The sequence below is a fragment of the Amborella trichopoda genome, chromosome 13 (genome assembly GCF_054954075.1).
Source record: "Amborella trichopoda isolate Santa Cruz 75 chromosome 13, AtrichopodaSantaCruz75HAP2 v2.0, whole genome shotgun sequence".
NCBI classification, from domain to species: Eukaryota; Viridiplantae; Streptophyta; class Magnoliopsida; order Amborellales; family Amborellaceae; genus Amborella; species Amborella trichopoda.
The window spans coordinates 27,498,676-27,642,854 of NC_142348.1; the positions used below are offsets into that span (position 1 = coordinate 27,498,676).

General features: G+C 39.1%; 2 protein-coding genes and 1 non-coding gene across 22 annotated transcripts; all 3 read left to right on the forward strand.

Moving 5' to 3' along the window:
• Positions 1-32,474: 32,474 nt before the first annotated feature.
• LOC18444985 (Nucleic acid-binding, OB-fold-like protein) lies at positions 32,475-69,492 on the forward strand. Of its 8 annotated transcripts, XR_016047622.1 has the most exons (9): positions 32,475-32,691; positions 32,873-32,947; positions 46,158-46,246; positions 47,495-47,633; positions 58,133-58,217; positions 58,805-59,805; positions 64,322-64,406; positions 66,186-66,267; positions 69,176-69,492. XR_016047622.1 is itself a non-coding variant. In XM_088855972.1 (7 exons), exons 4-7 carry the CDS (start codon positions 47,539-47,541, stop codon positions 69,262-69,264), a joined length of 351 nt encoding a protein of 116 aa, XP_088712098.1. In that variant the 5' UTR covers positions 32,475-32,691; positions 32,873-32,947; positions 46,158-46,246; positions 47,495-47,538; the 3' UTR covers positions 69,265-69,492. The 8 variants fall into 8 exon arrangements, 7 of the variants coding, with proteins under 7 accessions (XP_088712098.1, XP_088712094.1, XP_088712095.1 ...); XM_088855972.1 differs by lacking the exons at positions 58,133-58,217; positions 58,805-59,805; XM_088855968.1 differs by lacking the exons at positions 47,495-47,633; positions 58,133-58,217; positions 58,805-59,805 and adding an exon at positions 65,821-65,875 and having other exon boundaries at positions 64,322-64,403.
• An 18,900-nt stretch (positions 69,493-88,392) lies between these two features.
• On the forward strand, positions 88,393-100,214 carry LOC18444984 (protein ELC-like). Of its 13 annotated transcripts, XR_016047635.1 has the most exons (5): positions 88,399-90,680; positions 94,031-94,119; positions 94,933-95,071; positions 99,217-99,302; positions 99,809-100,214. It is a non-coding gene; the product is annotated as a protein ELC-like (transcript). The 13 variants fall into 13 exon arrangements; XR_016047631.1 differs by having other exon boundaries at positions 88,393-90,680; positions 94,031-95,071; XR_016047632.1 differs by having other exon boundaries at positions 99,217-100,214.
• Positions 100,215-112,053: 11,839 nt separating this feature from the next.
• Positions 112,054-115,206, forward strand: LOC18444983 (protein ELC-like). The gene has a single exon (XM_006855133.4). It carries the CDS (start codon positions 113,378-113,380, stop codon positions 114,611-114,613), a length of 1,236 nt encoding a protein of 411 aa, XP_006855195.1. The 5' UTR covers positions 112,054-113,377; the 3' UTR covers positions 114,614-115,206.
• Positions 115,207-144,179: the final 28,973 nt, after the last annotated feature.

Consider the following 144,179-nt stretch of genomic DNA (forward strand, 5'->3'; position numbering starts at 1 on the left):
CTTGAAGAGATAAACATAGGGTATGAGGCTGACCTAAGGCCAACGTTCATCTTAGTAAAGATGTCCCCAGAGGAGAAAGAAAGTTATAGTTCCCTCCTCCAAGCAAATCGGGACGTCTTTACCTGGCATCATCATGAGATGCCCAGTCTAGACCCTCAAATCGTTGTCCACCGTCTCGGCATTGATCCATCCATTAAAACCATAAAGCAGAAATCAAGAAGGTTTGATCGAACCTCCAAATGCAGATCGATGTTGAGGTGAACAAGCTCAAGCAAGTTGGATTCATACGTGAAGTCAAATACCCAAGATGGCAAAAAATGTTGTCTCAGTCAAGAAGAAAAATGGTCAAATCAGGGTCTGTATTGACTTTCACAACTTGAACACTATCTGCCCCAAGGATGACTTCCCCCTACCGTTCACCAAGATGCTTGTCTATTCCACGGCACATTGCCAAATCTTCTCCTTCATGGATGGGTATTCTAGTTATAATCAGATCAGTATGGCACCAGAGGATGAAGAGGCCACTGCATTCTTGACCCCAAAAGATGTCTTATGCTAGACTGTGATGCCTTTCGCGTTAAAGAATATCGGTGCCATGTACTAGCAAGTCATGACGACCATCTTCAAGGACATGATGCACAAGGAGGTTGAGTGCTATATGGATGTATTGGTGGTGAAGTCTGAAACAAAGGACACTCACATGAAGGACCTTAAAAAGGTGCTCGACTGGTTGCGGCATCACTAACTCAAGATGAACCCCTTGAAATGGGCCTTTGGCATACGCTCAAGAAAGTTCATAGGGTTCATCGTGAGGTATCATGGGCTAGAGATTGAGCAGGTCAAAATCAAGGCGATCCAAGATATGCCACCGCCTATAACCCCGCGTGAGCTTTATTCACTCCAAGGGAAGCTAACCTACATTCGAAGGTTCATCTCGAACCTCTCAGGATGATGCAGGCCCTTTTCACACCTGTTAAGAAACACACTCCCTTCATATGGGATGAGGCATGCCATGCTGCACTCAATGATATCAAGCAGTACTTGTTGAATCCTCTGGTACTCTCCATGTCGGTGTTAGGAAAACCTCCCATCCTATACATGACCGCCCTTGATGAGTAAGTTGGGGAACTCCTAGCACATGACAATGATGGGGGTAAAGAGAAAGCACTCTATTATCTCAGCCGCAGGATATAAGGGGGCAAGAAGAAGTACCCTCCCATCGAGAAGATGTGCCTAGCCTTAATCTTCACGGTAAAGAAGCTCCGCCATTACTTGCTTGGTCATGAGGTCACGCGAATCTCAAAGGCAGACCCAGTTAAGTTCCTTATGACCCAGCCATGCCTGTCAAGTCGCTTGGCCAAGTGGGCCGTTATTACTGATGGACTTCGACATCACGTATGTACCATAGAAGGTCATCAAATGTCAAGCCTTAGCGGACTTTCTCGCGGCTCACCCAGTGCCTTCATAATCTCCCTAGTCAAGTGATCTCCCGGATGAAGAAATTTTCTGTACGGTACTAGCTCGGCCGTGAGAGATGTATTTCAACGGAGCATTCCAGTCTGATAGAGGGGGTGCTTGGGTCGTGTTCCTGACTCCTGATGGTTGAATGATTTCTCTATCCTTCTCACTCGCAGAGGCATTTTCTCATAATGAAGTTGAATATCATGCCCTCATAATCAGATTGGAGATCACCTAAGAGCTAGACCTAGAGTAGATAAACATCTTTGGCAACTCTAAGCTCGTCATCCAACAGCTTAAGGGAATTTATGACATAAGGAAGGATACTCTCAAGCCTTATCATGAAACGGCAAAATCTTATATGGCCCAGTTCGATGATTTCTCCTTAAGCCATGTCTCTAGAATGTTAAACTCGCAAGCCAATGCACTCGCAATGTTTAGGACCACCATTCAACTGTCTTCATCAGAGCCCATGCCTGTTTGGGTGACAGAATGAAGACATGTTGACTTGAGAGCCAAAGTTGATACAAATGATGAGAGAGATGTCTTCCCTGAATGCCTGCCTTATCCATTCGGAGCACTCCTTGCAGCCAAGGATGTTATTAAGGCAGAGCAGGAAATGTCCTGAGGTAAAGAATCCAAGGCTAAGAAGCAAGAGCCTTCTTTGACCCAATATGTGCAAAGGTTGAACAAGTGGAAGACTAGAGGGAGCCTATCATGAGCTTCGTAAAGCATGGAAGGCTGCCTAAGGATCGGGCGGAACGCAATGGTATATGAAGGAAGTCTACCAAGTACACCCTTCTTGATGGGGATGTTCTCTTTCACCGATCATTTGATGGAATTCTCCTCAGATGCGTCGATACACAAGAAGCAAATAAAGTACTGGAAGAAGTGCATTCGAGTATCTGCGGGCTGCACCAACCTAGCCCTGAGCTTTATGACATGTGCAGACTCGAATATTATTAGCCTTCAATGGTGGCAGAAGCCCAAAACTATGTTAAAAGATACCAGGTGTACCAAATGTGCTCAAGCCTCATTCATCAGACCCCAAAGTCTCTCCATCCTACAGTGACATCATGGCTCTTTTCCTAGTGGGGTATAGACATTGTAGGACCCATCGATCCTCCTTCTGCCTCGGGTCATGCCTTCATCCTAGTGATGACAGATTACTTCTCCAAGTGAGCTGAAGCGGTCCCTCTCAAGCAGGTTCTAAGGGCCACTATGGTCAACTTCGTGTGTCACCACATCATATACCGGTTCACGGTTCTAGAATGAATAATCTCTGACAATGGCCCTCAGTTTAAAAGCCATCACGTTGATCGCCTAGTTAACCAATTCAGTTTTGAGTGGAGGTACTCGACCATGTACCACCCTCGAGCCAATGGTTTAGCTGAGGCATTCAATAAAACCTTATGCGGGGTGCTCCGGAAGTCAATTTCAAAGTCAACGAAGAATTGGAATGAGAGGCTGCCCAAAGCTCTGTGGGCCTATCTCACCACCACTCAAAATGCTGCAAACTCTACTCCCTATCCCCTGGTTTATGGAGGTGAGGTAGTTTTTCCCTCAAGGTTCAAACACCCTCAATCAGGGACTGACTGAAGATGAAAGGGTCAAGCTCGTTATCAGAAGTTATATGCCCTTGATGAAAAGAGACTAGAGGCCTAGCAGAACCTTGAGCTCAATCAGGGAAGAATGAAGAGAGCCTTTGACAAGTCTGTCAAGGTTCGCTCATGGAGATCTAGTCATAGCAGTCAAGAGACCGATTGTCATGCATGGGCGTCGTAAAGGACAGTTTGAACCCAAGTGGGAAGGTCCCTTCATAGTCAAAAAGGTCACACCAAACAGGGCCTATATACTGGCAATCTCTGATGGAGAAGAGGCAATGCCCCCTATCAATGGGCGATACTAAAAGAAGTATTATCCTTGATGTGCTCTTAAAATGTAGTGCATGTAGTAAAGAGAGAGAAATAGAAAAGAAAAATAGCAACTAAACTCAAAAGAAATTCCTTTCTTTTACTACAAAAACCCATTATCAGGAAGGTTACAGATATAGTATCAATTGTTGCTCTTGCTTCAAAGAAAAAAAGGATGTCCATGCTGAAGTGTTCCTCTCGCTTCTAAGGAAGACCAACCATTTTCGAGTCAGCTTCAATTCATCTGACAAAGTACGGCTGGCTTCTAGGAGAGGGAAGAAGTACTCTGATAGAGTCTATTAGACATACAAAGCGGATTTCCCTGGCAAGGAACTGACCTAAGATGGATGCCCTTCCTCAGAACAACATGGACTTCACTGTTGTGCTGGAGGACTTGGCTTCCAACAGACCATAGTGGCTGGGCCTTCTCATTTGCCATCACTCTTGACCCCCACAAGGTGTTGTCGTCCATGGTCATCGACGTACAAAAGTCAATACCACGCATGATCATCTCCTCGCAAGGCTTAACGCCACGGGTGATCACTGCGCAAGCAGCTCAATGTCGTTTTCAACCATCACCGTAGGTAGGCCAACACCACGCGCGACCATTACTGCGACAGGCATGCTACCAAGCATGGCTGTCGCCACGTGAAGCTTAGCGTCGTGTGAAGGCAGCGTTACATGTGACTTAATGTCGCACATTCCCTTATTGTGTCGCGGTTCCCACCGTTCCAATTCCCAGGGGGAATTAACCCTCGTGCCTCTTCAATTTCCACAACTACTGCTCTTCGGTGATGGTCAACCTTCTCACGACCTTTCGCTTCCCTAGCAACCCTTTGGGTTTCTTCGAAAATTTGCCTCCGTCCACTAGGAACCCCCGCCAGACCCTATTCTTTCCCTTACCGACGTTTCCTCCCCTTGCTGGAAACACTTCTCTGTCCACAGAGAACCTACTTTTGACCCTGTTATTTCCCCTTACCGGTGGCTGGGAATATTGGAAAACCACCGGAATTCTTGAAAAAGCTTCCCTGTGAACCTGCGGGTTTCCCCTCCCTTCTTCTCACTCCTCAACTTGTCAAAATTTCACTGTGTTTTCGGTCACCTCATTGTTGCTCCTCCTTCTTCTCTTCTGATAACCAGAAGACCAACAGAGTCCCCTGACTTCTCTGCAACCTCCCAGCAACCACAGAATGATTAGAAGATCACTGGAACTCTGGCAAAGTACCCCCTCGCAATTTCATCAAAAGTCCCTGTGCACACCAGAAATGGTGTCGAAACCTGATGCCACCACTGTTTCTCTCATGATAGTTTCAATGGCCATCGTTCTTCACCAGAAAAGCCTCAGAGAAGCCTTTGAAGCTCCTTGTTTCTTGCTTGAGAGGCCATGACACTCTTTAAAAATGTTCATAAAATACTCCATAAGGCTCAAGACTTGCTCACGTTCGCTGAAGAGCTCCTGAATGCCTACACGCTGCAAGTTTTGACCGGAAGCTCTTGCCATAAGTCTCTTGACGGAAGCTCCGGCTCTGTCTGAAACTCACTTCACTATTTTACCTCTCGGTAAAACAATAAAATGGGGTTTTACCCCCTTTTATAGTTTGCAGTGCTGCAAAGTGCCCCTCAAAAATTCGAAATGATGCTCCAAGTCCTTCTTTTCTGACAACGATAAGTCCAAGCTGGGGTGAGTCAAGCCCGAGGCCCGAATAAAAATTGTTGTCGCCTGTGCCTTATGAACCTGCTACCATTTGTTGCTATCGCTATGCCTTATCAACACGCGTCCTTCGGATGCTATCATCGTGCGCTTCACCAGAGGCTATCGTCACGCGCTTCACAAGAAGTTATCACCGCGCACTTCACAAGAAGCTATCGTCGAGCGTTTCACAAGAAGCTATCGTCGCGCGCTTCACAAAGAGCTAGCGTTGTGCGCTTCGCAAAATATTATTGTTGTACACCTCACCAAAGGCTTAATAGTCGTTCGCCACACCATTTAAATTTCCTATGCTAGCGCCATGCGCATACTATAGCACTGCCGACTATGGATTTTTCCCACTTTCCCCATATCGTGACCTGCCACCACTTTGCATCCCCAGGGAGTCAAGTCTCAAGTTACGGCTATGTTCCCCATGGAGTCACATTCCCTCCCCACCTAAATGACCTAGGTGCACGACCCTAAACTGCATGGTCCAAACTATATGACCTTAAACTGTAGTGGAGGTCTAGTTGCACAACATTCAACTGCATAGTCCTCGTTGCATAACTCTAAACTGCATAACCATGGTCCAACTGTATGACCTTAAACTGTGGTGCATGTCCTGGCCGCACGACGTTAAAGGGCTTAGCACAATGGTCCAAACTATATGACCTTAAATTGTAGCGGAGGTCTAGTTGTATGATCTTAAACTGCATGGTCCTAGCTACAAGACTTTAAACTGCATAGCCATGGTCCAAGCGAGAAGACCTTAAACTATAGCACATGTCCCTGTAGCAAGAAGTTAAAATGGCGCGACAAATAGTCTATGCTCATGACTTTAATCGATGAAATGGACGCACCTCCCTCATCCCCAGTAGGAGTCACATCTGTATAATGGCCCATTATCCTCAATGGAGTTAGGGTCATTCTTATCTCTTCAATCGTCAGTGGGGTTACACCTGTGCTCCAATCTGTCATTCTCGGCAGTGTTACATGCATAAAATTGTTCATTATCCCCATGGAATCATTCTTACCCCTTCAATCCCCTTGGGTCAGTCGCGCACCAATCTATCTTATCCCCAGGAGTTGAGTTACTTTCCCATGAGCCATGGAGTTCCATCTTTCACCTTATGAAGTCATACTTGTCCCCTAATCCCTAGTGAAGTCTGCTTCTTCATCTAAACTTCGTGCTAGTTTTAACTATTTTATCCCCAGGGAGTCGAAATGCCACTCACAAACTTATTTCTCATGGAGCTTTACTTACACGGCAACCCACCTAAATGGTTTAGGTGCACGACCCTAAACTGCATGATCCAAACTATATAACCTTAAACTGTAGTAGAGGTCTAGTTGCACGACCTTAAACTGAATGGTCCTAGTTGCATGACGTTAAACTACATAACCACGGTCCAAGCTATATGACCTTAAACCATAGTGCGTGTCTTGGCCGCATGGCATTAAACAGCTTTGCCCAGTTCCAGGAGGCATGACCTTAAAGATGCCTCCACGCATGCGCACATGCCCTTTACATGTATCTTCATGGGCACCTTCCTTAACCGACTCGTTCGTGTGCACGCACCACCTTCATCATTTCCCTAGTGAATCCATTAACTTCATCATTCCCTAGTGAGTCTCACCCATGCTCCAAAAAATGGCGAACCATCTTGCCATCCATACTCATCATAAGCTAGTGGGTCACCACTTTTCATCTTCCGTTCATACATTTTCCACTTTTCATAGGTAGCCTCATGTCATCTCCCCAAAGTGAGTCAAAACCATCACCACACTCACTCCATGGCCTCTACAAACTGCCATCCATCTTCACTCTGGTCCAGCTATATGACCCTAAACTGTAGTGCACGTCAATGCAGCATGACATTAAACTGCTTCGCACAGGTCCCGAAGGCATGACCTTAAACAGGCCTTCACAAAAAAAAAGAAGAAGAAAAAATAACGGGTATAGTGTATACCTAGACAAGGGAGCGCCATGAGTAAAAATGACATACAGGCATGGTCATGAAACCATGAGTAAAAGAGTTCCATGAAAACAAAAACCTAGGCACGGTGAAAACCCCAAAAGGGCACCATGAGCAAAAACGGATGAAAAAGGTGGACAGGACATGGCCGCAAGGTCATGAGTAAAAGAGACAAAAAATAAAGGAGGATGGTGAAAACAGTCTTTACGATGCACTTCCCCAGTCCAGGTGAAAATCTGTAAAGGGCGCTTCGACCAATAAAGCAGGTTAACGCAGCATCACAGCCTCAGCCAGCACCCAATTGCCAAACAGACACAATTCTGGCTAACGAGGTCCACACAAAATCCTCAACTGCCAGGATCCAATCAAAACAAAAGATGGCTCACCCGGGACTGAGAGCCTCACAACATCTCCCAAACACCAAAATAAAAAAGAGTCCCTGAGGGTAGGGGAGATGAACAATAGATCCCTCAAAATAAAAAAGAGTCCATGAGGGTATGGGCGATGAACAATAGATCCCTCAAAATAAAAAAGAGTCCTTAAGCGTGAGGACGATGGCCGAAAGATCCTTTCAAAATGCTAAAGACGCTTAAGAAGGCAAGAAACTGATAAAGCCAGGGCCAAACCTTCCAGAGACTTCAGGGTGATGCCTCGCCATGAGGCCGCCTCGTCAAAATCCCTCCCTAGCCGATAAGCCTAGACTTTTGGGACAGGCTAACAAAAATCCCCCGACTGGACCCAACAGGATGAGGGCCTACAGAGGCACCTTGAATGTCAAAAGCAAATCTAGAGTAGCAGCAAACAACGTCGACCAAAGGCTCATAGCACTTGGCCGTCCGAGGTCTACAAAATCCTCAACTGTCAAAATTACAAATAGTCCCTTGAGGGTGAGGAGTTCTACAAGATCCCTCAAAGTCTCTACTCCCCCTAAAGTCTCCACGAATGGACCAGTACAATGCATCCAAACATTTGAGCATCCTAGTTATAGCATTGCATGGATCTCCTCAGCGTTCACATGGTCCTGTGGCTAGGAAGAAAAAGAAATAAAGCCACAGGAAATTTTCCTAATGTTTTCCTTCTCAATTCTCTTGAAGCACAACATTCGGTGGGGCATGCTGTTTGAAGACATTTTTCAGCACCATGGATCCCCAATGCGGAATAAAAAGGAGAAGTCCGTCAATAAAGCCTGACAAACAATAGAAATTTTGATAGTCACAAAATGGCCCAAGAATTGGTCAAATTATTCACCAGGACTCTTAAAATTTTCTTGCCAAGTTTCGTCACAATCAAACATATCTAAGGCAGTGCAGGCTGAGAAATAGTTCCGACATAATCAACCTCTAACACCCTGAAACATACCCCTATAACTAGAGCCCTACTTTCGGAGTATCAAATGGCCATGAAACGACTACTTATAGAAGTTATGGGTAAAAGATCAAAACAGGAGGACCCACACACTAGTCCCGTGCGGCCACCTTGCAACAAAACTCCATTAAAGGGGCATCACAAACAGTGACTTACAATTCTCATATCTCACTCTTCCAAGATCGGATCGCGCTCAAACTTATTGGAGCGTCTTCGTCTCCTCGAGACGAGCGTTTCGATATGTGGCACACCCCGTTATGACTCTTGAGCAAGGAAAAAAGCTAGAGAGAAGTTGCTGATCCGTGAAGAAAGTTGCACGAAAATCAGTAGCAACATGCCTTGCTCGAGCGGCCAAATCATGGCGCTCGCTAACCCGATCGATGTGAAACCATCTGCATCACGTGCATAAGGTCTATGACGATGACTGTCTGAACCCCGCGCATGATGAACGATTGGAATCCGTACACGAAGCAGATAGAGTGACTACAAATTTCGGAGCCAAAATTCTAGATTTCGACCAAAACTCCAAAGTTGTGAAATCTTCGTTCGGCACGAAATCGAGGTGCGTTTGTTGCCACGTGATCGTGGTGGCATGCTCAGCGCAATACAACAAAGAAATCATGAAGAAACATTAAGTAACAAGCACACTATCGACCCAAAGTTTGCAAGATTCATCCAAATTTCAAGTCGCATGATCATGACTTAAAAACATGATCCATAGCTCGAAGTTGGTATCAAATCGATCGTCATACCGAGCCCTACAAGAAAGCAATCATCTTTTGGACAAATAAGCACCAGAGCAACCCCGGATAATCCACGAAAGATGATGCACTTTCTAGGACAGCAGCAGGGACTGATCTGGAATTTTCCAAATTGTTAATAAGGGGCAAATCAGTCATTTTGCACCCTATTTTCTTATTTTATTTAATTAAATTAAATTTTAATTTTCAGAAATTAGGTTTAATTTTGATCAATCCACCCATGTTTGGACAAAACTCTATATATATCACGTACTATCATTGTACATGGACCAAACTTTGCTTAATAAAATTTCCATCTCTTCTTATCGTTGGGTTAAGTTTCGAGAGATACAGGAAAGAGAGTGAAACTTTTAGGTGAGTACCCCTAGGCTTAAGGTAAATCTCTTTCTCTCTCTTTTCTTATTTCCTCTCTTCTTCTCTTTCTTCTTCTCTTTCTTTTCCTTTGTCTAAGTTTTTCTCAAAGGCCACGCACGGCAGTGGCAGTGTTGTGCTTGCCTCTTCCTTTCTTTCCTTTCATGTGGTTTCACAGGTCGTGCATGGCGATGGCAGTGCCATGCGCGATTTTCTTTCCCCCTCTCTTCATTCGTCTCTATCTTTCAACGAAGTTTGCAGACGGCGCTGATCGTCCACAGACGTATCCTTGGCGTCCCACACAAGTGCAGACAGTGATGCCTATTGCCGCCCACAAGGGTCTCATCATGTTGCACGCCTATCGCAAACGGCGATGCCTATCACCGCCCACGAAGGGTTGCGACAATACCTATCACTGTCTACAGGCTTCTTTTGCGTCCCGTGCCTATCGCAGATGGTGATGCCTATCACCGCCCGCGAAGGGTCACAGCGATGCCTATAGCCGTCCACGAGCTTCTGTCTTACGCCTTATGCCTATCACAGACAGTGATGCCTATCACTACCCGTGAAGGGTTGCGGCGATGCCTATCGTTATCCACAAGCTTCTTTTATGTGCTCAGTGCCTATCGCCATTCCCGAGCTTCTTTCTTTCGTTCGGTGCCTATCGCCATCTGCAGGCTTCTCTTGTCTCCCACGCTTATTGCACATCGTGATGCCTATAGTCGCCCGCGACAGGTCGCAGCGATGCCTATCGCCTCCCGCGAAGGGTCGCGGTGATGCCTATCACCGTCTGCGAGCTTCTCTCTTATGCCCAGTGCCTATCACAGATGACGTTGCCTATCACCGTCAGCGAAGTGTTGCGGTGATGTCTATCGTTATCCACAGGCTTCTTTGTGCACTTGGTGCCTATCATCATCCACAGGCTTCTTTCGTGCGTTCGGTGTCTATCGTCGTCCACAGGCTTCTCTCGTGTCCCACGCCTATCGCCATGTGCTTCATAAGAAGCTATTGTCGCCTGCGGTGGGATGTGTTGTCTTCTCATGTTGCCAACGGCGATGCTTAGCACCATCTGAAGTTCGCTACCTGCCCCTTTTACCGTGAGCAGTAGTGTCTAGGGCCCGCAACATTGTTACTCCACGGCCATGGGTAGCGATCTTAATGCCATCAAGACCCTCCCTCTTTGTTGTCTCGCGCCTTCTCTTCATTCTCTTTTCTTCTCTTTTCTCCTCATTCTTTCTTAACTAAAGGACAGACACAGTCTAGCACTGTCATAGTGGTCTGACTGTCGAGCAGTATTGCTGTCGTGCTGGTCTGAGTGCCATGCCCGTCTTGTTGCTACACTAAATTACGACAGTCATATCGAACTTGGTTTCAAGTAGTATTGTCGTCGCGTCGTTCTGAGTTACTGTGTCCGCCTTGCTAGCACTCCGAGTCGGTCACTGTACTGGTCCAGATATCATACTAGTCTCGTCCCCTTATCAATTCCTCTTCTCTTTTTCTTTCTTTATTCAAACCTTCTTCTTCATCACCATAAGTTCTCTTCTTCTCTGCCATATGAATGTGCATTGCTCTAAGACAAGGACGGGTCCTTCTGCCAACTTGTTTTGCAAGTTAACCATGATAGTGTTGTACAAAAAAGAAGGAGATTGCAGGTCAAGGGAGGCGACTCCGAACCAGCTGAAGCAGTAGGAGGGCTTTCCGTCATGATCTAAGAGGCCGCCCGCTCGAGTCAGCCTGAGTAAGTCACTGACCTAGGTGACGTTGGTCCCCACCTCACGAATAAAATTCCTCTCACTAATTGGGCACTTGCCCTTGTTTTGTGAACAAGGTTCACGAGAGAGAGATCTCAGGTCCCGGGTCTTCTGAACTTGAGACCCATGTCACCCGATCACCTAGATCCGAGGAGGCGAGATCGAGGCATCCGATCAGAGTTGCTTGGTATGCTATTAGCACAAAACAACGATGAAGGACAAGAGATCGCCTTGTATTATCTCAACCGCAAGAATTATCCCCATATAGAAAAGATGTGTCTGGCACTAATCTTCGCAGTGCAGAAGCTCCGTCATTACTTTCTCGAGCGTGAGGCACAACTTATCTCAAGAGCAGACCCTGTAAAATTTCTCATGACACGGTCATGCCTATCAAGACGCCTTGCTAAGAGGGCATTATTGCTGATGGAATTTAACATCACATATGTACCACACAAAGTTGTCAAAGGTCAAGCCTTGGCTAATTTTCTAGCAGCACATTCGGTACAGGTGGAATCTCCTTTATCAAGTTATCTCCCTGATGAAGAAGTATTTTGTGTAGAACTTGTTCATCCATGGAAAATGTATTTCGATGGAGCCTTCCAATCTGAGCGGGGGGGCACTGAAGTGGTATTCTTGATTCGACTAGGGGGGTAATTCCTCTATCCTTCTCTCGTGCCAAAGCTGATTAGCATAATGAAGCTGAATATCAGGCCCTCATAATAGGATTGGAGATTGCCTTAGATCTAAACCTGGAGCGGCTCGCTATCCTGGGCAACTCCGAGTTGGTGATACGGCAACTCAAGTGGATCTATGACATGAGAAAAGACACCCTTAAGCCTTATCACGACACCGTAAAATCCTATATGGTGCAATTTGATGATGTCTCCTTATGCCACATCCCTAAAAGATTGAATTCGTAGGCTGATGCACTCGCGAAGCTCGGGGCTACAATTCAATTGTCATCAACAGGACCCACACTCATCTAGGTAGCAGAATGGAGACATATTGAACTAAGAAGCGAAGTTGATGCGGATGATGAGGGAGTCCTCTTTCCATAATGCCCGCCTTACCCATTCGGGGCACTCTTGGCCGCCAAAGATGCTATCAACACAGAAAGAGAGGTGGCGCAGGGTCAAGGAGTCAACTCTGAAAAGCAGGAGCCAGAGTTCTTCGACTCAACTTGTGTGGAAATTGAGCAAGTGGACGATTGGAGAGAGCCCATAATCAACTTTATAAAGCATGGTAAACTGCCTGAAGATCGCGTCGACCATAACAACATACGACAAATGTCTACCAAGTACACTCTCCTTGAGCAAGATGCTCTTTTTTTACGGTCCTTTGACGGCATTCTCCTCAGATGTGTAGACACAAAAGAGGCAAATCAGGTATTGGAAGTACATACAGGGATCTGCGGACTCCATCAATCTGGACCTAAGCTTTATGAACGGATACGCAGGTTAGGGTATTATTGGCCCTCAATAGTTGCTGATTCAATAAATTATGCCAAGAGGTGCGAGGTGTGTCAGATACATTCTAACGTCATTCATCAACCTCCGGAGCCTCTGCATCCCACGGTGATGTCATGGCCTTTCTCATAATGGGCCATGGACATCGTGGGACCTATCGATTCACCCTCAGCATTGGGGCATATGTTCATCTTAGCTATCACAAATTATTTCTCCAAGTGTGATGAAGAAATCCCCCTTAAACAGGTCCTCGGGATATCGGTGGCCAACTTTGTGTGACATCATATCATATACTGATTTGGGGTTCCTGACTGGATTATATCAGACAACGGCCCTCAGTTTAAGAGTCATCATATTGATCGCATAGTTAACATATTTGGCTTCGAATGGAAGTACTCCACTATGTACTACCCTCAAGCAAATGGTATGGCTGAGGCATTTAACAAGACCCTTTGCAGTATCTTGAGAAAGTCAATGTCAAAGACCAAGAAGAATTGGCATGAGAAACTCCCTAAAGCCTTGTGGGCTTAATGCACCACAACACGAAGTGCTACTGATTCTACTCCTTATTCCCTAGTATGGGAGTGAAGCAGTATTACCTCTTGAAATCCAACTCCCTTTGCTCTGCATCGCCATACGTCAAGAACTGACTGAAGATAAAAGAGTCAAGCTTTGCTACCAAGAACTAGATGCGCTTGATGAAAGGAGGTTAGAAGCCTAGCAGAGTCTTGAACTCCACCAGGGAAGGATGAAGACGGCTTTTGATAAGTCAGTCAAAGTTCGCTCGTTCACACATGGTGATTTGGTCCTCATAGTAAAAAGGCTAATTATCGTGCATGGGCGACACAAAGGAAAGTTTGAGCCAAAATGGGAGGCCCCTTTCATAATCAAGAAAGTCACCCCAAATGGAGCTTATATATTGGCATATCTCGATGGAGAAGATGCAATGCCTCCCATCAATGGGCGATACTTGAAGAAGTATTACCTGTGATACGCTCTCAAATCATGATGCACTACAAAAGCCCTTTACCTGGAGAGGGTCCTCAAGAAGCCCCACTTCAACTGTTGTGAGAGTCTTGACTGTCGCGAGTGTCCTCTCTACACCACCACGGGTAGCCACTGAAAGTGCCTTCTCATTCGGTTAACCGCAGCGCGTGTTTTGTCAACCGCCGTGATTGTCAACCGTGGCGGGTGTCCCCATCGCAATTGTCAACCCCCGCGAGTGTCTTCAGCACCGCTTGTGTTTTCTCTCAACTACCGCGAGTGTCAACTGCCGTGGATGTCTTCACCATCGCAAGCGTCTTCAGCCGCCGAAGGTGTCTTCACCGTCGCATGTGTTCTCTCTCCCCCGACCGCCGCCTATGTCAAATCGCCGCAAGTGTCTTCAGCCGTCGTGAGTGTCTTCATTGCCGCGCGACCACGTGTGTTCTCTCATTCAACCACCGCGAGTATCCTCCCTTCACCGCCGCGAGGGTCCTCCCTTCACTGCCACGAGTGTCTCCCTTCACCACCGCGCATGCACCCTCTTCACTGTCGTGCATGCTCTCGCATGAGCTTTCTATGTTTCTCCACTTTGGCTACAGTGAGTGAATCAATAAAGCCGCATCCTTCATCCTCAGGGAGTCACACTCACCCCCTAATCCCCAATGAGTCCGCTTCCGCTTGCCATTGTTCACCAGGCCACCATCTCCACCTGAACCTGCTGCTTGTAAATGGTCTTAACCATTACATCCCCAGTGAGTCAGACCACCATCCACAAACTTATTCCCCATGAAGTCTCAGCCACCTTACATTCCCCATGAGTCCCCCTTTCGTTATAATGCCCACTTACATGACGCCTCACATCATGGTCTAATTGTATGACCGTAAACTATAGCAATGCTCCAGTTGCACGACCTTAAACTGTAGCAATGGTCCAGTTGCATGACTGTAAACTATAGCATTGATCTAGTTGCATGGCCTTAAACTGTTGCACAATGGTCCAGCTATATGACCTAAAACTATAGTGCACATTCTGACGGCATGACGTTAAAAGGCATAGCCATGGTCCAGCTACATGACCCTAAATTGTAGTGCACATCCTAACTGCATGACATTAAAAGGCTTAGCACTATGGTCCATGCTGCATGACCCTAAATTGCATAGCCATGATCCAGCTGCATGACCCTAAATTGTAGTGCACATCCTGATCGCATGACATTAAAAGGCTTAGCACTACAATTCAGTTGTATGACCTTAAACTATAGTACACATTCTGACCACATGAAATTAAAAGGCTTAGCACAATAGTCCAATTGTATGACCCTAAACTATAGTACACGGTCTGGCCGCATGACGTTAAACTGCCCAGGTCCCCGATGGCATGACCTTAAACACACCTCCACACACACGCACACACCTTTTGCATGTGTCTACATGCATGCCTTCCCTAACCAGCCCGTCCATGTGTGCGCACCACTTTCACTGCCTTCCCCAGAGAGTCCATTTCCATCATCACCATTCACAATTCCCCAGTGAGTCCTACCCATGCTCACGAAACAACAGTGAGCCATTCCACCCTCCATACTCACCGTCAGTTAGTGGGTCACCACCATTCCACCCTCCATACTCACCGTCAGCTAGTGGGTCACCATCATCTACCTTCCTTGCAAACACCATCCGTCATTCATAGACGGTCTCATGTCATCTCCCCAAAAGTGAGTCAAACCACCACCATACTCGCTCCATGGCCTCCACAGACCGTTATCCATTGCCATCACGATCCATGCTGCATGACCCTAAACTATAGTGCACGTCCTGACCGCATGATGTTAAAAGCCTTCGCACAAGTCTCGGAGGCATGACCATAAACACGCCCCCACACACAAAGAAAAAAAAAAACAACGGGCATGGTGTAAACCCAAAAAGGGGAACGTTATGAGTAAAAATGATGGAAGGGCATAGTCACGAAACCATGAGTAAGAGTGTTCCGTAAATAAAAACTGAGCATGGTGAAAACCCAAAAGGGCACCGTGAGCAAAAATGGAAAAGAAAAGGGTGGACATGGTCATGAGGTCATGGGTAAAAGAGCCTAAATAAAAAAGAGGTTGGTGAAAACCGTCTTTACAGCACCGCTTCCCCAGTCCAAGTGAAAACCCGCAAAGGGCACTTGGACCAATAAAGTAGGTTGTTGCAACGCTCGCCCCAATTGGCGGCTTCAGCCGGCATTTCAAAAAGAAAATCTTCGTTATCAGAATGCCCTGATATCGGGACCCAAAAAGAAGAGCTTCAAGGAAGAGTTCAACAGTCTGAGTCCGTTCACAAAAGGACCCAGGAGTCAAGAGAATCACCAAGAAGGCAAGTCAGGCTCCATGCAAAAGAGCCCCATTCCCAAGAGGTCACTATGGAGAGCTAAGAGAGCTAAATGAAAAAAAAACTAACCTTCGTCCATTTTTTCAAAATAGATAGGTGAAAAGCAAACTAGCCTTCACCCCCTTTTCAGAAGAGCTAGGTAAAAACCAAACTAGCCTTCGTCCCCTTTTTCGAAAAAGCTAGGTGAAAAACAAACTAGCTTTTGTCCCTTTTGAGGTGCTAGGTGAAAAGCGAACTAGCCTTCATCTCATCAAGTACTCCTCAAAGTACGTCCAAACAGGGTGAAACTTTAAAATCATACTTCGTCAAGTACGTTCAACAGAGTGAAGACTTTAAAATCATCCCTCTTCAAGCACGTCCAACAGGGTGAAAACTTTAAAATCATCCCTCTTCAGTATATCCCTCAAATGTCCCTTCTCCCCCAAAGTCTCCACGAATGGATCTGCGACAAATGCATCCAGACATCTGAGCATCTTAGTTACCGCGTTGGCGAATATTCCTTCGGCGTTCGTGTGATTCTATGGCCAAGAAGAAAACAATAATAAAGCCGAAGGGTCGTTTTTCGAATGTTGTCCTTCTCGCTTCTCTTGATGCACAACATTCGGCGGGGCAAGCCATTTGAAGGCATTTTCAGCACCTTGTGTCCCCGATACGAATAAAGAGAAGTCAGGTCAATGAAACTACGATTCACAAGTGGAATTTTGTACAGTCTCCGAATAGCCTAAGAATGAGAAAAAATATTCCAAAGGACCTCATAAGGGCACCTGCCAAGTTTCATCACAATCCGACATGTCTTGGGTAGTGTAGAGGAAGAAACAGTTCTAGAAAAATCAGCTTCTCACACCCTGAAACGGACCTTATAACTATAACCCTATTATCAGAGCGTTAAATGAATGTGGGGACCACCTCCATTGTATTTGGAACATTTTAAAACCCCTATGGGTCAAGTTTCGGCTCGATCGGACGTTTCAAGACAACTTTAAGGCTAAATTACCCAAAATGGCTAGGTCTCACACTATTTATGTGCACCCTCGATGAACCAGTTCTTATTAATGAAAACTAAGTTTCATAGCTTCGGGCTGAATTTTGGAAGGTTGTATCTCTCTCATCTTGAGTCAGAACGAGCCCAAATTTTGGAAGCATGTCTGTCTCATCATTCTGAGTGTTTTGATAAGTGGCATGACTCGTGTCATCGTCCGAGTAGGGAGAAAAGCTAGACATAAGTTTCCAATTCGTGGTGAAGTTGCAGAAAATTAAGATGGAACATGCCTCGATCGAGCAGTCATATCATGGTACCGTGCATAGGATCGACCCGAAACCAATCCCATTACATGCTCGAGGCCCGAGGCTTCATTTGAGCCAAACCTCGCACGTGATGAATGGTTGAATTTGACACACGGGGATGACGAAGTTGTTGTACATTCCAGTGACCAGAATTCAGACCAAAAGTGCAAAATTGGAAAATGGTCGTTTGGACATGAAATCGAGCTACGTTTGTTGCCAAACATTCATGATAGTGTGCTTGTCACAATTCAATGAAGGAATCTGGAAACATGCAAAGAGACGGGTATAATCTCAATCCAAAGATCGCAAGTTTCTCATAAATTTTGCATCGCATAATCGTGGCCCAAAAACCTGATCCGTGGCTTGAAATGTGTATCAAAACGATGATCATTTCGAGCCGAGCAAGAAAGTAATCATCTTTTGGCCGAACAAGCGCCGGAAAAACCCCAAATTAGCCTTGGAAGATCGTCATTTTGCCCCATTGGCAAAAACAGAGACTGAAATGGAATTTCATGAATTGAAAGGTGAGGGACAAAATCGTCATTTTGCCCCATTTTCTTAGATTTTCTTTAATTATTTTAATGCCTAATTTTTTACAATTAAGTTAACTTTTGAGTGTACAGCCATGTTTAGGCCCCACCCCTATATATACACGTACCATTCTCATTGTAAAGGACCCTTGGCAAATCAATAAAAAAGTCCCTTTTCTTTGAAAAAGCTTGGGTCACGTCATGGAGAGAGAGAGGAGAGAGAAGAATAGTTTAGTACCCTTGAGCCTCAAGGTAACTCTCTCTCCTCTCCTTTCTCTCTCTTATTTCTCTCTCTTCTTTCCCTCTTCTTTCTTTCTCTTCTTTCTCTCTCTTCTTTCTCTCTTCCTTCTCTCTTCCTTCTCTCTTCCTTCTCTCTTTTCTTTCTCTCTATCCTCTTCTTTCTCTTCCTTCCTCTTCTCTTCCCTTTCTTTCTTTCTTCTTTCTGTCTTCTCTCTCTTCTTTTTCCCTTCTCTCTCTTCTTCCTCGTTTCCTTATCTCTCTCTCTGCTTTCTTCCTCTCCCTTCTTTTTTTTCACTCCTCATAGGGGTGCACTGTGGACTTGCTCGTACTTGCAGGTCTCAATGCATCCCCTGTGACTTCTCTCCCCACAAAGGCAGTGACATGGGCCTACTTGTACCTGCAGGTCTCGGTGTTCCCATGTGGTTTTCTTCTCATTTCTCTCTCATGCTTCTTCTTCTCTTCTCTCTCTTCCATCTTCTCTAGTGAGTTACATAGACGGCAGCCTTTGCCATCGCCTGTGTAAACTCTTCTCTTTTTCTACTATTTCTTTTTCTCTTCTTTCTCTCTTGTCTCCTATCTCTTTTCTCTTCTTTCTCTCTTGTTTCTCTCTTCTCTTTCTTCTTCTCTCCTCTCTTCTCTCTTCTCTTGTGTGTTACATAGATAATAACCTTAGCCGCCGCCAGTGTAAACACTTCTCCCTCCTCTTCTTCTTTTATTCTCTCTCTTCTCTCTTCTCTATTCAGTTTCACAGACAGCAACCCTAACCACTGCTTGTGAAAGACTCCTCCTCTCTCCTCTTTCCTCTCTCCACTCTTTCTTCTCTCTTCTCTTATGTGTTACACAAACAGCAGCCTTAGCCGCCGTTTGTGTAAACCTTTCTCTCTCTCTTACCTTTCTTCTTCTCTTTTCTTTCTTTTCTCTCTTCTTTGGTTGATTACATAGACAGAAGCCTTAGCTGCCGCCTGTGTAAACTCTTTCTTCTCTCTTTTGTATCTTCCTTTCTTCCCTCTCTCTTCTCTCTTCTCTAGCATATTACACAGACAGCAGCCTTAGCCATTGCCTATGTAATCTCTTTTCTCTCTTCTCTTTCTTCTTCCCTCCTCTCTTCTCTCTTCTCTCTTCTCTTGTGTGTTACACAGACGGCAGCCTTAGCCGCCACCTGTGTAAACTCTTCTCCCTCCTCTTCTTCTTCTTCTTCTCTTCTCTCTCTTCTATCCAGTTTCACAAACGGTAGCCCTAACAGCCTCCTGTGAAAAACTCTTCTTTCTCTTCTCTTTCTTTCTCTCTCCTTTCTCCTCTTACACAGATGGCAGCCTTAGCAGCCGCCTGTGTATGACACAGATGGCAGCTCTAGTCGCCGCTTGTGTCAACTCTCTTTCCTTTCCCCTGACACACACGACAGCTCTAGCCGCCGCTTGTGTCACTTCTCTTCCCTTTTCTTCTAACACACACGGTAGCCTTAGCCATTGTCTGTGTCACTTCCCTCAGCTCTCTCCTTTAACACAGACAGCAGCTCTAGCCACCTGTGTCATGTTCCCCTCTTCTTTTCTACCTTCCATCAAAACTTCTTTGCAATATGCATAAGAAGAATTTGGGTGAAAACCAAACCAAGTTCTCTGCTTTTTATTTGCATTATGAGGAATCAGACGAAAAGCAAACTAGTTCTCAGTTCTATTTGAAAATATATTTCATCTTTGAAGCACTAGATGAAAATCAAACCAGTCTTTAACATCCTTCTTTCTTTATTTCCTTGGAGTACTAGGTGAAAAGCAAATCAGCCTCCAATTGTTAATTTTTCTTGTCTTTGAAAGATTGTTGAAAATCATACTAATCTCTCATTTTCTGACATCCCCCTTTTTACTTTACTTTCATTCTATTCTTTTCTTCATCTGGCAGACCAGGTGAAAATCAAATTGGTCTCTGTCTCTTTATTCAACCCTCGGATGTGCACGCTCGTGTGCATTCGTCTAAAGACAAAGTGAGGTCTTCTGACCCACTTGTATTGTCCGTCTAAAGACAAAGTGAGGTCTTCTGACCCACTTGTATTGTCCATTAACGTGTATATGTGTGAGCGCAGGAATAAGAGAAAACATGTCAAGAGAGGAGCTTGCGAACCATCCATAAGCTTAGGGGACATTCCAGAGTGATCTAAGAGGGCGCCCATGCGAGCTAACCCGAGTGCGTCATGAACCCATGCGAGCTAACCCCAGTGCGTCACGAACCCATGCAAAGTAAGTCCCACCTCGTGACCCTAATTCCTCTCTCATCGGTTGGTGTTCCTACCCATGTTTTATTCACAAGGTTCCGGAGAGAGCGGTCTCAGGTCCCGGGTCCTCTATGAAACTCGAGACTCGTGCCACCAAGTCAACTCGATCCGAGGGCGAGATCGAGGCATCTAACCAATGATATCAAATGGTCTTCTCTTATAACACATTATTCTGCTCTAACCCTGACCATTGTCTTAACAATGTCGCACACGAGTCTCATACTTGATCCTAAGGAGTACATGCCAAAGTGAATGATCGAAGTAAAGTTTTCTAATGCAGTATAAGGTCTATGAGGGCATCATGGGTCACCTAATTATTAGCCTCGCACAGTAGCAAAAAGGAACATGATCATCTTTTTCCACACAAGTAGGTGTTTTGGTCACTAATATAACACATGTGGTATGAATCACACTTCATGGTGGATCACATCAAATATGTGTCGGAATCACATCAAATATGTGTCGGAATCACATCAAATATGTGTTGGAATCCACACCTTGCAGGTTATAGTCTTTTCACAGCCATGCAACCGGTCACCACCTAGCGCCCCACAGTCACATCCATGCGTCAACTTAAACAACCCTGATGTTCATCCCTGGCTACTTACAGGCTACATAATCTTCGGGATGTCAATTTGAATTGATCATGTTAATTCCCTTATGGAATCTCATCTCAAACCTTGGGTTGAGGCGATAAATACATCATGTATATATCTCATCCTCCAATATCCCAGATATTGAGGGTAGCTCGTGCGAGTAGTGAGCTTTGGTCTGCCGACGAATTAAATGATAATCTCACACTTTTGTATGCCCATGCTTATTAAAGTACACAAACCATCCATTATAACATAAAATAACATCCATATTCAATTATAATAGGATACCGAGATTCTATAGTGTAACATAAACTCATAGGGTCTTGAGGCCCATAGTTCTTATATGAGTCTGATGTGTGGCTGTGACAATTGCCTTAGTCAAGGGATCCACCACCATTTTTGTTGTAGGAATATGAATTAACACCACCTGTCCATGTGCAACAATGTCTCAAATATGGTGATATCTAACATCAATATGTTTTGACTTTCCATGATACTTTGGGTCTTTTGCAAAAGCAAGTGTCATTGTATTCTCACAAAATACAGTGATAGGCTCATTACCAGTCATGACAACACCCAAGTTCCAACCATAAGGCTTCTTGTACTGCTCCACTACAAGCAATGCATTTGACTCCATAGTGGAGAGAGTGACACACGAATGCTTCTTATTACACCATGAGACTGCATCGCCTCCTAGCAAAAAGAGATAACCTGAAGTCAATTTACACTCATCTAGGTCTATTGCCCAATCAGCATCACTATATCCTTGTAACCACAAATCGGTTCCTTGGTAATATAGCATCTAACTCGAGGTTCCCCAAAGGTATTGAAAAATCCTCTTCACTACTTGTTAATGACCTTGTCCTGGATTACTCCGGTATCGGCTAACGAGACCCACTACATAGGTAATATCTTGACACGTGTAGAGCAACATGTACATCAAACTATCAATTGCACTTGCATATGGAACACGAGACATTTTGTTCCTCTTAGCTTTTGTCTGTGGACACATGTCAAGACCTATAATATGCCCTTTCTCAACTGGAGTATTTATAGGTTTCGAGGCTTGCATACGAAATCGCTCAAGAATCCTTTGGATATATGTTTCTTGTGACATAGTAAGAAATCTTTGAGAGCGATTCCGATGTATCTTAGCACCGAGTATGTAACTCGCCTCACCCATGTCCTTCATCTCAAATTTGGAGGACAATCACTCCTTCGTGGCAACAAGTTGTTCCAGATCATTCCAAGCTAATAAAATATCGTCAACATATAAAAACAGCATGTGGATGTTTTTTTTATACTTCTTAATGTATACACAATGGTCTTCTTGAAGCATTTCAAAACTATAAGTCATTATAGCCCTATGGAATTTGATATACCACTGTCTTGATGATTGTTTGAGACCATATGGACTTGAGCTTGCACGCTTTGAGCTCAATGCTAGAGGCTACAAAACCTTTAGGTTGCCCCCATGTAGATTTCTTCTATCAAGTCACCATTCAGAAAAGCAGTATTCACATCTATTTGGAAGAGTTTCAGATCCATATGTGTGACGATTGCTAGGATTAGACAAATCAAGGTCATTCTTACCACCAGGGAGAATATCTCATCGTAGTCCACTCCCTCAATTTGGGTGAACCTTTTTGCCACTAAGTAGGCTTTATACTTATCTATAATTTTTATTTGCCTTCATCTTGATTTTCAAGACCTACTTGTTTCCAATTGATCTTTTATTAGGTGGAAGATTCACAAGTTCCCATACTTGATTCTACTCCATAGAACTAAGCTCGTCTTTCATAGCAGACATCCACTAGTCTATAGTAGGAGAATTCAATACCTCTTGGAATGAGCTAGGCTCACCAGCATCAAGCGAAATGCCTGTGAGACCCTCTACTTCGAAGTGTCTATGATGAATTTTTCTATGTTGACTCTTTCGAAGTTCGACATGCGATTCACTCTTAATAGGTGTCTCTAGCATGGTCGGTGACTCAATATGGGTCATATGCTCATTCTCAACCAGTAGCTCACTCCCACTATCATTGAAAATCATGAAAAAAATCCCATTATTACCCTTAAATGAAGGAACTATCACAATGTTTGTATGAGATTCAGGCTCTTTATAGAGCTCTCTAAACATACGAGACCGCTTCCTGCTAGAGAATTTTGTCTCTATAAAATCTAAATCGCGAGATTCCATTTCCTTTATTTTGTTACCATTATATTCTTGACATAGCACATATCCCTTTGAGTGTTCAGAATATCTGATAAAAATGCACTCGAGAGACAGCCTGTCTAGTTTCCCTATCAATTGAGAAAGGATGTAAACATGTGCAGCTGACCCCAAAGGATGTAAATAAGAAAGATCTGGCTTTCTACCTATCAATAACTCATAAGGGGTCTTGGGAAAGGATTTTGGTAGCACTATGTTTAGGACATACATCGCAGTAAGGAGTGCATCTCCCAAAATAATATTGGGAGCTTGGTGTGAGCCAGCATTGAACTCACCCTGTTTAACAGAGTATGATTCCTTCTTTCTGCAACACCATTTTATTACGGAGTGTAAGACATCGTCTCTTGTCTTCGGATTCCCTTATTCTCACAAAGCTTCTTAAATTAATCAGATAGGTATTCTCACCTTCGATTAGTGTAAATAACCTTAATTCTTTTGTCCAACTGATTTTCAACCTCTAGCATAATATGGCGAAAGTAATATATTGCTTGCAATTTATGCGAGATTAGGTATACATATATGTAGTGAGAATAATCATCAATAAATGTGATAAAATAACGAGAATCGTTATGGGCAATCTCATTAAATGGACCACAAATATCCGAATGTATTATATCTAGAAGACTAGTTGCTCTCTTTGCTTTAGGAAATGGCTTTCTAGTTGATTTTCCAACTATACATGGTTCACATATAGGCATGTCTATTTTGGATAAAGGCAACAATCCTTCTTTGGCTAATCCAATCATCCTATATTGTTATATATGACCTAACATGCCACAATATGGAGTTGCCTATAGAAGAGGTGGAAAAGGATGACGATATCATACATGTAAAAGGAAGGGAAAAATTAACATCATCATTATCCAAAATATATAAGTCATTAAAAATTTGACCATAATAGTGAAAGCCATCTGAAAATATAAAGGTAGCATAATTAAGCATGAAACTGATAAAGCAACCATCTCTATCTAGACATAGAATTGAAAGCAAATTTTTTCTCATTCTAAGAGCATAGAGGACGTCATGGAGAAGAAGGGTTCGTCCACTTTGTAATCGGAGTTGGTAAGTTCCAACCCCTAACACATTCTCTTATGCGTAATTCCCTATGAAGATCTTCTGACTTTCAACCAGCAAAGTTTGGAGCTCAACGATCCCTTCTTAATCCCTTGATATATGCCTTATCGCTCTTGAGTCCACTATCCACGCAGTAAATTGTGAATGAGCAACAAGCACCTGAGTGCAAACATTTGCATAGGAAATCAGTTCATGCCTTTCTAGGTTGAGGACATTCACATGCATAATAGCCCTTCTTCTTGCAATTTTAGTAAGTTATTTCAGATTTGTCCCTTGTGCATCTCCCGCGTCTATACCTGGCCTTTTTCTTTTCCGCAGCCTCTTGCTTAGATTGTTCATTCCTTTAAGGTGCTCAATTCCTAAAGTTACCTCGAGGTCTGCTTAATTGGGCAGCTAAAGCGGTTCTAGCTGCAGAAGATGACCGGAACTCACCTCCATCTCAAGCTGATGAGAAAATTGGGAAAAAGTTGTTATAGCTTCATTATGCAATGTCAATGACTTTGTGTTTTCCAAAGATTTTAGAAGAGACCTAAGCAATCCGAGCATTTGTTGCTCGTGACTGAGTTTGTTTCTATCTTCCTCTAGGTCACGTATCATTTGAGATATTTTTCAGACATGGTTTGCCGTCAACACATTTGGAGGCATTTTGTATGTCTCAAAAGCCATAAATAAGGCTCGTAATCGAGCAGCGAAAGTGCCAGCATACTTCTTTTGAAGCACATCCCACATGGCCTTTGTCGTGGTGAATCCCTCGAATTCACGAATGAGGTCATCAACCATAGCACTTAGCAAAGTAAAATGAGTGCTACGGTCAGCATTCTCCCATGCCTCATACTCACGGATAAGTTCTTCAGCGACACCTTGTTTAGGTTTTTGCTTAATGGTAGTTAGGTGTTCAAGTGTACCTTACTCATTTAGAAGGTATTACATTTTCCTATGCCTTATAAAAAAATTGCCCCCACTCAACTTTTCACCTTTAGTGAGATTTGCGATCACATTTTTAAAAGCCATTTTAAGTCAAAACAACAATATTGCACCAATTAATATGGATGTCTCATGATTTGTTTGATCCATGATTGCACTTAAATTATCATGTTTATGCTTGTTAATTGTCTAGCTACTTCAAAAAAAAAAATGACCATTAAAAGTCTTGATATAAAAATTTCGCATGGCCACACTGAACTCTTGCTTGTAATCAATACCAAGTTTCTTTCTTGGATCTAGCATCTCAAATACCTCAGAATTTGCAAGCAGTGCACCTTCCTAGATGCACTCCTACAAAAAAAATTCCCTTTTACGTGGATTGAAAATGCCTAAAAAAATTAGTAGGGCCCACCATGCACAACTTAGCATCTGAGGCCTATCAAGATTAGTTAGTCATGATGCTCATGGTCTAGGATGCCTCAACTTTCATAGCCCATGCATAAGGCAACACAACTATGTGGTCGGTACATAAGGTTATATAGTGCACATTCATGTGGTCAATATAACCATCATGACTTTGCAACATCATTGGCCAACCATTGCCAAGCCTTCACATGTAAGGTGGGAACAATAATGTGGGCACAATCGAGAATCCGACTTCATGATGGCTCTGATTCCAATGTTGAGAAGATACAGTCCAACGGCAGAAGCAGAAGCAAAATAATACAACCGAAAGCCGGGTATCATACATAAATGCTCGCACAACAATTTTGATGAACGAATGTGGAGATAAACGATTAATTCACATAGGCACGTTCGACAACTATTAGAGCTGCCAAAATCTATTCCACACCGTAAATCCCGAGCGAGGTGGAAGCTCATGAACACTCTTACAAAATGCGATAGGAGCAGTACAAGCTCGACTTTTTTTACAACTCTATCTCTTAGGGCCGGATCTCTCCTTAGATCTCAAATGGGAAAGGATTGTACTCTCTGTCGCTCTTTCTCTCTTTCTCTCAAGAGTTCAGCTCTCACACTTTCTCGTGTGTGTTGTAATGTGTAGAAACCTCCACTCCTCTCCCTTTTATAATGAGAGAAAGGGTCATCTCATTCATGTGGGAGTAACCTCCTCATGAATGGGCACCCTTATGATGCATGAGGGTAACCCCCTCATGAAGAGATGCAACCTCTTCTCACCTCCCTTCATGTAGTAACATAAGTCAAACATAAAGAGGTGTGGTCCACTTAGGTATACCCTCACACTACGGATACACCCTTATGTGTAAAAAACCACAACCATTGAGGATCATCAAGCCACAGCTCAACACACTAAGCAGGAGGTTCTCAACTACATAGTTGATGATCAGATTAGTGTGTGATTGATATGTATGAAATCGGGGGAATAGGTAAGACAATTCTCATGGAGAATGTAAATAACCATTTAATGAAAAGAGAGAATGTCAATAATCATCTGATCCAGATTGCCCCTTGCAATCATCACTCTTGCTTGGGCTATGGCATGCAAGGAGAGTTGGGAGGCATGGGAAGACTCCCTACGAATATTGAACATGTCAGCTACCAGTCTCCCAGGTATGGATGATGCATTATATGTCTTAAAATTCAACTATGATTGCTTAGATACAGAACTTAGGTCTTCTTTTATTATGCCTTGTTCCCTGAAGACATCTCGATAGAAGAATTGAGCACGATAATCTACTGTATAGGAGAAGGGGTATTAGATGATACAGAAAGTATGAAAGTGTTAAAAAACAGAGGGCATGGAATAATAGAAACGCTCAAAGTATCATGCTTGGTTCAAGATTGCAATGTCGAAAAATCAATAATGATGCATGATATGTTGCGTGATTTTCCTATTTGGATCACTTCTTCTAGCTCAGGGGAATATCTGAGTTTTTAGTGCGATCTGGTGTTGGATTAAAGCAAGCACCAAAGGCTTCCAAATGGAAAGATTCAAAGAGAGTTTCATTGATGAACAACAATCTAAGTAGCCTGCCAGAATTGCTAGTATGCCAAAAACTTGTTACATTGCTTCTTGAAAGGAATGAAGATCTAGTGGCCATCCCCACAAATCATTTTTTTGAATGCATGCCCAACCTTCGTGTATTCGGTCTAACCAACACAAATATTGAATCTCTCCCATATTCAATACCAAAACAAAAAGTTAAGGAGCTGGATTCTGGGCTAGCTGAACTCACTAATCTAAGATTTCTCGAACTTTCTGGGATGTTTAGACTTAAAGGACTCCCAACTGATTTACTATGTAGTTTGTTTAATTTGGAGTACTTGAGTGTTTTTGGTTATGAAGGTTTAAAATGGAGTATTGTCGTAGCATATGAGAGGAGAGTTGGATAAGTGCATGGGAGTTAACTCAATTGGAACCAATGTTCGCAAAATCGAACCAGATCAGTTAACTGGACATGGGACTGGAAGCGGCTTAACCGGTGTATCCGATAAACCAGCCGATTCAACCACTCCAATCGGGCAAATTTCAGGCGGTAAAAAAAATGTTAAGAAAAATAAAAAAATGCAAAAAAAAACAACTAAAATATGCAAAGCATATAAAGAATGATTAAAACAAAACACATTCAAATGAAGTTGAAAATTAATGAAAAAAATGGATTTTAAACCATTTTATATTTTCCAAGGGCTATTTTTTAAATTTTCTAGAAAGATGGGAAAATATAAAAGTGAGTATTAATAACCATAAAAGTTTTTAATCTTTACCATAATGTAAAGAATATTTAAAAATACATTACAAATCAAATGCATTATTTTTTAGAATTTATATACTTTTTTTTTTTTAAAAATACCAGTTGATCATCCTAACTGCCCAAAATCGGAACCAGCCACTAGTCGGTTCCGATCTAACCGGGTGGTTAGTGTTTAGATCGGACGATTTTGCGAACATTGGTTGGAACGTTTATCTTTTCTAGACATTTGTATAAAAGGTGTTTGATTGGGATTGGGTTAAGTTGTTTGCAAAGAGATTGAGATGGTTTGGATTAATGGATTGTATGTTTGATTGGGATTGGGTTAAGTTGTTTGCAAAGAGATTGAGATGATTTGGGTTAAGGGATTGTACTTTCACAAACGATGGATTTGTTGCTTTCGAAGAATCACAAAGCATTGAAATTTGTCTTTAGTAGGTTGCAGGGGTATGACACGAGCCCCTATTCCTTGCTTAATGGAACATCTTTTAATAATTGGTTGTGAGGATATGGAATGTGTGATGATCGGAAAGGAGGCCAAAGAACGTACCTTCCAAAGCTTAGAGAAGTTGTACCTTTGAAATTTTTAGATCATCTTTTAGATCATCTTATTTTTAGAGCATAACGAAAGGAATAAAATAAAGCAAGTAATCTTAGGCATTGGAAAAGCGGGAATTTTAGGTAGGGTATACCTAGTTTTTTTTGGATTGGAAAGAATTTCCTTAGTTTTCTAAGGGTTTTGGGAGCTCCTGTAGTTGAATATGAATTATGAGATTTTCTGTAATTTTGGAGATTTTTCCTAATTTTTTTAGAAATTTTCTAAGTGTTTTTTTTATTTTATAGTATTGTTTAGCTATTTTTTAAATTTTGGGAATTTCTAAAAGATTTTTCTTCTTTTTTTTTTTGCCTCCTTTTGAGTTTTGAAGGGAGTATTTATAGGATTCAATTGATTATTTTTCTTAATTTTTTTTGAAAGTTTATTTATTTACCTTGAAGTTTTGGCCTTATCTAAAAAACAAGTTTACTGCGTTATCAAGACGCGTTACAGCCCGGCCTACGGCCTGACACTTGGGTCTTATAGGGAGTAAATTGTCATTTATTATATCTTTTTATCCGTAGTTCCGACCCATGTGATTCTTAGACCATTAGAAAGCTCTCAGGGTCTACTTCAATTTGGGATATGTTTTGCGCAATTTTTGAACAATATTATTGGGTATAAGTTGCCTATTGTGCACTAGGGTTTTTGTGGTCCTTCAGGCTCAAAATTGAGGTTTTTAGGAGTTCCCTTAGCTAGAATTTCTATTGGGTGTCTACACAGAGAAGCCACCACACTGAAAGAAGCTTGGGGCATGTTGGAAACACTATTTTTCAAGATGAATGATGCTCGATTGCCGTTCTTGGAAAACGAGCTTGGATCGGTGTCTCAAGGGACTATGACGACCATTCAGTACTTCATGACGGTAAAATCTCTTTGCCATGAAATTTCAAAACATGATCCAGAATCTTGGATTAGAGAGACCAAAATGAGATGTATCATCATTAGAAGCTTGAGACCCACATACAATGGGTTCATGACAAACCATCAGAGGATGGTTGACACAACTGACTCTCCAAGAATTAGAAAGTCTGCTAGTGAACTAAGAGACGTTGGCCAATTAGATGGCCGATATATTTGTAAAGGATGAAGAGGAGGTGCTCTTTGCACGAAAGAAGGCAGGAAAGACTGTCGAGACCAATTGAAGGAGAGAGGGCTTCCAACCAGGGGGAGCTAGACAAGGCAGTACCGACACAAACCGTCAACCATGGAGATTCTTACGAGACATCGAGTGCAACAACTGTAGCTAAAAAGGCCACATTGCTCGTGACTGTTGGTCAAAGAAAAGGAGGCCAGCTAAAGGAAATGTGGTGGCTACGATAAGTCAACAGTTCGAGATCGAGGAAGAATGGGATGTTGAGGCATCTTTTGCAGTAGCTAAAGGGATTGAATTGATGAGTTCGGAGTTGGCTGATTACTGATTGGATGATGCAAGAAGCCTTACAAGAGAGCAGTTATTAGTTGATCAATCAGTCAAACTAAGATTATTAGATGAATCTGAGAAACTTGTAGATAACGATGCACAACTAAAGTTGCAAGGCGATGACAGTTACTAGGTTGCGCACGATAGGTTTGCACAGGTCGTGAATACAACCTCAATCAAAATTCGCCATAAGGGAGATAAATCCTTTGCTCTTACCACGTTTGAGGTAGATGAAGTCAAGCCTCAGACAGGAGAGGATGCATGTTTCAAATGATGTCAAAATGTTCGAGAAGGTGAAGATTGAAGGTGGCCCAGTCATGCATGGACAACAAATGAACAAGAATTTGTTTGCAGTGTCAACATGTGACGTCCGAAATAACGTTACTGATCAAGTAATCGATGAAGTCACAAGAAACAGTGTTCGTGATGGCTCTGTGAGTGATGTTGAGCAGCAGCAGTTGTTACCCATGACGTTGGGTGATGCTACGAAAAGTGAGTCGCATGTGACTCATACTGGAGGAGTTGCAACCATTACAACCAGAATATATTAAAAAAGGCGAGGACAACAAGTGCGACTGCAAAGGTTTTCACAGACTCAAAAACTATATCCAGAGTATGTAGAAGCAACCTATGAACAAGTAGTGTCACATGTGCAGTGTGATATGTCCAGCATATTTAAAGTAAAAGAATCAAACTCATTTGATGAGACAAAAGGGAGTGGTTGAATTGTAGGCTGCAATGCGAGACGAGATTGATGCTCACGGTAAAAGACGAGAGAAAAAAAAAGAGAGGCTAAAATGAAGATTGGAACAACTCAATTTTGAGGGGGAAAATTGTGGAGAGCAATACGTGGTTGCTCTTCCAAGACTGCCAACGCATCTCACCCTCTCTCGTTCTTTCTTTCTTCTCTCTCTATATGGCTCTCTTCTCTCTCTCTAGATAATTCTCAAGAGGGCGGTTTATCTAAACTGACTTAGGGCTTGGTGAAAAGAAGTTTACAATGTGATGGGTCACGTGGCCCATCGTAGACTATATGTGTGCGCCGTTGGTTGGGTCTATAAATAGTAGACATTATTGTGATGTTAAAAACAAAAAAAGAAAAAGGATGGGTGAGTTGGGCGTAAGTGAAAAGAGAGTGGTTGATATGTTAGATAAGTTTGCTGTTAAGAGAGTGTATGAGTGAAAGTGTGAGCATGTATTGAGATAGAGTGACACGTAAGTACGGGTATAATGAAAACATGAGTGTTTCTCGCTCTAAGTCCCATTTATTGTGTGCATCTTTTCTACCATTAGTATTAAAGCTTCCGCAAAACTCTACACCTAAAGTAAATGAAAATGCTTATATAAAGATGCAAACCTTATTTGTAAACAGAAAAATATTCAATCCACATTAGGTGGACGGGTGCACAAATGCTTATATCCAACGACCAAAAATAAGTCTTGTATTTTATTTTGATTTTGATTTTTTTAATACAATAGCTATTTGAATTTTAAAGTGTAGGTGTATTTTTATAAATATAACAAAATAAAATGAATAAAAAGTATTTAAAGTAAAAAATGACAAAAATATCTCTAAATTTATTTTGGTCAATATTCTTTATTCAAAATATTTTTTATTAATTATGTTCAATTTTACTTATAAAAATGAACATAAAACCAAAATTTCCAAACAATATCATTTTAAATGAAAAATTTAAAATAAAATTGAGATTCATTATTGGCCATTATTGGATGAAGATTGTTCAATCTGGACCATATGCACCTTTTAAGCGTCTGCTAATGCGGATATAATACCAACATTTTGTAGAAATAATGTTATATTAATTTATATTTTCTATTTTATTTGGATAGTCTAAATTAAATACTTTTTAAAAGATGCCAACAATGCCTTAACAGATCAGTTAAATCTACACTATCCAAATAAAATATATAACCTTATTTATACAAGGTTTACAAACCACACCCTTAAATAAATGATCTTTACATGTACAATCACTCATTTCTATTTTTCACTCATTTGACTTTTTTTATCAAAAGATTTAGCATTACTATCCATTACCCCTCCGATAAAACCCAATCTAAGAGAACTTTTAGGATCTTGAATTTTGGGGATGTAATCTCCGCATAACCTCAACAAAAGAATTTCAAATTATACCTTCTATATGAAAAAACCATGTCTCAAAAAGATTGAATAGAGACTGCCTAAATTTAAAAGGTAAGATACAAGTGAGAGAACTCAAAATTGAATTTTTTTAAAATTTTAAAATAATCATCTAGCATTTCTTCAAATGACTCACAAAATTTCAAATTTAAAAAACAAAAAACTTCTAATAGATCAATGAGCCCTTTCGAGCAACTACCAAAGCCCGAGCGCGTGACCTGCCTAGGCCCGAGACTGGCCGGACCGGGCCGTAGGGCTGCCCCAATTAGGTCTGAGAAAATCTGCCCCACGGCATTTTGGCGGTAACGCCTCCATGTATGAACCCTATTCAATATTAGCAGGGTTGCACTTGTGCGCTTAGAGAGAGAGAGAGAGAGAGAGAGAGAGGGATGAAGGAAGAAGAGGAATTCGCCTGTCCGGGCGAGATGTTGGGCAAAACTACGGAGTTGATTGCAGGAAGCGGCACTTACGTCTCCCCTCTTTCTAACACCATTCGCTCTTCTCTCTTCGGACGCCACCACATTCTTCTGCCCCCTCCCAACGCCGATCATCAGGTCCCTCTCTCTCTCTCTCTCTCTCTCTCTCTCTCTCTCTCTAGACCTGCTTCCCTGCTTCTTCACAACCCCCCTCTCTCTCTCTCTAAAGTCTCTAAAGCGTGCACTCGGAAGCTTGCGTCCCTGCTCTCGATAGGTCCTTTCTCTCTTTCTCTCACTGAGCGTGTTTGGTGCTTTTCAGAAACCCACCATCGAAGTTGTGCGTCACAAGGCCCATGGATCGGTTCCTCAACCTGGTTCCATTGTCATTGCCTGGGTACGCTTCCCCTATTCCTTTCCCCTCTCTCCCACTACTATCTTTCAATATGATGATGCTTCTTACATTCGAACGCTTTAACAATTTCAGAGTAGAGTCTGGTATTCTATGTGCTTGATTCACTTAAAGTAGAGTTATATGTCATATGAGGATTAATTATTTTATGTTCGTTCACCTTGAGGGTCCCCAAATGTGATTAATCTTTAGCTTAATAAGCTAATTTCTAATACAAATACGAAACACCATTTTCAATTTCTTTTCCTACTACGAGAAAGCAAATGGAAGCCTTCCAGAGGAACATGTGTTAGGGTCCGTGACTTGATGGCTTATAGTCTTTTTTAAGTCTATGGTGGATTGCATTTTTACTGCTTGAACTAATGGCACAATGACTGAATATCAGTAATACGACAAAGGATGTAGGGATTATATTATCTTTTGGACTTTTTATATTCTGGGAGACCTTCCCTTAAATATCCGCTCCAACAAGGGCAGTTTTCATTTGAAAAGAGTAGGATAACTTATTGGGGTTTGCATTTATGCATCCCAATGGCTATGCACCTAGTCTTTATTTGAATCTTTAAGTTTGGAATGAGTATGGTCTAAGAAGGGGGATGACCTTAAACTTTTCATTTGTGCTGTCCCAAGCTTGGGTACAAAGTGTGGGTTATGTTAGGTAGGTAGCCAACGTAAAATTTTGACAAAACTTCTCATGAATCTGGGATATATGATATCTGTTTCAAGTGGAAGGCTTAAAAAGGGCCAGGGGTAGGTCCAAAAAGACATGTTTAAAAGTAGTGATAAAGATATGGGGACTTATGGCCTCACTGAGGGTATGATCTTTAATAGAGTAGAATGGTGGACCAAGTAATGACTTTAGCCTGTGGATTATGGTCGAAATTTTCAACTCCAAATTGAATATATTCTTTAAAACTTTTTATGACAAATTGGAAAGTTTATAAGCAGTGGTTCAAAAAGTGGACAGCCTAGCACCTAGGCGGGTCACCTAGGCGGTCCAGAAGGCTTGGGCGCATAGCCCATGCCTAGGCAGCAAAACTAGGTGGTGGTCCCTGGGCGGTATGGCACCCGCTTAGGAGGGCGCCCAACACCTAGCTCGGGACGGCCGCCCAAGGGCAGAAATAACCCCTTTTTTTTTATTCTATTGAGTATTTTTGAAAAATAAATGCTTTTACGGGTGGGTTTTAGGTTCATTTGAAACCTAAACCCACAAGAACCCATTTGAGAGAGAGAGAAACATAAATAAAAGCTAGATTTTGTGATTTTCATTAGATCGAAGTGCTTCTCAAAGTTACAAAAAATTGATTTAAACATCACCCAGGTAGATTAGATTTAGTTTTGGAGTTTTTTAATCCTATTAGAGGGTGTTTTTGAATATTTTAACACCAGAAAACATCTTAGAGGTGGAAGTTTGGAGTTCGAGCAATTAAAGTAAGTGCAAAACTTTATTTTTTAGTTTCCTTGTTTTGTTTTGAGATGTCTTTTTCAGTATCTAGTTGAAATGGAGATCTGGGTTGGAAATATGGATATAACCCGAATCCAAATGAAAAAATTTGCATTAGATGCAATTATTATGAAAAATATACAAAATGGGGCATAAACCGGTTTAAGAAACATCTTGCCCATATTAAGGGGATGTTGCCCCTTGTAAAATTGTTTCTGAAGCTATTAGAGAGGAGATTAAGCAATCTATGAGTTTTGTAAAACAAAAAGGGGAACAAAATCCTTGTCATTTGAATAGATCTATTTCTGGTTCTGTCAGAAGAAGTGATCTGGGTTGGATGTATGGTCATAACTCGAAACCAAACGATAAAAATTGTATACGGTGTAAGTTTTTTGAAAAATATACCAATGGGAGTATTAACCGATTCAAGAAGCACCTTGCTGGTATTAAAGAGAATATTGCTTCTTGTAAAACAGTTTTTGAAGCTATTCGGGATGAGATTAGACAATTTCTGAATTTAGAAGAACCAGAAAGGAATGAAAAATGAGCCTTGTTCTATGGAAATGTCTTCTCTAGGTTCTTCTAAAAGTGGTGATCCGGGTTGGAAGTATGGTTATAACCCGAATCCGAATGAAAAAAATCATATTAAATGTAATTACTGTTTGAAAGATACTAATGGGGGTATTTATCGATTCAAAAACACCTTACCGGTATTAAGAGAGATGTTGCTCCATGTAAAAATGTTTTGAGGCTACTAGGGAGGAGATTATACAATATTTGAGTTTAGGGAAGCACAAAAAGATAGAAAGGGGTAGAGCAGCCAAGACTCTTACGGCCTCATTTGCACATAGTAAGAAGGAGGTAGAAGAAGAGGAGGAGGAAGATGCAGATTCAGAAGAAATAGAGGAGGAAGAGTGTTATATTGAAGAGGGAGATGACTTTGATGATGATGGCCTCGAATCTGATGCATATGATGAGGCTTATTGTCACGACCCTGCCCCCGACCATCGTACCTTACGCGGCGACGAGCGATTCGTGATCTAATATAACGTTTGTCACTCAAGAAGGAGCGGACTCAACGCTTTTATTTTTGGTAATCGAGCAAATCATGGAAAAAGAACTACAACAAATACTCAACTAGCAGGTGAACATAGACAATCCCAAACACCAAAAATCCATTATATATATATATATATATATATATATATATATATATATATATATATATATATATATATATATATATATATATATATATATATATATATATATATATATATATATCCCAAAATGTTACACTCAGTTCAGGGCGTCTAGGCCCAATATTACATATATCAACAAGAACAAAAACCTAGCGTCAAACAACCCAGATATAAACAAGATCTAAGCACCTTCTTCGTGAAATCTAACTTCAACTTCTCGCCGCAAAACACGAGCTCCAAGCCCTGAACCTGTCGCTATTAATCTACAAGGAGAGGAGAAATAATGGAATGAGCTATACAACCCAGTAAGTAGATCTAGTGTTATGCATCTGTAGTGATTCTATCCGTGTGTAATAACAGTTCAGTTTATCAATATAAAATCATAGTTTAGCACATATGAGTATTAGATCAAGACAGCGAGTATGAACATTTCATTTACACAGCAGTTATCACTAAATTTGTGCGATCATGAGCATTCAATTAGTGAAATCATTAACATTCAATCAGTGCAATCCTAAACGTTCCTTATTCAGAATTCCTATCATTACCCACTCACTCCCTAAGTCACCTACTCCCGCAGTAGAAGTCCTATCCATCTAGCTAATCCAATCCCATTGCTTAAGACTTCTACCATCATACAGCAGGGAGGGGTGACAATTGGGGTAACCCACTTCGTAATACCCTCAACATACTCACACAGTCCCCAACGCGCATTGGGGGTTCGATAGGCCCTTACCTTGCAAGGCATCAATCATTTTATTTCATTTCATGAATCTAGGGTGCGCCCTCTATCCTTTCCCTTAACCCGTTCCTATCATTATGCAGGTTAGGGGATATGCCGACATCACTTCCCTTACTACCGATGAGTGTCCCATCGCGTATCTGGCAATATTATAATAGTATCCACTACCGGTGAGTGTCCCAATATGTAATGGTCAATATCAATTTAAGCAATGACCATCCATCACAATGTCATAACAGTACGCACTACTGGTGAGTGTCCCACCGCGTAATAGTCAATATCAATATAAGCAATGGTTATCCATCACAATGTCATAACAATATCCACTACCGGTGAGTGTCCCACCGCGTAATGGTCAATATCAATATAAGCAATGGCCATCCATCAAAATGTCAAAATAGTATCCACTACCGGTGAGTGTCCCACCGCGTAATGTTCAATATCAATATAAGCAATGGCCATCCATCACAATGTCATAACAGTATCCACTACCTGTGAGTGTCCCACCTCGTAATGGTCAATATCAATATAAGCAATGGCCATCCATCATGTTCAAGCATTCAATTCATTCACATCAGTCGATGTCTCATACAGATGAATCATATTTCATCATATTATTTAGCAAAAGTCATTTATTTCATGAGCTTTCACAGGGCATTTGCACATAAGTCTTCTCAGTAGTAATTAGCATTCATTTATGAATTCATTTCATCACTATTGTGCTTGTGGCCCCTGTTTCTCACATAGCGCAGTCACAAGACATTATCCACATATCGTTATGGCATTCACATGACATTCATCATATGGTATTCACATTTATCACATGTCAAGAAAGCTTAAGATTGCATGGATATAAAACTGGTAAAGTGACATGTAACAGTGACATGCCACTCTTGCAAGGGTGTAGCTCCCAATCTTGGGGGAGTTTCAGAATGCCTCAAACATGAAGCTTTAAGCTTACCCGCAGAGCATTACAAAGACGGTAATTTGAAAGAATTTGGGTGTCATTTGATGGGTCAATAGCTCAGCACGAAGTGAGCATTAGTTGCTGAAAATCTTCCCTACAACAGTGCGTAATGACATGATCGCGCATTTCGGGGCATAATTAAAAAACCTCAAAAACATGCAACTTTGAGTACATTCATAGACCTTTCCGATGGTGGCAATTTAAAGGTTTTGTGGGTACCATTTGCTGGGTCAAAAGCACAGCCCAAAGACGGCCACAGTTGCTGAAATCAGCAGCGACTGTGAGCGGTGCCGTGTCTCGACATCTTGGGCCGTATCTTTTAATCCATGCACAATTTTATCATGCATAAAAAGTAAACTTGGAGTAGACATATATGTGTTTGAATTGGAACCGATTTGGTCCCATTTGGCCATCGAACATTTTGATACAAGAACAATCACAATTCTGGAAATTCTTATTCTCAAGTTAACATGCTTTCAAAGAACGCTTAATATTTCCTAGCCAAGCTATACTTTGGGCTTGGAACCTTGTTCATGATAAGGAATCTCACATTGAGTAATTTCATGAGTTTCCATAAATAAAAAGGATCAGATATGTGGTAAAAACAGTCATGGCGTTTAGAAACATCAATTTGAAATTTCAACCTTTAACCCATTCATGCTTCACATTTTTCATTCTATCATCTTACCCATTCTAAATATTTGTTCTTTACATAAACTATGGATGCATAAAAACTAAACCCACTTACCTTAAACTCCCACGGTATCTTAAGTCCCCATTCACTGCCTTCACGGGCTTTCCCCTAGCTCCACCAGTGGGCTGTCTTCAAGGGTAGCAGTGAACTTCAAGAGAGAGAGAAAAAGTTAAGAAAATGGGAGAGACGGTGCTGCCCAAGGGAGGAAAAGGCTTAAAAAGAAGAGGATGGTTGGCAAACATTGTGGCTGACGCAATCGCACGCGGCTCTGACATGTACGGAGCGGCGTTGATAGGTGACGGCTGTACAATTTGACCAAACGCACACGACGATGCTCCCATACACAGCCGGCGATGCTCACTTACACAGCCGGCGTTGGGTTTCCTTTACACAATCGGTGCTACCTCTTTTCTTACACAGCCGATGCTGGGTTTCCTTTACTCAGTCAGTGCTACTCCAAACAGTGCTAGGCCTCTATCTCACTCTCCCTAGTCGTGCGCGTCACTGGACTGGAAAGATTGTGGTCATTACACCGACCCTACTCCTTCTGATGATGATGATGAGGACTAAAGAATGAAGAGTTGAAGACGCTTGAGTGCTTGACTCTTGGTGTTGACTGTTGGGTGTTGACTATTGTGTCCTAGACTATATATTTTATGAATTTCTATATATTTTCTTTTTCTTATTTTTAGTTTCTACTTTCTACTATCTAACTTTTGTGTTTATCAGACTATCAGTGTATACTTGTATGGTTTTATTGTTTTAGCATTGTATAAAAATATGGATTATGGTCTTATAGATTATCAAAATTCTCTTCTCGACTTCTCCTCAATTCCTCATTCATGGAAATATTAAATATGAATTATAGATAGAATATCAAAATTCTAATATTTGTGGTTAGAATATCAATATTCTCCACATTTGTATCAAAATTCTATCGTTTGTTTTCAACTGGGCCGCCCAGGTTTTGGGCCCCTGTCTAGGCGCTGGGCGGCTTGGACCCCCACGGCCACCTAGGTGCGGCCTAGCGCTTCTTGAAATACTGTTTCTAAGTGATTGTTTTAGACTTCTTTCACCATTCCTCAGGGAGCTTGAATTGCTGAGGGCAATGGTTCTATTTTGTTTGACTTCTTTAGATTTAGATTTAGATTAACCATAAAAAATATAGCCAATTTATTGAATATTTATTAAGGGCAAGCAATCAATTTGTGCTTGAGTCAAGCCTTTTTTGTCATCACTTATTTTGGAAAAATATCTTTTACTTGATCATATCCATTGAATGCTTAGCAAAGTTTTGTTTTGGTCTGTTCTTAGCAAATATTGTGGATTAACCTCAAATACAATGAAGAAATTGTTTTCGAAATGCTCAATATCCTCATATCAGGGAGGTGTTTTTCCATTGTCATGCGCCTAATGTTAGAGCCATTGACTTTAGAATAACTAAATCCAAAGGAATCTAGGCATATAACTCTGGCTGCCCCAAAGGAACGTGAGGGTGACGTCTAATGTCCCATTCAATTTGTTTGACTTTTTTTTTTCTTATGCATGGATTTCATTTCAGTTGAATAATCTGATCTCTTTAAGTAGTCATTAATGAAAATTTTATGGTGGTTTTATATGATTTAAGTACAACACAATGGGAAATAGTTATTTTCTATGAAGATGGAAGTCGGTTGGGACGTGGTTGCACAATGTAAAGGAGAAACCTGATGGACGTCTCATTTGTAAACTTTATAGTTTGGAATGCATCATTGTTTCAAAAAGCGGACCGCCCAGTGCTTGGGCGGCCGCCTAGGCAGATTTTCCTGGGCGCTCGCCTGAACCCACCTAGGCAGCTGCCCAAGGCCTACGCCCCACCCAAGGGTGGAACTGGGACTCCTTGTGGGTTTTTTTGAGTCATTATTTTAATACTAAAGAGGTAAAATTGTGGGTTTTAGGTTCATTTGAAACCTAAAACCCATTAGAGGTTGTTTTAGAGAGAGAAAACCCAAAAAAAAATATATATTTCTATTTGGCCTAAGCTCTGAGCGCTCGCCTAGGCGCTTGGCGGCCTTGACCCCGCCCAGTGCTTATCGAAACACTGGAATGCAAGCAAAGGAAAGAATGGGTTTGGCATAAGAGGTGATCTTTGTTCTTTGGTGAGCATGGTTATTATGGTAATAAATATTCTTGTTTCTTGTGGACATTTGTTAATCAGCTAGACATGTTTGATACTATTGTCATTGGGATTGTGGGAAATATTGTAAGATGCTTATTAATTTCATCTTGTCAATGAATACCTAAGGAAAATTCTAGTCATACTTCTATATTAAAACTATTTCAGCAATTGTAGGGGTGTTCCTTAACATGTATTTGCAACATGGCACTTTGTCAGAATTAGGATAACTAGGGAAATGCCTACATGTGATACTCCACTTTATGATTGTTCTACAAACTAAGTTAAAAAAAAAATGGTTGCTTCTTTGTTTAATAAATAAATAATGATTTATTCTTTCATCTGCTTGATTGGTTTTCTTCAACTTAATAAGTATTATCAGACTCGATATTCCTTAGTATTATTAGACTCGATATTCCTTCATGATTATTCTTGAGAGTATGTTATTAATTCCTGTTTGTTTTGTTTGGTTAGATTTTGAGAAGTCACTATATACTCTTGTTAGTGATCATTTTCTCAGTCACTATATACTGATCATTTTCTAAGTCACTATATACTCTTGCTAATGATTATTTTCTTGAGCTGTTCTTCTTTGTAACTGATACTGGTTGTTGGCAATGCATTGCATGGCATTGGAACCATGTCAAACCCATAGAATGGGAATGGTTGGTAATTTAGTTCTGCACTTTAAGTAAATCTTATTTGGCGTGGACTTGTCTCAAAATTTTTATTAGTGTGGAGCTATGATATTGTTTGGTCGGTCTTTTTTCTAATTTTCTTAGAAACTTAAAATTTCAAACTTAAAATTTCATTGCATTGAATTGAGAACTACGTCAAAAACAATTAAGACTGAAGCTCTTCACTCCCTGCAAAGTTTGTTTGCGCTAATCCCAGTTTGGTTATTAATACGTATTTTCATCAAGAAGTGGTTAAAGCACCCACAAAACACATTGTTTTACAATTTTGGTTGAGCCTGGTATTTTCAATTTCATCTCGCTTACAGACCACTGGCATTTTGTTGGTGCGGTAACTACAAATTGGGATTCTAAAGCAGCACCCAAAGTGACCACCTAAACCACAAGTGGTCCCTCACCTGAAAGGCTACCCTTAAAGTTCCAAGTTTGGGGCGACACGCAAATGACGCTGAAGTTTTGAAAGCTGATTATTAGTTAGATGTCCTTTGCAAGCTAATAAAATGTTGCAAGGTTGTGTTTATGATTTTTCTTAACTCTCTCCTTAGGAAAGTTTTCACCCTCTCTTTTATACAAAGTTAAGTCTTATATGTGGAATGACTGGTGGTCTTTTAAATGGCCATCGCTCCGAGATCCCCATATCCTTCATGTTATCTCTCTACAAATTGGGATTCTAAAGCAGCACCCAAAGCGACCACCAAAACCACAAGTGGTTCCTCACCTGAAATGCCACCCACAAAGTTCCAAGTTTGGGGCGACATGCAAATAAGGCCGAAGTTTTGAAGGCTGATTATTAGTTAGATGTCCTTTGCCAGCCAATAAAATGTTGCAAGGTTGTGTTTATGATTTTTCTTAACTCTCTCCTTAGGAAAGTTTTCACCCTCTCTTTTATACAAAGTTAAGTCTTATATGTGGAATGACTGGTGGTCTTTTAAATGGCCATCGCTTCGAGATCCCCATATCCTTCGTGTTATCTCTCTTCACATAGATGTTCTCAGAAAAGTTCATTAGCTCTAATAATATGACTGTTTCTTTCTTACCTAGGTTTCTTCACATTATGGATGATGTAGGACCAAGGGCCGTTGGCTCCTACATGAGTGGGACATGCGAAGTGGGCTTAGGAAGTAAGGTTAAAGGGTTGGATTAGGAGTTCTCATTATGTTGGGATTTAGGAGCTCTAAAAGGTGTAGGTTTCCTAAAAAGCTTAGGACAGCAGGGTGTTGAGGTATTGAGGTCTCCTAGATTGAACATGACTGGGGGTTTCAATGTCTAATTAGGTAGGGTTAAAGGTAAGGTGATAGGGAAGGATTAGGTGCAATCATCGCAGCAACTAATGTTAGGTTAGAAGGTGTTAAGGGGGTTGAAAAGTTGCTAGAAAATTGCAGGTCCGGCAACTGTGATTGAAAAATTTGAAGGGAATTGGGCGAGATTAGAGCCAATTTGGGGTGGGAAGCTTATGGTAGGTGATGAGTTTTTGAATTAAAACTTACAAAGAGGTGATTTGATGAGGGATGAATAGGGTAAGGAATTTGGTTATGGGGAATTTTGGATGGGGATGTGCTACACAAGAAGGAAAGAAGAAAGCTCTAACTTGCTGTGGAGATTCTCCCAATCTTATGCTAGAGTTGTAGAATAAATTTCTCGCGAAAAGAGCTAAGGTGCCTCTCCTTGACGTGAATGAACCATTCCCCCTAAGATGGTCTCGTGCCACCAAAAGAACGAACTCAAATTTTTGTTCATAACTTCTACTGAATGGCCTATGGCTTGGTACATCCATAGTTTCAAAAAGCGCTAGGCGGGCGCCCAGCACCTGGGCGGCCCAGTCGAATCCAAAAAGGATGTCTAGTCAAAGATCCTTCTAAGTACTCAAAATGTTCTAAAAAACCCTCCAATAGATTTATAAAATGTCAAAAATTAAATGTAATATCAATGGGTGATGTTTTGATCAATTTTTATCAACTTTGAAAAAAACAATTTCCGCCAATGGGTGGGGCGGCTGCCTAGGCGGGGCTTGGGCTTGGGCTGGGTGCTGCCTAGGCGGGGCGCAGGCCTTGGGCTTGGTGCTGCCTAGGAGGGGCGCAGGCCTTGGGCTGGGTGCTGGGCGCCCGCCTAGGCAGTTTCCGTACCGCCCAAGGATTGCTGCCCAGATTGGCCGCTTAGGCCTGAGTGATACGCTCAGGCCTTCTGGACCGCCTAGGCGCTAGGCGGTCCGCTTTTTCAATCACTGGTACACCTATTTCTAGGATTGTAGCCCCTGCAATCTTACTTGGGGTAGATTCCAAGTAATCTTTAGACTTCCTAAACATTCAAAATTTTCTAAATTAGGAAAGGCGATCCTTCATAAATTAGGGAACTATTCCCTTTACAAATTATGGAAGGTACCATCTTTTAGAACTCTTCTAACGAAAGAGGAAACTACGGATCTTTGAGAACTTTTCCGAAAAATAGGAAACTTCTTGAAATCCTAAATTGGAAAGAAGAAACTTACCACAAAAATCAGAAGGACTTATACATTCCTATCTAAATTAAGCCTTAACCTAAATAGCTAATCAACTTCGTTCTGTAATTAAATATTTCACGTTACTTCAGACCACAGTTTGGGGCTCAAGATGTCTGAATTAGGAAAACTGCATAGAGTTAAGGGTGGCAGATCTCAAAGAAATCATTCATTCTTGCTTTGTACCACTGCAAATGGAGACTCAGGGGAAAGTTTATACCCTATTGAAGTGGTCGCATCAACTGATATAGCAAATACCATCCTTCTGAAAATAGCCTGCCTCCCTTTGATTACATTCCTTGGCACCAATGCCTATCTATGAAAGTGTCTAATTGAACATTGCCAGACCATTTGTCAATCTCAACCTGGCATATCTCACTATCTCTGATTCTCATGTGCATCCCTTTTTGAAAGGACTCATTGGTGTGTATAAAAGCTTTCTAGGCATTTGCATTTATCCTTGTTGAACCACGCTGCATACCTTTCCTGAAAATATTTTAGCCATTTATTTATATAATTTGGTCATGATTTCAGCAAAATTTTGTGTGGTACTAATGTTAGGAGACAGAGGCTTTCAAAATTTTAAAGATTTTAAAATTAGTAGGACTAAGACGTAATATATGAAATGCAAATTTAGTAATAATTAGGAGTAGAAATGAGGACGTAATTAAGATTGATGGCCTATAAATAACTAACACAGATTATTTTCGATTTCTTGGGTCAATAATCCATGAGAATGGAGAGATTGATGAAGATGCTGCGCATAGAATTAGAATTGGGTGGGTGAAGTGGAGGTGTGCATCCAGAGATTCATGTGATCGCCGCATATACCAATGAAACTGAAGGGGAAGTTCTATAGGACAGCTGTCAGACTAGCCATGTTTTATGGGACAGGATTTTAGGTATGCAAGAAACAACATACCCATAAGATGAGTGTAGTTGAGATGAGGATGTTGAGATAAATGAGTGACTAGACAAGAAAGGATAGAATTTGGAATGAATACATTCAGGGGAGTGTAGGTGTGGCTTCAATAGGCTATAAGAAGGGCAAAAGGAAGACCCAAAAGGACATAGATGGAAGTACCGAAGTAATGAGAAAAGAAATGATAACTTATGGCCTTATTGAGGGTATGGCCCCTTGATAGAGCAGAATAACAGAACATGAGCTGACTCCAAAGACTTGGGATAAGGCTCGGATGACGATGATGATGAAGTTTTTTCAAATGTTTGCTTCTTCTCTCTCATGCATTCTTTGAGGCTCAAGTTTTCTTTCTATTACGAAGCCTTCCATGTCTAATCACTTCAGTTCAGGCTTATTGGATTTTCTTGTACCTTGACATTAGAGCTTCTTATAATGAACTGTCTTTAGATAGTTGAAACAATAAATTGTAAACATGGAAATTTCTTGTCTCGGTCCTTTTAATCCTGCTTAAGTTAATTATTAGCTTGAAGTTTATGATTTATCCTCGGGAAGGTAGCATAGTGATCTCCCATGCATGCTATGGACTGAAATTTGGAGAATTAGGTTAACCTATCTGTGCAATCCTCTGCAAAGGAATTTCATTTTCAAAGATTTTCCAGTCAAAATTGAGGGTTTATTTACAATTCCAACTTAGGTAAAATGGTACTATAATGAAAAATTAAAATGGGAATTAAGAATACATTTATTTTTTATCTGTGTAAGATCATTTCTAATTCAAGGTTCTACTTTTTGGACTGAAGTCATGATTGTGGATCAATTCTGCTGTGATATCTATAATCGTAGGCTTAATAAAATGCCAGAAGAGTGGATTTGGATTTGTTTGTGGTCTTTTCGTAGGTATATCTCATGCAAAGATCCATACTAGGTTCTTTACAATGTATTCAGGTTTTAAAATAAGGTCATTTCTAGATATGATCTCTTTATGCATCTTAAGAAGCATCTGGTAGAGTTGGCAAGCTCTAGTTTAAGTCCTAATCATTTCATGATAAAAGAAATAGCTATGTGGAATTCCCGAGAGTAAACTCAAGTTTTTTCCTTTTTTCGTTTATTAATTATCCGAATTCCACTTACAAGTGCCATAAAACAATCTTGTAAACCCACTGCCCAATTACCTATGATGCATTCTAATCCTAGTGGTTCTGCTGAATTCTCTGATAAGGAAGCTTTTTCAGCACTAGGTTTGATAGCATAAAACAAATTAGGTTTTCTTAGACCCATTTTGGACATTTTTAGAGCACGTACAAGTGGCACCTCCCTTGGGCCCCCACGCATACAGGCCCACATCCCCATACAGGAGACCACGAGGTTCTCTCGGCCTACAAACATTCATGGGTATCTCTTCTACCTCAACAAGGGATAACTCTCTAAAAATCCGCTAAAACCCTCTATGGTAGTGTCATATGTCTAGGGGAAAAGGTTTTAGACATGACCAGGCCATAGACTGCCTAATCCTATACCAATTAACCAACACGTCCTCCCACTGAAGTGTATAATCCACTATATTCTATTATTTACATGCTCCCATAAGCTTTAAAGGCCACAAAACCCCAACACATAATAGCTGGAAAGTGGATCAAAATGATTAAGATATCTTTCTATCTTTTGTTACATTTGATGCTTCCCTGCATGATGGAATTTGTTAGGTATTAATAACCATAAGCATTATGTTCTAATTTATATTTGTTATCTTTGTAAAAATGTATTCAGGAATTAAATTTCTTGCACTTGCTATTTCTTTTCTTCTTATGATTTGCATCACACCTAAATTTTTCTTCTTAAAAATAAATAACTGTGTCATACACTTTGGCTCACTTTGGCAGGTAACGAAGGTGATGGCTAGAATGGCTTCAGCTGATATCATGTGTGTTGGATCAAAGTCTGTTAGAGAAAAATTTACCGGAATGATCAGGTAAGTTATGGTGTAGTATGGCAACATTTGTTTCATGCATACCCACTATTTCATGTGTTAAGTCCTATTCTATGGCGTGCTTAGTGAAACTCCAACCTTATCTCAGTATTATTTGCATCTTCGTTGTTTAATGATCGTTGAGTATGCCTTCATAGCTTGCTAAAGAAGTTTAGTATTTTATTTATGATTGCAGTTCTGGCTGGATAGGGTTTATCATTAGTTTGTTGTCATCTTGGAAAATCTGAACTTTGAAGAATGTTAGGATATTTAGGATACCAAGTAAGAAATTATTTTGGGGAAATAAGCATCCTTTTGGGGTTTGCCATTTATATTTTTTATTTGATTGATGGTTTGGTGTTCATTACTTCATTGGATACACATGTAAGCATGTTAAATTCAATCGATGTTATCCACTCGGACTCAGATGAGCAACTCGGTCTATGGGCGAGGCCAAGTTACCCCAAGTTGTGTACACACCTTAGGGTATATGAAAAAATTCCAAAGTAAAAAATATGGGATTGTTCTGTAATTTTATTTTTTATTTTTATGAAAAATATGATTTGGATGTTTTTGTTAGAGATTGGTGAGTGTTTTTGCCACAATCCCTATTTTTATATTTTGAATTTTTCAAATTTTTCTGTACTTTTTAAAGCTTATTTGGACGCTTTTGGTTTTATTTTACCTTTATCACCTTTATTTTATTTTATTTTTATATTTATCTAGGGTTTTTTGGCCCTTTGCAAGACTCGACCAACTCCACTCGGAGCATTTATATGCGAAGTTACAGACTCAATACATTTAGATGTATATATCTTTCTGACGCAAAATTCCTGCTTCCCAAAAAACTAGGGCATCATTTGAGGCTAGCTATATTTCTCAAATACTTTTGTCTACAAATATGTGTCCTTACCTTGAGAACTTGATCTTGATTAGCCTCCTTTGGCGCTTGCATGGGGTGATCATAGCCATAGACCAGAACTCACCTGGTTTTCGCTTCCAATTTAGATCACTTTTACAATCTAGATCACCGGCTTCTTATATATTGTGTCAGTTCTAGGTGGTTTCAAGTCCAAAGCCATGATATTATTATTCCTTTGTGTAACCCTAATTACTTCTTCCGACTTCTCAGCTGGCCTCCAATCATGTTGGGTTGTCTACCCATGATGGGAGAGGATTGTGATGATGATTACGGCTTCATATGCCTAGTCGACATAGCTTTGTATTCTTTTGATGGCTCATTTGTTTCAGGGACCTTTGTGACAAACTGTGCATAGTTAGTTACAGAATTCGATATGAAGTGTGGGTGTGAAAGGGAAGAGCACAGTCAAAGAGGAGCAGGTGGGTTTTGTGGAGAAGACAACTCAAGTCATTCTCATTCCCAAGAAAGGTATTTATATAGTTCGCATTTGGAAGGCTGAATGTTTTCAATAAGCATGGGAGTAATTTATGAATGGGGAAAAACAATTTTTTTTTTCCTTTTATTTTTGTACTAGGTTAGGGGCATTTTGATGGTGTTTTGTTGATAAGCAGGTTACAAAATTCTGTATCCCTAGAATAGTGGAGTGGACCACGCTGAGCCATTTTTCACTCCTAAATTGGAGGGAAAAATAATGTTTCCCAAAATTTGATTAGTCCAAATGGGCCATAGCCCATAGGGTACAATTGGGCATGTTATTGGCCAGTTATGAGCCCCCCTTATCAATAGAAAATAGTAGTTCTAGCCCAAACTAGGTACCAGGAACCTAGGCATGTTCGTAATTGCCCTCACAAATGCAAAAAGCTAATGTGTCTTTAATCAATAATTAAATTCCTGATTCACCCTGTTTTACAACAATAGAAATATTGCAACACTCCCATCCTCTCCCCCCCCATATCTGATGTGGGCATGTGCAGAGCATCAGTTAATCCACCAGTTAGGCACAACATTGGTGGGTCATGGTCTTTGTGAAGAAGTATTTTGTTAGACTCTCAATTCCCCTTGATCATACTCTGTTGTTAGGTTACTTCGTCACACATCTGTTTTATAGCCCTCCATGCTGATCCTTCTTGGTCCTTTACCCAGGCCGTTTAACTTTCATGGTGGCATCGAGCTATGCAACAGGACCTTGCAAGTCTGATTCTAATAACACTTGTAGTTCAGTTTCTTTGCTTATTGGGAAGCAATCCATTGGCTGCAAATGAACTTATAGGGTCAAGCAAATTTTGCTGGTACACTTGAATGAAACAGGCCCATCTATTGCCTCAGTGTGCATGGGGTTGACTATGACAAAACAATTGCCCCTGTGGCAAAGTTGTTTATGGTTCGTACCTTGCTGGCTCTCATTACTGCACAAGAGTGGACAATGAGGCAGATTTTGTTAAAGAGTGCTTTTCGGAATGCTGATTTATTGAAAGCTGTATGCAGGAGGCTATCACAGGGCTACTCTTCTCGTGTTTTCAACTTTGGCATGAAAACTTTGTGAGGTACTTTATGGTCTTCGGCAGGCACCTTGGGCATGGTTCGATATGCTTTGCTTCATGGTGGTAGTGACACATGGTGGTTTGCATCATGGTTATTCATATGAAACTCTAAGCATGATATTTGCATGCTTCTTGTGTAGTGATGGTATCTTAGTTTCAGGCATCGATATCCATGGAACTAACACAGCGCAACTTTAGGGCTAATTTAAATGGAGGATGGTAGTTTTCTACTTTCTTTGTCTTGAGATCTTTGGGAGCGCTCAGGTTCTAGACTCACAACTCACCTGCTTTACCTGCCTTCTTGAACAGAAGAGCATAGATACCATGGAGTTGATTTATGAAACAATTTTGCCACAATGATGACCCTATTCCTGATGCTACCACCTATCATCAACTTGTGGGCTCCCTTGTGTACCTTACCACAAATGACCTGACATTGCACATTTCTACACATTGCCAGTCAGTTCATGTCTATTCCGCGCCATCCACATATTGCTGTCCTTCAGTGGGTTGTCTCTTGCATTTCTGAGGCAATTTGTCAGGGATGATCATAAATTTATGACTTGCTGCTACATATTTCTCGGCTTGTCTCTCATCTCCAAGAAAGCAAGAAACATGTTGGTGGCTTCTAGCAAAAAATTTTCTCACCTTTTCTAGTACTTTACTTTGTAGATAAACACACGTGTTCCTGAGTGGGTGTTTTTGTTTCTTTCTTTGTTGATAAGCATTGATAGATATACATGTATGCTCCTTCCTTTCATTTGTTGCTTATGGTTATGCTTGGGTTTTGTTCATGAGATGACTTTTATTGAACTTGGGGATTATTTTGTTAGAGGTACTTGAGAAGGCTAAAGCCCAAATTAGTACTTTTACGGATCTTTATCAAAGACTTGCGGAGATTCTACGTAAATGCACTGGCCAATATTATAGGTAATTGTTGATATTGGTTTCCATTGCTCTTATCTTTCTCTGTGTAGTTCTTAGGTTATCTTTTGGTTCTTTTGTTGGGCAGAAGATATGTAATGCAAAAAAAGCTCAGGGTTCCATGTTCAGTCATGGTTAAAAAAGGTGGCTTTGAATGACTTCTTATTTGAAACAATCGACGTAGAGAACTATGATACCGTCAAGCATTCAAGATACCATACACCATCAGGCATTCAAGACCCACCCACCAGAGCATTCAAGGCCCACCCACCATCACCAGTCACCACCTTACTACACGTGTAGGGAGATGAATACAATACTACTCCCATTGACCTTCACATAGATACAGTAGTCCTCTCGGTTAAGTACAAAATGACCTTTTGACAATGTCTCTTGAAACTTGTGCACCACCACCTTGAGGCTTTCTTAAAGCCATAAAGGGATTTCGAAAATTTATACACTAGGTTTTGCTTTCCCTTCTCTTTGAAGCCTTCTGGCTTTTAAATGTAAATTTCTTCTTCTTACTCCTTATTTAGAAATGCATTCTTAACATCAAGTTGGTGGAGTTCAAAGTCGAAATGGTCTGGAGAGAAGGTTTCATCATAATCTATTTATTCTTTCTGACCAAACCACTTGGCTAGTAATCTAGCTTTATAATTCTCTAATTTCCCTTCCAAGTTCAGTTGCGTTTTAAAGATCCATTCGCAACCTATGGGTTTTCTATCAGGAGGTAGGTTCATTGAGTCCCAACTTGGTTATGTTTGAATGAGTTAATTCATCAATCATGGCTTCTCCCCATTGTGTGTTCTTTTGGACAGGTAATAGCCTCTTGGTAGGAACAAGGTTCATGTAAGGATTCTTCTTCAGCTCTCTCATAATATTCTCTTTCAGAAGGTGAAGAATTCATGTCTTCACCAAATTCTGTTACTTCTCCTAGGATGAGGTGGTTTGGGATCCTGGGCTTGTGTCGCGTCACTCATTATCTCATAGAAATCAGCTTGTTTGTCAGTGGCTCATCCTTCAAGGAACTCATCCTCAAGGAAATGGGTATCCTTACTTTCTAAGACAACACGTGTCAGGATTGTAAAACTGGTATCCCTTACCATGTGGTGGGTATCTTATGAAGATGCACTTAATGGTCTGGTGTTCTGATTTTGTCCTATTCTTATGGGTTATTAGGACTTGAGCAGAGCATCCTCATTTTTTTAGGTGGTCAAGGGACAGAGCACGACTTGTGAAAGTCTCATGAGGAGTTGGTAAGACAACCTTTATGGGAGTCTAATGAAGAATGTAAGCAGCTGTCGAAACTGCCTCAGTTTAGAAATCTAGGAATAGAATAGCAATACCATCATGCTTCTCACCATTTCTACCAAGGTCTTATTGCGTCTCTCGTGTACCCCATTTTGTTAGGGAGTGTAGTGTATAATATATTGGTGTATGATACCATGCTAGGTAGAGAATTCTTTAAATAGCAATAATGAATATTCTTCACCTCTATTCTACAGACAAAAATCCAACTGCTCAAAGTCTCGCTTAAGTCCTGGAGTAGGTCTATACCTAGTAATTTCCCTCATATTAAAACCTCTTAGCTCAACACCATTCAATCTCTTGACCGCCTTGAAGAGGATAGACCACTAATCAATTCAGAACTTGATCTCAAAAATAAGACAAAGATGGAATCTCTCTCTACTCTCAAGAAAGAAGAGATTTATTGGTATCAGAGATCAAATATCAAGTAGCTAAAAGCAGGGGATCTAAACACAACTTTCTTTCATCGGATAGCCAATTGTCGTAGGAGAGAACTTTATCTCGATGATCAGATATAACAACTGCCTTTTTACCCCACCTGATGAAATAAAACTCGCCATAGTAGATTTCTTTAAATCTCTATACTCTGCTCCCCTTGGCCCTAGACCCAGGATGTCTTCCCTAGATTTTTTGAGCCTCTCGGCTGAAAGGGCTTTGTGGCTTGAAAGACCTTTTATTGAGGAAGAGATTTTGGTCGCCATTGATGCACTACCCAAAGATAAAGCCCCTGACCCCGACGGTTTCCCAATTGCACCCTTTAAGGCCTTCTGGGACATTTTTGCTCTTGACTTTAAACTCTTCTTCGATGAATTATTTCTCCGGGGAACCCTGCATAAAGCCATTAACGCGACCTTCCTTGCTCTAGTTCCCAAAGAAGCTACAGTGGCTGAGGAATTGATTCTTACAAGAGAACGTAGAGTATGGAATCCTTATTTTCGAAGAAACCTAACCGATAAGGAGTTTAACAATTTTCAAGTTCTCTTAATAGGCCTTCTTTCCCATTTCATTCCTAACCAAGGGAAAGATGTTTTGGTTTGGACACCCACTCCCTCGAGAGATTTCTCGGTGGCCTCTTTTTACAAAACCCTCTTGCAGCCCCACACCTCTCTAGCCAACCCCATTTAGGCAGTCTCGAAAGTGTGGTCCACTATTGCTCCACACAAGGTCCAAATCTTCAACTGGCTTGCCTACTCTCACAAAGCCCCCACTGTTGATCACCTCCAAAAGAAAGGGATTCCTATACCTAACAGGTGTGCTTTATGCCTAAAAGATGAGGAATCAAATCCTCACCTTTTCCTACACTGTGACTTCTCCTTTGAATTTTGGGAGAACATATTGCTACTGTTTGGTATCGAATGGGTCACTCCACCCGCGGTAAAAGTGCTCATCTCCTATGACCTCCACACCCCTTGGCCAAAGGCTGGCATAGCCCTTTGGAAGGCAACAGTTGCGGCAACCCTGTGGACCATTTGGGTGGAAAGAAGCAACCGTGTTTTCCGAGGTGCTAAACTACAGGCTTCAGCTCTCCTGTACAAGGTAATATCCATGGTTACCTTTTGGGCCTCAAAGCACAAGACCTTCTCGGGGTTACTAAGGACCCAGTTCCTCCCCCAATGGAAGAATATTCTCCTCCACTGTCCGCGACGGCCACAAAGATCCAATTTTTGACAACCACCCTCAGTGGGAACATCAAACTTAATTTTGATGGTTGCTCCTTAGGGAATCCCGGGCCGGTGGGAGCTGGGGGGGACCTTCAGAGACCACCTAGGCAATGTACTTCTTTCTTACTCAGAGCACCTTGGCATCATGGAATCACACATTCCTGAAGCCTTGACCCTCCTTCAAGGCTTGAAAAAGTTTAATCACTCTTGGGGATTTCACCTCATCATTGAAGGAGACTCTAAGAATGTTCTCTCTTGGGCTAGTAGGGCTTCCACTCGGCCATGATACCTAACCATTACATTCGATGAAATTGATCATCTTTGCAAGGATATGGATGTCTTATGGTGGCATACGTGGAGGATGTCCAACGACTTTGCGGATCGCTTGGCAAAAGAAGGAGCTAATAGGCAATCACAAGATCAAGTAGTGGTCGTCGCCTTTTTTGCACAAGATCTCTGGTGCAGCTCGCTTCTATAGAACCTCACCTGGCTTCTCTAGGCCTCCCCATGTTTTGTATTTTTTGAGAGCTTCGTGTAAAAGTTTTACTTTGGGCGGTCTTATAAGCCCTTCTTGTATATGATACATTGACTGTATTTTCCCAGTCCACCCCTTAGGGGGTGAACTTGGCCTCCTCTCTCTTGTACACTCCTTACCCATAAATACAATGTTAACCTTTATAAAAAAAAAAACGGTTCTAAGCACTTTTATTTTTTGGTTTGTTTGCGTTTCTACCTCATCTTTGTATTCTTTGAAATGGTCTAAGGCTTCCGACTTTGCCCATAGTAAATATACATGGCACGAAAGGGGAGTTTTCATCATTGAAGGTGATAAAATACGTCTTCTAACCCTAGTGACCTCAATAACCCTTAGTGACCTCATTTATAGGTCCACAGCTATCACGGTGGACTTCTTCTAAAAAGCTAAGCTTTTGTATAGGATTTCTTAACCAACTTTCCTTCAACATATGATTCACAAACTTTGGTTAAGTCTCCGTTCAAGTTATTCAATAGTCCTCTCTTTAATCTCTCCATTTTCTTATGATTTATGTTCTCCAATCTCATATGCCATATGAATGCATCATCATCATTATAACACGAGGTATTAGATATAGAGTCCTTTATTGCAACTGAAAAGGATCTGTCTATCTTCTAGACCATTCATGACTAATTCTTTCACCAATTTGACTTCCACCTTGTTGCCAGTAAAAATGGTGGGGTATCTTGCCTTAGCTAACCTAGAGATTGAAACCAAACTCCATCGTTGGAGCATAACAAGTTTGCCTTAGAACTGTGCTCTTTCCATTTTCTAGCTTAAGAATATAATCTCCAATATCCAAAATCTCAGTCTTCTGATTGAAGGTATGCTGGTACCCCTAGGCAATAGGCTTGAAGTTTCTAAAGCCATCCTTGGTATTAGATACATCATACATGGGAAGTGGACTAAAAAATGCCACGACCCTTCCTTAGGGTCAGCTAGTATGGTCTCAACGACCACATAAGCCTATCTTCCTTGGAATTCACATTCTTGGGTACTTTGAAAAACTTCACTACATGCCCAAACTTCTTGCAATTATAATAATGGGTATTTTTAAAATCCCTCTTTTTCTTAGGCATTATTCCCCATTTGATTATCATCATTCTTATTCTTGTTCTTTCCCTGGCCCTTCTTTTTCTTGAATGTACTAGGGCTGGGTTTTAGATTTACCAGGTTCAAAGAGTCATTTGGCGGGTTTTAGATTTACTAGGTACACAGAGTCATTTGTAGTTGGGGTATCGCAAGTCATCCTTCTATCTTCTTCAGCCTTGAGTTTGGTGATGATCATGTCCAGCTTTGGGTGCTCTCTTGTGTAGTGATGGCTGGAATGAAAGCTTCTTAAGAGCTACATAGTGTTCAGCATGTGGCATACTTGTATCTTTTCGCTTGATTTTATATCGGCAGGCTTAAGTTTCAGATCAGTGCTCTAAAAGTTTGACTGTTGTTTCATCTTTAGGTTTGAGTACTGTTCCACTGCCATGGTTCTTCTAGGGAGGGAAGGAGTGGCATAATCTTCCTCGCGCCTAATGGATTTCTTTTGCATTCTTTAGTGGCTCATAGTCGAGGGCGTGTGTGTCATCATGGCCATGAGGAGATGCGTAGCCATGGCATTTTTGCGCTTCCACCAAGCATAAGCATCCCTTACAGATTGCCTTACATGAGCATTCCCTCATGGCAGGTTGGGGGATCTCTGCAAGCATCTTGTTGTGTCCTTCATCAAAGAGGACATAGCTAATTTTCCTCTTTCAGCTTCCACAATTCTTCCTCTGTTTTTTAGATTTAATAAGTACAACCTTAAAACTTTTAGCTGCCATCTTTCTTGACTCAAGAATAAAAGAAAATTCCTAGACAAAGGCATTACAATATGTTTGCTCTGATACCACTTAAAGAAGTGGCTATATGGAATTCCAGAGTAAATAAAAGAAAATCTATTTTTTTAGTAATATAACTGAATTCCATTCACAAGTGCCAGAAAACAACATTGTAGACTATAAATAAGACCCTAAATACATCTTACGATCTTCTCTTTTTATTGTCAAATAGATAGAACTCAATCTAGGGCTGAGTACAAGCTTTAACTATAAATTCCAATATAAATAATGTTAATGGAAATTGCAACAAATTGAGTAATAATGACTGAAGAAACTCAAAACAACCAAGAAGACTTGTGTGATTTTCCCTAGGGTCACCCCTTTAGGGCTTGATACACCCTATAACCGATTACCTAGCCGATGGCACACTCTGATCTTATTGCTCCTGCGGATTCTTTAAGTTAGGATGCTCCTATAGGCAATACCTTTTTCAGATATAGGGTTTTTGGGAGCACGAAACAAAATTGGAGTTTTTCTAGACCCCTTTTTTAAACTCTTAGGGCATGTTATCTTATTGGCACCTCCCTTTTTTTAGAATGGGCTGGGCATGCCCTCTATGATATCTGTGCTTGGCGTGCCACCCCAACGTCCCTAGGGTGATGCATGCCACCCCCTTGGAACTAGAGAGGAGAGAGAGGGACAGAGAGGGGCCTGTGGAGGAGATAAAGGCTAGGAAATTTCAGATGAATGAGAATGAGGGGGGTCTGCCCTCTATTTATAGCCTTAAAAAGGGCCTAGGTATGCCTATCGGATTTAGAAATAATCTTAGCCGTGGGACTTCTGGCTAATATGAGAGGTGAGAGAGAAATAAATCTGAGCCATCCATCCATTAATCAGCCATCTTGATTTAGAGAGGAATGTAGAAACCTTATCCTCTGAATCCCCATCCACTTCTAGTCAACCTATAATAAGACCAATAAACCACACACCTTCTATTTTGGCTAGAAAGCCTTTTTCTCTCACAAAAGATTGTAGGAACTCAAAGCCAAAAAGATTCGGTTAAAATATTCTCTATTACCACAAAATATGGACACAATCTTTGTCAAAGATTGCATAAGGTTTCCTTCTTTAATAAAACATTTTTATTAAAAGACAGCTTAATCCTTTAAAAAAATGAAAAAAACATACATTCTCACTAGGCTAGACGTGTGGGCCATGCGAGCCCGCCCCACATCCCACATCCCACAACCATGTGGAGTTGCCACCATGTGGTGTTGGGGCCTTGGCCCCCCACTGGGTCCCTTAATGCCACAGAGATATTTGGAAATTACGAAAGCACCCTTGTAGGGTTTTTAATTGCTGAAAATGGCTTTAAAATTCTTAAAAATATCTAAAAATCATAAAATCATTTCTTAAGCAGAAACAAATTTGCAAGAAGTGGATTTGTACCAATGGGTCAAGAAAAGTGATTGTCAGGGCATTCCACCTAACCCTGTAACTGTGATCCTCGACTATCTTCTTAAACCAATCCAATGAGACCCATGACCCACAATCTCATACAAGGACTCGTGATTGGCTCTTCAAAGCTGGTTGATAAATATTGGAATTGTGGTCCCAGAATGTGGATTACGAGTTCTCCCCTTTAAGAGGATCGCACGCACATATCACTATAGTACAAGGGAGACTCTCTCTATGCACATGTACACGTATCCCTTTGAAGGATTGCTTTCCACTATATATCTATCTTGTGTACATGTTGTGCAGAAGTTTGTTGAGGATTCATCTCTCACTCTCACATGCCTACATCCGCACACAAGAGATCATGGAGCTCTCCTAGCTTACAAACCATCCCTAGGCTCTCTCCAATCTCAACAAGGGATGACCCTCCTGAGATCGTTTTGGTAGTGCCATTTGCCCAGAGTTAAAGGGTTCATTTCTCACTCTCACATGCCTACATCTGCACACAAGTTATCACGGAGCTCTCTTAGCCTACAAACCATCATTGGGCTCTCAACAAGGGATGACGCTCCTGAGATCGTTTTTGTAGTGCCATTTACCCAGAGGTAAAGGGTTTTGGCCATGACCAGGGCCATAGACCGCCTAGCCCTAGGTCAGTCAACCAACACACACACTCCCATTGAAGTGTGCAGTACATTATAATTTTTATTTACATACTCTTACAGGCTCTAAAGGCGACAAACGCCAACATCTCCCATTTGGATCTAGGTTAGGGCCCCTCATCCCAACTTGTTGGTTGGGTGCAAGTCCAGGTCTAGGTCTAGTGGACCTGCACTTGACCATGTCCAAGTCCTAATATGGTGGAGTCTAGGTTAGGATCAATGTGACTCATGCCATACTTGTTGACATGCTGAAATATTTGAGATATTAGTGGACGAGAGATTGAAAATAGTATTATGACATATTAAAAAAGGCAAAATTCAAATAAAAAAATATGGCACAAAATCATATGGTGTCTACTTAGGAATATTCGTCTTTTATGAGGATATATGGCACAAGTTATTATGAAGTTTTAGGAAATCTCATTATATGTTCATTGGATCTGAGCATAGAAAGACAGTTGATATTCCATCCTCGAGGCCGGAAGTCATTAGCAACCTCTAGATGATTATTATTTGGGAAAAGTATGATTAATTGAAGGGTCAAAATGTAATTTTCCACATGGATTTGTGTGGCCAAATGTTTACTAATCTTTGGAAATCGAAAAAAAGTAAAACCCCTCCACATTGAAACAACTAATATAGTGTATACCATGGCAATTTAGGGACAATCATTGTTAATTAAGGAGCAATTTGCAATCATGCAAAAATAGGGTTGCTATATTAACGGTTGTTGAATGTAAGTGACATTACGAGGTAAAAAAATGTAGATGACATTATGAAGTAAAAAACGAGCGCTTTCTTGTGTTCACAATCAATGTTTTTGAAAGTGCGAGACTGCAGCTAGGCAGGTGTAAGAAGACTTGTTTTATGTCTTTCTTTGAATTTGCTTGTATTTGGAAATATGTACGTGTACAAGGAATTTTTGTAAAGTTGTTGCCTTAATGTAAAACCATTCATTTAATATAAAGATTCATTATCCTGGGCATGGTACTATAGTCCAATACTGTTTAGGGCTAAAGCGCAGCATGCCACGTTGTCTTCTCTTTCTTGCCGTCTTTGTGTTCCAGGTGCAAGATCATGTCAACATAGATAAGTTCACATGGTATCAGAGCAGGTGTGAATATGCTTTCAGTGTGATCAGCTCTAATCAAGGTAACCTATATTTCTTTCTTGAAGATTCATAATCTCGTCCTCCTCTAAACCATAATCTTTCTTTACCCTCTTTCATCATATTCTCATCCTTCCTTCCTAAACCCTAATATTTATATCTCATATTTCCTCCATAGTGTTCACACTATTGTTCACATTACCATCCACATTACTGCTCATGTTACTGTTCACGTCACAGTTAACATGCTGTTCTTTCCTTCAAAGCCTCATATTTCAGCCACAAAACTCTTTACTCTCTTTTCATTCAATAGAAAACCCTAGATCTTGATTGGAATATATAATACTGCTCTTGTTATTCTTCTTTTCGGTTCTTGAAATCTAGTCCAAAACCCTAACTACTTTTCTCTCTCCAACTGTATTTCTTGCTCTCCACATCAACCCCCTTCTATAATCTCTTATAGTCTATCTCTAGATTCTCTTATTCTCTATAGACCTCCTATTCTCCTTTTTCCATATCTGGTGCATTTATAATCCGAGTCCATTTTTCTCACCATGGGATAATTCCTTTTCATTCCCAAATCCTTAATATGTCTGAGTTAAACATACTGATAATTTTATTTTCTGGAAAGGAACTATTTTACGCTTCATCAAAGGTCAACGCCTGTATGGCCATTTGGATGGATCCACAAGGCCACCACCAGAATACATTCTTGGAGAAAGCACAAATTCAGATGAAATGATAGGGACGACTGCAATACTCAATCCAGCCTCTAAAGAATGACTCGCTAAAGATCAAAATCTTTTTAGATGGATTAATTCAACCTTTTCTGAAGAAATTTTGGCTCAAGAGGTGAATCTACCTACAACATATGATTTTTGGATAACCCTAAATGAGTTCGAGTCTCAAGAATCAAAGGCTCTTGTCATGCAATTCAAGTCTGAACTTCAAGATTTTAGGAAGGGGAAGATGTCAGTATCTGAATTTAAAAGATGATAAAGGGAATATGCAACCAACTCGCAAATATTTAGCAACTTGTTTGAAGATAAGTTCCAATAGCACTATGAGGGTTGGGTGAAAGACCATAGAACGTTTTGGATAGCCCTAAATGAGTTCGACTTCCTTGATGACAAGGGATTATCTCCCTTTGGTTGCCAACCTTCGGCCAATGTTGCTACAACATGAGGCATTGTTCTTTCGAAAAGAGGCTCAAAACTTGTCTCCCAGAAATGAGACCACGATATCCTTGTTACTCACAAGAGCAATGCTGCTCAAAATTTCAATAGCTTTCGGTGAAAAAACATAGGTCGTGGGGGTCGAGGTGGCAGAGTTGGGCATGGTGGCAGAAACTTCTATGATGTTGGTCAAAGTCTCTTGCCTACTCCTAATGGGAATGGAAAGAGAGTCATCTGTCAAATATGCGGAAGAGGGCATTTAGCTAGCAATTGTTTTGACGGATACAAGGATGACAGTGAAATTAATCAAGTAGGAAATCAAATTACTGTCTTGGCCAACACTGAGAGTACGGCTGCAACATTAAATAATGCAATGGAATCTCTTGCCATTACTTCTACTAATGGAGCATGGATTGTGGATGGTGGGGCTGCCAACCATGTGTATATAGAAATCCTGGTATGGTTTCTCCCCTTGATAGTCTTACTATTACAACAGATGATGGGTCCTCAACGTTAAACATGTAGGTAATGTCACAGTTGAGTCTTCTTTTGGTCTTGTTCACTGATATAGTAGTATGATTTATGTTTCCCAACTAGAGCGTGATAATGGAATTTACTATCTATTTACTCCAGATTTTACTTTCTTGAATGAACAACAATCGGGAATCATGTAAGCTAAGAGAACTTATTGTGGACAATTATATTTGATAAATTGCCTTGCAAAGAGGCATCCGATGTTGGTCTCGAGTCTAAATAAAGATGTCAATTATAGCATCATCATTTGGTTCATTATAATTAAGGAATCATTCATTAAACTTTATAATGAGGGTGTTGTACCCTCAAATGTCTTAGTCAATTTATTTGTTAGGGATGTCAGTTGGGCAAAAGTTCAGAACTTCCCTTTTCTTTAAGTAATAAAAGAGCTTCTTCACTGTTTGAGTTAATTCTGTCTTATGTGTGAGGTCCTGCACTTGTTTTTTCTTCTCCTCGTTCTTATTATTATGTTAAGTTCATTGATGATTACTTGCATTATACATGGGTGTTTTTTCTTAAAAACAAATCTGATGTATTCTGGGTGTTCATGAAGTTCAGGTCATTTGTTGAAAACATTAGCAAAAACCAATTTTATTTTTTCGTAGTGATGGAGGGGGAGATTAGTCGTCCCATGCTTTCAAAAACAACTTAAAGGATCATGGGATAGAGCAATAGATCTTGTCCACACACTACCCAAAATGGAGTTGCTGAGAGAAAGAATTGGCATATTAATGAGCTAGCATTGTCTCATGCTTTCTAGTGGTGTTCCCAAGTACTTATGGAACGAGGCATTTCACACAATTGTATACCTCATTAATGGACTTCCATCAAGTGCTCTTAATGGGATCAACCCCTATAGAGTACTTTTTTGGTAAAAACATCCAGATTATTCTATGTTGAAGCTCCTTGGATGCTATCCATATATACTAGTGACCAAAGAAGTAAGCCCTCCACGTATTTGTTGGCTATGTTGTTGAATATAAAAGATTTATAGATTGAAATGAATATTAATTTGCAGGCATTTCGTTTTGGATGAAAGGCACTTATGGAATCCTCCAAAGGAAATGTTTACAAGTGATGCCGGTTTTAAAGGAAATAAAATTCAAGATGACACAGCTAATCACTAGCTTGTCATAGTTGGAAAATTCCAGAGCTATGTATAAAAACACCAAAATAAGAAGATAAATGATGCAGAACATATAGGAGATGATGCTGAAACTACAAGGGCAGATGGAGACATGACTAAACTAGGAGTGAAAGGTGGACTATGTGACCGGGCAAGTCAATAGCAATTAAAATTTTTCCACTCTTTTATACATATTGCCACCCGAAGCACTTACAAGTGTCCAAAATACAATTTTGGCTTAATGAAATGGCCAAGACCTCTCACTTGCATGCCATACATTCATCATGTAGAACTGAAAATTACATAAGAAAGCAAAAGAAACAACAAAAGCACGAAATCATGAAACAACTGGTACCTTACCTCAGGTTACCTCCAAGGACTTCGTACACCCCAAACCGGGTCTCCTCCACCTATGGTGCACAGGATCTTAGTTCAAGAACACACTTCACAGTTAAGGAAAGTTTAGGCAACACCCTTAGAGAGCTTCATATGGGATTTCCTTGACCAAGGCTCAACACATTAGCATGAGGCAAGAACCTAGGGCCAGGGCTTGTGTGGCTTGGGCGTGTCACCCCTTAGGGTTAACCTTCCTAAACCCTAATTTTTTATGAGAGAAAGAAGAGAGAGAAGCCTAGAGTGGGGTGTGCCCCCTTTCGTTGTGTGGAGAGAGATAGATAGATTTAAAATAGAACCCCCATAGCTAATATTATTTAAAAAGAGACCAGGGTTTCTATGGTTAGGGTTTTGCCATCATTATGAGGTTTAATCTTAACTTTTGATCTTGGAGACCTATGGGGTGAAAAGAGCTCAACCATCATGATTAAAGGAATGATGTGGAACCTTATCTCTCAGTTTCCATAACTCCATTCTCATCAAATATTTTGTGTAGAGACAGTATTTAACATATACTATTTGATATCTTACACTTTCCTATCTAGTTTCAATTCAAATCTCTATAACTTAGCTTTCCAATACTTTAAAATAACACATGCCTTAGAAGGCACATGAAACAATAAGGAAAGCTTGCATGGGGTGGGGCGCACCACCCATATGGTGTCCATGTGGGCCCCAAGCCCCACACATTGGTGGACCCATTGGGCCCTAAATACCTTAATATTAATTTTTAAATATTAAAACAAATTTTATAAAACCTCCAAATATTTTATTTTTCTCTCTGATTAAAATAAATCTAGAAAATTAATTTCTCCTCAAGTAAAAATCATTTTTCAATAAAATAAAATACCCAAAGAGGTCTAAAACTCCATTTTAATCATATATAAAATAATTAAGACTTATTTAAACATATTAAAGAAGATTTGATGGGAATTGGATGCATAGAGTTAGGATTACGTCAAAAATACTGAGGACTCCATCCTCTCTAGAGACCGCATCTCATTGCACCTTCTCAAATTGATCCAATCGATCTCATGAACCCACGACCCATCATAAGGATTCATGATTGGACCATCAAAGTCAGCCAATAAGTGGAGAAGATACGATCCTTGACCATGGATTACAGGTCCCTCCCTGAGGATCAGTCCATGGCCCATTTCAACAGTATGCTCCATGGGTCCTTCCAACACAGTTCAATATTGCATGGAGTCATCTCTTCTGCACGTTTCTCAGACAGCTATCTAGTGTACATGTCGTGTGATGGTAATGATATGGATTTAGGCCCTTGTCCTTTCAGGCTGGCTATTACACACATGGGTCAAATCCATGTCCCCTGGCCAACTGTCCTGGGCACATCTTATGACCTCATCTAGGGATAACCTCACATCGAAACTCTTATCGGTTGTGCTAACATGATACCCAGAACTACATATTTTGGACTACACATTGAGTCATAGCCAACCAAAACTTATGTGAGTCTAAGGCATTGTTAATGCCCTACAGTCCAAGCTGGACCATACTCCTACTAGAGTCAATAATTCATTATATATTTTCAGTACATGCTCTCATAAGGCCTTTAAATGCCCACAAAAACCCAACAAGGAGAAGATGCACCATATGACCCCAAGAAGATATCTGACACTTCTATAATGCCAATGAAGAAGTACAAAACTAATCAGCGAATATGTAAATTGTATATGAAAGAAGATCAATAATTGGACAACAACCTCATAATTTACAAGCACTTTTACAAGATTTCCAACACCCTAAAGATAGCATGAGAATGTGCAGCAAGAGTGAAACATCCTATTGATAGATGGCTCAGCTGTGGAAGTTTCACTCATGTTTCTAGGTTTTTATGGGTGAAATGGCGAAGATAAAAGAACACAATTTTTGTTTTTTTGGACGTTAACTGTTAGTATTGGGTTAGCAATTTTTTGAAACCAGTAGTAGTTTTTAAAAGGAGTTAGCATTGGTAGGAATGTAATCTAAGTCCGGTAGCTAAGTCATAGGTGGTGCTACCGCCTTGACCTCTTTGAAACTAGAAGAGATGAGAGGTGAGTTAGAACCATGGTTGAAGAGATACAAGCCATGCATGTTAACTGTACCTGGTGCATTGTACGCAGGCCGAGAGGCAAGAAAGTGACGAAATGTAAGAAAGTGACGAAATGTAATTGGGTATACAAAGTGAAATATAAAACTAACGCGAGCATTGAAAGGTTTAAGGAAAAACTTGTGGCAAGAGGATTTAACCAACAACATGGCTTGGATTACAAGGAAACCTTTAGTCCAGTTGTTAAAATTGTACAGTAAAGGGTTGTTATATCCCTTGCTCTCATGCATGATTGGACACTTTATCAATCGGATGTTAAAAATGCTTTCTTGCATGGAGAATTAAATAAGTATAAATGGAACAACCACCTGGGTTCAATGCAGCAAACCCAGTTGGATATGTTTTTAAGTTAAAGAGATCTATATGGGCTGAAGCAGGCATCTAGAACCTGGTTCTCTAGTTTTTATGATACATAGAGATCTTTGTTGTGAATTTCGGTCTTCACTGTCCTTTTGGCTTGGCTATTTGTTGGCATTTTTCTTATTATATTTCTTAGTATAATTTTGGACGTGAGTTTTTGAAATTTTCTGCATTCTTCTCTTCCTATTTGATCTGATCAGAATGTTCAGCAGTTTTCCTTCTATTGATAAAAAATCTTTTATGAGTTTGAGTATTATAGTCTAATGTATGGAGCTCTTTGCCTCATCCATTAGGATTTAGAACGTCATGTGAAATTCCCTTGTGTGGCATCTTGATTGGCACAAAAATGATTGAAGACTTTTTAGTACTTTAATGCTTTATTATTTGTGACTCCACCTAGTAATATTTGAGAATGGATCCGTTTAACTCTAATTTTCCTTTTGGCAGGCAGCAAGATGTCCGAGCAACAGAGATAGATAAAGTTGACATGCACTTGTCTTTTCGTCCTGGGGACATCGTTAGAGCAATGGTTGTATCCTTTGTTATGCATGAGATATACCTTTTCAATGCTTTTTGCCCTGTATTTAGACGTATATGACTGATGGAATTTTCATTATTACTATTGATTTTATGTTCTGCATATTTGATCCTAGGAGACACTAGTTCCACTTCATTTGACACTGAGTTCATATTGGTGATTTAAACCCTTGTTAATGAGTTATCGGGGAGGGGGCCGCACCAAAATCTCAAGTAACATCTAAATTAAAAATCTCTATGAAATCAATTGGGATGAATACTTCTTTTCCCTTCATTCTTGAAAGGATATAGTACCTTCGTCTACAGATCAAGTTGTTATGCCTTGCATAACTTATGTTGGTTTCATATAATCTGTCTTCATCATGACATATTATGGTGTTTATTCTATAAATGTTAGTAGATTACTACATTGCTACTTTAAAGTTCTCAAGCTTGTAAGTGTCAAATATATTTCTATCCCAGTATTGTGCCAGGAGAACATTCACAAGGGACAAGGCACCTTATCATTGGTTACAGTATTTGAATGTTTGTGTGTGCTGGTGCTTGCCTAACAATTTATTTATCGTCTGAATCAATTGATCATTCTTGTCTACTGTAAAGTAGCAACCCTAGGGTCCACCACACCATTATCCTTTTTCACATTGGAGCTAAGCTATTTCTTTTGTCGTTATTGCTGGACCAATTTTTAGGTATTCCATCTAATAGTTTTTTAAATAATGGATGGGCATAGTTAGGGCCACATTAATTCCCGTCAAGGCGTTTTTACTGCTAAGGGAGATCTGCAAATTTTGTAAATATACCATGCTGCTTGATCTTAGGGTTTTCTGATGTACTAATTATTCAAGGCCTGCCTACCTTTTTTATATGATTTAACTTGGCATTGGTCTGAATATAAATTTAGCTTGGCAATATATTGACTTTGCAATGGCAGATACTGTGAGAAATCCAAAATCTTACAGCCAAATCTTTTCCATTTAAGTCTAAATATTACATGAGAATTTGCTGATTACTATTCAAGTCACAGTGCGTCTTAATTACAAGAACTGTGACTTATGATAGTGGTTCTGGAAACTAATTGCTGTGACATCTTAAACCATGCCTTACTATTCTTTAGTTCATTGATATGGTTCTTTACCAGATGGACTGTTTATTTTTGGGAAATCTATCATGCCAAACCTAAAATATCAAGTGTTCTGACCCATGATTATGTGTCATTTGATGAGTTTCTTGAAATTAAGTCAAAAGAAACTGATGATATAAATAGCTCATCTCTTTGGCTGCATTTTGGTTTATTTTCATTTATTTTTTATGTTTGTATTGTCAAGTGGTAATTTATGAATATCTCCTTCTTTAGTTCATTTTAAGAGTTACAGTGGTCTCTTGAATACTGTAATTGAACTTTTTCTTAGCAGTTTCAGGTTTTACCTTCTTTCATCATCATTCAAGCCTCAACAATTATTTGGGGTCGGCACCTTTCATTTTCCTTAATTTTTTTTTATATTTGTTTTAGAAAACACAAGAGCTGTTTCACTTGGATTGCACACAGATTATTTGAACTTGCTTGACCTGCAACTCAATAATTTTTACTCGTTTAAAATTGACATCATTTATTCTACCAAGGAAACATGAGTATGAGAAGCTTTCAAATTTCATCTATATCTGTACTATGTATGTTTAATGTCCATGTGACCATATCTTCTGCTGATTATTTTAGCTGGGTACTGTATATTCTTTAAGCATGTGTTGTTAAATATAACTCATTTCCTTCTATTAGCTATCTCTTGGGGATGCAAGGGCTTATTATCTTTCAACTGCAAAGAATGAACTGGGAGTCGTATCTGCACAAAGTGCCGCAGGTATGAGTTTGTATTTATTAGATTTTCTGTGGAGCCCTATGCATAGTTGAGAACTCAACTCCTGAAATGGTCTTGTAAATTTCCTAATGCCTGCAGCATATGCTAAAAATAATTTCTCATGATGCACCAACATGAATAAGCTTCCTTGTCTCTTTTTCAATAATGTTGAGCTTAACATGTGTCATTTCTGGAAATGCCTTGATTTTAGTTATGGTTTGGTCACAAATGACGTTTGATGATGGGTATGCTTAGACATTGAGCTCAATATTTTTGTTGTTCATTGAATGATAAATATAATGGATATTATGGACTGGTTTTGAGTTCTTCTAAAGCCATAGAACATAATTTTGATTTGTGTTTCGCATATAGCCATTGCTCATACTCAACAGTGCGGTTGGTTCAGTACAGTTCTAAGGTTTTGTAGTTATGTCGTATTATGAGGCTAATGCCTTTCACCCCATATTAGGCTGAATGTATTGTACCAACATCGTAGTGGAATATCTAGAATGTGAATTGTTCTCTGCAAGTATCTTTTGCAAGTGCCCAGTAAGAATAGCCTATGGGACCTTAGATTTTACTCTCTTATTTTGTAGAACTTAGGTTTCTGTCTTTGTGTTTTAGCTGATTGATCAGAAATTGGTCTCTTTACTGAATGTTAATGCCTCTTATTTTGGGCTGCATCAATGCCCCCTCTTTTTCTGTGAATGCAGAGCTCCACTGCAAAAAGTACAATAGGAATGAAAAGACCTCAGGAGATCTTTTCTTTCCTATTGTAAGACATGGGCTGAGTGGATCCTCACACCTACCAAATTTGAAAAGATGTTGCAATCCGTGGTGTTTTGACCACATTAACATCCCTAAACATATCTGGTCTGCATTGCTGAAATAGCATCTTCCTGAACATGGCCTAACCATATCGGGTGTTCATTGCTGAAATAGCCCCTTCCTGAAAACACAAAAAGTTTTGCACCAACATTTTTGTTCTTTGCCATGATCATTTATGTGACTTGCAGGTTTGTATGAACCACATTTTGCATTCAGGACATCACTAGGGAGTTCAATAGAGAAATAATGGATGGTTATTTGTACAATATATTAAATGTTGGTGAAAAACTTCCTAAATTTTTTCTGCTTATATTTTTCACATGTATTGTCTTCTAATGTCTGCAATTCTTGGTGATCATCGAATTTTGATCTGGTATTACCTTTGCCAATGAATCCCAAAGAGTTTATTTGAGCATGTGGAAAGGCTATTTAAGAACTTTTTCATGCTCTGGGACAATTGATCATAGTAGAGTAGCTGGGTTGTTCCCACAATTGGTCCAGGCAGAGTGGAGAAAAGATCTGTCATATGCCACTGAGGCATTTGGTGTTTTGCTTTTGTTAACACTGACAATTGACTGTGGTCTTCCAATATGGTATATGGTTGGCATAGCAGTCATGATAGACACTATATTGGATCCTTGGATCTTCAATCTGAAAGCAAAGATTCAGGAATTTATTTTAATATTGAATCTTCTGCTATGGCATGGAGGCATGCTTTCAAACACGTATATTTGTATGCTTCAAATGCCATTATGAAACACTTAATGAAAGAAATCATGGTTCGGATGCGGAGCTTGGAAAAGTTCTCTTTATTTTTCGCGATAAGAATTGTTATTTCAACTAGCTTTCCCAGAACCTGTTGTTAGGTGGATCGAGCACCGATTGAATGATGCACCTACACAACGTGACTCGGGCGAGTTCGTGTCGACGCACCTGAGTCCCCGCAATGAGCTTCCCAAAAATCCAATGAAATTTAAAATTGGTAGAAATCATGAAAATTGGTAAAAGTCAGGAAGAAAAACTAGAAATAACACAAAAAGTATATAAAAGGTGATAAAAAAGTTTCCAAAAAGTAGAAAAAATAGGTCGGTGATCATTTTCTCAAAAAAATTCTCAAAACAAGTGTTGAACAAGAGAAGAATCATTAAAAATCATAAAATCATCAAAAGTATATAGAAAGTTAATTATAAATTAATTAGAATTGATTTAGTCCAAGATTGAATCAATTATTAATATATTAATTAGTTACAAATATGTATACCTCGAGTTGTGCGTGTTTCGCACTTAGCAGCCTGCTGAGGTTGAGTGACTTAGGCGAGTCCTAGTCGACTTGCCTGAGTTTTCTTATTCGGCAAGAATCTGTCTCTATGGAGAGAGAGAGAGATGTTTTTCACCTTCTAGCTTTATGCAGTAGCTTGAAGATTATACTGTGTACTTCAATATAAGGAAGAAAACAGTTGAGTCAATATGCATCCTCAGTGTACATGTTCTGACATGCCTTCATGTAACATGCATCCATGTATGACTGCTAATCAAGGATGTTCACTTTCATAAATGTGAACATTAGTTAATTCTTGTGGATGTGCCATGCATTCTCATGCTTAGACTCTCAGAAGACAAAATTGCACCAGAGAGAGTTATGGCTTGCCCTGCAAGAGGACAATGAATCTCCTAAATGTGATTATCTGCTCAATTTTGTTTAGTTATTTATTTATTTTTCAATCTCTTGAGCTATTTTGTACATGATCCGCTCTTGTCAAGTTTTCTTGGGTAGTATTTTGGTCAAACATTAACTCTGCTAAAAATAGATCATGTGGTTTTCAAGGGTGCTTCATCGCTAGTAATATGTTTTGAGAGCTTGGACACCTGTACTTTGAATGAATGTCACTGGTGTGCAATTCTAGTTATTTTTTATTTGAACCATACCGGATTCGTAGCCCTACAAAATGGTTTGGTGTTTGGCTAAACTGATTTTATAACTCCATAAAGGGAGGGCATTGAAAGATGATGTGTAGCAATATATGTTTTACTACATCCATTTTTACTGATCACTTATTTAAGTTTGTTTATTGGGTTTTTGCAGGTGCAACTATGATACCTATCAGTTGGATAGAGATGCAATGCCCTCAGACAGGCCAAATCGAACAAAGAAAAGTTGCAAAAGTTAAATGATGTGGTCCCATTTGTAGCCCACAACTTTGACCTTGTTTGTAAATCTGTCGTCCAGGCTTAATGCTATTGTTTCCTTTTTTAAGTTTTATTTGAGTGCTTGCTAGTTGGGATTCTGCATAAGTACATGATTTATTTTGCTTAGCGGGAATTCATGATTTATTTTTGTTAGAGGAAATTTGAGAGTTATCACCACCATTAGTACAAAATGGCTTGCTTTGTTCCCCTTCAGTGTTGATAGTATGGGAAGAAATCCCTTCAATAATTAAGGTAATCTTTAATTATGTTTCTCATTAGATTATTTCGTTTAGGTTGGTATTTACAAAATTCAAACCTTAAATCCTTCCTAAACTATTGAGACAAGTAGCTTTATACTAGGTAACTTGCATCACTTAATCATCATCCTCATATTTATTATCGAGAAATTTACACTTGATGTCACCTTAATATTTATTATTGTAAAGATTCTCCCAGTACGTTCTGGGACTGCATGCTTGGCAAGATGATCGGCTGTAGTGTGCCCCTTGATAGACTTTTGTATCACATATTGAATGTCAAACTCACTCAGCATGCGTCGCCAATTGAATAGGTAAGCATTAAGAACTGCTTTATATATTTTAGAGGATCCATTTTAGAGATGAGCTTGATGGACATTTAGTCCGCAACTTTTGAGTTGCCCATATAAGTGCTAAGCTGCCGCTAAGCAGTGCTGCTTAATATTTATATATATGGGGTGTCATAATCTATGGTAGTACTTAGTAGATTGTGCATTCTCTTTCTTCATCATCATATTGCCCCAACATTGGCCTTATGGTCTTCTCCATGATGGAGATTTGAAGGAACATAAGGCGATCTTGGATTGGAGGGCCTAGGACTGGCACGTTAAGTTTATCTTTTTTCTTATCAAAGGCCTTTTGACAATCCTGGTTCCATATGAATGGAACATCCTTCTAAGGAGACGATTAAATGGCACACATTTATTTGCAAGTTGAGAGATGAAGTGCTTGAATTCTATGCTAAAGTCCCCTAATTTGTTGGATATTGGCAGGGGATCACACTTTTATAATTGCCTTTATCTTAATAAGAGATATGCTTTGATTACCCAGTGACTGATGATGAAAGCTAGCAGCTTTATCAGATTCAATACTAAAGGCATACTTCTGGGAATTGAGCTTTAATTAATATTCTCAAAGCTTCACGAACACTCATTGGAGATATAGAATGTGTTTTTTTCTTGTTTTTGACTTTAAAGTCTTCTATATTATCAGGCAACATGCCCTGGAAGACCATGGTCATGGATCGATAATGACATGACTTGGTAATAGTAAATCCCTGGTGAATGCGGTCTTTCGTTAGTCTCCAATAGCCATATTTATCTAATTGTAACCTGAGAAGCCATCCATAAAGGAATACCTCATGCTCAGTTGTATTCTTGGCCTACATATCTGTATTTGACAAATGAAAATTTTCTTTAAGCATGCGTTATTCATATCCTGATAGTCAACACACTTGCACACATCCTATTTCTTTGGAATTATGATCATTTTGGAAGCCATTCAAAGCAGTCAACTGGTAAAATGAATCTAGCTCTTGAATAGCTGATCAATTTCTTTGCTTTTGAGAATGAAGTGAAGTGCTTGCTTGTGCAGACGTTGTTGAATTGGTTTGGCATTGGATTAAAGGATCAAGTAGTTCTTAGCGAGGTTAAGGTCATTGTATGACCATGCTAAAGTTTCTTGGTGCTCCTTAAGAAAAGCAACCATATGCTCATGCACATTGGAAGATAGTGAGGATTTGAACTTGGTCATCTTAGGTTCCTCCCCTGTTCCTAGGTTGACATAAATTGTTTCCTCAATTGTAGCTGTAGACTTCCATTCCAGCTTTCGCTTAAACCTCTCCACTTGGATCAACAGTTCTTCATGATCCATCTCTCATTAGGTTCTCGCTCTTGAAGACTCTCATCGGTGGGGATTAGGCTCCTCTCATTAGGAAGGTTTGGGGGTTTGTGGGCCTTATTTCTCAAAAAAGTGGGTTAGGCTATCCTATATCTTTTTATTGTTTTTATGTTTTTGAAAGTTATTTTGTATTGACTTGAGATTTGGGCTGGTTGTTGAGGCTTTGAGCAGGACGCAACACTTTGTGCCCCACACCTACTTGTTTTTTGGATCTTGGACGAGTAGGTAACTCTCATGGTCAACCAAGGCTTCAATGGATAACAGGATGATAGTAAAACGGGGTGTTTTAAAAAATACTTGAGAAATTACGTAGTTATTCTCGGAGGACCTGAACATGTAGACCCCATAGTTTAGAAATTTGTTTTTCAAAACTATCAATCTGCTTAGTTGGGTGATGGGAAAGAAGTGCATAAGTGGATGACAGTGAAACCACTGAAAGAACAAGGGAAGTCTTTCTCTCGTCAGGTTGAAAGGAAGTTGCCACATCAGAGAGGTCTTGAATACCTCCAAAAGCAAACAAGGGTTGAGGATTCCCTTGGTTTATTTCCAAATAGGATCATTCACATCCTACACTCAGTGATCATGACACTCCATCTTAGTATAATGAGAGAAGGGAATGGACATGACTGCCCCTTGACACTCCCGACATAGGCCATTATCTCGGACGAAATCTTGGGAAATAACCATTTTGAAGCATTAGAAGATCCGCATTCCTAAAAAATTGAAAATCAATGGCTACCTCATCTAGTACGAGGTGGCCATGATAAATGGATTGCTCTCGTAGGAGATCATGACACAATATGGCTCTCGTGAAGAGAGGGAAGGAACTTCACTTGATTCCTTGTTCTCTTCGTACTCTTTTAACTTGGTTCTTCCTTCCATATCCATAAAGATGAATTCCAAAGGGACTCCAACCAATCACTTTGGAGTAGGAAACTTAAGGTATTAGTGTAGAGTCGAGGGATAGCTAGCTTATTGTGGAGCCAAGATCGCCCCTACAAAAGATTCAAGGAGTCTTCAACATCAGAAACATAAGAGCATACCTGTTGAATCATAGGCTGGTGAGAGGCAACATTATGATAGCATGTCATCTTGTGTTTTCATAAGCTGCAATGGGAAGGTTGAATGGCTCCAACATTTCCTTATTGATGTTAAGCTTGTCTAGTATCATGAAGGGCAGGGATGAAGTGCTGCCCTATTGTTGACCTGCCATCATACGTTGAGTGGTGCATCATGGCATGTGCACTGTGATGTGGAGGGAATAATTATGAAAACATGAATGTATGTGCATGAATGTCATCATCATTGAAGGTAATCGATTGCAATAAGTTGACTAATCATGCTAGACTTACTTTGTATTGTATATGCTAGAACATGTGTTCTTACACATGGTCTTCTCTATCTACTTCCTATGAACTATGAGCTAGTTAACAATTCAATGATAGATAGGAACTTGAATCCAACTTAAGTGTTTGGATAAATTGTACTTTGATGGCATCTTAGAGGACCATTGAACCGCTTGGGTGGGCTGGCCTGTTCTTTCTTGAATAATATTAGCAATGACCTTCATTGATTTATAGACTTATTCTTGCCGAGTGAAGGAGCTCAAAGAGTCATTAAAGAGGAGAAACACAAGGGCAAGGTTGAGTGCTGCTAGTAAATGATTATTAGAGGCGCTAGTGAAGAAAGGATATCAGGATCCTCACTTCATATGAAGAGAGAAGTTGTTGAGATTATCTCTTCCTCTTGGGGTTTAGGGGAGCTCTATGACACTAAGATTTTTATGACGATATCTTCGTTATCCTCTTGCAAGTGATCTTTATGGGTGATATGATAATGGGATTTGGTTGGATGATTTCTTCTTGCTTCACCATGTTAAGGATTGTGTGGCTTTGATGCTCTGTAGGTTGGGATATTGTCATGACAATAGGTGCTGCTTGATGTATTGGGTTAGAGACATGCTCTGGGGGGGTTGTTGAAGATCCCTAACTTCTAAATATGCAATTAGACATTCTTTTGCTCTTCTCCTCTCACTGTAACCTTCTTGTTGTCGATGAGGTTTTGGATCACTTTGCGAATATAGTTTTTTGTAATTGGGAATGGTTTTAGTGTCAGTGGTACGACTTACTTTTGTCTTTGACGTCATAGGCAAGAGAAGCAAGATTCTCTGGAAGGTTCATTAGTCTGCGATCAAGTAGAAGCTTAGGGACATGTTCCATAAGCTCTTTGATGGGGATAAACTTGCAATTAATATCTTTCCTCTTACTTGAATATAAAGCTTGGAGAGTTTTCCTAGCTGAGTTTTTGTAGTATTCGAGCCCTTGGACATTCCGAATTGGTTTGCTTCTGGCAAGGATTTGGTGATGTCGATCTAACTGGGATTAGTGACGAATGTAGTCTTTGGCTCTATTGGTTGCGTTTGCATAAGTTCAACTATCTCATGGATCTTCTTATCACGTGTTCATGGGGGAATCTATCTTTTCGTATAATGAGATCTTGAATTATTGAACCGAGGGACGTTAGGAGTCCTCCTCGAAGGATGAGATGCCTGTATTCACAATTGACCCCCTGAAGGATCAAACTGATCTTGGCATGATCTCTTAGTTGAGAATCCTGGTTGATAATAAATTCCTTAGTCTTTTGCTTGAGCTAGGAAATTTTTGACAGTGTTGTCAGATGCAGTGCATTGTTCTTGTAGTGCTGGTCAAAGCATTAGAACATCCCATCACGGTCGACGATGATATCATTCATCTGTTGGTAGTGCTATGAATGAGGTTCACCTTCTAGACTACAGGTGAAGGTTGGTTTCATTCTCTTGGGACCATTAAGAAACTCTCTATATAGAGTCCAAGGTCTCCTTGTCCCTTGTACTTAATTTTGAAATCATGAAGGACAAATCCTGCGCAACATAGGCTTTTCATGCCTAAGGTTTCCTAGATATGAGATTTTGGAGGTAGGTTATCCTTCTTTTCGTGTTTGGCCAATCTTTCTTCAAGTGTGCCTTGGAAGGAAACAACAGTTTTTTTTGTTTTTTTGTTGGGTGAATAAGGGAATATAGGTGGTAGTAGGTAAGGTGGCAAGTCGTGGAGTTATTGGTGATGACTGGGCTACCATGGTGGCTGCCAAAGAGGTAATACTCTGAGTGGGTGCGGAATGTGGTAATGGAGAAGGGTGCAGTTTGGGTTTGTGGTATGTTTAGGTAAACAATTTGGTTTGTTTAAGGGTTTATTAAGGTTCTATATTGTGTTATTGGTTGGGTTTAGGCAAGGTTAATTTGGTGAGCGATTTAAGGAAAGGTCTGCTGAGGGAATTATTGGTATTGTGATATAGGTTGAGGTATACTTGATTCTGATACATGGAGGGGATAGGTAGACTCGTGGCGGGAGGAAGCTGGATTACAAAGGTGACGGGTGTAGGTATTACAGTGTGTTGTTTTATGGCATGTTGTTGATCTCTGAGATATTGTACAGTCCTCAATAGATCTTGAAGGTCGAGAGCCTCCATTCCAACGTTATGTACCTTGGCTTGGCTACAATTACTTTTAGTTGAGAGTGCAAGATTTGTGGGGACTTGCCTTCTCATGACCTAAGTCAACTCAAGTTTCATTGCCAGTACGAAGTGTGCTATCATTTGAATTTTTGGGAGAGGCGGTGGATGTGTCAATAAGCAAACTGAGGAAAGCTGGCACCTGAGAGGATACCTTGACTGTTGAAGGTAGTCCAAATTCCTAGATCTTCAAGAGTATCTCAATGGCTAGATGGCATAGTCTTGACCATGCACTCATAGTTGTTTAGATAAATAGATAATTACACAAGTCATGATCATAAGCATCATCAGGTTGCACTATTGCAGCCTAAATTGATGTCTTGTGAAAAAGAGGATTGTCTTGGGAAAAATATTTCCAGGGCACATGGGAGTACAGTCTTGATGTGTGTGGATGACAGGATGATGAGTGCTTAGAAGGTGGAAAGCTTGTTGGCGATATTTCTAACAGCCTGATAGAAAATGACAAAAAGCAATATGAATGCATGTAGCATTGGCTGTACATAGGAGGGTCGATCTGCTGACAACGAGAATGTAACTTTGTGGTGGTGACCATAGGTTGTGGGTTTGGACGGTCTGACAGTACCATAAAGTCATTAAAGCAATTGATCGTTATCTGATCGGTATTCTAATAGATGGAGGAGACACTGATCCAGACGTGATAAAAAACTTAGTGTAGGGTGCTGGCTATTTACTTCTAGGTGGACTGAAAAGCGATCGCATGTGGTCACAAACCTATCACAAGCAACCTGGAAAAAACCACATGCAGTTCTGATTAGGATGTATGTCGCCTAGATTTCGCGAAGCACAACCTAGATCAGGACGTGTACGACATAGATTAGGGCATTTATGTTCATGAATTGGCCATGCACAATTGCTTTTGGGCTCATGCGGCCTAGATCTGAGCTTGTACAAACCAGTTATGGGTTGCATGCAGGGGGGACTGACCTGTCCTCAATTTGCTCTAGACCGTTTCCAGGTAAGCCAACAACAATTGGGCCAATTCGATAGCCATATGTGCTTACTAGATTGGGCCTGCATGCATACATGTAGCATGTGTGCACCCCTTTGTTGGAGTCCTAGTTAAGGTTTGAAGAACTTAAAACTCAATGGGCCCCATATTAGATGACAAACTCTTCACTCCCTACTTCTGCCCTTACATGTCTTGGGCTATAAGAATCTTGAGAGATAGGGACTACCTCTTTCTTAGGAAGAATAATACTAAAAATAAAAGGACTCAAGTGGTAAAAAAAGGGTCCCCACCAAAAATATGCTAGGGGTGTTTGTGTATATTTCCTATTACACATGGAAAACCCGTACCAAAAGGCCTATTTGTAACCGGAGTGTAGGCATTCAAGTATTACATCGTCCTAAAAATCCTTAAAATATGGGTGTGGTGTTGGTTTTCAGCAAAAATAAGGCTCACTCGTCAAAGTATGTAAAGCCGTCAGCCCGATAGGAATCTATGACAAAAACTATTGGAAACATGGATGGTGGCAAAAGGTCCCAAAATTAATACATGTTGGGCCCAAATTTGAGGAATAATGACCATGAGTTCTAGAGTCACTTATGGCCCAAGTCAATAAAATGCATGATTGCAAGTTGGAGAAAAAAGTGCAAATGAGCCCCAAATTGATCCCAAATCTAATCTAAGACACCCCTAGGATGTACCCCAAATATGAGCTCAAAATGATGATTGAAGAAGGACATACAATGAAAACAATCCTCGAACTATCATCCATAGCATGTGGAGCACATAAAAGAGGGTAAATTACAAAGAAAACCTCAAAAGTCAGAATTGACAGATCCTAAACTTTTAGAAATGGTAACAAGTGATCAAAAATCTTTAATTGTAAAATTTGTTGTCAATCTGACAACATTTGACTATTTGCGAAATGTTTGAGTTGTAGCATGCTAATGAAAAGTTAAGTTGTGTTACTATAGTTTTTGGGTAAAACAAATATAGCAAAATGACCCATTTGGTGGTTTTTCAATGTTGGTAGCTCTCAAACGCTGTGGAGATAGTCCAGACTTTAGATATGTTTTTCTACGGATTGAAAGCTTTATGATAAGATATATTTTTTGGGGTTTTGTCACTAGAGCATGGTTTTATTTTAGAAAAAAAATGTATTTTTAACGTCATGCGATCTTTTAGTTCCATCACTTGTGTTTGGTTTTTCGGCAATTTCTCCCAGTCTAGGAGAAGTTTTTCAATAAACTTTGTGCATCGAAATCAAGAATCAACTACCTTTCTATTTGTATATGGAAAGCCATGATCAACCTGGAGATGAAGGGTGATTTCAGGGCCAACTTGTATCTGGTTTTTGAAACATTGTTGAAGAACATGGTTTTGGCTCCTTCAAAGGCCCATAACCTATTGGATACATGGAAATTTTGGGGTGAAATTTGGCGTGAAGCATTCGTAGAATGGAGTTCTATGATTCTATGGCACTGAAAAAAAGAAAAGTTGACAAAAATCTAGCCAAATAAGAAAAAAATGTATATGAAAAATAAAATGTTGCAAATTTTTGGATATTCATTTGCAAAAAGATTCAAAACTTCCAAATCTTGGAGTTTTTAACTCAAATTTGTTCCAAAACAATCATAATGCGATTAACTATGATTTTGGCAGTGTTCGATTGTCCATTTAATTGCCAAGAATGAAGAATTAAGTGCTCAAATGGATAGTTAAGGGCAAATATTGATATTTTCAAGCATTTTCACCTCAACAAAATTGCCCTTTTGCATTATGATGGGATAAAATATGATAATCAACCTATGTATGACCCATACTTTTAATAAGCTACCCATGTTTTAAGGTCTTTCTATATAAAGGCCAAACCTTATCCATTTTAAATTTTTGAAGTCATTTGCTGTTGGAAGTCATTTGCTTGGTGTACATAGTAGAGGATTCTAGAGAAAGAAACCACCTTGGATAGAGAAACTCTAACCCAAACCCGATTAACCATACTTACTTTCCAACTTAACCCTAACCCTAGATTAGCAAAATACCAAAACCTTTCAAACAAAACCCAAGCAAGATGAAGTTAATACAAATTCCTAAGGCCTTTGACAAGAGAGCTAGGACACGACTACCATCCAATGCTTAAAACCTTGGAGGCGAGTAGGGGTTTGGCCCATTTTGCCCCCTTTTGGATATCTTCTTATGTTTTCCTTCCTCTTTCTTTATCAAAACTGGCTTGTCTAAGAGCATTGTTTAATTGGCCTGGTACTATTCGAATCCTATAATCGAGGTAAGTGTTTGGTCATTGTACTCACTTTTCTTCTATAATGGAAATGGTGTAGCTTGTATTTTTTAATTTACTTTATGTAATTTATTTTTGGAGCCATTATAAACAGTACTTTAACAACACACATCACCACTGGCACCACACCATAGGGTACTACTACGATTATCATATCGCTTAGATTGCATCTTAAATTTCCTAAACCACTTAACCGAAAAGGAGACTCACATAAGAAGCAAAGGAAACAAATAATATGAATTTAATGAAAGTAAATAAATAAAATAATTTAAAATGAAAAGTACAAGAAAAGAAAGCATGGTCGGAATATCCTTAAAATATAGTCGCTGGAGCGAATAAAATTGATATCTGATATATGATATAAGAAGGGAGTAAGATAAGATTCTTGTGGGTCAGATATAGGGTTTTAGGATTTGGTATGGAGTTCCTAGGAATAGACTTAGGTTTGAATCTTGATTTAGGCCTAAAGGACTAAACTAGAATTAGGTAAGTTGTTTTTCGTAGAGGAATAGAGGGTCACTTTAGATATTATCAGTATATCATAATTGAGCGATTTTTAGACTATTGGAGAGCTTTTTTAATTCCCTACGACAAGGAATAGGTTTGATGTGCAAATGTCTAAGTTTTCCTAGGGTATAAGGTGTTAGTATGGTCTATTTAGGTATTTGTTGGGTCCTACAATGTACTGGAGGGTTCATGTGGGTGATTAGGAGTTTTACCTATAGTCTAAGATAAAGAAATTGCCTAAACTAGGTCTTGGATGCTGAGCCAAATATCAGGTGTCTATAGGATCTAATGTTTTTAGGATGTCAACATTAGGCAGGGAGCTTTGCACTCGAATCCATAAAGAGATTGACATTGGATTTGTGATATGGGGCAAAGCTACTCCTTTTTCAATCCATTTCTATAAAGTGAGAACTTGCCCTGCCATATACAATGGGCCTCCACCTAATGCTTTTTCTAGATACTTCCTATTTTCAAATTGTATAATTAGGTTGCAATTACCCTTTATCATTGTTTTGAAACTGCCCTTTTAGTTTCCACCATTTTCAAATTGTATAATGAGGTTTTGTATCACAACCCGGCCCCGATAGTCCAACATTACCCTAATGGAGGGCGACCGGGCACGGGTTCGTGACACATTGCCCTTTGACATTGTTTTGAAACTAGCCTTTAGTTTTCATATTGAAGAGTCTCTTTAATGTAAAATTCCATGGGGTCCTGGACAATTGAAGTATCAAAACTACCTTTTGTTTCTCATACAATTTCTTGAGGTAATCGAATGATCAATCTTCCCTTACTACTCTTCAGAGGTTTAATCTTGCCTTGCTCAAGTAATGGTTGCTTTGATTTTCAAAGCGAGTTTCAATATAAGAGCTTTCTGCAGAGTGTGTAGGAAGAGAAAGCATGATGACAAGGAGAGCAAGAAGTTCAAATAGACGATTTTGCATGTTAAATGGGAGAGTTACTTTAAATTATTTTCTATGTTAATGTTCTTTTTTTTTTCAGAACAAATATTTAGTCGCAATGAAACAAGAAATATTAGAAATAATGTGCCCTGAATCTCATGAAATCATGTCCTCTCTCTTTCTTAATTTATCTTTTGCACCTAATTAATTATCTTTTCCACCTAATTAACAAATGGGTAAGTTTTTATGCTTCCCCTACAACATAGAAGTTCTATCCTCCCCGTATCCAACCGTCCATTTTGAATGGAGGGTTAAGATTTGCGGCAATCACAATGTAACGTCTCTACACTATTTTATTTTTAATTTTTTTTCTATAAACTATTTTGGCACCAAATTTTGTATGTCCATCCCTCTAGTAAATTTGCACTAGCCAAAAATATAAAAAAATATATTTTAAACAAAATAAAATGACCAAAATACCCCTAAAAGATTCAAGGGGTATTTTGGTCATTATTGTTTATCGAAAAATTATTGTTAATATTTTCTATAGGTGCACCCCAATGAGAAGATGGAACATACCAAATTTCATATTCAAAAAATTTTTATTACAAAAATTAAAAATAAAATACTTTGAGATATCAGATTTAAGATAAAACGGTGAATGGCTTTCTTAATCAAAATTAGACGGCTGGATGGTAAGGGAAGGATAGAACTTCTATGTTGTAGGGGGAGTATAGAAACCTTTCCCTTGACAATAATGTTCTAAAATATTTTAGTATGAAATTATGTGATTTTTGTACCTTATTTAAGGGGTCTTAGGCCCCAACCTTGAGTCACATTAGTTCTTTCAAGAAATGGCTTTGTGGGTCATCAAGTGATCACTCCCTGATCAAAAGACATAATTTTGGAGAATGCCTCCCCTAATTATAAGCAATTTATCAATGAAGATTTGAAACATTTTTGTACTTTGGGAGACTGACCTTGCTCATTTCATGCATTACTCTGATTCCAAATCCAGTGGTGATTCAAATTTAAACCATCCTCCACCACAATCGGCGCACTAGAGAAGCTCCAAAGGAATAACTTTTAGGGAGCCACCAAAAATAATGACACTGAAATTTTGTTATATGGAGCACCATTTGGAAACCAGAACATAAAGATGGACTTGATATAAAAAGGACCGTTAACTCAACATATCTCAATTAGATAAACTTATGACCGCTTCCTATATAGACATATATAGGAAGGAGATATGTGTGAAACTATTGGGTCTATGGGGCATTTAAAAGCTTTATGAGTGTGGTCTTTTTGTGGGCAGTACGAGGTAAATGATATTTGCTGATACTCAAATAAGGATCGACAAGCTAGGCCAGCCGAGATTTGAAAAAACCTAAGATACCTGTGCATATCGATCTAACCGAGAAGGGTTTAATAAGTTAACCCTTGATGAGGTCGGTGTATGCTTGGATGAGAGCCAAGGGACCGTGTGGCCCTTGCATGTGATGAATAGCCTTTAGAGACAAGGTTAAAACATCATCGTTGTATCATCACACGACATGTATATATATAGTCGTTTTGAGATTCGCTAATGAGGGTGAAACGTGTACATGTGCGAGAAATTACCCCTATGCACCATAGAGTCATATTTGCATCATGGTTTAAAGGACCATGATTTTTTCCTTTAGAGGAGAAACTGAAATCCATAAACTGGGATTGCATCCTTTAGTTTATTGGCTGACTTTGGTGGTCCAATCATGAACCCCTGCATTGGATTGTGGGTCATGGGAACTGCAGGGTCAGTTTGAGAAGGCTAGGAGGATCGTGATTCGCAGTTTAAGGTAGAGTGCTCCCATGTATTAATAATTTCCTAAATCTAATGGATCCGATTCTCATCAAAGTTAATTTATTTTATGTTATGTGATTTTTAGAATATTTATTTGAATTTTTGTGAATTTTTTGATATTTTATTTTTGTCATTTGAATTTATAAATTAATATTTGAATTTTGTTCAAAAAATGTAGTGAGAAAACCATGAATATTTTTGATTTGGTTCAAAAAATTTAGCGAAAAAACCATATATGTAAATGTAACACAATATAGGATTGTGATTTGCAACTATTGTAAAGATAACATTAAAGTTATTAAACAATAAGTTTATAATCTTACTATTGTCATTAGAGTAATATTTGACAACTTTTTGTTGAAACATTCAATAAATCCAGCAACAATGCTAACTCTGTTGTCATAACACAAAATATATTGTAGATCTATTGGGCGCATAAAATGAAACAACAAGAACAATACTAAACGCAAGAACTAATTAGCAAATAATAAGAATTATGAACCAAGTTATAGGATTATTTTTCAAAGAAAAACACAAAAGAGCAAGCTTTCTAAGCTTCCCCTACAACATAAAAATTATATGCTTCCTTTTATCGAACCGTCCATTCGGAATGGAGGGCTAAGATTGCCCCAATCACATTGTCACGTCTCAACATTATTTTATTGTAAATTTTTTTATAAACTAGTTTGGCATAAAATTTTTTACTCCAATTCTCTATTAAACTAGCACTATCAAAAAATACAAAAAAATATTTTCAATAAAATAAAATAACCAAAATACCCCGAAAAGTTTCAAGGGGTATTTTGGTCATTATATTTATCTAAAAATTATTTTTAATATTTTTTATAGGTGCGCTCCAATAAGAAGATGTCACGTACCAAATTTCATATTCACACAATTTCTATAAAATAAAATTAAAAATAAAATTCTTTGAGACATCGGATCTAAGATCAAAGCGGCTCTCTTGATAAAAAATGGACAGCTGTTGTAGGGGAAGTGTAGAAACCTTTCCCAAAACAAAAAACGTCCTCAATATATGATGGAAAATGGTTTGATAGTGTTGCAATACCATCAAAATAAGTAAAGCCCCACCTCTTAAATCATCGAAAATTGCAATTCAAGTATTGAAAAACCTTCACATCGATCATCTCATCTTGAACATTGTGTTTGTGAAAAAAACAGAGGATTTAAAGCTCTAACTATATTTTCTAATGCAAAAATCAATCTATGCCATCAATTTCGCTTTAAAAATAAGCATTCATAGATCCACAATATTTGTATCATTCTTTTAGTTTCATTGTTGGTGTTGGAAATTGATTTTAGAACCATCATGGAGATTTTAGTTGCCAAAAGTGCTTTCCACACAAGGATTTGAGGTGAAACTTTATTTTGTTTTCATAGAGCCTGGGCCTTACCTAAACTTCATCTATATAGGATTGTAGTTAATTAAAAGAAAATACTAAGACTTAAATATATAAAATAGTGATCCATCCAAAATACTATGTTGTAGACACAAATGAAATAAAAAATAAAACATAAATTATGAAATTAATCAAACTTCTCTATACAAAAAAAAAAAACAACAGCAACAAAATGCTTAAATAAATTCAAATCTTGCACTGAATACCTAGCTACCTAAATCTTTAGTATCATTGAATCTCTCTATTGCTCTTTTTAATGACACTATCGGTTTAAAGACATAAATAAAAAAATAAAATAATTCATTGAGTTACTCTTCTTCTAATTCGACCTATTATTTTGTAATATAAGATTGTTTCGATTTTTTTTTTTTTGGGAAATATAATGCTTGAAATTTTTCATTGATTTTTTTAAGGGACTCATTGGTGAAATTTTTTATGGAATTTTTTGTTAAATCAAGATTTTCAATTTACTCCCATTGTTAATGTACTTATCTTTAAACCAAGATTCAATAATATTATGTTGATGAAGAAATAATATTATAGGGAATAAATTTATTTGAAAAGTTTTTTTTCAAGAAGAGAAAATACAGATTTATCTCGGTTTCACTAAAAAGCATGATATTAGGAAGATATTTTGAAAAACTCAGAGTTCTTAATGGATCTATAAAAATCATTTGTTTTTTTTAGATATCATGTTTTAAACGAAGACTTGCTAACTATGAACCAAATTTAATTTTGACATTAAGTAATGAGTACTTTTTTTTTAAAAAAAAAAAAAACCTATTGTTAACATGTATTATGTATTTTATTGTGTTGCACTATTTGAAATTCATGTTTACATGAGCCTGAAATTTGAAATTTGTTTTAGGTCGACTGACCTAGGTTTTATATTAGTCTTTAATATATAAATAAATAATTATAGTATACATATAGCTATAACAATACATAGTTATGGGCAAGCTTTCTACGCTTCTCCTATAGCATTAAACTTATATACCCCTTATCTGACCCTCCATTCTGAATGGAGGGCTAAAATTGCCCCAATCGCAATGTCATACCTCTACACTATCTTATTTTAATTTTTTTCATATATATAAACTATTTTGACACCAAATTTTGGATGTCCCATCCTCTACTAAATTCGCACTACTGAAAAAAAAAAACAAAAAAAAAAAAAAATTTTCAATAAAATAAAATGACCAAAATACCTCTAAAAAATGTAAAGGGGTATTTTGGTCATTGTATTTTATCGATAAATTATTTTTAATATTTTTTATAGGTGCACCCCAATGAGAAGATGGCACGTACCAAATTATATATTCATAAAATTTATATAAAAAAACTAAAAATAAAATATTTTGAGATGTCGGATCTAAGATCAAACAGTGAGTGGCTCTCATGATCAAAATTGGAAGGCTGGATGGTAGGGGAAGCACATATCTTCTATGCTGTAGGGAAATCATAAAAACCTTTCCCTATAGTAGTTATTATACAAATTAAGTAAATCACATTTTACTTAATTGCCCAAAAAGTTACCAAAACATTTCTCTTGAATTGAACTATTTAATATTGATTATCTCTAATAATGCCAAGATAAAAAATAAATACGTAGCTAAGAATTAAATTTTAAAAATAAAAAATTGGGTCAGACCCAGGTTGGGTCGACCTGACCCGACTTGAATCCCCATGTCAGGCGTGGGTCGGATCCCTGAGCCCCCCATTGGGTCTGGTTCTAGGTAGAGTGGTCTTGGACCGAGAAGGGTCCATAAGATTCTATTTAACCTATTTAAGGAATGTGCCCATAAGTTATATAAGGTGAAGAAATGTTTAGACCAGTGTTTAAAAAAACACCGAGTCGAACCGGGTTCGACTCGGAAATCGCCATGGACGGATCGAATCGGTGAAAAAACCGGGGATTGTCCGGTTCTAGAGAGAACCGGAGGATTCTGCATAGTGACTCGCCGATTCACTGTACGGAATCGGCGAGTCCTGTACGGATTTTTTTTTTTTTTTGTTTGTAATCCATGATAGATTTCTTTGTAATCCATGATCGAATTGTTTTTTTTTTTTTTGTAATCCATGATCAAATTTTTTGTTTTTTTTGTAACCCATGATAGAATTTTTTGTAATCCATGATCGAATTTTTTGTAATCCATGATCGAAATGTTTGTTTTTTTTTCTTGTAATCCATGATCGAACTTTTTTTTTTTTTGTAACCCAAGATAGAATTTTTTGTAATCCATGATCGAATGTTTTGTAATCCATGATCGAAATGTTTGTTTCTTTTTTGTAATCCATGATCGAAGTGTTTGTTTTTTTTTTTGTAATCCATGATCGAATTTTTTGTTTTCTGTTTTTTTTTAACCCATGATAGAGTTTTTTGTAATCCATGATTGAATTTTTTGTAATCCATGATCGAATTGTTTTTTTCTTTTTTTGTAATCCACGATCGAATTTTTTGTTTTTTTTTGTTTGTTTTTTTTTGTAATCCATGATCGAATTTTATGTAATCCATGATCGAATTTTATGTAATCCATGATCGAATTTTTTGTAATCCATGATTGAATTTTTTGAAAATTTGTGATTTTTTTTTTTTAATCCATGATCGAATTTTTTTTTGTAATCCATGATAGAATTTTTTGAAAATTTGTGATTTTTTTTTTTTAATCCATGATCGAATTTTTTTTTGTAATCCATGATAGAATTTTTTAGAAATTTGTGATTTTTTTTTTTTAATCCATGATCGATTTTTTGGAAAATTTGTTAATTTTTTTTTTAATCCTTATTATTCAAAGAGAAAATGAGAGAGATGATGATTCTGAGGCCACCCTATCCCAGCGATATTATTCACATATCGAGTCCCAACAGCAACAGTGTAGGGATGAGCACGACAGTGCAGGTGAGCATGAAGGATGGATAATCTTCGGGGATTTTAGATTGGGAACACAACAAAACACTAACACTCAAAGATTTGGGAATAGTCAGACGCCTGCTAATATCGATGATTCGTTTTTAGATCGAATCAATTAATTGTTAAACGAATTCAATCAATGGCACCAGCGTGACCAAGAAGAACAATAACGTCGTCTATCATTTTATTTTTAGATCAAATGTTACTAATTTTATGCTTTATTGTAGTCCATGTAGGTTGATATACTTATTCCATGATAATTCTATGTTTATCCTTTGTGTGCTATAAATTAAATGTTGAACGGCGGTTCATGCAGGGAAAGAACACATCAATATTCGTATATTCATTCAAAAACATGAAAATTCTTAATGGAGTACCCTCATTTCTTATTGAATTCCTAAAAAATAATATTTATAATGAATTTTAATAATTTTTTCGGATTTTTTTTAAGCTTTATTCTGACCGATTCACCCGATTCCCGATCCGGATCGCTGATTAGCCGATCCGGATCCATTTTTTGGAAGCCCGATCCAGGTCACCGATCCGTTTTTTAAACCATTGGAAAAAACGATAAACAGGCTTTCATCCTCCAAAAGATAGATATCTATTGTTCCATCCATCCAATTTAAAATAACACTATGGACGATTGGATACCGTGCTGAAATTTGCAATCTTTCGTCTGTAAATGGAATATCCAAATATTTTGAGGGTAAGATATCTACTGTAAAAACTCAACCAATCCAACTGAATATTTTTTTTTTGAACAATTAATTCCTATAATTTTGGTTTTCCCCATATAAATTTTTGCCCTTGAGATAGATTCATATCATTTGACAAACAACCATAGATTCTTTACCTGAGGTCTGCTTCCAAAAATCTTCGTAAATACTAATCCTATGTTCTTTTAAACTCCCCCATTTTCCACATAAAACAGTAGCTTTTTAGGAAGCAAAACCATTTTACCGTAAGAGCATGGTGAATTATTCAATAACACACTTATGACTACCCAATTTGATATATGGCAGATGGGTGAAAGCGGCCTCTTTATAGTAAAAGTAAATAGTCTTTATATACTTTGCTTCTTTTAATTGGAGACCTAATTTGTGAACTTGCACCCTACCACTCGACAAAAGTGGAAAAGTAAGTGATGAGTATGGTTACTTATCAGATGTAGAAATTATCCTCTTGCCTAAATAATCATGTGTACTATTCTATCATGGGAGAACAATACATATTTGCTGCCTTGGGAAAAAGTACCAAGGTATTTTTTCTCAATATCAAAATTAAGGTCCATTTCATAATCGCAATTCGAGCATTATCAAAGGAAAAGTTTGGCTTTTGATCATCTAAACACTTCTATCTAGCTGTCGTAAATTGGGTTGCACATACTCAATTTTAGGGCATTATTTGTTCTTTTAGCAAGCACATAATATTTTGGTTTTTTTTCTTATTTCTTACATGACATTAGGTTGAGGAAGTTACATTATTTTTCTTTTTTATTTTATTTTATTTGGGTAAGATAGTGGGGGAGAAGCCCCCTTGTCGGATTTTTACTAATACTAATAACAAAAACGCATCCTATAATTTTACCGCTCTAAAATAGACCATTTATGCTACATCATGAAGTAATAAAAGATAAAAAAATCCAACGGTCTAGATCATCAAATACTGATATTTGGTCCTAAAAGTACCTTCTAAAAGTGTGAGTTGTTTAATGAGAGGAAAGGTACACGACGTGAGCCGCTCCACTTGCTCCTTTGACCTTGGACTTCAAGCAGATCTCAAATTATTGGAAATATATTTCCATCTCACATCCCATAAATTAGAAGCTTTGAAAGTGAGATCCGTCAATTTGGAGCAAAATAATGCCGATATGATGACTTAATGCAATTTTTAATCCATTGAAATTGAAATTTTATAGAGAACATGTGAAAAACTGTTCACTAAAATTTCAAATGATTGAGTTTGAAAACCAAGCAATTCTTGAAAGAACAATTATTTCATGCAAGCTGGACCACATTTCTACAATATGCGGTCCAGAGGTATAAAGTATCAATCTTAAAGATGGATGCAAACAAGTGGTCCATCTAAAACAAATGTAACTAATAGTCCAAATGTTTTTTTAATAAAATTATTATTTTTATTTTTCAAATTTTTTTTTTTTTCTTTCATATTGATGAACTCCATACAACGTTTCAAATCAGCTTGGACTACTCGATCTAAATCAATGATTTCGATTTTGAGTCGTATCGACTTGAGGGTCAGTGATACTCTAACTGGGAATTGATCAAACTACCTATAAGAGAAAAGCTATTTAACATTGGGATTGCATACAAGAAGATCATTTACCAAGGAAGTTATGTGAAATCTAATATATTGAGTGTATCATGAAGTTCAAGAATTTTTTTTAAAATATTGTTCACTTTGGTTTCTAAAGAAAATGTTTATATTAAGAGCGTGGCCCTAAACAATTAGAAATAGGCTATCTTATAACATATTTTTAGACTTTCAAATTTCAAAATTCTTTAAATGTTTATAGATCTGTTCGACCTATATTATTTTTGAAGCTTTAAATTTTATAGTCATATATGAAAATAAAGTTTCAAGACATCACAAAGATTTCCAATACCGAAAAGCATATTCCGATCCTATTTAAAAGTGCGCCTTCTTTTGGTTGTTTGGGGCCTCAGCCCTATACAAACCACACCCATTTTTTAATATGTAGTGTAAAATTAAATCAAAAGTCATACGTAAAATACTAAATAATCCATATCTTATATCTTATGGCTATTTTGAAGAATTTCTCTATTTTATTTCATACAAGGGTCCGAGTCCGGCTTCTCTTGATTACCGTCATCGAAATAATCGGATTTGAGGGTGATGACCTTCATGGCGCACCTTTTTCCCGGTGGTCATATGGATTACATTATAAATCGACGTCGCCCTCAGATGAACCTGCCCTCTGCCCTCTCTCTCTCTCTCTCTAAATTAGGTTCTCTCTTTAAGGGAAATTAGGTTTTTCTCTCTCTGTGTTTCTTCCCTGTGGTGGGAAGTGAGAAAGGTCCTAAGGGAAATTAGGCAGGAATTGTAAGATTCCTCATTCTCTTTACCTGTTTTAATCCCTTTACAACCCATCGGTCCCACTCTCTTTCTCTCTCTAAATTACTCAGGCTTCGATTTCCTGTGAATTTCCTTACCTTTGCATCCATGGTGAGCGGTTCAAATTCAATCCAATCCAATTGACGGCTGCCTCTCCTTTTTCGATCTCTTCCCCCCTGGTTCCCAATTCATTACTCTGTCTCTCTGTGTGCTTTAACCGATAGATCATCAGTCTTCTTCTTCATCTTCTCTGAAATCCCCATCTTCAAATCAAATTGAATCAAACCACAATCGACGCAGCCCCTTCCTCAATCCATCAAACTCAAAACCTCTGAAAAGAGGTGTGGGAGAGGCCTTCCTCAATCCATCAAACTCAAAACCTATGATAAGAGGTGTGGGAGAGGGAATAGAAGAAATCAGCAGTAGCAATGGTCGGTCCTGTAGGCACCCTCAACGCGAACCAACTGTCGGTCCAATTCCTAAACAACGTGCTCTCCCAGCGAGGTCCGTCTGCCCTGCCGTACGAGGAGGAAGCGAAGTGGCTCATTAGCCAGCACCTGGTGGGCCTGGTGCAGCACTTCCCGTCCCTCCAGGTGAAGACTGCCACTTTCACACACAATGACGGTCGCTCTGTCAACCTCCTCCAGGCTGAGGGTACCATCCCCATGGTGTACCATGATGTAGTCTACAACATCCCGGCCGTCGTTTGGCTCGTCGAATCCTACTCCCGCCTTCCACCCCTTGTCTTTGTCACCCCTACTCGAGACATGATCATCAAGCGCGCACACCCTAATGTAAACCCGTCAGGCCTTGTCTCGGTGCCCTATCTCCAACATTGGGTCTACCCATCTTCGAACCTTGTGGACCTTGTTAAGAACCTCAGCCACCACTTTGGCCTTGATTCCCCTCTCTACACCACCACCACCGCTACGGCTGCGAAACCACCACCTCAAAGGCCTAGCACTAGTGAAGCTAATTTGGTTTGTTCTTCGTTGGCTACGACTTCCTCAAACAGTGGAAGTGTTCGACCAGTGTTGCCGCCTAGGACTTGCTCATCACCATACGGTAGGTTGCCGCCCTCACCTCAGAGGCCACCAGCTATGGAGGACCCTTTGGAGGTATATAAGAGGAATGCGATTAACCGATTGCTTGAGATGTTGCATAATGACACAATGGAGTTGCGGAAGGCGAGGGAAGCAGAGGTCGATGCGCTGTTCAATTCCCAGGCGGTGCTTGGAGAGAGGGAAGAGCAGCTCACTAAGGGGTTGAGAGAGATGCAGGATGAGAAAGAAGCTCTGGAGCAACAGCTTCAGATTGTGCTCACAAACGCTGATGTGCTCGAGGCATGGCTCAAGGAGAATGAGGACACAAAGGAGAAAGCAGGGGTTGTTGACATTGATGATGTCTTTGAGCCCATTGATGCATTGTCAAGGCAGATGTTGGAGTGCACAGCTGCAGATTTGGCTATCGAGGACGTGATTTATTTGCTTGACAAGGCTGTGCAAGAGGGTGCCATCCCTTTCGATGCGTATTTGAAGAGCATTAGGGCTCTATCACGAGAGCAGTTCTTTCACAGAGCCACTTCAGCAAAAGTTAGGGCTGCACAGATGCAAGCGCAGGTTGCAGGAATTGCTGTTAGGGTTTCTCCTCAGTATGCAGTTTGATTCGATTCTGCTCCACAATGAAAGAGGACATCCAAAGTGTAACTGGTTCCTATCTGCAATCATTGTGATCATGGCACACCCAGAGCAATGCTACATGCTCGTTTAGACAGTCAATTTGGCATAAGACAGTGGCTGAAGCTCATTCCTCTTCTGAAATTTTAAATAACTACACACCCAAATACTTCAAGTCAAGGAAGAAGAGGTGCTAAGTGCATTTTGGGGCCTAAGGTTTATCATGGTGAGGTCCTCCTTATTGGAGCTTCTTTGGTCGTGCAATTTATTCTTGGATGTTGGAACAGTTGCAGAAGGTCAGTTCAGATTGATACAATGGGATATGTCATTCTCTGTTTTTGGGTCGTTTGGGTCTTGCATTTTCATTTTTTTCTTTTGGTTGTAATGAGAATAGGTGATAAAACAAACTTCTCTGTAACATTCTACAGTCATTGAAGAACACATATCTGGAAGTATATTCTTTATGATATCTTATTTTTGTAAAATAATGTCGCGGGTCACCATTTGGTGTGCTCATGATTTTGTGAGGTATGTTATTTTGCACCACGATTATGAGATGCCTTATGTCTTTGAGATGCCAATTATCTATCTATATGTGCCTTACAAGGCCACAATGAGCATCACAGAATTCCTTCCAGTTTATCGTAGCATTTCTTAAGTTCTTTTGCATTATCTCGCAGTTGGCTTATCGCTTGCCTGTGAGTAGAGTGAATAGGATAGTTTAGGAACTGTGTTACTTGGAGCGTCTGTGCGTACATTATTTGTTTTCCATTTTGCATCATTATAGGAGGCACAAAATATATCTGGAAATGGGCAATATGAGCTGTATAGCAGATGTGATTGAAGGTTGATGATGGACTGAAAGCAATTTTCTAACAAGTTCTTTAATAAAATGTGGAGGTTAGATCTTGCTATCATCATATGGGGTAACTTGGAAAGAAAGGAACTGGAGGGTGACAAAATACAATCAATCTATTCAAGTGGCGATGAGAGGAATTACTTGGAAATTTAAAATAGAGTTCTGGACATAGCACTCCCAATGTGATATTTATGAGAGATGCGAGCATCTTCCTCACACTAAGAGCTTTGAGTGAGTGTTGTAGTGAGGATACTTACACGTGGAAACCTCTTGTGCTACTTTTATTTTTTGTATATACACTATGTATTTGTTTCTTGTATTAATATAATGGGTGGGGTACCTGCTCAAACCTCATGTTAATTTAGAGAAAAGAAAAGATGTTTGATACTGCTAGGATACTTGTAATGACGTGGGTAGCACACAGGCATGCCCGCATGTAAACTTTTTCCTACTTGTAAATGTATAAAGACATAACTTCTAGTAAAATAAAGAGAACACCTAGGATGTGAGATGCCTGAGACTCACTTCTCGTCAGGAATTTTTTTTATACCTTATACTTCAATGAAAATAATGTGAACACTTTCCAAGAAAAAAACTAAAAAATATAATATGAATAGAATATAATATTAGGCATTATGATATTTATATATGTGTATCAGTGTGTGGGCTGCAAATATTTTTCTATTATGCGGCCAACAACGTACATTTATAGGTGTGTTAGATAGGTTACTTGTATATGTGTCCATGTCCTGGACTTTGAGCTACACTTTCATTTCCTCGTTCTCCTATCCATGTTCATACACAAACCCGTATCTCGGCATCTTTGCTTTGCCCTATTTATCTGTGCTAACTCTACTCTGCAATCTGATCTTAAAAAAAAAAAAGAAAAAGAAAAAAAGAAAAGAAAGGTGAGGCCTATGTCTCTTGTAAGGGGGATTTTCCATGACAACTAACCTTATTTTGTTCTTTAAATAGGATTATATTAGAATGTCCCTCCCTAGCAACCTACCACCTGTGCTTTTTCCCATGGTTGTGTTCTATTTAAATACACAGGATCCAGTTGATATTCTATAAAAACAGTTGTTCATTTGGTTGAAATAGGGCTATTGATCTTTGAATAGTTTTTGTTTAGGGAGCCTATGACTAGCTTTTATCCTTAATTCTAGCATCCTGCAGAGTAATCACTTCACCCAAAAAAAAAAAAAGAAAAAAAAAAGCAAAAAGAGACTGTAGAGTAATCACTTCACCCAAAAAAAAAAAAAGAAAAAAAAAAGCAAAAAGAGACTGTAGAGTAAGCTTGTATACGGAATGCTTACCAAACAAGTGAAGTAAAAGCACGGATCATCTACCCAAATGATACTTAAGCTCTGTGGTATATGTGTTCATTCAAGAAGGATACAAAATGTTGTTTTTTCTCTGCCATTAAACAATATTACTTTTAGTTCACCAAATCTTCAATTTTGTTGTTAGCATTTTAATTCATAAAAAAGAGTTATTAGCATTTTGGATTCCTTTTGTTATTAGCATTTTGGATTCCTTATGCATTTATTTATAGGAAGTTATTCTGCACTACTAATTTATCAGATGGTCATTTAGTCCCATATCATGAGATTAGATTCTATGTGACAGGTAAAAAATGTTCTTAAGCTCAATGTTTAGGTTTTGCACTTAGGAATCGAGCTTGGGTCAAGAGGGTAGATGGGTAGAGGCTGGATTTTCATAGTACAACGTTTCAAGTTCCATTCCTATGTAACCTTGTAAGAAAACAATTTGTGGCTTTTCACTTTAATTGCTTTTGTGAGACCAGCTTTTCGCTGTGGGGTAGAATGTTGGGTGGACATAAAACAATCTACCAATAGAATGAGTATAGTGGAGATGACGATGTTGAGATGGATGAGTGGCAAGACAAGAAGGGATTGAATTCAAAATGAATCCAGTTAGGAAAATTTAGGTGTGGCACCAATAGGTGATACAATGAGAGGGAGTAGACATAGGTGGGCTGGCCATGTGTGGCATAGACCCAGTAAGACACTTGTTAGGAGATGCGTATTAGTTCAAGTGGAGGATTAAATAAGGCATAGGGTAGGCTCAAAAGGACATGGTTGGAAGTAATCTGAAAAGATATGGGGACTTATGGCCTCACTGGGATATGGCCTTTAATAGAACAGAATGGCGGACCAAGATTCGTGTAGCCGACCCAAATTAATTGGAAAAAGGTTATGATGGTGATGATGATGACAACTTTAATTGCTTTTGTGGCTTTGCATCATAATAGGCTGCATATCTTTTGAACTCTTTAAGCTGTGTAGAATGTGATTGACCTTCTTTATTTCAATGATGCTTGAAATAAAGAATGATTAAGATATCTTTTTTATTTCTGTGTGAATTCGAATGTCTTTTTTTTGAAGAATGTGTTGACTTATAATATATATAGGCCAATGAATCACAAGTTGGGTGCTCTTACAACCAATCAAAAGAAAAGAAAAGGAAAGTACTAGAAGATAGAGTAAAAACCATAATAGTTGGAAACTGGATCAAAATGATTAAGATATCTTTTTATCTTTTGTTAAATTTGATGCGTCCCTACGTGATGGAATTTGTTAGGTATTAATAACCATCAGCATTATGTTTTTTTATTTTTGTATATTTTTTATCTGTATAAAAATGCATTCAGGATCTAAATTTCTTGCACTTGCTATTTCTTTTCTTCTTATGATTTGCATCACAGCTAAATTTTTCTTGTTAAAAATAAATAACTGTGTCATACACTTTGGCTCACTTTGGCAGGTAACGAAGGTGATGGCTAGAATGGCTTCAGCTGATATCCTGTGTGTTGGACCAAAGTCTGTTAGAGAAAAATTTATTTGAATGATCAGGTAAGTTATGGTGTAGTATGGCAACATTTGTTTCATGCATACTCACTATTTCATGTGTTTAAGTCCTATTCTATGGCATGCTTAGTGAAACTCCAACCTTATCTCAGTACTATTTGCATCTTCCTTGTTTAATGATTGTGGAGTATGCCTTCATAGCATGCTAAAGAAGTTTAGTATTTTATTTATGATTGATGTTCTGGCTGGATAGGGTGTATCATTAATTTGTTGTCATCTTGGAAAATCTGAACTTTGAAGAATCTTAGGATATTTAGGATACCGATTAAGAAATTATTTTAGTGAAATAAGCATCCTTTTGGGGTTTGCCATTCATATTTTTTATTTGATTGATGGTTTGGTAGGTCATTACTTCATTGGACAAACATGTAAGCATGTTAAATTCGATTGATGTTATAGGATTGTGCTAGTCCACTCGGACTCAGGTGAGCAACTCGGCCTATGGGCGAGGCCAAGTTACCCCAAGTTGTGTACACACCTTAGGTTATATGAAAAAATTCCAAAAAGTTGTTATGGGATTGTTCTGTATTTTTATTTTTTATGTTTATAATTTAGATCACATTTACGATCTAGATCACTGGCTTCTTATATATTGTGTCAGTTTTTGGTGGTTTCAAGTTCAAAGCCATGATACTATTATTCCTTTGTGTAACCCTAATTACTTCTTCCGACTTTCCAGTTGGCCTCCAATCATGTTGGGTTGTCTACGCATGATGGGAGAGGAATGTGATGACGATTACAGCTTCATATGCCTAGTCTATGTAACTTTGCATTCTTTTGATGGCTTGTTTGTTTCAGGGACCTTTGTGACAAACTGTGCATAGTTAGTTACTGAATTCGATATGAAGTGTGGGTATGAAAGGGAAGAGCACAGTCAAAGAGGAGTAGGTAGGTTTTGTGGAGAAGACAACTCAAGTCATTCTCATTCCCAAGAAAGGTATTTATATAGGTCCCATTTGGAAGGCTGAATGTTTCCAATAAGCATGGGAGAAATTTATGAATGGGGAAAAACAATTTTTTTTTCCTTTTATTTTTGTACTAGGTTAGGGGCATTTTGATGATCTTTTGTTGATAAGCAGGTTTCAAAATTCTGTATCCCTAGAATTGTGGAGTGGACCAAGCTGAGCCATTTTTCACTCCTAAATTGGAGGGAAAAAGAATAACGTTTCCCAAAATGTGATTCGTCCAAATGGGTCATCGCCCATAGGGTACAATTGGGCCTGTTATTGGCCAATTATGAGCCCCCCTTATCAATAGAAAATAGTAGTTCTAGCCCAAACTAGGTACGAGGAACCTAGGCATGTTCGTAATTGCTCTCACAAATACAAAAAGATAATGTGTCTTTAATCGATAATTAAATTCCTGATTCACCCTGATTTACAACAATAGAAATATTACAGCACTCCCACCCTCTCCCCTTCCATATCTGATGTGGGCATGTGTAGAGCATCAGTTAATCCACTAGTTAGGCACGACGTTGGTGAGTCATGGCCTTTGTGAAGTGGTATTTTGTTTTTGTAGACTCTCAATTCCCCTTGATCATTTGATATACTCTGTTGTTAGGTTACTTCGTCACATGTCTGTTTTATGGCCCTCCATGCTGATCCTTCTTGGTCCTTTACCCAGGCTGTTTAACTTTTGTGGTGGCATCGAACTATGCAAGAGGACCTTGCAAGTCTTGATTCTAATAACACTTGCAATCCCTTACAGATTGCCTTTCATGAGCATTCCCTCTTGGCAGGTTGGGGGATCTCTGCAAGCATCTTATTGAGTCCTTCATCGAAGAGGATATAGCTAAGTTTCCTCTTTCAGCTTGCACAATCCTATCCTCTGTTTTTTACATGTAATAAGTACAACCATAAAACTTTAGCTGCCATCTTTCTTGACTCAAGAATAAAAGATAATTCCTAGACAATGGCAGTACAATATGTTTGCTTTGATCGTTAATACCACTGAAAGAAGTGGCTATATGGAATTCCAGAGAGTAAATAGAGAGATTTGTTTTATTAATATATCTGAATTCCATTTACAAGTGCCAGAAAACAACATTGTAGACTATAAATGAGACCCTAAATACATCTTAGGATCTTCTCTTTTTATTGCCAAATACCAGAGAGTAAATAGAGAGATTTTTTTTATTAATATATCTGAATTTCATTTACAAGTGCCAGAAAACAACATTGTAGACTGTAAATAAGACCCTAAATACATCTTAGGATCTCCTCTTTTTATTGCCAAATGGATAGAACTCAATCTAGGGCTTATTACAAGCTTTAACTATAAATTCCAATGTAAATAATGTTAATGGAAATTGCAACAAATTGAATAATTTTGACTGAATAAACTCAGAACAACTGAGAAAACTTGCGTGACTTTGCCTAGGGTCACCCCTTTAGGACTCGATACACCCCATACCCGATTATCTAGCCGATGGCACACTCTGATCTTATTGCTTCTGCTCAATTCTTTAAGTTCGGAAGCTCCAGGCAATACCTTTTTCAGATATGGGGTTTTTGGGAGCATGAAACAAAATTGGAGTTCTTCTAGACCCTTCTTTTAAACTCTTAGGGCATGTTACCTTATTGGCACCTCCCTTTTTTTAGAATGGGTTGGGCATGCCCTCTATGATAAATGTGGATGGCGTGCCACCTCAAGCTTCCTAGAGTGGTGCATGCCACCCCCTTGGAACTAGAGAGGAGAGAGAGGGACAGAGAGGGACCCATGGAGGAGATAAAGGCTAGGAAATTTCAGATTAATGAGAATGAGGGGGGTCTGCCCTCTATTTATAGCCATCAAACGGGTCTAGGTATACCCTATCGGATTTAGAATTAATCTTAGTCATGGGACTCCTACCTAATATGAGAGGTGAGAGAGAAATAAATCTGAGCCATCTATCCCATGAATTAGCCATCATGATTTAGAGAGGAATATAGAAACCTTATCCTCTGAATCCCCATCCACTTCTAGTCAACCTATGATAAGACCAATAAACCACACACCTTCTATTTTGGCTAGAATTTTTTTTTCTCTCACAAAAGGTTGTAGGAACTCAAAACCAAAAATATTTGGTTAAAATATTCTCAACTACCACAAAATATGGACACAATATTTTTTAAAGATCGCATAAGATTTCCTTCTTTAATAAAATATTTTTATTAAAATACATAGCTTAATCCTTAACAAAAATGAAAAAAATGCTTCCTCACTAGGCCAGACGTGTGGGCCATTCGAGCCCCACATCCCATACCCATGTGGAGCTGCCACCTTGTGGTGTTGGGGCCTTGGCCCCCCACTCGGTCCCTTAATGATACAGAGATATTTGGAAATTACAAAAACACCCTTTTAGGGTTTTTAATTGCTGAAAATGACTTTAAAATTTGTTAAAAAACATAAAATCATTTCTTAAGCAGAAACAAATTTTCAAGAAGTGGATTTGTACCAATGGATCAAGAAAAGGGACTGTCAGGGCATTCCACCCAACCCAGTAACCATGATCCTCGACTATCTTCTGAAACCAATCCAATGAGACCCATGACACACAATCTCATGCAAGGACTCATGATTGGCTCTTCAAAGTTGGCTAATAAATATTGGAATTACGGTCTTAGAATGTGGATTACAAGTTCTCCCCCTTAAATGGAAGTCACACGCACATATCACTATAGTGCAAGGGAGATTCTCTCTATGCACCTGTACACGTATCCTTTTGAAGGATTGCTTCGCACTTTATATCTATCATGTGTACATGTTATGCACAAGTTTGTTGAGGATTCATCTCTCACTCTCACATGCCTACATCCGCACACAGGAGATCACAGAGCTCTCTTAGCCTACAAACCATCCCTGGGCTCTCTCAAATCTCAACAAGGGATGACCCTCCTGAGATCGTTTTGGTAGTGCCATTTACCCAGAGGTAAAGGGTTTTGGCCTTGATCAGGGTCATAAACTACCTAGCCCTAGGTTAGTCAACCAACACACACACTCCCATTGAAGTGTGTAGTACACTATAATTTTTATTTACATTCTCTTATAGGCTCTAAAGGCAACAAACACCAACATCTCCCATTCGGGTCTAGGTTAGGGCTCCTCATCCCAACTTGTTGGTTGGGTGCAGGTTTAGGTATAGATCTAATGGACCTGCGCTTGACCATGTCCAAGTCCTAGTATGGTCGAGTCTGAGTTAGGATCGATGTGACTCATATCTGACTTGTTACATGCTGAGATATCTGAGATATTAGTAGATGAGAGATTGAAAATAGTATTATGAAATATTAAAAAAGCCAAAATTCAAAATTAAAAAATATGGCCCAAAATCATATGGTGTCTGCCTAGGAATATTCGTCTTTTATGAGGATATATGACATAAGTTATTATGAAGGTTTAGGAAATCTCATTATATGTTCATTGGATCTGAGCATCATTTTTTTGTTTCTTTTGACTCAAGAAAGACAGTTGATATTCCATCTTGGAGGCTGGAAGCCGTTAGCAACCTCTAGATGATTATTACTTGGGAATAATATGATTAATGGATGGGTCAAAATGTAATTTTCCACATGGATTTGTGTGGCCAAATGTTTACGAATCTTTGCATGGAGTTTTGTGAGGTTTGTTACTTTGAAAATTGAAAAAAGTAAAACTCCTCCACCTTGAAACAACTAATTTGGTGTATACCATGGCAATTTAGGGACAATCATTGTTAATTAAGGAGCAATTTTGCAACCATGCAAAAATAGGGTTGGTATATTAACGGTTGTTGATGATAATGTAAGTGACATTACGAGGTAAAAAAATGTAGATGACATTATGAAGTAAAAAACTACGGTTGTCTTGTGTTCACAATCGATGTTTTTAAAGTGCAACGCTCCACCTAGGCAGGTGTAAGAAGACCTGTTTTATGTCGTTCTTTCAATTTGCTTGTATTTGGAAATATGTACGTGTACAAGGCATTTTTGTAAAGTTGTTGCCCTAATGTAACAACATTCATTATCCTGGGCATGGTACTATAGTCCAGTTCTGTTTAGGCTAAAGCGCAGCATGCCACTTTGTCTTCTCTCTCTTTTCTTCCTCTTGTTTGTGTTCCAGGTGCAAGATCTTGTCAACATAAATAAAGTTAACATGGTATCAGAGCTGGTTTGAATGTGCTCTCAGTGTGATCAGCTCTAATCAAGGTAACCTATATTTCTCTCTTGAAGATTCATAATCTCTTCCTCCTCTAAACCCTAATCTTTCTTTACCCTCTTCATCATATTCTCATCCTTCCTTCCTAAACCCTAGTTCATTTTGAGAGTTACAGTGGTCTCTTGATTACTGTAATTGAACTTTTTCTTAGCAGTTTCAGGTTTTACCTTCTTTCATCATTCTTCAAGCCTTATCCTAATTATTTGGGGTCGGCACCTTTCACTTTCCTTAATTTTTTTATATTTGTCAGTATTTAAAAAACACAAGGGCTGTTTCACTTGGATTGTGCAGAGATTATTTGAACTTGCTTGGCCTGGAAATCAATTTTTTTTACTGGTTTAAAATTGACATCATTGATTCTGCCAAGAAAACATGAGTATGAGAAGCTTTCAAATTTCATCTATATCTGTACTAAGTATCATGTGACCATATTTTCTGTTGATTATTATAGCTGGGTACTGTATATTCTTAAATATAACTCATTTCCTTCTATTAGCTATCTCTTGGGGATGCAAGGGCTTATTATCTTTCAAATGCAAAGAATGAACTGAGAGTTGTATCTGCACAAAGTGCTGCAGGTATGAGTTTGTATTTAGTAGATTTTCTGTGGAGCATATGCATAGTTGAGACCTCAACTCCTGAAATGGTCTTGTAAATTTCCTAATGCAAGCAGCATGTGCTCAATATAATTTGCTCATGATGCACCAACGTGAATAAGCTTCCTCGTCTCTTTTTCAATAATGTTGAGCTTAACATGCGTCATTTCTAGAAATGCCTTGATTTTAATTATGGTGTGGTCTCAAATTACGTTTGACGATGGATATGCTTAGACATTGAGCTCAATATTTTTGTTGTTCATTGAATGATAAATATAATGGATATTATGGATTGGTTTTGAGTTCTTCTAAAGCCGTAGAACATAATTATGATTTGTGTTTCTCATGTAGCCATTGCTCATACTTAACAGTGCGGTTGGTTCAGTACGGTTCTAAGGTTTTGTAGTTGTCATATTATGAGGCTAATGCCTTTCACCCCATATTAGGCTGGACATGTATTGTACCAACATCATGGTGATATATCTAGAATGTGAATTATTTTCTGCAAGTATCTTTTGCAAGTGCCCAGTAAGAATAGCCTATGGGATCTTAGATTTCGCTCTCTTTATTTTGTAGAACTTAGGTTTCTGTCTCTGTTTTTTGGCTGATTGATCAGAAATTGGTCTCTTTACTGAATGTTAATGCCTCTTATTTTAGGCTGCGTCAATGCCCCCTCTTTTTCTATGAATGCAGAGCTCCACTGCAAAAAGTACAATAGGAATGAAAAGACCTCAGGAGCTCTTTTCTTTTCTATTGTAAGATGTTGCAATCGGTGGTGTTTTGACCACATTACCACATTTACATCCCTAAAAATCAGGACGAAAAACTAGAAATAATACAAAAAGTATATAAAAGGTGATAAAAAAGTTTCCAAAAAGTAAAAATAGAGGGCCGGTGATCATTTGCTCAAAAAAATTCTCAAAACAAGTGTGGAACAATAGAAGAATCATTAAAAATAATAAAAGCATCAAAAGTATATAGAAAGTTAATTGTAAATTAATTAGAATTGATTTAGTCCATGATTGCATATATTATTAATATACTAATTAGTTATAAATATGTATACCCCGAGTTGTGTGTGTTTCGCACTCATCAGCCTGTTGAGTTTGAGTGACTTAGGCGAATCCTAGTCAACTTGCCTGAGTTTTTCTTATTCGGCAAGAATCTGTATGAGAGAGAGAGAGAGAGAGAGAGAGAGTAGGAAGATGAAATAAGACCTTGATAGAAATTGTGAGAAGTATAATGGGGCATGCAAAATTTTTTCTAGATTTTTTGGGGGAAGCAGTATTAACAGTCGGTTACATTTTGAACCGGACTCCCACCAAAGCTACCCCTCTTACTCATGAAATATTTATTAGTCGTACTCCGTCTTTCAATCACTTAAGAGTTTGGGGTTGCTCAGCCCATGTCCTTATCCCATACCCAAATCAGACAAAACTAGATCCCAAAATTGTCAACACCATCTTCATTGGTTATCCTGATCATGGTAAGGGGTATTGATTCTGCAACCTAAAAAATGGGGCAGTCATTGAAAGCCGAGATGTCCATTTCTTTCGAAGATGAATTCCTTGAAGCAAGAATTAGTTACTCGTAAGCCAAACTTTTTGAGATGGCTAGTAACAAGGTTTAGAATTGAGAACCCGAGCCTGTACCTCAACTCCAACCTCAAATAGAATCTGAGCTTTTCAAACCAAGAAAAAGTAATCGAGTTACACGACCACCTCAATACGTTGAACACTTTACCTACCTGAGAGAACACTATGATAACACTATGATAGGATTGGGGAAGAACCAAATAATGAGCTTAAGACTTATTGAGAAGTCATAACCTGTTCTGAAAAGAACTATGGGGTAGAAGCCATGAAAGATAAATACTCCTCCATTAATCGAAATCATGTTTGGGAATTAGTACCTCTACCTCGAAACCGAAAAGCCATAGAATGCAAGTGGATTTTCAAGAAGAAACTTAACTTAGAAGGGAAGCTAGAAAAATACAAGGCTAGATTAGTAGCCAAGGGATTTAACTAAACGAAAGGAATAGACTATGAGAAAACCTTTTCACCAGTTGCCAAAATTCAATCTATTAAAATCCTTATAGCTATAGCAGTTCATTTTGACTTTGAAGTCCATAAAAAAGATGTAAAGACAGTCTTCTTAAATGGGGATTTAGAAGAAGAAATTTATATGAAACAACCCTAGGGATTTGAAGAAAAGGGAAAAGGGAACCTAGTGTGAAAACTTAATAAATCCCTATATGGCCTAAAACAAGCATCACGCCAGTGGTATCTTAAATTCCAAGAGACTTTGTCTTTGACAGGATTTACCCCTAATCAAGAAGATTTTTGTATATATAAAAAGGTTAGTGGGAGTGATGTATTCATCTCTCTATATGTAGATAGTATGTTGATAATTAGTAGCTCGATAAACCTCGTGTTGGAAACTAAGAAATTCCTTGCACAACACTTTGATATGAAGGATCTTGGGGAAGCTTCATATGTGTTGGGTATAAAGATTGTAAGAAACAAAGAGAAGAGAACTATTCAACTTTTCCAAACGACCTATTGCAAGAAGGTGTTGGAAAAGTTTCACATTGATAAATGTAAGCCCATGACAACCCCGATTGACAAGAAAACAAGGCTTAGTAATAAAATGTGCCCCAGTGACGTCGATGTAGAGGAAATGAAAATTATGGAGAGAGTACCATATAGAAGTGCAGTGGGATTCCTTATGTATGTAATGACAGGCATAAGACCTGACTTGTCTTTCGTCATGAGCATGGTTAGCCGGTTCCAATGCAATCCAAGAGTGCATTGGAAAGCAGTTAAGAGAATTTTGAGATACTTGAAAGGGACTGTGAACTACACACTTACATATGTGGGAGGATCAGAAATCGCTCTTGAAGGATATTCCGATGCAAACTATCAAGGGGATCCAGATGATGCAAAGTCAACATCTGGATATATGTTCATGTTTGGAGGAGGGACTGTTTCTTAGAAGTCAAAGAAACAAGATGTAGTAGCATTGTCCACTATGGAATCAGAATATGTGCCATGTTGCTTGGCAGCCAAAGAGGCTGTATGGATTAGGAAATGTCTTAATCAACTTGATTTCAAGCCAATACAGTGTGGGGCTGTGAGACTCTACTATGACAATACGGCCGCTATTTGCATATCTAAGGAGCCTAGATTCCATAAAAATTCCAAGCATATAAAGCCCTTCTTCTATCATCTGCGCAATGAGGTGCAGTACGGAGAGATTGACATCAACTACATACCCACCGAGGTGATGATAGCTAATCCACTCATAAAAGGACTAGCTCTAAATGTTTTTATAAAGCATATAAGGGAGATGAGAATAACAGAAAGTGAGGAAGAGAGATGTTGGGTTTATGTGGCCTCTAAAGGCCTTATGAGAGACTGTGTAAAACATATTTAATAAATGAAACATAAACCCAGTGGGAGTGTGGTCCTTTTGTGGACCATACTAGGCAAATGATATTTGCTAATACTAGGACTAGGCTCGACGAGTTAGGCCACCCGAGGTTTGGACAAACCCAAGATACTTGGGCATAGGGATCTAACCGAGAAGGGTTTAGTGCGTTAACCCTTGATGAAACCTTATCGTTATATCATCACATGACATGTATATAGTTAGCCGTTTTAAGATTCGCCAATGAGAGTGAAGCGTGTACATGTGCGAGAGATTACCCCTATGCACCATAGAGTATTGGTTGCATCATGGTCTAGAGGACTACAATTTTTGTCTCTAGGGGAGAACCTGAAATCCATAAACTGGGATTGCGTCCCCTAGTCTATTGGCTGACTTTGGTGGTTCAATCATGAATCCCTGTAGTGGACTGTGGGTCATGGGTACTGTTGGGTCAGTTTGATAAAGCTAGGCAAATCTTGATTCGCAGTTGAAGGTGGAGTGCTTCGATGTATTGATAATTTCTTAGATCTAACGAATCCGATTCCCATCAAAAGTAATTAATTTTATGTTATGTGATGTTTAGAATATTTATTTGAATTTTTGTGAATATGTTGATATTTTATTTTTGTCATTTGAATTTATAAATTAAGTGAAATTAATTTTTCAATGTTTTAAATAAAATATAATATTTAAAAATTCTAAATATGAAATAAAATATTTTCTAAAAATATTTGGAACCTCTATAAAATATGGGGTTCAAAATTTAAAAAGATATGGATTAGGTGGGGCCCACACGTGGCCACCAAAAGGGTAGCAAGCCCTCACCCATTCCCGTATTCTTTTTGGGAAGAATGTTTATCCTCTTGGTTGACTTACCTTTTTAGGTATAGCCAACTTATGTGATAAATGTTGAATATTTAAGATATTTACTAAATATTTGAATCAAGATTGGTTGATCCAATAATTAATGAATGTATATATTAAATATAAACTTTCTTTATTTGATTGCAATCTTGATTCAATAATTAAAGATTGGTTGTATTAAAATATAAACTTTTCTTATTTGATGGAAATAGATTTAAGAAAGAGAGGATAAGGCTCTAGCTCATCTCTTTGAATCTTGATGGTAGATCAAAGAGATGGATGACTCAAATATCTCACCCCACAAGTCTTCGTAGATCGACAGTTGAGATTTAACCTTACAATTTGAGGCAAAATTTATGGCATAGAAAATCTATAAAAGGAGGTCTCCTTTTTATAAAATTACATATGTATTGTCTCTCTTCCTACCCCAAAATTTTGCTCTCTCTTTAGAGTACCAAAGGGAGGCACGTCCCTATTTTGAGGCACATCTCAATTTTATCTCTCTCCAAGTTGTTTTGGGTTGTTCTTTTCTGTTTGGGGAATTCTCTTTGGGTGGCACGCCTAAGCCCAGGTGGTGTTTTTATTTGTGGGTGGCAAAGGGTTGGAACCCCATCTCTCCCTCTCTCTTGATATCTATCTCTTTTCTCTCTAAAATCAAGCTATGAGGCTTGATCAAGATTAAGCTATTGAATAGATTTTTGCCATAGTAGGGAAATCAACATACAGATTACAGATCCCGAGCACCATCGGAAAGAAGAGACTAAGCGTGGGGTGTACTAAGCCCGGTTAATATAATCTTCCGCAATTTTACTTTTTTAAATATTTATTTATGTTTTGATCTTCTTTTCTTATAAAACAATAAAAGTCTAGTTTTATTTGTTGAATAAAGAATTGTATTCGAAGAGGTAGCAATTGAAAGTTAATTTTATTTTATTTTGTTTTTTTAATACTAATTTGATTGTAATTGGACAATGTAAGTGATCGTACCGATATAGGAATAAATAGTTTTGTAACTTATCTCTGATTCAGAGATGCGAACTCATAGGGAATCCGTCTTCCAACCGGTGGGAGGAGATTAAAATAGTTTCATGTAGGTGGGGTCGGGATGAAGATCTCATGAGTGCCTATTGACTTTGGGGATTGCATCAGAAAATGCCATGAATTTGTTTCAGAACAAATGGGTCATAGAAACAACATTCGGTGCCACATAGGATAAAGCAATGCACTGGCTCTAGCCAAGCCCTTGGGCCACAATTTGTAGCCCAGGCCATATCTTGTTAGGGCTGGGCCGACCAGGTCAGGCTAGGCTGCCCCCCTTCCAACCATCCATTCGGAATGGACGGCTAAGATTGTCCCAATCACATTGTCATGTCTCTACATTATTTTATTTTGAATTTTTTTATAAACTATTTTGACACTAAATTTTTTACTTCAATCCAAAATATAAACTAGCACTAGCAAAACATATAAAAAATATGCTCAATAAAATAAAATAACCAAAATACCCTTGAAAGTTTTAAAGGGTATTTTGGTCATTGTATTTTATCTAAAAATTATTTAAAATATTTTTTTATAGGTGCGCCCCAATAAGAAAATGGTACGTACTTAATTTCATATTCACACAATTTGTATAAAATAAAATTTAAAATAAAATTCTTTGAGACATCGGATCTAAGATCAAACGGTGAGTGGCTCTCTTGATAAAAAATGGACAGCTGTTGTAAGGGAAGTGTAGAAACCTTTCCCAAAACAAAAAACGTCCTCAATATATGATGGAAAATAGTTTAATTGGGCTGCAACACTATCAAAATAAGTAAAGCTTCACCTCTTAAATTATTGAAAATTGCAATTGAAGTATTAAAAACCTTTACATCGAGCATCTCAGCTTGAACATTGTGTTTGTGAAAAAAAGAAAAGAAAAGGATTTAAAGTTCGAAATATAGTGTATAATGCAACAATCTATCTATGCCATTCATTTCGCTTTAAAAATAAGCATTCATAGACCCACAATATTTGTACTATTCTTTTAGTTTCATTGTTGGTGTTGGAAATTGATTTTAGAGCCATCATGGAGATTTTCATTGCCGAACGTGCTTTCCAGACAAGGATTTTAGGTGAAACTTTATTGTGTTTTCATCGAGCTTGGGCCTTACAGAAACTTCATCTATATAGGATTGTAGTTAATTAAAAAAAAATATTAAGACTCGAATATATAAAATAGTGATCCATCCAAAACGCTATGTTGTAGACACCAATGAAATAAAAAATAAAACATAAATTATGAAATTAATCAAACTTCTCTACGCAAAAAAATAAAAATAAAGCAACAAAATGCTTAAGCAAATTCAAATCTTGCACCGAATTCCTAGCTACCTAAATCTTTAGTATCATTGAATCTCTCTATTGTTCTTTAGAAAGACACTATCGATTTGAAGAAATAAATAAATAAATAAAATAATTCAATGAGTTACTCTTCTTCTAATTCTACCTATTATTTTACAATATAAGATTGTTTTGATCATGGTTTTTTTTTTGGAAATATATTGCTTTAAATTTTTCATACATATTTTTGAGGGACTCATTAGTGAAAATTTTTATGGAATTTTTTTGTTAAATCAAGATTTTTAATTTACTCCTATTGTTAATGGACTTATCTTTAAACCAAGATTCAATAATATTATGTTGATGAAGAAATAATATTATAGGGAATAAATTTCCTTGAAGAAGATAAAATATGGATTTATCTCGATTTCACTAAAAAGCATGATATTTTGAAGATATTTTGAAAAACTCGGAGTTCTTAATGGGTCTAAAAAAATCTATTTTTTTTTTAACACGTATTTTAAACGAAGACTTGCTAACTATGAACCAAATTTAATTTTGACATTAAGTAACGAGTATTGTTTTTTTAAAACAAAAACCTATTTTTAACATGTTTTATGTTTTTTATTGTGTTGCACTATTTGAAATTCTTGTTCACATTAGCATGAAACTTGAAATTTGTTTAAGGTTGTCTGACCTAGGTTTTATATTAGTCTTTAATATATAAATAAATAATTATAATATACATATAGCTATAACAATATATAGTTATGGGCATGCTTCTATGCTTCCCCTATAGCATAAAACTTATATACTTTCCCTTATCCAACCCTCCATTCTCAATGGAGGGCTAAGATTGTCCCAATCACAATGTCATACCTTTATACTATCTTATTTTTAATTTTTTTTTTTTATATAAACTATTTTGACACCAAATTTTGGACGTCCTATCCTCTATTAAATTTGCACTACTGAAAAATATAAAAAAAATATTTCCAATAAAATAAAATATCCAAAATACCCCTGAAAATGTAAAGGGGTATTTTGGTCATTATATTTTATCAATAAATTATTTTTAATATTTTTTATAGGTGAGCCCCAATGAGAATATGACATGTACCAAATTTTATATTCATAAAATTTATATAAAAAACTAAAAAAAAAATATTTTGAGAGGTTGGATCTAAGATCAAACGGTGAGTGGCTCTCTTGATCAAAATTAGAAGGTTGGATGGTAGGGGAAACATAGATCTCCCATGCTATAGGGGAAGTATAGAAACCTTTCCCTATAGTAGTTATTATAAAAATTAAGTAAATCACATTTTACTTAATTGCCCAAAAAGTTACCAAAAAATTCCGCTTGAATTGAACTATTTAATATTAATTATCTCTAATAATGCCAAGATAAAAAATAAATAAGGAGCTAAAAAATTAAATTTTAAAAATCAAACCTCTTAGCTTTCATAAGAAGGTGGATGACAATTGGGTCAGACCCAGTTTGGGTCCACCTAACCCGACTTGAATCCCCATGTCTCTGAGCCCCCCATTGGTCTGGTTCTAGTAGAGTGGTCTTGGACCGAGAAGGGTCCATAAGATTCTATTTAACCTATTTAAGGAATGTGCCCATAAGTTATTATATAAGGTGAAGAAATGTTTATATAATAGTACTGAACCTTTCACATTGCTATACTGTTGAAATGGAAGATATGTAAGTAAAACTTTGAACAAAATTCGCTTTTAGTTTTTTCGTGTTTGCTTTTTGTTTTTTTTATTTTTGCCCTAAATTATTGAGAAGGTGAATAATGAATAATAGATTGTCTAGAAGTTTCTGTCCAAGAGCTAGAAAAAGACAGAATGCCAAAAGATTCGTCCCCTGAGGGAGCATACTATCTATTTACTCTTTTTGAGGGATACAATTTAATTCAAGATTTGTTTTTTAGGATTTTAAGTTTTGGAGATGTAACATCTTCAATAGATATGCTTTACTAAAAAAAAGAAAAATAAATGAATCCAAATTGCATATTCTACAGACTAGAAAAAATAATATCTCAAAATTGATGAGAAATTGTCCAATATTTGAAGGGTGAGATTTAAGCGTTACAAAACTCAACATTAAATTTTTTTTTTTTTTAATATAATCATCTAGTAAATTTTAAGTTCAAATTCAAAACATAAATGTCGCAAAATTTAACATTGGCTACCAACCTAATACAACCCTTATCCGTTCTCTAAACTGAAGACTGAGGAACGATATGTCTGGCTTGGGACTAGCCATGACAGAGTGAGTACTTGTACAGTATATATTTCCACGAAGGGCTATAGTTCTGTTAATTTTGATTTGAGAGCTGAAATGTTTTATTAGTTTTAAAGAGAGAGGAGAGACCAAGAAGTTATTATGACTTTTATAACTTGGATACTTCGTTTCCATCCTTCACTATTCAGCATGTCAACATGCCGATTTGCCCTAAACGCCAACGGGGCACACGCTTTCCACTATCTGAAAACCTCGAAGGATGTTTTAGAACATACGAAACAGTCATCATCTATTTTCTTGGGGGTTGGCTATTCTACTTTAAATATAGTATATCATAAATAAAGGCGAGAAAATTTTTTGGGCTGGCCCGTTCAAAGCCTAACAGGGCCAAAGAAGAGAGAAATTTTTGGGCCATTTTTAGGCCAGCCTTAAAAGGACTGCCCTTTTTCTTGGCCCAGCCCAACCTGGCCCCTGAAGCGTGCATTCGGTCGGCAACGGGTATGAAAATGGCCCGAAATTTTGACCAGGCCTGAAAGCCCTCTTGGCCTGGACCCTTGGCAGCCCATCCAAATCCACCTACTACAAGGGATGCATTCTTGTTTAGAGCCTTATTGTAAAGTTCCATGAACTGTAATTTAAAAAGAGGTTTGCCCCAGCTCCTTGGAAGTCCAAAATTTAGTCTTTTGGCCATTACTAACCAAGGTTCTCGCATGTGAAATGAACAAGTTTCTCATATAATTAATTCCCTTCCAAACAGTGGCATTTGAAGGAAGTCACTTGGGGAGCATACTTGTTGAAAGTGATTTGTTGATCTTCTTGACTAAATCTCCACCACCATTTAGTGAGAAGGGAATCATTCATTGGCCTTAATTTCTTGATTCCCAAGTTTCTTTCGTTCCTTTATAAGCATACGCTTTCCCACCTAACCAGGGGGATCTTGGATCCATGACATAACCAACTCCACATAATTTTTCGCAACATGTATTCTTAAGTATTTAATCACTCTCATGGGAGCTTTGTAAAGGAAAAAACAATAAACATGGGAGCTTTGTAAAGGAAAAAACAATAAACGGGTATGTTGGTCAAAGTGGCTTTGATGAGATTGGCCCGTCTTCCAAGAGATAGATATTTACTCTTCCATCCATCCAATTTGTAATAACACTATGGATGAGTGGATCCCATGCTGAAATTTTCCATCTTTCGTCTGTAAATGGAATACCCAAATATTTTAAGGGTAAAACATCTACTTTATAACTCAACCAATCCAACTGAATATTTCTTCTTCTGAACAATTAATTCCCATAATTTTGGTTTTCCCCATATTAATTTTTGCCTATGAGATAGATTCATATCATTTGAGAAACAACCATAGATTCTTTACCTGAGGTCTGCTTCCAAAAATCTTGGTAAATACTAATCCTATGTTCTTTTACTAAACCTCCCCTATTTCCCACGGAAAGCAGTAGCTTGCCAGGAAGCAAAACCATTTTACCGTAGGAGCATGGTGAATTATTCAATAACACACTCACAACTACCCAATTTGATATATGATAGACGGGTGAAAGCGGCCTTCTTATAGTAAAAGTAAATAGTCTCTTTATATACTTTCTTTATTTTAATTGGAGACCTAATTTGTGAATTTGCACCGTACCACTCGACAAAAGTGGAAAAGTAAGTGATGAGTATGGTTACTTATTAGATGTAGAAATTATCCTCTTGCCTAAATAATCATGTGTACTATTCTATCATGGGTGCACAATGTATATTTGCTCCCTTGGGAAAAAGTACTAAGGTATTTTTTCTCAATATCAAAATTATGGTCGATTTCATAATCCCAATTCAACCATTATCGAAGGAAAAGTTTGGATTTTGATCATCTGAACACTTCTATCTAGCTGTCGTGAATTGGGTTGCACATACTCAATTTTAGGGCATTATTTGTTCTTTTAGCAAGCACATATATAATATTTATTTATTTATTTATGTGACACTAGGTTGAGGAAGTTGCATCTTTTTTTTTATTTATTTATTTGGGTAAGATAGTGGGGGAGAAGCCCCCTTACCGGATTTTCATTAATCCTAATAACAAAAATATATCTTATAATTTTACCGCTCTAAAATAGACAATTTGTGCTACATAAAGATAAAAAATCCGACGGTCTAAATCATCAAATGGTGGTATTTGGTCCTAAAAGTACCTTCTAAAAGTGTAAGCTGTTTAATGAAAAGAAAGGTATACGACGTGAGCCGCCTACTTGCTCCTTTGACCTAGGACTTCAAGCAGATCTCAAATTATTGGAAATATATTTCCATCTCAAATCCCATAAATTAGAAGTTTTAAAGTGAGATCCATGAATTTGGAGCAAAATAATGCAGATATGATGACTTAATGCAATTTTCAGTCCATTGAAATTGAAATTTTATAGAGAACATGTGAAAAAATATTCACTAAAATTTCAAATGATTGAGTTTGAAAACCAAGCAATTCTTCAAAGAACAATTGTTTCATGCAAGCTGGACCACATTTCTAGAATACGCGGTCCAGAGGTATAAAGTATCCACCTTAAAGTTGAATGCAAACAAGTGGTCCATCTAAAAACAATTGTAACTAATGGTCCAAATGTTTTTTTAATAAAATTATTATTTTAGTTTTCATTTTTTTTGTTTTTTTCTTTCATATTCATGATCTCCATGTTAAAAATTAGGATCAAATTATATACATACTCTAAAAATTAGGATCAAATTATATTTAAAAAAATATTTATTGTCAGGCCCACATTTCTACAATAGGTGGGCTGGGTCCATGCTAAACGTGTCCTTCCTGAAAACTATCTCAATTTTCAAATTTTTCTCAGGAATAGCTGGGTTGGTGACAATGATCATTGGTACTCTGGACAAGCTGGGGGAAATCATTTGTGTAAAGGTTATATAAAACCAGCAATGTTTCAAATCAGCTCAGACTACTCGATCTGAATCAATGATTTTGATTTTGAGTCGTATCCAATTGCAAGCCAATGGTACTTTGAAGCGGAATTGATCAAACTACCCATAAGAGAAAAGCTATTTAACATTGGGATTGCAGACCAGAAGATCATTTACCAAGGAGGTTGCGTGATATCCAATATATTGAGTATATCATGAAGTTAAAGAATTTTTTTAAAAATATTTTCCACTTTGGCACTTATTCCATAATGATATGTTTTTTAAGGAAAAGATTTATATTAAGGGCGAGGTCCTAAACAATTAGATTAAGGTGCTCTTAAAAAATCCACTAAAAAAAGTTATTTCGATGCCTAAAAAGCGTCAAATTAAAAAATCCACTAAAAAAAGTTATTTCGATGCCTAAAAAGCGTCAAATCGATCATCTCGATCTCAAGATGTATAAACATGAGAAAAAATAGATTTCAAATAGTAGAAATAGGCCATCTTGTAATGTATTTTTAGATTTTCATTTCAAGATGCTTTAAATGTTTATAGATCTGCTCGACCTATATTATTTTTGAAGCTTTAAATTTTATAGTCATATATGAAAATAAAGTTTCAAGTCATCACAAAGATTTCCAATACCGAAAAGCATATTCCGATCCTATTTAAAAGTGCGCCTTACTTTAGTTGTTTGGGGCCTCAGCCCTATACAAAACACACCCATTTTTTAATGTGTAGTGTAAAATTAAATCAAAAGTCATACGTAAAATACTAAATAATTCATATCTTATATCTTATGGCTATTTTGATGAATTTCTCTATTTTATTTCATACAAGGGTCCGAGTCCGGCTTCTCTTGATTACCGTCTATCGAAATAATCGGATTGGAGGGTGATGACCTTCATGGCGCACCTTTTTCCCGGTGGTCATATGGATTACATTATACATGCCCCTACGCCTAAATTAAATTATATCTCTGCAATTTCAATGAAATAGAGGTCGCTTTAAAAGCTAGGGCAACAGATTTTCGACATCTTCACTACTGCATAATTTATGCTCCCCGCCTCTCTCTCCCCCCCCCCCCAAATCGAGGTCGCCCTCAGATAAACCGGCCCTCTGCTCTCTCTCTCTCTAAATTAGGTTCTGTCTTTAAGGGAAATTAGGTTTTTCTCTCTGTGTTTGTTCCTTGTGGTGGGAAGTGAGAAAGGTCCTAAGGGAAATTAGGGCAGGAATTGTAAGATTCCTCATTCTCTTTACCTGTTTTAATCCCTTTACAACCCATCAGTCCTCTCTCTCTTTCTCTTGTTAAATTACTCAGGCTTCGATTTCCTGTGAATTTCCTTACCTTTGCATCCATGGTGAGCGGTTCAAATTCAATCCAATCCAATTGAGGGCTGCCTCTCCTTTTTCGATCTCTTCCCCCCTGGTTCCCAATTCGTTACTCTGTCTCTCTGTGTGCTTTAACCGATAGATCATCGGTCTTCGTCTTCATCTTCTCTGAAATCCCCATTATCAAATCAAATTGAATCAAACCACAATCAACGCAGCCCCTTCCTCAATCCATCAAACTCAAAACCTCTGAAAAGAGGTGTGGGAAAGGCCTTCCTCAATCCATCAAACTCAAAACCTCTGAAAAGAGGTGTGGGAGAGGAAATAGAAGAAAGCAGCAGTAGCCATGGTCGGTCCTGTAGGCACCCAGAGCGCGAACCAACTGTCGGTCCAATTCCTAAACAACGTGCTCTCCCAGCGAGGCCCGTCTGCCCTGCCGTACGAGGAGGAAGCGAAGTGGCTCATTCGTCAGCACCTGGTGGGCCTGGTGCAGCACTTCCCGTCCCTCCAGGTGAAGACTGCCACTTTCACACACAATGACGGTCGCTCTGTCAACCTCCTCCAGGCTGAGGGTACCATCCCCATGGTGTACCATGATGTAGTCTACAACATCCCCGCCGTCGTTTGGCTCGTCGAATCGTACCCCCGCCTTCCACCCCTTGTCTTTGTCACCCCTACTCGAGACATGATCATCAAGCGCGCACACCCTAATGTAAACCCGTCAGGCCTCGTCTCGGTGCCCTATCTCCAACATTGGGTCTACCCATCTTCGAACCTTGTGGACCTTGTTAAGAACCTCAGCCACCACTTTGGCCTTGATCCCCCTCTCTACACCACCACCAGTGCTACGGCTGTGAAACCACCACCTCAAAGGCCTAGCACTAGTGAAGCTAATTTGGTTTCTTTTTCGTTGGCTATGACTTCCTCAAATAGTGGAAGTGTTCGACCAGTGTTGCCGCCTAGGACTTACTCATCACCATATGGTAGGTTGCCGCCCTCACCTCAGAGGCCACCAGCTATGGAGGACCCTTCGGAGGTCTATAAGAGGAATGCGATTAACCGATTGCTTGAGATGTTGCATAATGACGCGATGGAGTTGCGGAAGGCGAGGGAGGCAGAGGTGGATGTGCTGTTCAATTCGCAGGCGGTGCTTAGAGAGAGGGAAGAGCAGCTCACTAAGGGGTTGAGAGAGATGCAGGATGAGAAAGAAGCTCTGGAGCAACAGCTTCAGATTGTGCTCACAAACACTGATGTGCTCGAGGCATGGCTCAAGGAGAATGAGGACAAGAAGGAGAAAGCTGGGGTTGTTGACATTGACCATGTCTTTGAGCCCATTGATGCATTGTCAAAGCAGATGTTGGAGTGCACAGCTGCAGATTTGGCTATCGAGGACGTGATTTATTCGCTTGATAAGGCTGTCCAAGAGGGTGCCATCCCTTTCGATGCGTATTTGAAGAGCATTAGAGCTCTATCACGAGAGCAGTTCTTTTACAGAGCCACTTCAGCAAAAGTTAGGGCTGCACAGATGCAGGCGCAGGTTGCAGGAATGGCTGCTAGGGTTTCTCCTCAGTATGCAGTTTGATTCGATTCTTCTCCATAATGAAAGAGGACATCCAAGGTGTAACTGGTTCTTATCTGCAATCATTGTGATCATGGCGCACTCAGAGCAATGCTACATGCTCGTTTAGACAGTCAATTTGGCATAAGACAGTGGCTGAAGCTCATTCCTCTTCTGAAATTTTAAATAACTGCACACCCAAATACTTCAAGTCAAGGAAGAAGAGGTGCTAAGTGCATTTTGGGTCCTAAGGTTTATCATGGTGGGGTCCTCCGTAGTGGAGCTTCTTTGGTCGTGCAATTTCTTCTTGGATGTTGGAACAGTTGCAGAAGGTCAGTTCAGATTGATATAATGGGATATGTGATTCTCTGTTTTTGGGTCTTTCGGGTCTTGCCATTTTCATTTTTTCCTTTTTGGTTGTAGTGAGAATAGGTGATAAAACAAAGTTCTGTAACATTCTAGGGTCATTGAAGAACACATATCTTGAAGTATATTCATTGTGATATCTTATTTTTGTAGAATAATGATGTGGGCCACCATTTGGTGTGCTCATGATTTTGTGAGGTATGTTATTTTCCACCACGATTATGAGATGCCTTATGTCTTTGAGATGCCAATTATCTATCTATATATATGTGCCTTACAAGCCACAGTGAGCATCACAGAATTCCTTCCAGTTTATCATAAGCATTTCTTAAGTTATTTTGTATTATCTCGCAGTTGGTTTATCGCTTGCCCGTGAGTAGAGTGAATAGGATAGTTTAGGAACTGTGTTGCTTGGAGCTTTTGTGCTTACATTATTTGTTTTCCATTTAGCATCATTATAGGAGGCACAAAATAGATCTGGAAATGGGCAATATGAGCTGTATAGCAGATGTGATTGAAGGTTGATGATGGACTGAAAGCAATTTTCTAACAAGTTCTTTTATAAAATGTGGAGGTTAGATCATATGGGGTAACTTGGAAAGAAAGGAACTGGATGGTGACAAAATAAAATCAATCTATTCAAGTGGCGATGAGAGGAATAACTTGGAAATTTAAAATTGAGTTCTGGACATAACACTCCCAATGTGATATTTATGAGAGATGGAAGCTTCTTCCTCACACTGAGAGCTTTGAGTAACTTGGAAACTTCTTGTGCTACTTTTATTCTTGTACATACACTTTGGATTTGTTTCTTGTATTAATATAATGGGTGGGGTACCTGCTCAAACCTCATGTTAACTTGTTGAAAAGAAAAAGATGTTTGATACTGCTATGGATACTTGTAATGACGTCGGTAGCACGCAGACATGCCCGCATATAAAGTTTTTCCTACTTTGTAATATATAATGACATAACTTCTAGTAAAATAAAGAGAACACCTAGGATGTGGGATGCCTGAGACTCACTTCTCGTCAGGAATTTTTTTATACCTTGTACTTCTGTGAAAATAATGTGAACATTTCCCCAGAAAAAAAACTAAAAAATATATACTAGGCATTATGATATTTATATATGTGTATCAGTTTGTGGGCTGCTTATATTTTTCTATTATGCGGGCTACAACGTACATTTATTGGTGTGTTTGATAGGTTACTTGTATTTGTGTCCCTGTCCTGGACTTTGAGCAACACTTTCATATCCTCGTTCTCCTATCCATGCTCCTACACAAACCCGTATTTGGGCAACTTTGCTTTGCCCTATTTATCTGTGCCAACTCTAGTCTGCAATCTGATCTTATATATATATATATATATATATATATATATATATATATATATATATATATATATATATATATAAAAGAAAGGTGAGATCTGTCTCTTCTATGGGGGATTTTCCATGACAACAAACCTTATTTTGTTCTTTAAATGGGATTATATTATAGAATGTCCCTCCCTAATAACCTGCCACTTGTGCTTTTTCCCATGGTTGTGTTCTATTTAGATACACAGGATCCAGTTGATATTCTATAAAGACGGTCGTTCATTTGGTTGAAATAGGGCTATTGATCTTTGATTAGTTTCTGTTTAGGGAGCCTATGGCATATATTTATCCCTTAGCTAGTCAAACTAGTTTTCGTCCTTAATTCCAGCATCCTGCAGAGTAAGCTATTCTCCTGAAACAAAAAGAAAAAAAAAAAGTAAAAAGAGGCCGTAGAGTAAGCTTGTATACGGAATGCTTATCGAACAAGTGAAGTAAAAGCAGGGATCATCTACCCAAATGATACTTAAGCTCTGTGATATATGTGTTCATTCAAGTTGGATGCAAAATGTTGTTTTTTCTCTGCCATTAAACAATATTTACTTTTAGTTCACCAAATCTTCGATTTTTTTGTTAGCATTTTAATTCATAAAAAAGAGTTATTAGCATTTTGGATTCCTTTTGTTATTAGCATTTTAGATTCCTTTTGCATTTATAGGAAGTTGTTCTGCACTATTGATTTATCAGATGGTCATTTAGTCCCCTATTATGAGATTAGATTCTATATGACAGTTCAAAAATGTTCTTAAGCTCAATGCTTGGGTTTTGCACTTAGAAATCGGGCTTGGGTCAAGAGGGTAATAGGGTAGAGGCTGGGCTTTTATAGCACAACGTTTCAAGTTCCATTCCTATGTAACCTTGTAAAAAAAAATTTGTGGTTTTGTACTTTAATTGCTTTTGTGAGACCTGCTTTGCTCTGTGGGGCAGAATGTTGGGCGGACAAAAAATAATCTACCAATAGAATGAGTATAGTGGAGATGACGATGTTGAGATGGATGAGTGGCAAGATAAGAAGAGATTGAATTCAAAATGAATCCAGTTGGGAAAATTTAGGTGTGGCACCAATAGGAGATAAAATGAGAGGGAGCAGACATAGGTGGGCTGGCCATGTGTGGCATAGACCCAATCCAACATTTGTTAGGATGTGCGAGTTAGTTCAAATGAAAGGATTGAACAAGGCAAAACGTAGGCTCAAAAGGACATGGTTGGAAATAATCTAAAAAGATATAGGGACTTATGACTTCACTGAGGATATGACCTTTAATAGAGCAGAATAGCGAACCAAGATTCGTATAGCCGACCCTAATTAATTGGAAAAAGGCTATGATGATGATGACGATGACAGCTTTAATTGCTTTTGTAGCTTTGCATCTTAATAGGCTGCATATCTTTTGAACTCTTTAAGCTATGTAGGATGTGATTGACCTTCTTTATTTCAATGATGCTTGAAAGGAACCTTGCATACACAATGAAGGACTTGGCTTTGTGAATTCGAATGTCTTTTTTTTGAGAAATATTTTGACTTATAATATATACATGCTAATGAATTACAAAAGCTAATTCTATCAACAAATAAAAGGCATCCCACAAGTTGGGTGCTCTTATCAGAAAAGGAAAGTACTAGAAGAAAGAGTAAAAACCATAAATGACAAAGAGAAACAATAGAAGACCTAGAAATCACAGCTTCAAGCAAACAAGGAGCAAACCAGGAAGTCAGTGGGTGATACTTTAGGATACTGATTAGCAACGGCCCAGGCAAAGTAGGAAATGTCTTCTATATTAAAACTAATGTGAAGTGCTATTGCTCCTTATCAGTCTACAAGTTTCCCCCACCAACCTTCCTGATGTTGAGGGACACCACCATTGAAGTGATATTGCGAGGGAAGTTGGAAAGATGAAAAGTTGGCCTGGCCCTACTAATGGCTTTCTGCTTCTGGTAAGGGCCATTGCCCAGTAAACCTGCTAAAGTCTTTCTGCTTCTGCTAAGGACTGTTGCACTGTAAGCGAATACTAGTTGTGTAAACCCAAGGCCATGGGCCATTGGTAAAAGAACTAATTAGCAAAAGCTCCTGCAAGTATGTTGAGAATTACGCGAGCTCTTTTGAGGTTGAAACGTCCTTCGTCCTCCACTTGTCGGAGACTATGGGGATCTGGGATTTGAGAACATTGATTGACGACATTCAACTGACCAGACTTCGTGATTAGACTTGTAGCTTATATTCGTACTGGTTTCTCATGTTAAACCATAGAAGGAATTCAAGCACTGCTAATTGGTATCTTTATTTATGCATCAATGACGATAGAATGCATTTGCCATAGTTTCAGCATTATGACAAACCACACATCTTATCTTTTTACCCCTGCCTAATAAGACAGCATCCACAGTCGTCTAGACCCCATCAACCCCGTGTTTGAACGTATTTTTCAGCACCTTGGTCCCTGGTAGGAAACAGGTCAATGAAGCCTACAAAACAATGGAAATTCCCGACAGTCTTAGAATGGCCCCATAACTGCTTAGGATCTTCATCAACACTTCAAAGGACCACCTGCCGAATTTCATCGTAATCAGACATGTCTAAAGCAGTAAACACAAAGAAACAATTTCAGCAAAATCAGTCTTTAGTACCTTGAAATGGACCCCGTAACTAGAGTTATATTTTTGGTTCGTCAAACAGATGTGAGACCACCGCCATTAGATCTGACACAGTCAAAAACCCCTATGGGTCAAGTTTCGGCTTAATCGGGTACTCCAGGACAAAGTTATGGGTAAAAGACTAAAAAGGGCTAGGTTGCACGGTATTCCCATGTGGCCTCACTACACCAAAACACCATTAAAGGTGCTTGTTTTTCCAGTCACATACAGTCATTTTCGAAGCCTATATCTCACTTGTTCCAAGTCGGATCGCTCCTACATTTGATGAGCGTGTTCGTCTCATCAAGACAAACAATTCGATATGTGGGACGCCCCGTGACGACGCCCGAGCAAAGAGAAAAACAAAATGAAAGTCGCTGATTCGTGAAGGGAGTTGCAGAAAATTCAGCAGCAGCAGGCCTCCTTTAAGCAACCAGATCACGACGCTCGCAAACCCGATCGGCACAAAACCAATTGCATTATGTGTGTGAGGTTCGAGGCTATCTCTGGTCCTAACATCGCGTACAATGAATGGTTGGATTTCAAACACGAAGGCGTCAAAACTGCTGTAAATTACGACCAAAAACTCTAGACGACAAAATCTTCATCCGAACACGAAATCAAACTACGTTTAACATGATCGTGACGGCATGCTCAACGTGATTCAATGAAGAAATCACGAAGAAACATCAATGAAGGAGTACACAATCGATCCGAAATTTTCAAGATTCATCCAAGATTCAAGTCTTATGATCATGCCTTAAAACAATAATTCATGGCTCGAAGTTGGTATCAAAATGATCGTCATGCCGTGCCCTACAAGAAAACAATAATCTTTCAATCAAACGGGCATCATAACGATCTCGAGTCAGCCACAGAAGATCACGCAAGTTCTCGGGTAGCAGCAAGGACTGTTTTGAAATTCCACACACTGTTAAGTAGGCGCAAAACAGTCATTTTGCACCCATTTCTAGAATTTCTTTAAATTCAATTAAATTGTAATTCTCTTCAATTCTAGCTAGTTTTTTAGGCGTACACTCACGTTTTAGCCAATTCTATATAAACATGCAAAGCTAAATTGTAAGGGACTTCGGTTCATTCTTTGACTATTCAATAAAATTTTGATTCCTTGCTAGAGCCTGTGAGTATGTCTTGGAGAGAGAGAGAGAGAAGAGAGACAAGAAAAGGGCATGTGCCTTTCGGGTAGGTAACTTTCTCTCACCTCCCCTCTTTCTCTCTCCTCCCCTCTTTCTCTCTTTCTCGCTCCTCTCTTCTCATCTCTATCTCTTTCTCTCTCCTCCTGTCTTCTCATCTCTATCTCTTTCTCTCTCTTCTTCTCATCTCTATCTCCATATGTCCTCTTCTAATGCAAATGGCGAGGCTCAGCACCAGTTGGTTTTCTCTTTCTGTCACAGCTGACGAGGCTTAGTACCGGTTGGTTTTCTCCTTCGTCTGTCAGTCGGTGAAACCTAACGCCGACTTGTTTTCTCTCTCCTTTTGTCTGTCAGTCGGCGAAGCCTAGCGCTGACTGGTCTTCTCTCTCCTTCCTCTGTCAGTCGGTGAAACCTAACGTCGACAGGTTTTCTCTCTCCTCTCCTGTTAGTCGGCAGAGCTTAGCATCGATTGGTCTTCTTTCTCTTCTTTTCTCTCCTCTTCTATTAGTCGGTAAAACTTAGCGTCAATTGGTTTTCTCTCTCCTCTCAGTCGGCAAAGCCTAGCGTCAACTGATCTTCTCTCTATTCTTCTCTCTCCTCTTTTGTCACTCGACAAAACTAGCACCGACTGGTTCTCTCTCCTCTATTGTCAGTCGACAAAGTCTAGTGCCGACTAGTCTTCTCTCTCTTCTTCTTTCTCCTTCTTCTGTCAGTCAATGAAACCTAGTGTCGATTGGTTTTCTCTCTCCTCTCTTATCAGTCGACGAAGCCTAGCACCGATTGGTCTTCTCTCTTATTTTCTCTCCTCTTCTATTAGTCGGTGAAACCTAGTGCCGATTGGTTTTCTCTCTCCTCTTCTTTCAGTCGATGAAGCCTAACGTCAACTGGTCTTCTCTCTCCTCTCCTGTCAGTCTACGAGACCTAGTGTCGACTGGTTTTCTCTTCCTTCCCCTGTCAGTCAGTGAGACTTAACGTCGACTGATTTTCTCTTTCTTCCTCTATCAGTTGGCAAGACCTAGTGCCGACTGGTTTTCTCTCTCTTTCCCTATCAGCCGTCGAAACCTAGTGTCGACTGGTTTTCTCTTTCTTCGTTTGTCAGTCGGTACGACCTAATGTCGACTGGTTTTCTCTCTCTTCTCCTGTCAGTCGACAAGACCTAATACCGATTGGTTTTCTCTCTCTTCTCTTATCAGTCAACGAAGCATAGCGCCGACTAGTTTTCTCTCTCTTCCTTCTAAACACAATCAGCAATGCCTAACCCCGACTACGCCTTCCTTCCCTCTCTCTCCTTTATTCTCATCTTTCATACTCTTCTCTTCCTTCTTTCTCCCTCCTTTCTTTCCCTTCTTCTCTTCTTATTCTCTCCTCATAACCTTAATTCAGCTACTCTTTCATTCGACTAAGAGGGATTGATATTAGCTTCTCATGGTAATTCTGTCATCTAGTCGTAATGTTGTTGTGCCAGGGTTACTTGGCCTGTGTTATTGCCACGACAGACTAACCATTGTACCTAACTATTTGGTATTGGTAACGACGTCTAGTAGTACTGCTATGAGCCGGACTTAGTTATCGAGCTCGATTTACTACCACGTTAGGCCAATTATCAATCAGCCTAGTCACTGCTCTGATCCTCTCGCTTAGTCGAATTCTTCTCTCCCCTGTCTTTCTTCTCTTCTTCTTTTTGAATGCGCATGCTTGTGTACGTTCATCAAAGAGGAAAAGGGTGAGGTCTGACCATCTTTTTTATAACCTTCGCCATATATGTGTGTGATTGCAGAAAAGCAAAAAACAAGAAGAATACAATCCAAGGGAGGCGATTCCAAACTAGTTTTATTACTTGGAGGCTTTCTTCATAATCTAAGAGGGCGCCCATGCGAGTCAACCTTAGTAAGTCCCAAACCCACCTTTAAATTCCTCTCTCACCAGTTGGTAACACCTACCTCCGCCTTCGAGTTGGGTTCCCGACAGAGCGATCTCAAAAACATCCCAAGTCTTCTCTCGAAACCCGAGATGCATGCCGCCCGATCCCCAAAAGATCCAGAGGGCGAGATCGGGGCACCTAACCACCCCTGTATCTCTCCCTTCTCCAGCCCGCTTTGCTCCCCTATCCCTGATCCTCCTCTTTCTCATACCAGGGCCAAAGCCCGTCCTTAAACCCTTATATACCCCTCCAAAGTCCCCAATCTTCTTTTCTCCCCTGCAAAACATTGAGTTCGTCTCTTCTTGGACTGAACCTCTATAGTGCACCCCACTGTCTTCCTCTCTCCTCCTAGTCAAACTGCACCAGTCCCCCTTAGCTCCCATCCTTGGGGTTCCAGATGGCATTTGTTCTTTGCTGAAGACTGACTCCACCCTCTCAGACATAGAGTCATTCTACTCAGCTGGCTGAGAGAAAATATAAAGGGTCAACCTAGCACGCACTGAGGGCAACATTGACCATATGATGAGATCACAACCAAGTTATTAGTTCAATGTTTAAAGTTTAGATCTCATATCTGATTTCCTTATATGTTCTCTCAATGTGTATTCATGTGTTCATGTGCTCGCTTGATCAATTTGAAGCAACACCTTGCACTAATACGAACGCTCATTATACTCTAAGTCATGCATGGTTCTCAAATCTTTTTTGTACCTTGTCCATTTAAAACTGAGCTTGAACTAACGTGCTTTTAATTCACCATTCACTATATTCAATTTCTAATTGATATTATAGCTCAGATTAGGTGGCTAGCAAGTACTTTCATTAACCTAATTATTAGATCCAACACCAAGATCAAAGAGGTTCATTTATCCATATCCAAGTAACCAAGTATATTATAAGTTCGAATCAATAAGGACAATATCTCATGCCATGTGGGACTTATAAAAAATTAATGGATTTCTCTTTAATCTTAATCTCATATATCATTTTGTAGCAAGTAGCTAATTGCATCAATTCATATTCACAAAGTCCATAAGTATATGGTCCATACCATAGATAGTCACCACAAGTGCGACTAGCCCACAAAATGAGGCGTCTTTATTATTACATCGTCATATCATAATCTACATATAAATAAGCAGCTCAACATAAGGTCTTATTGGTTAGATGCCTTGACCTCGCCCTCGGGTCGTGGTGACTTGATGGCTTAACGCCAGGTTCGATATGGAACCGAGACCTGAGACCGCTCTCTCGTGAACCGTGTCAGGAGGACACGGGCAAGATTATCAACCAGTGAGAAAGGAATTAAGGTGTGGGGTGGGACTTACCTCAGCTGGGTTCGTGACGCACTCGGGCTAACTCACGTGGGCGCCCTCTTAAATCATGTTGGAATGCCTCCCTGGTTTATGACCAGTTCGAAATCACCTCCTTTAGCCTAATTCTTCTTTTCTTGTAATCACACACACACATTAAAATACAAGACAAGTGGGTCTGAAGACCCCACCTTGTCATAGGATGAGCGCACACGTACGTGTGCACTCAAAGGAAAACAGAAAATAACATGATCAAACTTGTATCAATTTGACAGCCTTCCGGCATCTCCTTGACAAAGAACTATCAATACATATTTTACAAAGGGTTAGATAGAGAAAATACATTAAAAGGAAGAGAAAGAAAGAGAAAAAGGTAAAGAGAGGAAAAGAGGAAGGGAAATACACAGATGGCGGCTTGTTGCCGTTAGCGAAGATAGAAGAGACAGAAAGAACACCGATGGTGGCTTAATGCCGTCTGCAAAGAGGGAAGAGAGAGAAAGAACATAGACGACGGCTTAATGTCGTATGTGAAGAGGGAAGAGACAGAAAAGAGAGAAAAAAGGAGAGAGAAATATATAAGAGAGAGAGAAAAGAGAAGAGAGAGAGAGAAAAGTGAAGAGAGAGAAAGATAGAAGAGAAGAGAAGAGAGAGAAAGAGAGAAAAGAAAGAGAAGATATGAGAGAGAAAGAGAGGAGAGAGAAAGAGAAGAGAGAGAAAAAAGAGGAGAGAGAAAGTTACTTAGGGGTACCTGTCTGTATTTCTCTCTCCTCTCTCTCTCTCTCCAAGCCATGACCCAACGCTCAAGCAAAAAGAAACGTTTTATTCATCCAAAAGGGGGGGTCCTTTACATTGAGATAGTACGTTCTTTATATAGAAGTGGGGCCCAAACATGGGTGGATGACTCGAACTTGACCTAATTGATGGAAATTAAGCATTAAAAGAATTAAAGAAAATTTAAGAAAATAGGGCAAAATGATGATTTGCCCCTGCACCAACAACCAGAGTAATTCCAAATCAATCCCTATCATGGTCGTTCATTCGTGCAAACTTTCTATAGTTGATTTAGGGCTTTCCAGTCACCATCCAGCCGAAAGACTATTGTTTTCTTGATGAGCTCGAGAAAACGATCATTTTGGTACCAATTTTGGGCCATGGATCTGAATTTCAACCTATGATCATGACGTGACAAACATGGAAAAACGTGCAATCTTAATTTTATGATTCAGCCCGTTTCTTAGTGTTATTAGCTGATTTCTTGATTTTAGCGTAATACCACAATCATTTTACAAAAAGAATGGCCCGATTTGATGCACGGATGACCGTTTTCCAAATTCGAAAACTTTGGCCAGAGTTCAGATTTCGGTGGCCAAAATTGCAGCAACTTCGGACTCATTGTGCGTCGAATCTGACCGTCCATCACACGCGAGGTTCGGCTCAGATCAAGCCTCTGATCTTATGCTCGTAATGGTCTGGTTTGAGGTCAATATGAAGTGCGAGCGCTGTGATATGGGAGTTTGATCGAAAGAGACGTGTGGCTGGAATTTTTCTGCAACTTTTGGATTGTTACGGTGAACTTCTCTCTTCGATTTCTCGCTGCTCAGGCCATGTCACCATGTATGCCACATATCAAAATCGACAAGGTGAACGAGACGAACGTGCTCCAAAATTTTGGGCTTGATCTGACTAGGGATGAGGGAGATATGACCTTGTGAAGTTTAGCGCCAAATTGGTGATGCACAGTTTCCATTAATGGAAACTTAATGGAAACTGGTTAGCCGAGGGCACACCGTAATAGTATACGGTCTACCCATTTTGGTTAATTTGACTATAACTTGCTCTAGAAGCGTCCAAACTAATGGTTTAAAAAGCGGACCGGGCACCGCAAAAACCGATCCGGATCCACGAATCGGCGATCGGGAATCCGGAATCGATTGAATCGATTAGATTAAAGCTTCAAAAAATTCCGAAAAATTTATTAAAATTCATTATAAATATTGTTTTTTAGGAATTCAATAAGATATGAGAGTACTCCATTAAGAATTTTCATTTCTTTGCATGAATATGCAAATATTGATATGTTCTTTCCCTGCATGAACTACTATTTACCATTTAATTTACATCACACAAAAGGATAAACATAGAACTATCATGGAATAAGTATATCAACATACATAGACTATAATAAAGCATACAATTAGTAACATACGGTCTAAAAATAAAATAACAGACGACATCGTTTTTCTTCTTGGTCACGTTGGTGCCATTGATTGAATTCGTTTGACAATTCATTGATTCGATCTAAAAACGAATCATCGATATTAGCAGGCGTCTGACTATACGCAAATCCCTGAGTGTTAGTGTTCTATTGTGTTCCCAATAAAAAATCCCCGAAGCTTGTCCATCCTTCATGCTTACCTACGTTGTCGTGCTCATCCCTACCCTGTTGCTATTGGGACTCGATATGTGAATAATATGGCTGGGATAAGGTGGCCTCAGAATCGTCATCTCTCTCATTTTCCCTTAGACCCCCTTCCCACTCTCCTTCATTAGGTGCAATATCACTAACATCTCGGACGAATTATGGATACCTTGGCTGGCTGCTTTCGTTTTCATGCTGCTCATCACCTTCTTCAAGATCTTCCTCACCGATAGCCTCAAAAAATGCTCTCTTGTGCAACACTGGCTCCTCCTCTTCTACTACCCATTGGTCTGCTGTGTCATTGACAAATATTGTGTCTAAGTCTATCGGCCTATAGTCTTCAAGCTTCCTTTTTATTTGTCGCTCTCGGAGGTCTAAGTTGTAATGAACGTAGACTAGTTTATGAAGCTTCTCCGAAGCGAGTCGATTCCTCTTAGTAATTTGCAACCATTGGAACGTACTCCAGTTACGCTCACAGTCAGTAACAGAACATGTCTGAGAGAGTACCTTGATTGTTATCCTCTTTAGGTGAGGTGCATCAGTACCATATATCTCCCACCATTCAATTGGATTAAAATGCAAAAAGCATTGTAAGGGCAAGAACAATTCATAAGATTAATTATACGAATAAACAAAATATTAGCTAGGGGATAACCTAGATCCATCTTAGATCGAGAATTCTTGGCAAGTCTAGTTCTGAAGGATCCTATAGCATCCCTATACATAGCAAGCTAAAACAAATATATTTCGTTTTAGGGTATTATTCCTCACAAATATAACAACTCAATGAAGTTCTTACCCAAATATTAAATAATACCTCTTGTATTGCTGCTACTTGGTGTCGATGGCTTTTCTCTAACCTTGCAATAATGTATCTAACCCCTTCCATAATCTTGTAGGGATATTCAGGTGTCAAATAGAAAAATTTTAGGTTGAAGTAGTAACCTAGAAAATATATAGATAGAAAAATGTCATTTACAATTTCATAAAAAAATGATTTAAAATGAAACATTCTAATGATATAAATATATATTTACCAACATAATGAATTGGACGTCCACATTTGGTGTTCCACCTCTTTTCTATAATCTCGATCACTTTGCTAGCAAAACTACACTTATCCCCAATAGCTGATTTCGCCATCTTGATACCTTCATAAAGGATGCCCATGGTAGCTTTCTTGTCAGTATCCACCATTCTTAACACCATGACCAAAGGGCGGTGGCCTCTACGACACTGGACCATCGAGACCAAAACCTCATATTTGAGACTATGTCGTCCACTTTTATACCGGTACTGGACTTCGAGAGGCGGTCATTGAACCACTCTTCACAGGTAAACAATCTCTTTAATACACCTTCAGATTCCCGAATGGAGTCCACAACTAAGTAATCGGTGGCAAAGCAGGTTATGGCAGTCCTGATTATCTTTTTTTTCTTAGAGTGTTCTCTAAACATAAATAAAATTTTAGAGTGGTTGTATATAAATCTCGACACCAACTTTGCTTCCTCTAGAGTCTCCTTCACAATTTTGATCTCACCAATCTCCTCCAACATAAGATCGATGCTGTGTGCAACACACGGGGTCCATACTAGATGCTTCTTCTTATCCATCAACTTGCTACCCGCAGAAACACATGTACGCTCATTGTCCGTAATAAACTGGAATACATGCTTATCTCCCACCTCCTCCACTATCTGATCATATAGTCGTACGTAGAAGTTTGCATCCTTATTCATCTCTGATATGTCTTTGCTAGACAAAAAAGCTGTACCTTTTGGAGAATAGGCCAAGAAGTTTAAAAACTCCTTTTTGCTAACTTTATTCAATCAACCATCACTCATGAGAGTACTGCCTTCCCTTAGCCAACTCTGTTTATATTCTTCAATCCACTTTGTAACTTCTTCCTCCTCTTCATCTAATTTTGGCCCACTGAGCTCATATATCGTCGGGGGTTTTACCCCGGGCCCGGCTCTCTAGATTGCACTGACCATAGGTGGAAAATATGGGCTCTTGGCTGCATCAAAGGGAATCCCTTTATCGTAGAACCATTTACCAACATATCTCCCCAACATGTTTCTATTACCTTTAACCATGCCTTTTAGGGTCATCTGTTGTGACTTAGACTTTGAGAGAAATGGGTCTATACGACTATGACCTGCAATACTGGCACTCCTATATAAGCTAGGAACTATTTCTTCAACGTTTGATTCTTGTTGACACATACTGCCACCAACCCCTCCATACATATTTGAGCTGGGCCCGCCATACATGCTCGACCTGGGCCCGGCATGCATGTCTAAGCTGGGCCTGCCATACATGTCTGAGCTAGACCCACCATGCATGTCTAAGCTAGACCCACCATGCATGCCTATTTCATAACCACCGGGCATTCTAAACCCACGTTCCCTTTGATATTGTTCATGTAAACTCATTTTTGTGGCCATGTCTAGGTCATTATTATATTGCTCTTTTGGATCATTCTTGCTTGATGGCGTATATAAACTAGCTATCTCATCATTCATCATATGTTTGGCAATTTGTTTACCTTTGTTAGCCTTAAGAAATATCGCCATCTGTTTTTTTACATTACTAGGGATACTACTGCATGCAGAAACATCTCCCTTAACCCCTACCAAGTGTTGCTTGAACCTATGTACCCCATTACTTATCACTCTTTGGCAGTAATTACAAATAATTTTGTCTTTTTTGTTGGGATCAAGTCTGACCCCATATTGCCATGCAGGGTTTTTTGCAGATCTTGACATGATTCAACTGTTTTAATATGTAAAAAGTTAAAAATTAACCTGAAAGTTCAACAAGAAAAATAATCGCCATGCGTAGTGATAATATGTTGGGGTAGTTCATGTAGTTATATTTGTTGTTATTTGTTATTGCAAAATACTTCTATTGACAATAATATTTTCGTACGTATCAATTACAAACATACAGGATAATATAATACAAAATGCAAGCTCCAAACATGGCTACAACTCAATTATCAAGAACATATATTTTTTGCACTAAAAATTTAATAATAAAATTGAAAAAAATGCAAGATAATATAATTGTCATACATGTCACGATTTTTTTACAATGATATTCACTTTAATTCCTCACGATAATATAATTTAACAACATGTATTTTTTGCGTTCAAAATTTTTAAAATTGGAAATACATTTTTAATGCAAAACTACATTAAAAATATAATAACATCTATGTTTTTGCATTAGAAATATAATAACATCTATGTTTTTGCATAAATATTCTATCAACATGCAATTTTTCCAACAAAAACTTTAACAATAAAAATTAAAAATATGGTTTAATACCTCATGATAATCAAAACCTAGTCACTATTTTCACATCTTTTCTGAAAATCATGATTTTTCAAAAAAACTCGATCATGTACTAAAAAAAAAAACAAATAAAAAAAATTCTTCACAGAGCGACCTAACATCAGTCATTCCAACTCAAAAATGCATTAACAACAAATTAAAATAATACAGTTTTGCATTAAAAATATAATAACATGCATTTTTTTGCATAAATAATCTATCAACATACAATTTTTTCAACAAAAACTTTAACAATAAAAATTAAAAATATGGTTTAATACCTCATGATAAACAAAACCTGGTCGCTATTTTCACATCTTTTCCGAAAATCACGATTTTTCAAAAAAATTGATCATGTATTAAAAAAAAAACAAATAAAAACAATTCTTCATAGAGCCACTTAACATCAGTCATTCCAACACAAAAATGCATTAACAAATAATTAAAAAAATACAATTTTGCATTAAAAATATAATAACATGCATTTTTTTGCATAAATAATCTATCAACATACAATTTTTTCAACAAAAACTTTAACAATAAAAATTAAAAATATGGTTTAATACCTCATGATAATCAAAACCTGGTCACGATTTTCACATCTTTTAGGAAAGTCATCATTTTTCAAAAAATTCGATCATGGATAAAAAAAAAAAAAAAAGTACAGCAAACTCAAACAAAAAAAATTAAAAATATGGTTTAATACCTCATGTATCAAAACCTTGTCACGATTTTCACATCTTTTCGGAAAATCACAAATTATCAAAAAATTCGATCAAGGATTGCAAAAAAAAAAATCTGTTCTTCTCAGAGCCACCTTACATTAGCTATTTCAACTCAAAAATCCAACTCCAAACGAATAAATTACATCCAATTGAGTACATGTTTTGATAAACAACACTATAAGGAATCAGATCCTAAATTATGAACACATTATCATCAATAAATCAAATCAAATCGATTAAATTGAGCCAAAAAAAAAAAACGCAGTTCTTCACAGACAACAGTCATTGAATCTAAAAAATAAAGCTCAAATTGAATAAATCAGATCAAATTGAATACTTCTGATTATAAACAATGCTATAACGATTCAAAACCCTAGAAATCTAACACATTATTTGTAATATATCATGAACAATAGATCGAAAGGCGGAAAAAAAAAAAAAACAACAGAAGTTTTTTTTTCACAGACATCACTGTGTTCTTTTAAAAAATCAGGCTGTAATTGAGTAATTTAAATGAAATTGAATATGGCAAATGATAAAAGACAGAATAAAGATTTAAAACCCTATAAATTTAACTGATTATTTTCAAAATATGGACTGAAATTGATGAAATGGCGAAAAAAAAAAAAAAACGCAGAGTTCTTACCTGGTTTCGTGAACCCGTGCCTTCAATCTCCAAATTAATTTGTTTTTCTCAAAGATAATCACAAATTCGTAACATAAATTTCTAATGAACACATTTACGATCAATATGCCTCAAACGTTTCATAGATTCATGCTCTATTTGGCATGAAACAAAAGGAAAAGCGGAAACCCTAAAACCCGCAACTTTCATGATCCAAAAACATGAAATTTTACCACCATTTAATGCATGAAAAGGATGAAAAAAACTGCATAAAGCCTGGATATTCGATCACATGGCAAAAAAAAGAAAAAAATGATAAAAAAAAGACAAAATTTGAAGAAACCTGTAAAGAACACTGTGCAGCCCGTGTTCTTGACAAGACTCGCAGAGTCACTGTACAGAATCGCCCGGTTCTCTTTGAAATCGGGCGATTCTGTGTAAAATGCCGGAACCGGCACGGCCTGTGCCAATTCCTGAGTCGAACCGGGTGAGTCCGATTCGACTTGACGTTTTTTAAAACACTGGTCCAAACCATTAAAAAATTGGTACCCAAGATTTTCGATTGTTTTAAATCTAATGGCAATGGTCTAAAGACCATTTGATGGTTCGATAATGATGTTGTTGTTCAAAGCCCATTTTCAGCATGATAGAGACAAGATTTCTCGAAACTGTTTTGACATCTGCACTGCCTAAAACAAGTCGGATTGCGACGAAACTTAGCAGGTGTTCTTAGGAGACCTTTAGCCACGTTCTTACATGTTCTTGAGCCATTCTTAGATTGTTGGAATTTTTACTTCAGATCAGTGCTTATTGTCCTACGGCTTTCGTAGTCCATATGCATTTTGGTACCTGCAGACCTAGGTCGTGAACTGTTCTCTCCTTATTCACACCGGGGATACAAGTAATGGAAAATGACCTCAAACAACTTGCACGTCGAATGTTGTGCTTCGAGAGAAGAGAGAAGTACAGCAGTCGGAATAAAATTATTCCATCCGAAAACAGTTTTCTTCCTGGTCACCAGATCACACGAACGTCAAAGGGATACTCGTGCAAAGCTACTTCTCGTAGGGGTGACCAAGGCGCTTCAATACGGCTGAGGGTTTTGTTGGCTTACCCCAATCGTGGTGACTTTTAAGGGATGTGTTTTAAGTCCTCACTCATGTCGAACGTATAAGATGATTTTAAAGTCTTCACCCTCATTGGACTTGTTTGTGGCATTGTTTGCTGCTACACCAAGTTTTCTTTGACAAGCAAAGTACTTCTGTGGGCCCCATCCTGTCGAGCCCAATCGAGGGTTTTTGTTGGAGTACCCCGAATGACTGGTCCAGCGAAAGAGGGATTTTGGCGAGGCAACCTCGATTGGCTTCACCCTGGTTGCTGTGGGCAGGTATTGACCTGATTTGACAGTTGCTTGCCTGTATGGGATCTGGAGGGATGATTTTAACATCTACACCCCATTGGACGTATGGCTGAATGATTTGTTTTTGGTTCTTGATGACAGGATATTCTTTTTTTTTTTTTTAAATGCTTGCTGAAGCAGCTTATGGTGGTGGACACTGCATCAACCTACTTATTAGTCCGAGCGCCCTTTCGGGTTTTCGCTTGGACAGGGGGAAGCGATGCCATAGAGACGGTTTTCATCAACCTCCTTTTTATTTAGGCTCTTTTTCCCATGACTTGACGGCCATGTCTGCCTTTTCAGGTTTTCACTGTGCCCAATTTGTACATACGGAATTGTCACAACCCCCCCTGGACCCTAAACCGTACGAGCAGGCGACGATGAGGAGTGGGATCGTGATAGTTTATGGTATCAGAGCAGCCAAGATGGGATTCTTGGCCTAGGAAGTCTTAAGAATGTCTATAGGATAGATCTTTAATAGGCTAGTAACTGGATATTGTGTTTTAGGTTGAAGATGTCGAAGACTCGTGCTAACAACGCGAGTTCAAGCAATGGGAATACTGAGACCTTCAGTGAAGTATTCAAAACTTTGGGGGTTATGACACAAATAATGAAAGATTCTATGCCGGCCTCACATACCCCGGCCCCAGACCAGAATGATAGCAGTTTGATAGAAAGGTTCAGGAGACTGACACCTCCAAACTTTGTGGGGCATGGGGGAGTAGAGAAGGCTGGGAGATGGAGAACACAAATAGAAAAGATCTTTGAAGTTTTAAATTATACAGACAAGCAGAAAGTTAGGCTGGGTACGTTTATGCTCGAAGGAGAAGCTGAGCATTGTTGGAACTCAGTAAAGCAATTGCGGGAATGGACAGGAATTGTAACTACTTGGGAGAATTTTTTGGAAGTATTTATGAGAAGTATTTTGAAGGAGAAATTACAAGAATTGTTAGATAAGGGGTTTATCCGATCTAGTATGTCACCATGGGGAGCACCGGTTCTATTTGTTAAGAAGAAAGATAATACCTTGAGACTATGCATTAATTATAGACAGTTGAACCAGGTCACAGTGAAGAATAAGTACCCATTGCTCAAAATTGATGACCTATTTGACCAACTACAAGGGGCCCAAGTATTTTCTAAGATTGACCTCCGGTCAGGTTACCATCAATTGTGGGTTAAGGAAGAAGAGACCTCCAAAACTGCATTCAAGACTCATTATGACCACTACGAGTTCTTAGTCATGCCTTTTGGGTTAACAAACATCCCGACCGTCTTTATAGATCTCATGAACAGAGTTTTTAGACCCTATCTAGATGACTTTGTAGTGGTCTTTATAGATGATATTTTGGTATATTCCAGTAATCAAGAAGAACATGAATGACATTTAAGAATGGTCCTCCAGACCCTCAGAACAGAGAAGTTATATGCCAAGCTCAATAAGAGTGGATTTTGGCTCCCTAGTGTGGCTTTTCGCGGGCATATTGTTTCCAAAGAAGGGGTGGCAATTGATCCTTGTAAGATTAAGGTTGTGCTTAAGTGGGAAAGTTCAACGAATGTATCTAAAGTCCGTAGTTTCCTGGGACTGGCAAGATATTATAAACGTTTTATGGAGGGGCTCTCGAAGATAGCACATCCCCTGACCCGCTTGACCCAGAAGGAAGTCAAGTTTGAATGGTCTGATAACTGCCAAAGAAGTGTTTAGGAACTGAAGAAAAGATTGACTACAACCCCGATACTGACCTTGCCCGAGGGGAATGAAGATTTTATTATCTACACGAATGCCTCCCACATAGGGCTTGGGTGTGTACTGATCCAACAAAATTATAGCCTATGCCTCCAGGCAATTAAAGTCGTATGAACAAAACTATCACACTTATGATTTGGAGTTGGCGGCTGTGATTTTTGCCCTAAAAATTTGGAGGCATTATTTGTATGGGGCCCAATTTAAAGTGTTCACCGACCATAAGAGTCTTAAGTACTTATTTTCTTAGAGAGAATTAAACATGAGACAAAGAAGGCAGATGGACTTGCTCATTGATTATGATTGTACCGTCAACTACCACCAAACATTGTGACATGAACACTCTTACTTATGGTTTCGTGACTATGCCCATCTGTCATTTTTACTCATGACATTCCCCTTTTCGGCTTTACACCATGCCTGATTTTTGTTTTTGTGGGGGCGTGTTTAAGGTCATACCTCCAGGACCTCGACAAAGCAGTTTAACATCATACAACCAGGACATGTACTATAATTTAAGGTCATACAGCTGGACCATTATGGCGATGGGTGATGGTCTGTGGAGGCCACAGGGTGAGTATGGTGGTGATTTGGCTCACTTGGGGGAGATGGCACAAGACTGTCTGTGAATGATAGATTGTGTTTGGATGGAAGGTGGATAATGGTGACCCACTAACTAACGGTGAGTATGGATAATAGAATGGCTCATCGTGGGTTCAACTCACTGGGGAATGTGGCTAGGATAATGGAGATGGACTCGTTGAAGAGGAAATGGAGGTAGTAAAAATGTGTATGGAGGCATGTTTAAGGTCATGCCACCGGGACCTGAGCAAAGCAGTTCAGTGTCATATGGCTAGGACGTGCACTGTAGTTTAGGGTCATACAGCTGGACTATTGTGCAAAGCAGTTTAACGTCATGCAGCCAGGACGTGCGCTATAGTCTAGGGTCATACTGCTGGACCATTGTGCAAAGGACGTGCACTATAGTTTAGGGTCATACTGCTGGACCGTTGCGTGAAGCAGTTTAACTTCATACAGCCAGGACGTGCACTATAGTTTAGGATCATACAGCTGAACCGTTGTGCGAAGCAGTTTAACATCATGTAGCCAGGATGTGCACTATAGTTTAGGGTCATATAGCTGGACCGTAGTGCGAATCAGTTTAATGTCATGCGGTCGGGACTTGCACTATAGTTTAGGGTCTTACAGATAGACCGTTGCACGAAGCAATTTAACGTCATGCGGCCAGGACGTGTACTATAGTTTAGGGTCATACAGTTGGACCGTGATGGGAGTCGCCATGTATTCAGGTCGCCAAATGAGGGGCGGACTAACTGGGACTTATGAAGTGGATCAGGCTCCATGGGAAATGAGCAAGTGGATGTTGATCTAACTCGGTGGGGATGTAGTGGGTTCAGATTGTGAAGGTGAGTCAATGACGGATGGCAGGCGAAAGCGAACTCATGGCGGTTAGAAAGTGGGTATGACTCTCTGGGGATGGCCAGGTGGTAAGGGTCGAACCTTGTCGACACGCAGGCGCACGTAAAGGGCATGTGCGCCATCGAAGAAGGACACTGCTCACCCCTTGCACTCCCGGCGACTTGGGCAATCATATTGAACTCTCACGGTGGCTTAAACGCACTCGTGCTGCAGTATACACAAACGGCAGTGAGAGTGCCCACGGTGATTAGCACGTACGACGATGTGCATACACAACGGTGATACACACACGTCGGCCAACAGCCCTGGCAGTTTCATGAGGAACTCAAAACACTCGCGGCGGCTTGAACACACTCGTGCAGTACAATACACTCATGGCAGCTGCATGGGGAAGACGAGACACTCGCGGCAGCAGCTGAACAGTTGCATCCAGGTCTTGGACTTGACCGAGCTCGACCCGGCCCACTGTCACTTGGCTTCTCTGGCACGTTTCAGGTCTCTTCTCAAAATGACACTCAAGTTTTCTTGAGCTTGGGTGTCATTATTGTTTTAGGAGGGGCAAGACAAGGAACTTCTGGTTATAAAAAGGGGGTCAAACCCTTTTTCACTTTTTACTTTTCATTTTTTAAGTCCCAAAACCTCTTGTGTTACTACAATAACTCTGGCATGAAGGCATTCCGACAACAGAGAGAACGACTAAAGCGACCGTGCAAAGACAGTCTGCGACCGTGATGACGGTTTTTTGGGCGAACACCTGTGCACGGGTGCTTGGAGTGGAGGCGAACACAGAGAGTTCTTTCATCGAGTAAATTTTTGGTTGGTTTTGTAGTGGGCTTTAGGGAGCTCCAGTGAGAATCCAGCGAGGTCATGGGAGGTTTCTGAGGAATCTCCGGTGAGGATTTTTCGAGACTCCAATAGTTTGCACGTGAACGCTTGAGGCCTCTCAGCAACGTCATGGGCTTCTGTGGTGAATACCTGTGGTTTTTCGGCGATAGAAAAGCACCAGGGAGAAGGACAGAAAGCTCGTCAGTGGGTCGAGAGGTTTTCCATTGCATAGGAAGTTCTGGCAAAGGAAGCCAGGACAATAGAAGATGAGTTTGTAGAGGTTTCGCGACGACTGTGGAAATTTCACAGGGTTCACATGGGAGTTTGCAGAGGGGTGCTAGGTCTTGGACAGTTGAAGGGTCACCGACAACCAAAAGGGCGTAGGGAGCCGAGGGGTCACAGGCAATTGAAAGGTCGCAAGGAGCCGAGGGGTCACAGGCAGCCGAAAGGTCGTCGGGAGCCGAGGGGTCACAAGCAACTGAAAGGTCACTAGCAGACGAAGGGCCACCGAGTAGTCAAAGCGTCGCGTACATGTAAAGGAACATACTCATTAAGTTTTCATACCCATCAGCTAGTTGTGTGCGACCTCAAGCGCATTCGGCGATGGTCGTGCATAACGATAGTCGTGCACGGCGGTGGTCATGCACTGCGGTGAACGCTCATCACAGCTATCACATTTGTCAGCAAGCATGAGTGGCAGTAGGCACTCACGGCGGCTTTCGTGCTTAGCAGTGAACACGCACGGTGTCTTAGCGTGCTTGGCAGTGAACACGCACGATAGCTCAGCATGCTCGGCAGCGAACACGCATGGCAGTTTAACGTGTTCAGCAGTTGGAGTGACACTATCGATCAACTGCTCTCCTTTCCTCAGATGCAAGAGCAATGCTGCTAACCCATCACTCCTCTCCTCCCCAGATGCAAGAGCAACGTCAACCTCTTCTATATTCCTCTTATGCTAGAGCGACTCAAGCGATCAACTGCTCTCTTTTTCTCAGGTGCAAAAATTGAATTTTTAGTTTTTGCACTTGTAATGAAAAGTTGTATTTGTAACTTGCAGCTTCTCTTAATAAAAAAAATGTTGGCTTGCTTGCACTAATTCTCTTTGAATGTAGTAAGCCTATCATACTCCCTCTTCCCTCGAATGGTGAGTGTTTGGAGTCATATCCCAAGGTTTGAAGGTATGTTTAAGGTCTTACCTTCGAGACCGTAAGAGTGGTGTGTGCTTAAAGTCACTGACTTCCTTAGAACACTGCAAAGGGTCTTATTGAAGGCTTCGGCTAAACCATTTGCTCGAGGATGGTACATAGTAGAGTACTTCCACTTAAAACCAAATTGGTTAGCCAAGTAATCAATATGCTTGCTCCTGAACGGGGGTCCATTGTTCGTTATGATTCGATCAGGCACACCGAATCAGTAAATGACGTGATGTTGCACAAAATTGGTTACTGATTCTCTAGGAACATGTTTGAGAGGGACCGCTTCAACCCATTTGGTGAAGTAATTTGTAGCAACCAAGATGAAGGTATGACCCAATGCTGAGGGAGGGTCCATGGGTCCATGGTTCGACAATATCCATACGCCATTGTTAAAAGGGTCTTGACATCACCATAGGATGCAGAGGTTCTGATGGCTGGTGAATGAGGTTTGAATGTATTTGACACACTTAGCACCTCTTGGCATAGGATAACGAATCTGCAACCATTGATGGCCAATAATACCCCAATCTACATATCCATTCATAAAGCTTAGGACCAAACTGATGAAGGTCACAGATCCCGGCATGCACTTCTTCCAGTACTTGTTTCACCCCTTTTGTGTCGACACATCGGAGAAGGATGTTGTCGAAGGACTGTCGGAAGAGAACATCTCTGTCAAGAAGAGTGTATTTGGTGGCCATTCTTCGTATACTGTTGCACTCAATGCGATCCTCTGGTAGCTGACCGTATTTAAGAAAGTTGATTATTGCCTCCCTCCAATCCTCAACTTATTCAACCTCAGTACATATCCTCTTGTCTTTCGGACTTATCGTCTCAGTCTTGCTTCACTTTCTTTTCAGCTTCGAGAGCATCTTTAGCAGCGAGGAGTGCCTCGAATGGATAAGGAGGGCATTCTGAGAAAATATTCCTTGATAAATAGTTGAAGCTTGGATGCCTGGGATCTGTTTTCCTTGCAAGCTATGGGTGACCATGGCATCAATATCGGTTTGAGAGACCTGTGGGGAAAAAGAATGATCATGGGCAGGAGATGACTACCTCGGAACCGAATTAGATAAATGTTGAATTCCCAGGAAGCCAATTACTCTCCATCAAGTCAATCTTCTCCATCATCTTACGAATCATGTCCTCAAACTGATTCATGCGGTCTTCTTGATTGTCAGTGGGCTCAACAACAACCATTACGCTGACAATTTCCATCGAAGGATTGATCACTTGTGCCGTCGGGGTTTGGCACATATGCTGGACTGAGTGTGGCAAGTAAGTCAGTAAGGGCTAGGCATGCCCCGACTAAGCTCAAGCCTTGTACACCGGCCTAGTCAGGATCGGTTCATAACGGTCTTGGGACCGAAAATGCTGCACGAAAATGCTGCACGATTGGGTCATCTCCCACAACATTAACAACCATGCAGGATTCTTCTATCTCCGGCTCTGTTGCAATCTGTAGTGGATAAAAGGGATTCTCAACCAAGGGATCAAGATGTGTGCTTGCCCCGAGTGACTTGGGCTCTCCTCTTGGGACTATCAGCAGGCTTCGGTCATTCTTGGCTCTCAAGCTCTGGTGTACTTCCCTCCAGAACTAAGACTAGGACAATGATTGTAATAGGTGCGCTTTCTTCGAACATGACTGAGAAGTCTCCATGAGATGCGGGAAGGAATGTGGGCCAGGGACAGAGGTCAGCTTGGACTTCGGTCTTAGCCTGGGGAATGACGAGGGATGACTTCATCACCTAAAGGGGCTTTGCCTAGAGCTCTTTTGTGGGCACCAAAGATAGGGCCGGTCTGAAGAGGGTTCTTCAAGATGATACTCCTAGGGAAGGCCTTTGAGTATCAGGTCCTGAGCGGTTCGTCGGGAGGAGAAGGGATGAACGGGGGAGGAGTCAACTGTCAGTGCCCCTTCGGTCGGGAGCTTAGAGTTGTCCATGGGGGTGGCACGTGTGTGACACTTACAGAAGGGTTCCGAGTGACCTAAGGGTCAACCCGAGCTCGAGCAATGGGTCGGCCTTTAGGAGGCCAAGGATTGCGAGCATTTGTTTGTGAGTGGCTTTGTGACTACCCATCACAGAGTGAGCAGACATGTGCTGAGAGGGACGACGAGGGGGTTGTCTTTCATGTACTCGACTAAACACAATCAGAGGACTGCCCCGAGTAGTGCGGTATATGTGCATCAAGTATACAGGGCCAGGTCTAAAAGAACCTGAGCCTAGATAGTGGTTCGGGGCAGCCCTCAGGCTGACCCGAAGTGCGGCTCGAATGGGGGACCATGAGCCCTGATGCATGTGTGGGGGGTGGCAGCCTTAAGACCTCTTCCTCCGTGTGTCGAGCCTCTAGTTATAGGAGCCCAATGTGATAGAACATGGCGGGTGGCCTCACGACGACCCACAACAGCATTGGCAAGTAGACTGCCATGCGTTGGAGGGGAAGGGGCTGCCTATCGGTTGCCCTGAGCAGTAGGACCATCAAGTGACTTGTTAGTTGCAAGGCGCATGCTATGTGCGGTGGCTAACACATCACCCATACAAGCTTCTTTGGTGGAGGGTCCACCAAGGCTCGGAAATGGGGAGCGAGGGACTTTTGGATCCCTCCTCACACCAACCCAGGTCAAGACCTGGGAGCGTGACACAAGTCAACGCTCAAAAGAAAGGTCGAGAACGTGGTTCATGGAACCTGTTCCTGACACGGACTCACAAGTGAGAGGATCAGAAAGTCCCCGACTCGGACGAAAGGGTTACAGAAACCCGAAGATATGTGTGTGTGAAAGTAAACAAAAAATAGAAGAAAAACAATCCAAACAAGGATGATCCAACTATGGGGTAGTGTGTCTGTAGTGGAGTCGCCAAGCTGGTTAGATGCCTCGATCTCGCCCTTGAGTTGGGATGACTTGATGATTTGGCTCCGAGTTCGATATGGACCCGAGACCTAAGGCTGCTCTCTCGTGCACCGTGTCAGGAGGACACGGGCAGGATTACCATCCGGTGAGAGAAAAATTAAGGTGCGAGGTCGGACTTACCTTACCTGGATTCATGATGCACTCGGGCTAACTCGCGTGGGCGCCCTCTTAGATCATGTTGGAATGCCCCCCAGGTTTATGACTGGTTCGAAATCACCTCCTTTGGCCTATTTCTTTTTTTCCTGCAATCAAACACACATTAAAATACAAGACAATTGGGTCTGAAGACCCCACCTTGTCATAGGGTGAGCATGTGTGTGTACTCAAAGGAAAATATAAAATAACATGATCAAACTCGTATCACAGCCTTTCGATGTCTCCTTGACAAAGAACTATCAATACACATTTTACAATAAAAGGGGGAAGAGAATAAAAGGGTTAGGTAGAGAAAATACATTAAAAGGAAGAGAAAAATAGAGAAAAAGGTAGAGAGAGGAAAAGAGGGAGGGAAATACACAGACAGCGGCTTGTTGTCGTTTGCGAAGAGAGGAGAGACAGAGAGAACACAGACGACAGCTTAATGTCGTCAGCAAAGAGGGAAGACAGAAAAAGAACATAGAAAGCAGCTTAATGTTGTCCACAAAGAGGGAAGAGAGAGAAAAGAGAGAGAAGAAAGGAGAGAGAAAGAAGTAAAGATAGAAGAGAGAGAGAAAGAAGAGAGAAGAGAAGAGAGAGAAAGAGAAGAGAGAAGAGAGAAGAGAAAGGACAATGAGAGAAAAGAAAGAGAAGAGAGGAGAGAGAGAAAAAGAGAGAAAGAGAAGAGAGAAGAGAGAGAGTGAAGAGAGAGAAAGAAATGGAGAGAGAAAGTTACTTAAGGGTACTTATCTGAATTTTCTCTCTCCTCTCTCTCTCTCTCTCCAAGCCGTGACCCAATGCTCAAGCGAAAAGAAATTTTTTATTCATCCAAAATGGGGTTCTTTACATTGAGATAATACGTTCTTTATATAGAAGTGGGGCCCAAACATGGGTGGATGACTAAAACTTGACCTAATTGATGGAAATTAAGCATTAAAAGAATTAAAGAAAATCTAAGAAAATGGGGCAAAATAATGATTTTGCCCCTGCACCAACAACATGAGTAATTTTAAATCAGTCCTTGCGTGGCCGTTCAATTGTGTGAACTTTCTATAGTTGATTCGAGGCTTTTTTGGTCACCATCCGGTCGAAAGATTATTATTTTCTTGATGAGCTCGAGAAGACGATCATTTTGGTACCAATTTCAGGCCATGGATCTGAATTTCGAAACACGATCGTGATACGGCAAAACATGGAAAAACGTGCAACCTTAATTTTAAAATTCAACCCGTTTCTCAGTGTTTTCTACTAATTTCTTGATTGTAGTGTAACGAGCAACTTACCACGATCGTTTTGCAAAAAGAGTAGCTTGATTTGATGCCCGAATGATTGTTTTCCATATTGTAAAACTTTGGCCGGAGTTTGGATTATGGTGGCCGAAATTGCAGCAACTTCGAACTCATCATGTGTTGAATCTGACTGTCCATCACGCGCAAAGTTCGATTCAGATGAAGCCTCTGACCTTGTGATCGTAATGAGTCTGGTTTGAGGTCGATCCAACACGCGAGTGCTGTGATATGGGAGTTTGATCGGCAAGACGCGTGGCTAGAATTTTCCTGCAACTTGTGGGTTTTTTGGCGAACTTCGCTCTTCGATTTCTGCCAGCTTGGGCCATGTCACCATGTGTGCCACAAATCAAATCGACCGGGTCGACGAGACGACTATGCTCCTAAAATTTGGGCTCGATCCGACCTGGGATAAGGAAGATATGACCTTGTGAAGTTTGCCCCCGAATTGGTGATGCACAATTTCCATTAATGGAAACTGATTAGCCGAGGGCGCACCGTAATGGTGTACGACCTACCCATTTTGAGTAATTTGGTCGTAACTTACTCCAAAAGTGTCTAAACGTGCCGAAAATTGGTACTCATAGGTTTTCAACCATTTTGAATCCAAAGGCGATGGTCTGGAGACCATTTGACCCTCCGATAATGGTGATGCAGTTCAAAGCCAATTTTCAGCATGATAGAGGCAGGATTTCACGAAACTATTTTGACATCTACACTGCTTAGAACTCGTCAGATTGCGACGAAACTTGGTAAGTATTCTTAGGAGACCCTTAGCCACTTTCTTGACCATTCTCGGGCCATTCTGAGATTGTTGGAATTTTTACTTCAGATTAGTGTTTATTGTCCTACAGCTTTCATAGTCCACAAACATTTTAGTATCTGCGGACCTAGGTTGCGAACTGCTCTCTCTTTATTCACTCCGGGGGTAAAAGTGATAGAAAATGACCTCAAACACTTATATGCCAACAATAAAACATTTCCAAGTGGCTTAAGCTGGTTCTACCAATAAGGCTTACAAGCCTTTAAGAGTCTAATAGAAGTTACCTAGTAGATCATATATGTGAAAGTGAATGCATATCATCAGCATGGTATAGAATATATATATATATATAGACTAGTGAGGATTCTTTAATATTACTCAATTAATCATTGAAAAATCAAAATTCTATCATAGAGATGCCTAACAACTTTCACAAGTAGCATTTGTCTAAGTAACTTAAGAATTGTTAATGTGGCACTAAATAAAAACAATGATACTTACAATGCAGCGGAAGAAAGTGACTATTAGGTTTATTAGAAAATCAATTTCAAATAAGATGCTAAACTCTCTATTTGGTTTTTCTATAAATCATACTTATAATACCTCTTGTAAAGTTTTTAATAAGCAAAATTGATTTGAGATATAATCTTTCCAAAATTAATACCAAGGTTCTCTCTTTGACGATGGCTTTACTACTAGATTTACTAAATATGCTCCCACTGAAATCAACAAGGTTGTCTTTCAAAATAATTTGAATTTATGTCTTGGAGAAGCAATTTACTTTTAAGAAAAACATTCAAGGTATCAAAAAGAACATTATTCAAATATTGGTGACATTAAGATACTTCAAGATATCATGACACGTGCTTATGTGGTCATACCATAGTGCTAAAATAAAAATCTCTTTATATTTCAAAATGGAAGGAACATGAAGTTTAGTATAGTCATAACTCTATATGGAAAAGACAACATAAAGTGGGAAAATACAAAATAAGTTGGAGTGCTTTTTATGGTTTCTAACATTCTCTAGTGCTAAAATATTTGAAATCTAGAGATCCTAATTTAGAAATACAACAGTTCGAAATCAATTTCTTTTTTAACATTTGTTTCTCAATTATCACGATGTGTATTCAAAATTCACTTTAGTTTGGTTGTTCTCAATTTTCAAAATGGTGAAAATTTTGCATTTAAGGAAAATCTTATCTCATACACGAAAACCCCTTTTTAGCGTCTTACGTGCCATGTGATAATCATCACATGCCTAACATAACATAATTCTATACTCACTTATTCATATGGTAATCATGCCGGGATCTAAGGATCACAAAGCATTCACAAAATAATAAATTGCATTATCTTGGCATGTAGGAAAGCTCATAATAATAATAAAACATATAGCATGTGGTAATATGGGGACTATTCAATGACAATCATGATACATCTCATGATTTCTCATGCCATAAAACAACTCACAAAAGTTAATCATTCCACATGGATTACCAACACTCATGTAATCACATATATAATTCACATATATATTATATTTCTTGAATTAGCCATATCCAATAGATTGGTATTTTGAATCAAAGATCATAGATATATAATCAAAATATTTATGCATATGAGATGTATTTTTAGCCCATACGAGAGTGGGCACAAGTATTCAAACGTCTCAATATAGAAGTATTGGCATATTTCTAGTGTATATCTTATGTGACTACTCTAAGCTTTCCAATCACAATGCTCACATAACTATTAATAATAAGTCAATAGATATTATAAAGTCAAGAAAGTTATTTTCAAACAAATGAATTCTCAATATATCATCATACATAAAGGTAAAAAGAAGTCCTACTTTATGATCTCAAAGCAAAAGTCATAATGTGCCAAACCCTTTGCGTTCGATTCCTGATTTGGCCTTGTTAACAATATCTTCATACAATATCCGGGAGTAGCCCGGATATCAAAACTTATATACACGACTCAGTCGGGTTTATACAATCCTCCCACTGATCTAATG

What these genes read in the sequence shown, in the direction of transcription:
- LOC18444985 (XM_088855966.1), top strand. Translation starts at nt 32,527, where the DNA reads ATGAAGGAAGAAGAGGAATTCGCCTGTCCGGGCGAGATGTTGGGCAAA. An exon ending in ACATCGTTAGAGCAATGGTT is followed by an intron (nt 64,407 to 66,185) that starts GTATCCTTTGTT and finishes TCCTTCTATTAG; the next exon opens with CTATCTCTTGGGGATGCAAG. An exon ending in ATCTGCACAAAGTGCCGCAG is followed by an intron (nt 66,268 to 69,175) that starts GTATGAGTTTGT and finishes GGGTTTTTGCAG; the next exon opens with GTGCAACTATGATACCTATC.
- LOC18444983 (XM_006855133.4), top strand. Translation starts at nt 113,378, where the DNA reads ATGGTCGGTCCTGTAGGCACCCAGAGCGCGAACCAACTGTCGGTCCAA.